General features: G+C 50.3%; 4 protein-coding genes and 1 long non-coding RNA gene across 10 annotated transcripts; 3 read left to right on the top strand and 2 right to left on the bottom strand.

Annotated features, from left to right (window-relative positions):
• Positions 1–60,705: 60,705 nt before the first annotated feature.
• AEN (apoptosis enhancing nuclease) lies at positions 60,706–79,734 on the bottom strand. Of its 6 annotated transcripts, none has more exons than XM_030497210.1 (5): positions 79,473–79,656; positions 65,944–66,149; positions 62,350–63,029; positions 61,887–62,087; positions 60,706–61,529 (listed from the first exon to the last, which is right to left on the bottom strand). In XM_030497210.1, the coding sequence occupies exons 3-5, from the start codon at positions 63,025–63,027 to the stop codon at positions 61,326–61,328; spliced, it is 1,083 nt and encodes a 360-aa protein (XP_030353070.1). In that variant the 5' UTR covers positions 63,028–63,029; positions 65,944–66,149; positions 79,473–79,656; the 3' UTR covers positions 60,706–61,325. The 6 variants fall into 6 exon arrangements, with proteins under 6 accessions (XP_030353070.1, XP_030353069.1, XP_030353066.1 ...); XM_030497209.1 differs by having other exon boundaries at positions 62,350–63,032; positions 79,473–79,562; XM_030497206.1 differs by lacking the exon at positions 65,944–66,149 and having other exon boundaries at positions 62,350–63,032; positions 79,473–79,734.
• Positions 79,735–83,431: 3,697 nt separating this feature from the next.
• Positions 83,432–97,429, top strand: DET1 (DET1 partner of COP1 E3 ubiquitin ligase). The gene is made up of 5 exons (XM_030497205.1): positions 83,432–83,553; positions 84,039–85,147; positions 88,858–89,048; positions 90,620–90,811; positions 94,537–97,429. The coding sequence occupies exons 2-5, from the start codon at positions 84,065–84,067 to the stop codon at positions 94,724–94,726; spliced, it is 1,656 nt and encodes a 551-aa protein (XP_030353065.1). The 5' UTR covers positions 83,432–83,553; positions 84,039–84,064; the 3' UTR covers positions 94,727–97,429.
• An 8,341-nt stretch (positions 97,430–105,770) lies between these two features.
• MRPS11 (mitochondrial ribosomal protein S11) lies at positions 105,771–109,649 on the bottom strand. Its single transcript, XM_030497204.1, has 6 exons — positions 109,537–109,649; positions 109,345–109,449; positions 108,762–108,851; positions 107,914–108,043; positions 106,538–106,603; positions 105,771–106,124 (listed from the first exon to the last, which is right to left on the bottom strand). The coding sequence occupies exons 1-6, from the start codon at positions 109,587–109,589 to the stop codon at positions 106,017–106,019; spliced, it is 552 nt and encodes a 183-aa protein (XP_030353064.1). The 5' UTR covers positions 109,590–109,649; the 3' UTR covers positions 105,771–106,016.
• On the top strand, positions 109,637–112,231 carry MRPL46 (mitochondrial ribosomal protein L46). Its single transcript, XM_030497203.1, has 4 exons — positions 109,637–109,843; positions 110,202–110,391; positions 110,948–111,121; positions 111,785–112,231. The coding sequence occupies exons 1-4, from the start codon at positions 109,652–109,654 to the stop codon at positions 112,033–112,035; spliced, it is 807 nt and encodes a 268-aa protein (XP_030353063.1). The 5' UTR covers positions 109,637–109,651; the 3' UTR covers positions 112,036–112,231.
• A 7,904-nt stretch (positions 112,232–120,135) lies between these two features.
• Positions 120,136–121,014, top strand: LOC115612871. The gene is made up of 2 exons (XR_003993188.1): positions 120,136–120,272; positions 120,831–121,014. It is a non-coding gene; the product is annotated as an uncharacterized LOC115612871 (long non-coding RNA).
• Positions 121,015–124,355: the final 3,341 nt, after the last annotated feature.

Here is a 124,355-nt window from a genome sequence, read left to right as displayed (position 1 = left end):
TACGCAAACTAAAATAAGATGAAGCTAATTAAGGAACCTGAGCGAAGTATGTGTGTCTGCAATGCAGTCAATATCACTGCAGTCTAAGCAGAAATGGATTTACTGGGAAGCCCCAAAAGAACAGCAAACAGGAAAGTTTAGGGAACTGTTACATGTCTTCGATGGCTGCTACAGAGGAGGAGGCAGGTGATGGTAGGAGAGCTCAGTGAAGAATAAGGAAGGGAGTAAAGGGTTGCTCAGCATTAAGAAATGGAGAGCACCTGGAACATCAATTACTGATAAGTGATATAAAGGCAAAAGAGGCTGTTAGGGGTGAATTTGTCTACAAGCTGTTTGGGGAGAAGTACAGAGCTCACAAGCTGCTGGTAAGCACCCTGAAACTTTGGGGGCAATCCTATAACCAAATCCTTAGTAATTTTGGTGTTGTGACAAAGTGCTGAAGGGGCTGTAATGTGCTTTGGTTTGTTTTCCTGTGGGGGATGCTGGTACCTGTAGGTGGGAGAAAAAGCTGTACTTGGGGAGGAGGGAATGGGTCTGTTGCTGCAGGCCCACACCTTGGCTTGCGAAGGGGCCAGATGGCAGCTGGGAGGAGGTGGGAAGCTGATGGGGTTTTCACAGTTGAGAAAACTCTTCTGGTTGAAAAACCTGTTGTACCTCAGTGGTAAAACCTGAGGGTGGACAGAGATCTTGGGTTTGATGTTCCTCAGGCTTGCAGGAAGGTCCCAGTTCAGGCTGAGGCTGTTTGCACTGCGCATCAGTCTCTTCACCTCCCTGCTCATCACTCCTTCTCCAAGAGATCAAGGTGGGGTGACCCTGAACACAGAAGTGCAACTGTGTGATGCTGCCTGGGTATTAACTTCTCCTCACAGTTTCTTGGTGAAGGTCCCTTCCTTCAGGGAAGGAGAGTCAGTATTTTCAGCCCAATGGAAAGCTTTGTGCAGGCAGTGATGTGAGGTACCAGAGAGAAGAATGGAAGATACAGAGATTAATCAGTTTATAGGTAAAATTTTGCCAAGTCTTAACAGCCTACTGTTTGAACTGCTGTTCCTGTGGGAGAGAGGGAAAAGCTTTTTAAGCCCTTAGTTTTTGAAGAGGTTTTAAAAGGTGGGAAACCCTCTGGATTTAAGGAGAAAGCTGTTCTCCTAACATGGAGGAGAGCATCACCAGCCTAAAGGAAAGATAAAATTCAAGACTGGGTACAGGGAGGTCCTCCTGTGCCCTCCTTGCACCCAAGCCATGCATCTGCCCGCAGCCTCTCTCCCTCCTGTTTTCTTTTAGTATGATCTTTAATACCTGCATTTCCCTCTCTCTTCCCAGCACCCTCCTCTGCTCTCTGGTTTATGAGATAATAGTTTCTCCCCTCTCCATGAATTACTTTGATCCCGTACCTCATTTCAAAACTTGCTTCTTTGACCATCTCACTTTTAAACCTGAGACTTGGAACCCGTTCACAGTGTTCATGCCCACTTGTGAGAGCCGTGCATCCATCATCCTGACATGTAGTGCTCCCAGATCACAGAGCATGGAGACTCGCTTCTTCCTGCAAATGCCTTATTCTGTTTTAGAGATTTAAGGCCAGATTTTGATTGTGAATCTCCCCTTTGAATCATCCCCCTTTCTTTCATCAGTGAAACACTAGATATTAACTTTAAAACTTTCCAGGTACCCTTATGTTAAAAGTCAAAAAGGCAGTGAGGGAAAGCTTCACAACCGTTACAAAGGACAGTACATTTACAGCCCCATTGAAACTCTTGGATTTTATTTTATCATAGACTGGTTTGTGTTGGAAGGCAACTTAAAGCTCATCTAGTTCCAACGCCCTGTCATGGGCAGAGACACCTTCCACTAGATCAGGTTGCTCAAAGCCCTGTCTAACCTTGCCTTGAACACTTGAACGAAGGCATGAGGCATCTAGAACTTCTTGGGGCAACTGGTTCCAGTGTCTCATCAACCTCATAGTGAAGAATTTCTTCCTAATATCTAATCTAAATCTCCCCTCTTTCAGTTTAAATCCATGCCCCCTTATCAGCCCCTTGAGGACCCCTTGGAAGCTGCATTAAGGTCTCCCTGGAGCCTTCTCCAGGCTGGACAAGCCCAGCTCTCCCAGCCTGTCTTCATAGCAGAGGTGCTCCAGCCCTCTGATCATCTCTGTGGCCTCCTCTCAACTCGCTTCAACAGGTTTACACCCTTCTTATGTTGGGATACTCAGAGCTGTATGCCATACTACAGGTGAGGTCTCAACAGAGCAGAGTAGAGGAGAAGAATCCCCTCCTTTGACCTGCTGGCCATGCTGCTTTTGCTGCAGCCCAGGATACAGTTGGTTTCTGGGCATTTCATTCCTGTCTGCTAAGGCCAAGCACAGGCATTCCCACCTACTTATTGGGCATCGGATCCATCCCAGGGGTGCCACCACCTCTAGTGCTGGGTGGGTTGGGACAGACAGAGCTGCACCCACCTCCTCTCCTAGAGGCGTCTGCACTGGGCAGCACAGTATAGCTGTAGCAATGAGAGGGGATTAGCAAAACACTTCAGATTGGGCATGACAGCTCATACCTTAGGTAGGACTCGGTATTTCCAGCTGGGGATAAAAAGTACATAGGAGCTATAAAATGTGACCTGACTGATTTTGTTCAGAGTCACGTATGTGAGAGACTCTGAAACATCTCATGCTTGACCGCAGCCCTTTCTCCCCAAAACATAAAGACCTTTTGGAAAATGTATATGTTTAGTTGCTTTTTCTGTGGAATAACTGTGAGCCCTGTGTACCCTCTGCTGCTGCTGTGGTTTGGCAAAAAAAACCCCATCTGAACCTTCGGTGAGTTTAAGCCAGGGAACAGAGAAAATTCCACTTCGGAGCTGACCAGCTAGGAAAATGTGATGCTCCACACAAAGTGGTTTCTTAGCAACTTCAGGAAGGGGTAGGAACTGCTCAGTACCTGCTGGCTGCCCCAGTTTTTTGTCTGCATCAGGAACGATTGGAAAAACAGCTAAATATGTTCAGAGAAATTGTGATTCATAAACTGCTCTTGTGTTTGTTTGGTTTTTAAAGCTGAGGAGAGGCCAGGTCAGAAAAAAGTCACATAGATGGCCTTTGTTTTTTGTTTAAAGCAGAGAAGCAACAGCTCAGAGCTCTTTGAAACACAGGTAACACATTGCAAAAGTGCTTACGGTTAGGTAAGGTTTTTACATGTCATTATAAAGTTCAAAGGAGGCTTGTGTCTATTGCCGGTGAAGTTCAGCCTTTGGGGAGAGCGAATATTTGAACAGAGAACAAACCCCATGGCCAAGGAAGGGTGGATAATAGCTTTGCCGTGAAAACTCTTGAATATCTAGAATGTGTGTGGTGGAAGCAGTCACTGAATGAAAATGGGCAGAAAAGGGAAAAATAGCAGAGAGAAGAAGGTTGTATCTGTTAAGGTGATAGTTGCTTGAAGTTTTCCAAAAGCAGTGAAAGGCTTGGGTGGCTTTCCAGCTGAGAGAGGGGAAAAAAAAGTAGAACAAATAGTAAAATAAAGAATAAAACCCTCAAACTTTTACAAAGCTTTGTGCTGCTTTGTGCTTTTAAAAATAGCACAAATCAAGCCACTCGCTGTCATGAACTACTCCTTCCCAGCACAGCCATCTCCTGGCTCTCAGCTCAAACCCTTGTCTTACTCTCAGGGTGAACAAGAAGTGTTTGTGTCCCTAGAACACTTACCATTTATAGAGTTATTGTGTCCTATTAAAAGCTAATTAGGCATTTAAAAGCAAAGCAGCAGGGACATGAGAAGGGGGCATGGGATCCCAGCTACTCTGTGCAAAGCTATCTGAGTGGGGTGGTGCACAACTTAGATCTGTGACTTATCCTCAGGAGAAGGCACTGGAGGTAGAGGGGCAACCCAGGAGCTCTGAGCTTGTGCCCCAAAAGTGCTGTTCATGCTTTTACAGTCAGTTTCTGAGGAGTTCAAAACACATCACAACAGACATTCCTTGACCAGTTATCACAGGTTCCTTCAGATTTGAGTTCTTGCTGCCCCATGTGCAGAAGCCTTGGCACCGCACGGAACAAGGAGGCAAAGCTATGGGTGAAGCTAGCGTCAGAGCCGGAACACCTCCTTTTCCAGTCTCATTCCTTCTTTTAAAGCCAGCAAAGGCCTTGAGCCACTGCAGCAACTCGGGAGTGGTCTTGCCTGCACTGCTAAGCTGTCTTTCCTGAAGCAGTGATGGGCAGTGATGCTCTGCAAGAGTGAAGCTCCCACGTAGAAACCTCTGCTGTGCTTTGATCCTGGTGGGAAAAGAAGATGCCAGCTCCCACCTGCCCTGGAGCTCACCTCTCTGGCTGGGAGAGAAGGAGCAGAGGAAGCAGGCTGACAGCCCTGTCTCACTCCTACAGCAGTGAGCAAGATGAGCATCACCAAAGTGAGCTCACTTTGTGCCCTGACTGATGAGAGGAAGGAGCTTCTAATTGGGAGAGTAGGGAGAGGATGAGGTGTCCCGTTTCTGTGCTTCTGCTCAGGTGCTTGGCACTTTGCATCCTTTCTGGCTTTCATCTGAGAGAGAGATGTTGGGGGTTTAGGCTCTGATGTGCAATCACACATAAGTACACCTATACATCATTTGGGCTGCTTGGTACTGCTGAGAGACACACATGCAGCCCTTGCTGATGCTGCTTCCTCTTGCTTACCCAAGGGACAGCTTTGTATGTCTGGTGGTGAAACTCCTGCTCTAGGAGGAAATCCCTTCAGAGCTTGCAGGTCTTTGCATCAGCAAGGGTTCCCTCCAGTATTTCGTGGGCAAAGCCTGAATAGCTGTTGCCCAAGTGCTGCTGTCAGATTGCCTCAGTGTCGGCTTTGACCCAGTGTTCCAGGATGGGAAAAGCATGGTGTGATGTAGAAGTGTCTGTGTCCCATAGCCCATGTCACTGTGTCCTGGGGAATGGTGGTATGGTCTTACTTTGGGGTCCTACTGGAGGGATGGGAAGAGACAGTGTTGAAACTCCTCTAGCTAAAAATTAGGAGGGGTCTAAAGCCTCCCAGGAGAGGCTTTATCCATTGAGCTGTTCTTCTGAGAGTGTAGGACGGACTGAAATGAATCAGTCAACATCTGGGGGTAAAAAGGGCACAGAAGAGCTTTCCCCCTGCAAGAACAGAGCACCTGTGCCCCTTTATTCCAATGTGAATATTAGCCTTGTTGGTGCAGGTGGAAACTCACCCCTATTTAAAAAGCAAACCCCACACACATACACACAACATGTCACAGCCCTGTTCGCATCCCAGATTGGAAACGGTGCCCTTCCTGAACCTCCTGCACCAGACAATGTGCCTATTGAACGTGCAGTGACCAGGATGCTCCGGCTCCCACTGAATGAGCTGCCTTCTGCTTGCAGTCCTCACACTGTCAGACGTAAACAGGGGCTCCCCCCCACCCCGATAATGTGGCTTGTTCATCACCTGATTAAAATAGCAGCCCAGGCTGGGATGGTGCTCACAGACCAGCCTTTGTCTGGCAGTGGGTTACTTAAATAATGTTTTCTTCCTTTTGCTTCTCCCGTCTTCTCAGTGTCTTTCCGATTGCTCAACAGGGCTGTATGGAGGGAGCGGGGACAGATAACTCCAAATTGACTCTTGGCAACGTAGGCTTGCCTAGATGAGGTCTCTTGTGCTTGTTGTGGCTGTCCAGCATCTCGCCTTCATCCTCAGGCGGCCACAGGCAGGGTGTGAAGGGAGGGTCTGAAGGGAATGGGCTCTACTACCTTAAACATGTGCAGTGTTAGGGCTTACGCTGCCATTTGGGCTGAGTCTTAGCACACAGAAGGGATGGCTGGTGTCCTGGAGATGCTCATCTCTCTGCATTCATGGAGGGCACCCCAGGGAAACAGCCTCTTGTGTTTGGCTGGGGATTTTGGGGTGCAGGGAGGAGCTGACACCTTGGTGAGGGGAGTGGGCAGTGGTGGAGCTGCAGCCTGGCGTGACAGGTCTGCAGGGGGCTGTTAATCGACTGAGATATGATTGCATGGCCATAAACTTCCATCCACAATGGCCCCACTGCACAAGGGACCTGCTGTCCCTCCTGCTGCACAGCTCCATGCTCAGGGTATGCAGTATGTGTTTGGCCTTCCTGGCCATCCCTGGGTGATGGTGACAGGGCTGTTCTCCATGAGGCATAGTGTAGACTGCTCCCTTGGACAGGGTGATGCTGTATGCGCCTCCCTGTCCCTGCACGCTGCCTTCACACACCACTTGCCTTCAAACAACCCCCAGCTCTCCCTTTCTCCTTTCCTCCTTTCTTGCACACATGCATGCCCTCACCTCACCTTCTTAATCAGCTGCTTGGACTGAATCTCACTTTGCCCCCCTCTCCCAGCCTCCCTGATGGAGACATGCAGGCTTAGCAAGAAAACATGGGGGTGGGCATCACGTAGAGTATTTATACAATGAATTAATGAAAACAGGGCTAATTTTATGTTCCTCCCAGCCTAGGATGGAGCAACACGGGAATACAGCACCTTTTGTACAGGCATGGGACATTCTCCTCTGTTTGCTTTCCTCCCAGAATGCGTCTTCTCGCCCTGCGCAGTATAAACAGGGCACTGTTGACCTTGGAAGCTGGTCGAGAGATTATGTCAAGCCCAGCAGGTTTTGCTGGGCTGGGTATTTACGGTCTCGCACCCTTTTGTTTTGGCTGCAGGGGTGACGTGCACAAGTGGGGTTGGACTCCCCATGCACTGACAACAGGGAAGCCTGGAAGTCTGCTTGACCCCTGGTGAAACTGGCTGATCAGGGGGAATTCTGCAGAGTTTCTCCTTTTGCTTTGTTTGCCCTTCTTTGTTGAACAAGGATTTTGTGGCAGTTGTTTTGTTCCAATGGAAGGTGTTTGCTTGTCTGAGCTTGGTGGGAGTGCAAGGAGCAGGCAGCAAATAGGGTCCAGCAGCAGGTATGGCACCATTTGCCTTCCTCAGAAAGCTCCTCTGGCCTCAGTGGTCAGGCTTTTCGGTTGCTTTAGAGGTCACTGGAGAGAGGCTTTTGACAAGTGCATACCAATACGCCTCCACAAAGAGATATTTTAGTTGATTTGGTGGTGGTGAAAAGGAAGCTCAACAAAACCAACGATAGTCTGACACCATGGAAGGGGCTGCCAGCAGCTCTGAGTATGGCTTGTCCTCTTGATGGGAAACAGGAGGAACAAATCTATGCATCTCAGTGCTGAGAGGTGAATGAGGTGCTCTGCACCAGAAGTCACTTGTTTCTGCAGGGGCAAGGCTTCTTTCTACATAAGGAATATCTTATGTATCTCCTGCTCAGAAGGTCATGACCATTGTGCCAGCAGCTTTTAAGTCCCTGCAGAGGACTAGGCCAAGGCACTTGGTTGCAAAGAACTTTCCAGGAATCCTCCAGGCTGAACAGCTTCAGCTGATAAATAAGGGGATCTCAGACTTGGCTTCGTTGGCATGCAACAGCACAGAGGTCATTTTTTAAAGCAGAAAGTCCAAGAGCATTCACAGTAGGTTGTAGGCTTTTCTAACTGTGGTTAAATGGGTTTTCAGCCCTTCAGCAAGAGGTGTACACTCATCTTTTGGAGGTCAACCTTTTATGTCATCTCTCGATGAACCTTTTAACCCTCTCAGTCCTGCCCTGGAGTATTCATTTTCCCTTTCCCCTTTTTATCTCAGTTCCTAATTTGCAAGTTTCATGCTGGTAAACAAAAAAATGTTGTGAAAAAAGTCAATCTCAAAAACAAAATCCCACTAAAAGCTCCACCATTCAACAGTTATATTTATATGGGCCCGCATATAACAGATGTGGATTTAAGATCACTGCTGGATGTTGCTATCTGCCACTGACCCTTCTCCTGTTTGAGCGGTCAGATCTCAGCAGCAGACTTGTACGGAAGGAGAAGGTTGTAGGGGGCTTCTCCAGGCATGACATATGGAGACCTTGATAAATCATCCAGCCCCAGGGCTGACAGTGAGTTGGCAGCTTGCTCCTTCCACTTCTCTTACATTTATTATTAGTCTTTCTCTTTTCTGGTTTATTTACCCATGAAACCTCATCCCCTGGTTTCAGTATTTCACTCCTTGTTTTTCAGTCTTCAGCAAATGTGTCCTTTTGTTTGCTGCGGAAGAGAGGACATCTCTCTGTCTGGATTGTAGGGTGGGTAGGTGGAGCTGGGATTTTGATTCAGGAGGCCCAGAAATATCCTCAGGGTTACTCCTAATAGCACACCTCAACTTTTTCTGCCAGTGGAAGGTATAACCTGCCTCACCTTTTAGCTCTGAGTACTTGGGGGCAGATCAAACCTTCCATTAAAAAACCCATGGTAGAGGAGCAGGTTGTGACCCTCCCATCCGTCCCCCAGCACTGGAGTGGCTTTCTGTTGAGCATCCAGAATCAGCGGTCCTCATATGGTTCTCCATCACCAAACGCACATCCAGGCAACCTCCTCCTTTTCCTTAGCTCCTTGCAGCTGAACCTTTGGCTACACGTTGATATCTCCCTGTGCCCTCTGCTAAGTTTCTAGGCTGATGAAGGGTAGATGTTTGAGCCTGGGTTGAGACATATGGTATGGCTGATCAGAAAACCTTGCCTTGGCTTGTGTTTGTCTTAGCAGAGAACATCTTGAACTGCCCTAGGTTTTTGCATCCATGCTGGGATTAGATCCACACTGCCAAACACCGGACTGAATGAGGATGCAGGGGAGAAGTCCTCAGGACACCTTTCCAGCAGTGTGTATGCTTCTACTTTACAGATTGCTGTTGCTTTCTTAAAACCCCAGCTGGGACTGTGCTCAGGGCTTCTAACAGGTCTCCCTTTGACAACTGCTACTTCCTGGCATCTGTACTCTTGTGAAACATCCCTGCAAAGCAGTGTTTGTGCCTCCGGGAGGACTTTCTGTGGGGCTTCCAGAGGCTCCTGGAGCATGAAGCTGGGTCAGGGTTGGACTCATCCATCTGAGGAGTTGCGATAGTGGAGAGGAGAGCAAAAGGGTAAAATCCAACCTCCCTGTTCAACAGAGAAGCCCTGCAGATGAAGGGCTCCCTGAAAATGCTATTCCTCGGCTGGGATGCAGAGAGCTCAGTGTCAATATTTGTGAAGTAGGAAGGGCTCTGCCAGATGCAGCATTCCCAGAAACAAGCCTCTGCGTGCAGGGCTGGGGCAGCTGCCTGGGGCTCAGCCTGGGATACCAGGGGTTGGGGCTGCTGCAGGAGGTGGGATGGTTCTACTTGCACCCCTCATGTGCCCCTCTGAGGCTTGGGTGAGATGTACAATGTTGTTCAGAGAAGCAGACAGCAAGTGTTGCTTTGATGCTCTGTTTCTGCTTCAGCAAAATGCATGAGTGCATCAGCTTTGATGCAGTGGCAGAGTTGCCTGAGGGCATAGGGGAAGAGTCTTGATGTCTGCAAAGGAATAATGCTGCTCCGGTGCAGTCACTATGTCAAAATGCTGCTTACTTGGAGGGGTGAGTTAATGGTGACGTGGATCTCACATGAGAGCAGGCAAGAAGCTGAGCCTTGATGTGATGATGTTGATGGAAGCTGCAAAAGTAACGTCACCATCCCCAGGAGGGGACCAGCCACCTCTGAAAGAAGGAGCCTGAACCTGACATAATGCCAGCACCCTTCAGATGAGCGAGTAATAGACCTGGTGTAGTTATAAGCTCAAGACTAGCTGTTCCCATAGCATATAATCTTGACCTCCTTCCCTTCTTTTCTACTACTTTGTGGTGTTTCAAATAAGTCCTAAATATGGAGGTAATGTTCCCTTAAGTACTAAGTGCTTGGTATTGGTTTTGGAAAAAAAGAGGTAAGAATTCTTCCTTGTGGAAGGAGTGACAGCCATGCTTTGTTTTGAAGGTCACCTACTTTCTGGACTCTCTTTTCCCAAGCACTATTAGAAAAGGTCCAGTTACACGGCCTGGATGGCAAGCAAAAGCAAGCCCCACTGCAAGGGAAACTGGAACCGAGCAGCAACTGAGAATTGCAAAGAGGCAAGTGATAGAGCAGAATTAAGCAGACCAAGGGAATTCCTGCGAGGTAGCGAGGGCTGGGGGGACTCTGGAGCATCAGTGATGCAGTCCCAAGGCGAGCTGGGCTAAAGCAGGGCTAATTTGGGTCAGGATATAGGTGCAAGACGAGCATTGGGGTGCAGGTGGAGAAGCACTGGAAAGGGTGCAGAGTCTGTGGGTTATGACTGAGGTGTGCTGTCAGGGCTGTGTGCACAGCAGGATGCTACCCAGCAATGGAGCAGCAAGGTGTTAAGATGCTGCCACCCTACTCCGTATCCCCCCTCCCTTCAGAAACAGCCCTGGCAGGGAGTACACAGGTTCTGCCCTTCAGCAGAAAGCCTGTCCTTTAGCTTGGGACTATTCAGGTGAGAAAATAGCCTTTGAGGGCTTTGTGATTTGTTTTACCTTTTCCTTTGTTGGGTCCTTTTACAGGAACCCAGAAGTAGCTGTTGTGAAAAGACAGCAGAGACTGTGTGGACCTTGGGTAACTTTTTTGAAGACTGTGAGACCTGCCAAACAGCCTGAGAGAAAGGATCTCACTGTGTTGATTTGTTTTCTTTGGTTTATGGGGGGAAAAAATATTTCACACATAATTAGAACAGCCACAGAGAGATTGTATTAAAGGCGCTTTACTGGAAATTTCAAGGGACAGAACAAGGGAAACCTGTGTTAACACTAGCAACCAGGAGAAGGACCTTGCCTGCAAAATGGTGGGGAAGGACAATGTGGAGTGTTCAAGCTTCAAGAAAGAAACTGTTCAGGAGGGCAGCGTGTGCATCAGCATCTGGGATTAAACTAAGCTAAAACAGGCCATGATGCTCCCTGCTTTCCTACCCCAGACCCTGTAAGCGCTGCAGGCAGCCAGCCTGGGTGGTCAGGTGTGGAGTGCATGGGTAGGACACCACCCCTATCGAAGGAAAAGAGCAAGGACCAAGAGCCTGACTTACTCCTCAATATCAAATCCCTTGGTGTCTCCTTCAGCTAAATCCACCCAACTTCAGTTTTGCCCCTGTGTAAGTGGGTAAAACCAGCCAGTCCTTCTGTGTCTCCAGCTTTTGCCTGCTTCTTCCATCTCCTGATCCTACTCCACAGAGAACAGCGGCTCTTTTAATGCAAAATCTCCCGAGGCAGGTTCAAGTTGCTCAACCTTGCCCATACTCTAGTGAGAAGCCCATCACAGACCTCTTTCTCTCTGGGTGTTTCCACGAAACCCACCACTGGGGGCTCTGCATCCCCTAGTTCCCTGGCAGACCTTGCTCTGTGCGTGTTTCTCACCGAAAAGAGAGTTGTGTGAGTGAGACGTGACCTTATTTAGATGGGGTTTTTTTCTGCCGTTGTTGGGATTTTTGGATCTCTTGGGCTCACTGAGATCCATGAAAATGAAGATCTTGAGTTTCTGTTTTACTCTCGTTTGCAGGAAACTGATATGGGGAGTAGAGAACTGATGTGTTCATAAGACCCCTGTTGCTACCTTATTGCATGGCACCTGTCTGTGCTGTCATGATCTGTTTGAGCTCTCTACCCATGCCGAGGTGTCACTTTAGCTTGTGACACACAGAAATATCATTATTTCTTCTTTAAAACTAGAGAAGTGAAGTACACAGCTTTGCCCAAGGCCATGTTAAAAAACCTCTGCTTTACACATACTTGCCTGTTTACAAATGGCTGTACAGTGGCCCAGAATGCTTGTTCCCAGGCAGGGGAAGCATCATTTAGACTCTCCTGCTTGCAAATCCTACTCTTCCCTATGAAAACAAAGTGCTCGCTGCCGGCTGGTTTATCTTCCTTATTGTTGCTGCTTGCTTCATTTTTAAAGCTTACCTCATTCTGTGGCCAGCGATGTCTTGGGTGTCTTACAAGAGCTACTCTTTCCCAGGTTACCTGAGGGCAACGCCAGAGCTGAACAGCAGCTCTACAGAAGGCACGAATATACTGTGGCCATTTATTTCCTACTGTGCTTAGGAGATGAGTGAAGCATATTTGTGGTGGTTGCTATTAGACATTAGGGAGGAGCATTGCCTGGTGGTTAGCATAGGGACTGGCAGTCAGGACTCCTGGATTATATTCACAGCAATGACACTGACTTAGAAGGCAAAGTGACATGACCTGGTCTCATCCTTGACTGGGACATCGATATATTTAACTACTTCACATTCAGGTTGTGCCTATCCCTTTTTCTCAGGAGCTTGTCTCCTTTCTTCTTCTTCTCTTGGACTTTGTACCTTTTCCAGCTCAATATTCCCTACTGGAATATCCCTCTGGCTCTCCTGAATTTTCTGTCTGATCTCCAATCCAGAAGGTGATTTCTCTGTGTGCATCCCTGACTCTCAGCCCATGTCCCTGCTGTATTTACATGTGTCAGCTTTACAATCGCAGCTTTACAGAAGGCACAAATATACTGTGGCCACTTATTTCCTTCTGTGTTTAGGAGATGAGTGAAGTATATTTGTGGTGGTTGCTATTAGGGAAGAGCATTAAGATAACTGGGCTTAGGCAGGCAGGATCTGCCTCGTGAACCCCACCTGTCATACGTAAAGGTGATACATGAGTATTTCTGTGTCTGAGAATGGACCTGAGGAGTACAGCACACATCTAGCCACTGCTGGCTCAGGGCGTTGGGAGTTAGATTAAGTAGGTGAGTATTTCTGCCCATTACTAAGCTATTGCCTGAAACTCAGGATGGGGATTAATTGGGAAGCAATACCAGGAGGCAGGGAAGGCTCTGGGACAGTGTTTACAGCACTCCACCTTGGTACAGGGGGAGGATGGCCAAGAATAACCCTCCATTAGTCATTAGCAAGGTGAGCTGGTTGTATTTTTCCACTTGCCCTGTGTGTGGCTCTCATCTTTGTCCCCTGACGCATGCCAGCCCTGCAAAAGCCACTGTCCTGCTCATCCCTAAACAGGCTTCTCTATTCAACCCTGCTCAGCTTGTGGGGAGGAGGCTGGGGTGCAAGGAAGGACAGCATGCACCCCACACAGCCCCTGAGACACTTGGGCGGTGGCGGTCTCTTCGTTGCCACTCTTCCCTCATTTAAAGCCACACTATTTACCTTCCAGTCTGGATTGCAGAGGTGGAGGGCTGGCAGGCACAACCTGGATTATGGTAGCCTCAGGGTAGGAGACAAAAGATGGAGGAGGGAAGCAGGGCTGATGGAAGAGCCAGGGAGTTTCCTTTGGTGTGTGTCTCTGGACAGTGCTGTTCCATGCGCCCTTGGCCACTGCAATTATGCCGGTCTCTTCCCTGCCAATTTTCCATGTCCGTTAGTGCTGAGGTTGGTTTGTGACATTAATTCTTTCTTTGCTGATGTGGGCAAATAAGCTACTGGTGTGTCTCTGGTTTAAGAAAGCCAGTGGTCCAGCACCTTTGCCACAGCCATGCAGTGTGTGGTGAACCATATGGAGAAGAGAGCGCGCACCGGAGCAAAACAGGGCAATGCAAGCAGTGGGAAAGGCAGGTGGGGAAACCAAGTGGCCCAAAGCACGCTGTTTTCCCACTGCCTGGGCTCTGTGCTGCTCCACGCTGTGGGAGTCCTCCCCACAGACCCACAAACCACAGTGCTGGTCTCAGGTGCCATTCCTGCCTCCACAAATACCTGGGTCAGGTATGTGATCACTGCATCAGTCCCTAGCCACAAGCACACTAAGAGTGAGAGTCCATCGCATTCTCTGCCATTTATTTGAGTGGATGCTGGGAGCATTGCCTCCCTGCTGCTGGCCCTGCCAAGCTCGCTCTTGTCCTTTCTGAGTCTCAACGCTAACTAAGGCACCTTAGTTTTATCTTGCCTGCATAACTTCAACCAGAAAGGCAGCTTAAGCACATGAGGAAAACTACCCCCTTGCTACATGATAAGAGGTTGCTCAAGGACCCCTTCAGGACCCAGCTTTAAGCAGGAAAATAATTTGGAAAACACTTGGCAAGTGAATATAAGCATACAATGTGAAATAACAGATCAATTATTTTAAGTTCCCTCAAAGCAGCAAGCCTGGAGGGAGCTGATGGGAAGTGTCTTCCCCTGGATCAACATCAGAGAGCCAGGATTAGAAACCAGCAGAGAGAGATTGGGTGGATTGAGAATAAATGGTCACTTTTCAACTTAGCAAACGAAGGGTGACATGAGAGCTTGATTGGGATGGATGAAGAAGAGACTAGTCTGATATGACAGCTTCTGGCTCTTTAGACAGCAATACATTTGCCTCCCTGACCTGGATTCAACCTCCCTATAGTGCCTCTGTCTGTTGCAGTGAGCTCCTGCTGAGGGAGCTTCAGTATGTAAAGGTGGAGAAAGAGGTTTTCTTTCTAGGTATGAGCATGAACTGCAGGGGAATGAAGGAACTGGTTAATAAGAGCTGAGCCCTCAACAGGATGCTTGACACAGCTCGGAGCAGACTGACCTCGAACACACTCAGACATCATTTTCTGCCCTGCGGTGAGTGCTAGTGCTGTCTTGTGAGGAGCTGCCAACCTGCTGCCATTGGAGGCTCTCAGATCCTGACTGCAGGGCCTGTAGCCCTGTATTTCATTTCACATGTTGGAGACCTCTGCATGAGCAACAGCGCCCAGTGGGTCCAAAAAATGCCAGCAGATGGAGAGCAGGACTGAGAAACAAAGATGTTCAGATTTGATCAGAGATGCATTTCCCCTCTCTGTGTTGGCTGGAGAAGTGCCTGCCTGGTCAGATGTATGTCTGGGATGAGGGACTGGAGGTGTAGTAGGCAGCAGGGTCTGGGCATGTCTGTATTGCTGCAATCACACATGAAATTCAGGTGGCCCTTATCTGAGTAGAAAGCACAGAGCAGGGCAAAACCCCAGACTGCAGCAATGTGAATCCATGGTATAAGTGGTGTGGTGGGACACATTGAGGTGCCACCTCTCCTCCTGCTCCCCTTTTCCTGTCCCAGCCCAGTTCATTGCTGTGGAGGAGCGGGCTGGATCCACAGCACAGATAACTAAACATCTGCGGCTTGGTTCCTTCCAGCTCTTGTGCTAACCTGGGATAACTCTGCTTTGCTGTGCTGCTGGCAGCGCAGATGTGCCCAAGAGCAGCCCTTTTATAGAAACACGTGAAAAACTGGCTTTAAAGGATGGGACCAAAGCTGCACACATCCTCTGGGCTGGCAAGCAGGAATCTTGTTCTCAGTCCAGTGCTTAATTCACTAATCAAGCCACTCCAGGCTATTAAAATGCCCCTCTTTGAGGCCAAGGATCACATTAGTGTCTCTGTAGAAAAGCCCGCTGAACTCTAATCAATGCGGAGAGGGGTTTTATGGAAGATGTCTTTTCTCCAGGCCCTGCTCCAGCTGCTGGCTATTTGTTCCAACAACTGGTGATGAATCTTCCTAAAAACATTGGCAGGCCTGATATAAAGCAATAGGGTACACTTCAAGGCTCTTGTGTGAAAACTTCTGTTTCAGAACCCTACAGGAGTCCTAGGCTAGTTTCCTTATACAATGCCTGTGTAGAGAGGGCAGCAGAAATGTTATGGGAGTGCAAGAAGTGGCCTTAACACAGCACTCATGAATAGGCTTTGTAGGTACCAAGGAGGACATAAACTCAGGGAACCTGTTGATGATGCTGACGATCCCTTCTTCTTTGGGAGAAGGTTAAGATTCATCAGCAAAACAGGATGGTAGTGCATGGAGCTGGGTTTCTGGGCGCTAAACATAAACTGGGGACTGGGGTACAAGCTGGATTAGTAAGGTTGGTCCTGATTTGCTGTCAGGCCATGAATAAAGGCGGCAGGAATTTAACATACACTCTTGTTCTTAGTGGTAGCACGGGTGGCATCGCAACCTTCAGGTAAAAAAGAGACCTGTGTTTCATGTAAAACAGTTTGTGAAGCCAGTGAGCAATTTGCATAACTCTGTGATTTGAGGAGAGAAGAGGCAGCTCTGGTCATCTTGTCTTGCCTGCCAGTGCCCTGCAGCTGATGACCACAGGCACCTGGCAGGGAACAGCGGCTCAAGACTTGGATTTCTGGAAGAACTGGAAGTCCTGCAGCTCTCCATGCACAGAGCACCCTTGTTTAGCAAGGCTCAGAGAGGGCCCTGCACTTTGCTGCATGCTCTCCAGCTTGGCTGGACAGCTGCTTTCTCCCTGTCACCCTTCCTAGACCAACAGGCTCCTGTGCCTGCTGCTTTTGTATTTTTCCCACTAGAACTCAACAGACATCTGCTGTTGGATCCTTTAACTGAATTAAGCAGGAGTTGAAACTGTTATCTGGGGTTAAACTCATCTGTGTGGTTCAAGTGCAGCCTTGCACTTGGCCAGTGCAGAGAATCAGGCTACAGCCACCCACATCTCATGAAGACACCGCTGGTCCTCCTAAGTTAGGAATGCTCAAAGAGGTGGCTGAAGGTGTGAGTAGTGCTGCTTTCTAATTCCCTTCTATATTACCAAGCCACAGTGCACATGCTGAGATCTTCAGAGACAAGGGCAGGTTCACTGATGAGATCAGGAGATGCTGTGACTCCTGACCATTGTTAGTACCCTTCGCAGCTTGCCCCGGATGACTGTACCACTCTAACCATGATTTTCCATGCTGGAAAAGAAGAACAGCAGGAACTTGACTGATACCAAATGGCAAATCATCCATAAATGATGCTAAGGATTGGTATGAATCAGATTGCAAGTTGTGTTAAGTGCATGGTAATTGGTGGGAAATATAAATTATAGTGCTGTGCCTCCACAGGTTACCTGCACCCTGGTAGGTGGAAGGATGCTCTGTGTAATACAGTGTTACTTCTAACAGTTTCCCTCAGTTCCTTGCATTGCTTCTGTGACCTCTGGCAAGTCTTGTCCTCTCAGTAACTCAGTTTCCTACTACAAAAGAGAAGTGATAGAACTGCTCTAGCACTGATACATGTTGATAATGTGCCTGGTGGCTGTGGAGGCAAGGAAGGAATGGTTATGATATTAACTCACTGGAAAATCATGGAGCTAAATGTTCTGAATGATGCTGTTTCGAGCAGAGGACAGTGGCACTTCCAGCAACTCCTTTGGAATTAGATTATCTCTCATCCCACTTACAGAGAGCTTGTGGGACCTGTTTCAGGTTGGGAGAAATGGTTATACATAATGAGCAGAGAGCTGATCCAGATCCAGAATATTAAAACTCCAAACCCCCCCTATAAGGATGTTAAAAGGCAAGGAGCTAGTGTGGCTGCATTCACTAGTGTGATTACCTGCAAATGAAGGCAGCAGCTCTGACTCATGTGCTTATGGAGGAGAATTGTAAAGAGATCTGTATTCCCAATTACTCCCCAGGCTGGAGGGCAGGCACTGGGAGATAATGGGCAAATCAGATTCAGAGGCGGAGAAAAGCTGTTTCTCTCCCTCTGCACGGCTGCGTGAAGCCCATAGGCATGGGATCTGAATTTCCTTATCTCTTACATAGCATCAGCTTAAGAAAATATGGTCAAACATCCACCGCTGCTATTCATACATGAGTGCTGCCTTGGCATGCTTTCTGACACCAAGATGAGTCTGGTGTTAACTTAACTTACGTGTTGATGAGTCTTAACTTGTGCGTTGATCCATGCCATGCTGCAAATAGGGTGTAAGGAACTTGCTGCTGCTGGCTCAGGGGACACGCTCTAAGCCCTGAGCCCAAAAACTGCCCTGAATCTTCTCAGCTGCTGAGCTGGGGAAACGTTTTGTGAATAAAGGCAAATGAAATTGGGTTTAATAAAATTTCCTCCAGTTTCTCTCCTGCCTATTGACAGAGAGGAAATGCTTTTCACATGCCAGCTGGTGACACTGCTTCATTATAAATTGCTCACCTCCCGTTTTTAAGTCATGACTGCAAAATACTCAGACAGCTCTCACATCAGCCAGTCTGTCATCTCTGGGGCATCTGCTGGTTTTTGGGCTTGGAGTTTGGTAAGAGTTGCCTATGGATTTAACTCCTTTGCCTGGAGAAAAGCTTGGAAACCCTGGAACTGCCCAAGTGACCCGTCTGTTGTCCTCCTTGGGTATGGGATCAGCTGTGGGAAAAGCATGAGCCAGAAACCCTTTTCTAACACCACCTTTGAAAGCAGCAGTCAGTTGGTTCTGACAGTTGCCTCCCTGCTCCTATTGCAGTGTCTGTGACCCTCCAAAAGCATCACGCTCCCCACAGCCCTGTGTTAAATACCACAGCACAGGAGCGTGTGTGCGGGGTGTCTGCAAAGCTCCCTATGGGAGGAGGAGGACTGGGAGCAAACACTCACTGGTACTTTTCCATCCTCCTCCTTGGCCGTCTCGATGGGAGCTGTTTGTAGGGGTGAAGCCAAGAAGCGTCCCATGATGTGGCAAACCCTCCCTTGCCAGGAACCACCTTTGCAGCAGCGTTTTCTCCACCCTCGTAGTCACCTTTATTTCCATTTCTCTGCCGCAGCTTGGCAGGGGAGGGAAGGCAGCCCTCAAGCTGGTGGGGATGGACATGTCAACCGCATGGGGAGAGGCAGGAATTTAGCAGCCCCTGGGCAAACTCAGCACTTCTGAGGGGCTGTCTGACATTTACACACCTCTGTGGATTCCAGCCCCTCAGAGGTGCTACCAGGGTTTAACTCCTCTGGTGCTGGGCTACTACAGCCAAAGGTGACTGTGGTCTTCTCCCGCTCAAAAGACATCTGCTTTCTTGATGCTCCTGACACAAGATTTTGCTCATGAAGCAGGGTGTAGGAAGACAGTGAGTGAAGGAGGAGGTCAGGAAGTTATCCAAGGGCAGGGATAAGCTCTGTGTCTCCTTTCTGAGCCTTTCCTGAGTGATGTAGACGGTTTTTGGTCTGTGTTTGGTCAGCATCTGGAAGTTATGTGTGTCTTTGGTCAGCGGTGTTTTATTTCATACTGGGATTCTTCAGTGCTGTAAAAATAAGAGGTAAATTATATGTTATCTGTCAAAACAGAATGGAAAAGAGATCCTGAGAAATGACCTTAGCCATGAAAATTTTGACTCAAGTCCTAAGGACACTGGTGACATTATAGGTGGGTACATTGATGTTTATGAGGATTAGTATAAATGCTGCATGAGAAAGTTGGCAGCATCACGTAACAAACATTTTTCAAGGCTATAAACACATTGAGGAGGAAAGAGGGTGGGAGTTCTCTAATTCTTCAGCTAATTTCAGTGTACCTGCTAATTGCCATTGAGTTAGGAGGCTTCGCCCAGCCCAGCTACAGTGTGTGGCGCAGAGCATGATGTATGGATGGCCACCACTTAGGGCTTTACGCCATCAAGGTTCCCTCATTGACTTGCATGGTAAAAACTATCTAGTTTCTTGTGCTTATCTGAAGACAGAGGCTGTGCCCAAAACAGGAGCTGCACCCTGTGCCTATCTTCACCCCAATGTTCTGTATTATCTTGGGCACATCCCTTAGGCCCAGTTTTGTAATGGCTTTTAGCAGAGACGCCACCACAACCTCTACATTTACATGATGAGGCAGGAGAGAAAGCCAGGACCAGGCCACCACAAGGGAGCCACATTTCCTGGAGAAGAGCAAACAAACCAAACCACCAATGCCTCATTTCACCAGTGCAGGATGACACCAGCTTACGCACATACCGCAAGTGGGAATAAACAACAGGAAAGCAGTCAAATCCAGTCCCGAACGAAAACCCCACCATGAACAACACAGCGTTTTGTATTCCGGCTGGCAGTTGTGATTTGGTGGGGTTTTTAGAACACACAATGTTCCTTCGCGTGGACAACAGAAAGCCATTTGAGAAAAGCAGAGCTCAGCCCAGTGTCACGAACCCCTCGGGCCAGCATCCCTGTGAACCAGTCCCCTCCGCTTGCTGTATCCTGTGTCTACCTGCGTCTGTAAATCACTTCTTCTCTGTCTCCATTTTCCTTCTCTTCGCGACTCCGAACACTGAACGGTCTATGGCTTGGGCTGGGGAACAAGTGAGGACCTGTGTGTGCTCTGACTGGAGCCAATTGCTGTGTGTAAAGTGATTGAATACAAAAATTAGAAATGAAAAGGAGGTTGAGGCCAGGCGGCCAAAGCAAACACATGTAGCAAACGCAGGGGGAGAAGAAAGGCTTGTAAGAACCCTAAATTGGGCAGCTCTTGGAGTGTTGTGAGAGAAACATGGTCTGGTTTTGCTCATGGGGGGCTGTTCTGCCAAGCTCACTAGGATAAAGTCTGGTTACAGCACAGTGGGTAGCAGGGATTTTTGCTCCAAAGATGTTTTAGAGAGCAAAGCTGAGCTGGGGTGGGATTTATGAGCATTCCTCTGAGGATGGTTTAGTTCTGGGTGGTGCTGTGGGAGCAAAGAGCATCATTCCCTTCCCACAGTTTGGTTTATTGCAGGGCCCCTCCCCCAGATTGCCTTTATTCCCTGTCTCCCAGACAAAATCTTGCTCATCCCCAGCTTCAACTCCCAGCTTCCCCCTAGCTTCTTTGACTCAGTCCAAGAGAGGAGATGCCGCTTGGGATGGAGTTGATGCGAGCACCTATTCAGCACCCTACCACAAACCCTGGCATGGGAGTGAGTCCCCAGCATGTTCTCCTTTGTGCTATTAAGGAGCTTTGCGTCACCACAGCCAGCCCATGGGCCATTTATGTGCCTCATCCTTCATTTACTTGGAATATTCATTTGGTGATTGGCCATCGGAGTCCGGCCCCCTGATTGTATAAGGCGTGTTTTCCAAAACAGGACAATAATAACGTGCTTCTCCTTAGCCATTTCCTTCACAGGTAGATCTTTGTGCTACCGTGTACGCTGTCATTGGACTCACAAATATTTTTGCAGGCTCCCAAAGGCTGGAGTGTTTGTGTACAACAAACATGACCCTAAATCACAGTGAATGGACCTTGGTCCACTATTCCTTTGAGGTGATAGTGGTCTACTGCACAGCCAGCATAAGTACTGAGAGAGGAAAACAGTTTTTCTCTAGAGCACTGGAACTCTGTTTTGACACTGGCTATGTCCAAAATCCATTGCTATTTGGTACTATTTTTGGTCGCATGGGTCGGGGAATCCTAGTTTTGATCCCAGTGACAGTATGCTTAAAACCCCAGCAGCTGTGGGGTATGGCATTGATTAGCATCGCCACCCTATGTGGTCCAGATTTTTCCATGTGCTTCTACCACCAGGTTCAGCTTACCTTTGAGCACATTGATCAGTGAGAAGTTTCTGTCCCACTTCCGTTCAGACTATACCAGCACCGATGAACAGAGAGAGGGTTTCTAATCCATGTTTATCCATCTAGCTCTTCCACTGGAGCTAAGAAAGTCTTCAGTGACATGGCATATGGTGAAGAGATTTCAAACCTCCTCTGAAAATCAGCTTCATAGCAATTATGAAGACACTGGAAGTGTTTATACACACCTATAAGAAACTGCAAGTGAGGTGTGAAATGGTTGTGAAATGCAAATCAGCCACACTTCAGTGACTAAGTGGAGCCACGCTGGTTTGTCCTGGCTGCAGATCTGATCACTAGGACGCATTTAATATGTTACAGAAAGCAAGAAATTCAGCTTCCAACAAGAAGAACCCAAAGAAATTGTATGCCCAAATGTGAGGTTATTCTGCATCAATAAGTTGAGGAACATGGAGCTGTGGAGCTTGTGCTGTCTTGGGCCTATTCTAGGAAGAAGGTGATGTCTCTGTTGAGCTGTAATGAGAAATAAGCACCTCCTGGGTAAATATCCATCAGGCAAATTAATGTGGGCTCCAGCATCACTTGGGAAGAAATCAAATTGTTGAATAAATGCTGATCAGTATTGGATTCCAGTCTCTCCTCAAAAGGAAACACATTGGCTCCCTTGAAGAATTTCTTTAGCAGATGGAAATTTTTATCCTTAAAAATAAAGATCATGTCTCCAAAAAAGGGTAAAATACATTTTTTGTTTGGTTTTAGCTTTCAACCTCATTACTCTTAGTAAAAACTGAAGGTACTATTTCTTTGCTTGTGCCTCCCTCCTATACTCCTGTACTCCTGGCTCAGCTTGTCCTGTTATCTATACAGACAGAAGGAATGTATCTAATCAGAAAAAGACAGTGATGAGATTAAGCAGAAAGGATGTTATTTTAAAGGTTAAGATTTGAAAGGCATAACAATAAAATCCAGGGTTGCAGTAGGAATGATTAGCTCTGAGCTTTCTGCAAGTTCTGAGAGGAAGCTGCCCCTTCCTCCCAGCCCTGGCTGCTGTCATGGGGCTGTCAGGTATTCCAGGGAACACCCTGCAATGATCTACAGCTATTTGCATTTCAGTGTCATGATTTGGGGAAAAGACAAAAGAAAAGACAATTTCACTGTCGACATATTCCCCCCCTCAACCTGTATGTGTTTTGTCACATGGTAGGAGGTTTAAATGGTTATAATCCAGCTAGCAGCAGGCAAGGAGCGTTTTCCTGATGCCCACAGCACCTGACATTCAGATCTGTTGGTGAATATATATTTTCCCATCTAATCCCTGAAGGAAGAAAGGGCCTGTTTGATCCACCATAGGGAAACCCATGATTGTGTTTGTTTTCCATTTTGCACTTACTGATCGTGAACCAGGTGCAAATGTGTTTCAGTGGCAGGAACCAAAGGCTGCCTGTGTCGGTTTAGTGTTTTCTCAGAAGTGGGGTCATGGGAAGAAGGCTTATGTGGATATACAGAACTCAGCCGAGTTTCCAAGGGCCGCTGCTCTGCTGCCTTGGTTGCTGCTACGGTCTATTGCAACAATTAGCATCAGAAGAGGAAAGGAGAGAAAAAGAAAAGCCCGGGGGAACACAGTCTAAGTGTAAGAAGTGAAAATGTTAACACAGGCCAAGAGAGATTTGTCTCCTGCTGGAAATCTGTTGTGCTCTGGCAGAGGGGCTGGAGCCACGTCCGCATCCCTGAATGGCCCTTTTCAGGCTGCAGTTTGCGAAGAAAAGTGGGACAGAGCCAAACCCAGGGCAGAGGAACATATAAATACTATGTGTAAGCAATGTTTGTTATTTGGAAGCAGACCCATACAGTCCAGACTCACCTTGGATAACTCGCAGCGGGGGTGAGAGAGCTCCTCCCATCTCCACCCACTACTGAAAAAGGAGTTTTAGGAGGTTTTTGGCTATTTGCTGGGCTTTGGGAACTGCTTGTGCAGACGTACAACTAAGAAACAGGTGCTGGGGTGTGTTTTGCCACCTCTAGACGTGACAAACACAATCCTGGCTTCCCATGGGTGAAGCCTACAGGGTGTATTAATGAAATATATGATGTGGGACTCACGGGCAGGGTAGCAAGCGCATCCAGCCAGGGACCTGACAGGCTGTCACAGAAATACTGTCATGCTGAGTGTGGCTTTGCTGTAAGTCCCTGTGGGGAACCTGCTCTATTCTTGCAGGGGCCACAGATTAATTTGATGTCACACGCAGAGAATAGAAAAGAAGAGAGAAAAAAGGATGGACCTTCAACCCCCACTGCACCTCTGGCTATTCTCCAGCCATTTCTTCCCAGAAAACATAACAGCAGAGTGCTTAATTAGAGAAGATGCTGGTTTATGTGTTTATGCAGGATTTTCATGCTCAAGCTAAGTGCTCCACAGAAAGATAGGCACAGGGCAAACACGGTGAGTGTCCTGTGCTTGTAATGGTGGTGGTGTGTGGTGGAGGAGCTGCGAAAGTGAGCTGTGATGTTTCCCTGCCACTTCCCAGGCCCAAAATCCCACAGTGTTGGTGTAGGGCTGTTCCGCACGCAACCATGTGGTTATCCCGCACTGCAGAGTAGGATGGGAAAGGAATGGGAAAAGCCAGCAGAGCAGGCAGATTCTCAAGAATTAAGGGGTTTTATAACTTGTGGAAAGGTCCATTCTTAATTCATTGGGGATGACAGGTATAATTTAAAGAAATAAGGCTTGGAAGGCCAAGAATAAGTCTTTAAGGTCAAGAATAGAAGAGACATTTTTCACGTGAAGCCAATATTTTGGGCTTGTCTTCCTGTGACAAATATCCGAAGCTGGTGAAGGCAAATGAAAGATTCTATTTGTTTCTAAATTTTCTTGTTTGGACCAAGGACTACGTCTCAGTGTGGACATCCACAGTAAGGCAATGTGGGTGTCTGTCCCTTGGCTAAGTAGAGACTGGCTCCTCCAGCAAGACAAAAAGGGGATAAGAAGGGGGAAAACAGGATAGTGGGCTCATATTATGCAGTACAGATGGAGGAAGGGGAATAAACAGAAGCTGTTTTCTTACCTTCTCTAGGAGAGACTGACGGGACAGGCAGGAAGGAGGGGACGGGAGGGACAGGCAGGAAGGCTGGCAGATGGTCAGTCTCATAAAGGGGAGGGGGTTCAATGTGCATAGGACTGGAGGGACTGTGTCAGGCACAGGATGGAGTTCCCTGTTTGCTCAGGAAGTCTGTGGTGTGTGTCCTCTTCCCGACTTCAGTGACATGTCCTGTTCGTGATGCCAGAATCTAAGGGATTTCATCCTTCTGAAGCGGCTCCTCGTATTGCTGGGGGGACACATGTCCTGCAATGGGGAGGTAGAGCACTGGCATTTCTTGCTATAGAAGAGGAAGAAAGAGTGCTGGTCGCTGGGAGAAGCATTGCTTGGTCCTCCTGAAGCACAGCATGAGTTGCTGTCTCACTCACACACTGCTCCAACTTTGACCTCAGTTACGCCATGAAAGAAATCCCTTCCTCCCTCCAAAAATACCATATACATTTATGGAGGCTGTGTTGCTCGTCTCCTGCTTTTCCATCTGCTGTGGACCATGGATCCTCCAGAAGATGAAAACTTGCTGTGCCCCTCATCCCTTACTTTAAGAACACTCAAGCAGATGGAGCAAGGCTAATAGCTATAGAAACATCTGTATTGGCAGGGAGTCTTACAAGAAAAAACACTTTAATCCAGTAGTACCCACATTTCCCTCAGGCCTTTTGGAAGGAGAGGACCACTGCACACTGGGATCTGTAGTTCATCTGAGCTGCAAATGTCCAAACTGTGTGGAGGGGAACCTGTCATGAAGTCGTGTCATCCCCATGATGCTTTAGTTAGGAGATAGGATCATGTTAAATTCACTGCAACTGAATGGTTGCATAATTTTTTTCCTTAAAGAAAAGAAGGAAACCCCTGAGTTTTCCTCACTATCTCCTTCCCCCTTGCCTTCACCTTAGGAAGATGCTGTTCTATCTTACATCACCATCTGAGAACTCCCAGTACAGGAGCATCCCTGATTCAGGTTCCTTCCATGTTTCCCATGCTCCTAGCTTGGTGGGTGGGTCAAGGAGCACCCTGGAGCAGAGGCAGTCCTGGCAGTGGCATGGTGGATCCCACAGCTGGGTGCAAGCAGGAGCCAGCAGCATACTCTCACTAACCCCTAGGCATGGCTGGAGCATGCGACGGCAATGAAGAACGTCATGCCCCACTGGGTTATGCAGGCAGGTCCAGGGCTGTTACCCACTTAAGTTATTCCATGTCTGGCTGGTCAGATCACCTCAGTGTGAAAATCATTCAGGGGGTTTTATAGCATTTTTCAAATAAACATGCAGCACAGACTATTTTCATTACTTTCCCAGCCTCCTGTAAAATTTGTCAGCGGAGTGCTTGGGGAAGAAATTAACTGTGTGTGCCTGGGATGGAAAGCTCTGCAATGAGCTTCTCTGCCCCTCACCACCAGCAGAGCTGCAGAATGTACAAGTCCCCATGCCCCTTTGTCAAAGCAGGAGGACTGGCTTTGAGAAATATCCTAGGGTGGGCACTAACAGCCTCCATGAGTCCACTGCTGCCCGACTGTGTTAACATATATCAATACCAATGAGGCTAAGATGCCTCCGCAGCTGATGGGAATCATACAACCTTTCCCATGGGAAACTCCCCTGGGATGGAGGTGAAACTGTCCCAGGAAGAAACTTCAGTCCTGTCATCTCCTCCCAGCCTTCAACATGAGCATTTCATCTCGGTGTGTGTCCCACTGAACGTGGTTGAGCGGCTGGGTTTATGGAGGGTGAAATCATTAACACTCCGGGCGCATGAATGCTCTGCTTCTGCAGGAGCAGCCGGGCAGGCTCGGCGGGGCCGAGGTGCGAGTGAGCCAGCTGAGACCAGAAAGGCCTCAAACATCCCCCGGCGCATCAGGGCGGCTCTTGTTCAAATGGGACTTTTCCAAGCATCTTAAATAATGTTGAAAACCACCCATTACTTAGCAACGCCTATTTCTCTTTGTCCCTTAGGTGACAGAGATGCAGCCTCAGGCTCTTCCCTTTCATTTCTCCCAACAACCCTTTCTTTTTTTGATGTGCTTTCATTGTTGCCAAAACCACCAACAGCGTTTCTCTATGGGGGCTAAATGTGGGAATAAAAGCTTGTGTAGTGGCTGCCATGCTTGCTATGTTGGGAGATGCTCCAGAAGCCTGCTCAGTGCATTGGGACCTGCACTAATCTCATTAGCTGCCTTTGCAGTCAGCAGAGGATGGTCCCCAACTCCCACACTACACAGCTCCCAGGATCTGCAGGTCTAAGGCAGTGATGGCAATGGCAGAGGAGTCCAAACATGGGCTGCCCCACTGTATCCTTTATCTTACTACCCAGCAGAATCACCCCAGAGCCATAGACCCTCATTGCTTTCCTTTAGCTGGAAAGTTTTGTCTTGGTTTTGATCAAACCAAACCACACTTCTAAAGATGTGAGTCCTCAGGTCAGAAGAGCTCTAGCAGGAACAAGGCGGACTGAAAGGAGAATGGCTCTCAAAAGCTCTTCTGTCCCATATATGCTTTTTTTTCACTGCTCTGAGTCAGCATTTGGCCTTACACTTTTGCTTTTCCCAGCCCAAGTAGGAGAGTGGAAGAACTGGAGTTCCCAAGTATTTAGTAACTAGTGTGACTAGAGAATAAAAACAGTGATTCATGCGTTTGAATGCCTAAGCCTTCTGTTTGAATTGCTGCTATTTACAGGTGGTGGAACTCTTCTGGGTGAAAATATTTACAAACCCCCATATTCTTTAAGCCTTATTGATCATCTGCCCACATGTCCTTGCCATAGAGGTGCTATTTTTTGCTTTTGCTCTTTCAAAATGATTTCCTGTTCTTCATTCAGAAAGGAAAAATAAACCCAAACCAACACCCTCAAGAACAAAACCAAACCCAAACCAAAATCAAAACTTGTTTCAACTCAGCTCCTGAGTGGCACAGTGTAAGGAGCAAACTGGAAATAGCCATCGGATACTTCTTATCCTAAAAATCACTGAAGAAAGGTTCATTTGTAGGTGCTTTGGAGTAGCTAATGTTCTCAAAGATGTTGGGGTCCCTCTACTAGCAAACTGAAGAAAAGTACATGCCCTGACAAATAAGGATGCAGAGACGCTCCAGTGGGAATTCCCAGCAAAACAGTCTCCAAAGTTTTCCAACAGTGAGGTACTCCGATAACCAAACCTGGTGTTCCTCCCATGACTGACAACTTTTCCTTTTCCATGAGCATCTAACCTCCTCCTCTGGCACAACCCTGAGCATCTAACCCCTACCCCTGATGTAGCCCAATCAGTGCACTTTTTGGGTTACCCGGGTTAAAAAAGAGGAATACTGAACTGTGGCAACTTCAAGTGTTTTTTCCATTAAAGCAGCTTGGCTCAGTGATTTCCCTGCTGTCCCACCCTTTGGAGCACTGCCTCACACTTTATCCACATTTAGGTTCAGGATGTCAAGATGTCTGAGCCCAAATGGTTTGGAAGTAAATAGGGCTAAATAGAAATACTTCTGGACAATGCCTCTATATTTAAAAAGTAACTATATATACTATGGGTACAGACTATTAATGGGGTCTTTGGCCACACAAATGAATTCAGTCACCGAGCTTGAGAGCACATTCAGTTATTAATCATCTCCTTGACATCTCTGAGATGAATCCCGCTAGGATGGGCTATATGGGAGCTACAGCTTGTGTCAAAGAGGGCATAGACCTTAGCCAGATTAACCACAAACCCACTGGGATGAGTGGCTCAGACACAGGGCTGTTAAGGAAGCGCAGATTTGTTCCGACTTCTTCCAACGTCACCAAATAATTCTTGTCATCAGTTGACATGGATGCTACAGTCTGGGTGGGAAAAAAAAAAGAAGTCAGATTTATTGAATCCTTTTGTCTCCTCTGATTTTACAGTTGTGCTTTTGTTCCTGTCTCTCTCATTGGTATTTCCTTGGCAGCTCATGAGGGATTTCTGGTTTTGAATGATTGAGCTTGTCTTGCGCCAAAAGAGAAAGGAGAGGCAACCATTCTCCAAAGCTCAGGAAATGTGACATCACCCAAAATGCAGACCCAGCTTTTTGGCGGCCAGGTGGTAAAACGAAATATTCTCAGCCATCTCAGCATCTCCACTGCAAGGAAATTAGAAGCAGAAACTTGGGATGACTGCCCTTGGCAGCTCTATTCGACTTCGGTTTGGGACACTAAAAATGCCAGCTTGGTAAAGCTGCTAGAGAGAATAATAAAGAGCCTTAAATTTTGCCAGAATTGTGGATTTCTGCTTCACCACTGAGCAGAAGCTGTGAGTGGTGACTCACACGTCGCTTGACACAGTCTGGCACTTCTGGTACATCATCGGTCCGGGGAATCACAGAGCTGCTGTTATCCCACAGCCAACCCACAGCCTCATCTCGGCAGCGCTGGCACAGGAACGGCAGCACTCACACATGGAGGGGCAGGGGAAGCTGGCAGAGAAATGGGCATTTTACTCCCCATCCAGACAGATGCGTGGGAGCTAATACAGATCTAACGGTGAAGGGCCATAGTAAGGATAATTTTTGGAAGGGCATGTTTCCGTTTCAGCAGCAGGCACCAGCACTGGGGTATTTGACAGAGCTTAACACTTTGGGAAAGGGAAGTCTTGCAGTGGGACAGCAGGCTGCTAGGGTTCTGGAAATCAAAGCTTTGTCTTCAAAAGGTCTCTCTTCATTGATAGGAAGAACAATTTCTGACACTGCAGGATTTGACAGTTGACATTTTATGGCCTGAGTGTATGCAGGGAGGTCTGGTGCAAAAGCCATCGGTTCTGGCCTTAAAACCTTTGCCTCTGTGTGTTTCTCATGCCTCCATCCTTTGATCAGCTCGACACAAGCTTTTTATCTCAGGAATAGATTTGACAGGTTTATATTGCTGTTTGGTACCTGCCATGTGCAGAACAGGCTTCTCAAGCTGATGTGTGACAGCAGGGAGTCTTGAAGTCTGAGATTTGTTCGCAATGATAGGCACCAAAGGCTGCCCAAGTAACACTATGTACCTCGTCCTTCACAACAAGGACAGCACAGATGGACAAACAAGGCGGTCACACGTCCCATATACATGGTATAATTCTGTCGTAACCTCTGGGTATTATGAGCCCATCTCCTGGGAGCCATTCCCAAGGGAGATTTCAGCTGTGGTATTTGAAAGAGCCTTCATTACCTCCTAGCAGAGATATTAACATATCCCCTCCCAGCACAACAAAGGTAACCTTCATTTGGGAACCCAAACCATCATGGAAATAAGAAATGAGCCATATATGACTTAAGTGTGTCGAAGTCACCCAGCCTTTTCTCAATGCTGCACACCGCCTGGGAAAGAGCAGTCTTGGGAGGGAGGGATGGACTGAAGCAGCCCCGACTGCAGCACCATAACCAACCCCATGCAGCACAGCAAATGTGCCATAGATCCCCTCTAATATCACACTTGTACAGTGGAGTAAATGCTCTTTGCTGCAGCAGCATCACAGAACAAAAGAGAGTATCAAAAGCCAGGAATGTGTCCAGAGCAAGGCAGCTGGGTGAGCTGCTGATGCTGAAAACACCTCTTCATCCATGGTTGGATGCAAGTGGAGAAACTGTCTCAAAGCTGTTGAGAGCTCGCGAGGTACTAGACTTTGCCAAACGAGTAGTCCTGTGTACCTGCTGAAGGGCTAAGCCACAGTGCAAACAGCTCATCTCAAGCTCCATGGCCGCTTTTTGACATAGGCTACTTGCTTGTTGCTACACTGCACCCTGTTGGGCTGTTTTGCTGCTTCCCTGTCTGCATGTGGGATTGATGGAAAGGTGGAAGGGGCAGCCCCTGGTCCTACCGTGAGTTTCACTCCATGGTTATCCTGTAGTCATAACCACTTCATCCTGCTGCTGCTGTCATGGCTGTTTGGTAAAGACACCAGAGATATCAGACATGGGAAGCAAGATATCGCCCCTGTCCTGCCCAGGCATGGTCCCCTCAGCTCTTCTAATCTTTCCTGGTTATTTTCACTTGATCTGCAGAGTCAGTTGTATTTCTACTGTTTTTTTGCCAGGTGTATCTGTGATCACTTTCTTTAGAATGAACATGGGGGTGACTTTTTCTGTTTATTTTTAGAGGAGAGCCTATATGGAAATGTCCTTCTCCTGCTCCATTCCAGGGCCAGCAATGGAGGAAAGTGCTGAGAAAAGCAAAGAGAGTGGGAAAATAAAAAGCCTGGCTCTTAGCTCCCACATATGCGAGGAGACCTAAGAACCAGGTAGAGCCTTCTTGTGTTGAGTCCTTAAAAGCTTCATTGTGATGTCTTTGCAAGAACATATTTATTTTGTTTCCTGAGCCGTATGAGCAGGGCATTGTATCTGCTGGATTAAGGCAGCTCTGTGCTGCTCAGAGAACTATGAAATCCCTCCTCTGTCAGGCTGATGTGAAAGGATCCCATTCATCTGGGCACTCCCGCCCGGTGGGGTCTGCTTAGCATTCATCCCAAAGTGCGACAGAGCTCCTACTGCTGTCTCTGGCTTACACTGCTCCTTCCCTCCTCTCCCACCTCCCTGCTGCCACACATGTGCCTGCAGCCAAGAAAAGAGAATAGGGAACCTTTGCTCCGAGCCTGCTCACGGGCTGCTTTCCACTCATTGCTATGCAGCGGGCATTTGCCCCAGTACCCTACTTCACGGCAGTAAATGCTCCTGGCCCTGCCAGCGACGTGCAGCGCAGCAGATCCAAGGGATGGGAGGGCAGCCACGGGTGACGACATGTGAATCAGCAGCATGGTGCCATTGCAGTGAGAACACTGACCAGAATGAGCAGGAGGAAAGGGTGCGTGTGAGCACGAGTGAGTGTGAGCATGCCTATGCATGCATGGAGCTCAACATGTGAAGGGAGACGTGATGTATGGGAGCTGGGAGAGGCAGGAGGGGATGTAAATCAGCGAAGCAGCTTGGTGTCGCAGATGTGTGGGAGAGATCAAGGGCTTGGCCAGTTTCCGCTTTCTTCTCCTATGTTTGCTTTAATGGTGACCGGCCTTTGGGTTTTGTTCATAGTTCGGATTCCTGATACAGAGCCAGATGCTATTTATTTGCTCTAACTTTTCTTTTCTAACATCTGTCTAGGGTCTGACCTTTTATTTTTTTTTTATTGGCAACTACTGGTTAGAGGCAGTGTTGGGGAAAATTGTGAGAACAGCTCTTGAGAATTCAGCATTGTCCAAGCCAGACACTAAGCAATGTTTCCTTCCGTGCTTAGACCTTGTACAGATGAGATTGGACCTGTGCCTGAGCATCTGTGCTCAACAAAGCTCCCACATCACTTGTACCTGAGAGATAAGGATGGCTCTAAACCAGCACAGCCCATTCAGTATGTGGGACTGAATGAGCAGCCATTACTCAGAGCTGTTTCTCTGTCTGAGGATGGTCATTTCTGCATTTACAGCCTTGTCAGTTGAAACTTAGGATTGAGAAATGGGTTGGTCAGCCTGGACTGGATGTTGGGGCTTCAGGCAGACTGTTCTTGCAGGTCAGCAGTGACAGAAGGAATTGCAGGCACATATTACAGTCAGGAGCAGTGTCTCATCCTCCCAGGCTCTGAATGGACTGGATGGGACATAGAGGATTCTCCAATGGGTTGTTCTGTCTGTCTGTGTGGCCCTCGCAGCAGAAAGAAGCATCCAAAGTCTCCTTGGGAAACGAAGAGCGTAGCGACAGCGGAGGAAGCCAGCCAAACCTCACAGTGTGTGGCCACATTGGACTTCAGCTTTGCCCATCAATAACACCATTTATTGTTTTTAGAGGGGAAAATATACGTTTGTGAAAACATGATTTCCCAAGCTGGAGAAAGGGGTCTCTGGCATGGCGTTTGCTGCCTTCTGGGCCTCTCCAGAGGCATCACATTTCACTCGAGATGTCATTTCTGGTTACACTTCCAGCTCTTTCTACTAACGGTGGGCAAGAAACAAGCGCCCCTTTCTTCCCACCACCAGACTTGCACTGGTGTGCGGAGGGAAGCCGGTCCCCGAAGAAAGGACTACTGAGGAGGGACAACCCCATTGCAGCCTCCTGGTGATGGCTTGGCCACATCCTGCAAGGGCAAGAGCATGCCTGGAAGCCCGGGAGCAACTGAAACTCCATCTCGATAGCTGAGCGCTGACCTCACTGGAGACACGACGTAATCACAGCGCTCGCGAGAGAAAGCCCTGGGGACCGGTGGCGTAAAACACTGCTGCCTTATGCCTGGAACAACACTGCCAGTCTTCCAGCATTAAGAAGCTCCAGTCTGTTGGCAGGATGCTGCTCAGGGCTTGCTGGAGGCTGTGGGATTTGGGGAAGCTGAGCGCTGGCTCCGGTGGGAGCCCCAAGCTCCACTGATACCTCCAGGGACCTCTCCTGAGTGTCACTGTGAAGTAGTGAGCAGGCAGTGATGTCTGCTAAGGGGCCTCTGCTGTCAAGATCTTTGCTGTTTGCAGTGGTATGTTTTACAGGACCAGCCGGTGAATGCAGCAGAAGCAATATCATAGAATTATAGAATCATAGAATCATAGGATAGTTTGGGTTGGAAGGGACCTTAAAGATCATCTCATTCCTGTCCATCCCTCATGGGCAGGGGCACCTTCCACTAGACCAGGTTGCTCCAAGCCCCATCCAACCTGTCCTTGAACACTGCCAGAGATGGGGCAGCCACAGCTTCTCTGGGTACCCTGTGCCAGCACCTCAGCACCCTCACAGGGAAGAACTTCTTCCTAATGCCTAATCTAAATTTCCCCTCTTTCGTCTTAAAGCCATTGCCCCGTGTCCTGTCACTACATGCCCTTGTCAAAAGTCCCTCTCAAAATTTCTTGTCAGCCTCTTTATATTGGAAGGCTGCTATAAGGTCTCCCCAGAGCCTTCTCTTTTCCAGGCTGAACAACCCCAACTCTCTCAGCCTGTGTATATAGCAGAGGTGCTCCAGCCACTGATCACATTTATGGCCTTCTGGACAACGGGTCTCTCTCCTAGGGGTCTGGTTTGCTCCTCAATCCATTGCAGCTCCCTCTGCTGTCAGTGGAGTCAATCCAAGTACCCAAGAACAACCTGTGGGTGTTTGACCACATACTTCATACACTGACTACTGACTTCAGCATTCCACTGCTGGCTGTTACCATACTGTCTAAACACAGTGCTACCAGCTCCCTTGCACCCAATCACTCAGACCCTCATGTTTTTTGGTGATACTCTCTGGGTTAATACTAACAGAAGTGGGATCCCTAGGAGGCATTTCCAGCCCTCTGGGAAGGAGAATATAGCTGAAGATGCAAAGATGGTGAATTATTTTTTGGAGACATGGAGCAGATAAAATCTGTACATTCAAGAAGATTCTTTAAGAAAGAAAAGGTCTTCATCATATTGTAGGAAACAGCGGTCTCATGACAGCTCGTTTTATGTGGCGTTTGCTAAATAGAAGCCAGCTCTCTCCAAGAATGGGTTTTCCTGAGAAATTCCTATACTAATGTATGCAATCTGCCTGTGGAAGGGGTGTTATGCATCCTCTTGGGGCCTCATCCAAACAGGGGTGTGAATCTGTGGCAATTCCCTGGGACCCAGCTGGGCTCATCAGCTCCAGAAGGAATGGTTCAGGCTTCTGAACGCTCTGCATATCAGCCAGAACGTGCTGGCCAAGCCTTCCTACACGTATGGCGGGGAGCTGAGCAAGCAAACCACACCAGCTATATTTCCTGAGTGTAAATTGTGCCTAAAACACCAGCAATCCTGCTTCTAAACATTGCCAGGCTCCTGTTCCTCCAGCCGCACACATGTGGTCCAGCTAGAAAAGAGGATTTCATGGTACCAGGCACATAAGCTGTGCTCAGTCCAGCAGGACCAGCTCAGAGCTGAAGGTCCTGATGTGGTCCTAGTTTTTCCACTTGGATCTTTGGGCTGCAGGCTGGGAGGATCAAAGAGAGCTTCTAGAGCACAGCCTTATGGGTCTGTTAGCCAGCTCCAAGTCATTGAACCATCAACTGCTGTCGCTGGCAGGGATGAGACCCAGCAGGAAACTGTGCCTGGGACTGACCACCCAGCCAGGATCAGGTGTGATGCAAATGCTGACTGGCGTTTGGAGGAGCAGACTCCAGCGGAGTTTCTTTAGTCATTATATGATTCACACACTGGTAAATGTGAATCTGTCGTGCCGTGTGTGATCTGAGGTGGTCTGTTGTCCCTTGTCATCATAAGAAGGCTGGGCTGGGAGACAGACCAGCTCAGAAGGGGACTTACAGACAGAAAGTCTTTGATGAGAAACGTCTAAATGATTCTTCGTAATTTTTGCTGATTATAAAGCCATTGACTGCTATTCCCAAAGCCTCCCCGCATGAGGGAGCTTAATCACCAATGACAATTTCTTGGCATATTCAGAGTTGTCACTGACGAGAACACACACCAGACACCTCCACCCAATGGCAACATCTACCTTGACAAAATGAAACCTCCGCATTATTCTCAGCTCCATCACTTGCTCTGCCAAATTCTCTATGCGTGTGCTGCTAGCCACACATGTTAGCTTAAGGTAGCTATGGATGTCTCAATTGTTCATAGACCATCCTTCTAACAAACAAGACACACATAATCTCATTTCAAAAAGCCATTTTTTGGGCTGTATTAGACTGATTGGACATTAGAATTTATAAACTCTTTGATTTTGTTCATGGAGCCTCCTGAACACCTTGGACACTACTGGTTTGGATGTGGAGTATCTGCAGACAACTTTCAGCTCCAAGATAAAATGAGGCAAGAAACAGTATTGTCAACAGGGAAAAAGAAGGAATTGATGGGATGCAGGAACCTGGGGTGAGCTGTGCTTCATCTAGGCCCAGTTTTAAGCTTCACCTAAGCATCACAACCAGCCAGCCCTTCCAGCCAGACGTGAGAGAGGTCTCAGCCATGAGCCAAGACTCCTGCATTGAACATCCAAAGGCACTGGCTAAGCCCCTTCCCTCTCCAGACATAATCCTAATTGCCAGCGCTTGGCAGCCACTATGTCATGAGCAATAAGGGAAATTCATATTTTGTGTTTTAAATGTGTTTATTAGCCAAGAAGTTATCACCTGAAAGTGGACGCTAGGGCATGTCCAGAAACCTCTTTCCCTACAGTTCCCACCAACAATGTAGGTACTGTAACGTCTCATGGCAGCTTGGTACCAGCTTCACGGCAGCTAAAGCTGTGTGTAAGTCTAACGAAATCCAAAGGTCTTTTTTAATGTCACAGAGTAACTTTTTTGAATGTCTAACTCAGAAGTAAAGCTTTTTGAGAAGCTTTATGGTCACTGGAGGAAATCTGTGAGTTGCAATGTGTGGCTATTTGATGATGGAGTGCACGTAAAGCGATCTCTGGGGATGGAGCTGGCACGCCTGCTCTCTTTATGCTTGTGACCTGGTGCAAATTCACTTTCTGGTCTTGCAGTGTGAATATCCCACTCATCTGACTTCTCCACACCCCCCAGTTAATTACAACTCTGCGTTTCCTTAAAGAACCCCAGGTGCAAACATACAGATTAGAGGCGGTTACAGGAATAGGTCAGTTGGCTTGCAGAGCTAAAAGGTTATTGTTGTTTCCACGGGGGGTTTATACAGTGTGCGTGTGTGTGTGCATACAGATATTTATATTTCAATTATATTTATGTTATTATTTCAATTACAACCATCCATCTCTTCATAATGCCCGATTTCACTCTGGACCGGATTAAGCCCTGGTCGAATGCCAGCTCTGAAATGGCATGAATGAGTTCTCACAGTGTGAGGAACCTTTCATCATGAAGGTCTTGAAATAAATGTCACCACCACTCTCATCTCTTTCTCTGAAACCCTCTTTTGGCCTATCCCTCCTTCCTGCTCACTGAGGACACTATGGCAGTGTATTGACTTGTGAAGAAAGAGACTCTTCTTAGGCATCATACGTGCCCTTCAGCCGGAGGGAGGTTGGGAATCATGGACAGTTTGTGTTTGACTGTCCCTTGAGATGCTGTGACAAGGGGCTTGTTTTCACTGCCCAAATAAAAGTAACTGAAACCCATTATGCCCTTCAGCTTAGATGCAGAAGTGAAGAGGAGGCGTTATGGCTTTATTGCAAGGCAAATTTACCTGAGCCAACCCTTGGCACCATTCACATGTCCTGGGATAAACACATGCCTTTATTGTTAGAAAAGGCGTGAACGGTGACTTAGACAGGATCATCTCTGACCCACCACAATGTGCAACTGGAGTGAAGACTCAATAAAATACCTATTTAATTTAAAAATGAAGATAGGCTTCAGCTTAGCCAACTGTAACCTATTGAGGATCCTTAAAGACTACACACGAAATCATTAAATCAGACCATTTTTGAGGTGCAGCACAGAGTTTGGAAGGAATTATCTCTTAGCTTTCGTTGTGGCCTCTGCTGCCAGCACTGCCTTGCAGATATAGTCAGATTCTGTACATGTCCAAAAATGTCACTACAGTCTACTTACAAGAGTCATAAAACTGAACATTGTTACTGGGAATGAGAACACAAGAGTTGCGATACTCAACCCTCCCACCTCCAACCTCATATATGTCAGCAATGCATTATCTAGGAGCCATAAACACCTCTGGACCCCTTTGGGATGGTTCTAGCTGACACAAGAGGATCTTTGGGGGGGCAGAGGGTGGGGCTGTCACAGCCTAAGGCATTGTAATCTCATCTTGGGGCATTTTGTATTCTACACTGATACTGAGGAGGAAGACACACATCATCTCTTGAACACCAGGATGCCCAAAATGAGGAGGATCTGAATCATCATGTGGAAAGCCACATCTGAACAATAGTCAAATTCCTGAGGATTCATATCTTCAGAGCTTTCAGATGCGCTCATGCCAGGAGGAGACAGTTTGAAGTCTGTTTCCTAAGGGTTTAGAAACCATTTTACAGCCTCAGTCATTCTCACATGCTGCAGTTATTTCCTTAGTAAAAATATCAACACGGAAGCATAAAGTCCTTTAAAGTGAAGGAAATACCCCAAACACCAACAAATGGATGAGCTGCTGTGAGCTCTTGTGGAATAAATCCCAGGCTCCTGCGGGCTCAGATGATTCAGGCTTTGCATTCTCATGGTTTGTGATTCCACCAGATTTCCTTGATGCAATTATTTTCTTGCGACTCTGCAGTCTACAGATTCTAAATATAACCTTGCACATAAAATAATACCCTCATTCCTGAAACAGTCGCTTGCCCTGAATCCTGCCAAACAGATGCTTTTTATATTACATTAGTCATGAGCTGTGGCTGACAAGTTCCTCTTTGCAGACCCCTCCCAGAAATCTTGTGGAAAAACCTTTCTTTTATTTTTTTAAATAATTCCAGGCCAGCTGAGCATATCAGGGAAGGAAAACGTTAACATTTTCCAGAAGTGGCTGATGTCTCATGTAGCCTTTAACAGTTGCTGCCAGTCCTTTAACAGATGTGTGGGAGGGATACAAGCGACTGAGTGGTGTCATTGCGCAATACCAATAAAGACACATGAGGCCAGGCTTTGAACATAGTTTTTATAGTCTAGGAGGGATAAGTGAGTGAACCTAGAGACCCTCTATGCTAGTTAATAACAAGGTGCCGCTCTGAATCTGAAGTTCAGACTCCCACTATCTCACCCTTTATGTTTTCACAGCTCAGGTGCTGAGTGAGGTGAAGGCTGTAAAACACTCCCAAGATCAAAAGAGTCCTTTAGGGATCCTCCACCCGGTGGTGGAAGAGGCATTCAGCGCTGAGAGGAGGAAGAGCAGGCCCTCTCCCATGGTCATGGCTGTGGGTATCTGTTTAGGTCAGTGCCAGAGAAGCCTTCATCTTCACTACCTGGCTTCACCCATTGCTGCTCACCAAAACAAGGTGGGAGCCAGAGCTCCAGCTATCCCTGCTCTAGCCAAAGGAAACAGGCTTAGATTAGGATAGGCTAGGCTAGGCTAGGCTAGGCTAGGCTAGGATAGGATAGATAGAAGATAACAGAACAGGATAAAACATAATGGAACAGAACAGAATGGAACAATTTCAGTTGGAATAGACCTACAACAACCATCTAGTCCAACTTCCATGGGGAAAAGCAAGCCCCTGGCCCTTTCCCGTTCCCTGAAATGGACAACAGCAGCAACCCTTAGAATGCTGTTCCTCATCAGCTTGTGCACTATGTGGATACCACGACTTCTCTGCCTCCCCTCCGCTTTAGCACCGACCCAATGATTTCCAGCACCTCAAAGTCGAGGTAGTGAGATTTGAGGTCAAGCAGAGAGCAGCACTGTGCAATAGGGTGTCTGTTGCAAAACAGGCTGGGATTTGGTCTTTTGCTCAAGCACTGTTGGGAGGAGGAGGAGGGAGGAGAGGTGCAGGATGTGGTGACACTGCAATTTTCCTACTCTCAAAGCCAGTTGAAGTTCACATCTTGCCAGCCTCCAGCTACCCGTTCCTCTCTGCTGCGAGGCAGCTGGCCACACCACTCCATTGTGCCAGCTCACTTCTAACTGGGTCAGGGATCTATGTTTAAAATAAGTCCTTGAGAATATACATAACCTTTCTTACCAACCTTGATAATTTCACTGATTTTAAGCACAAAAGAGGTGCTCATCAACAGGAGTTTGAGTGAAGGAAAGAAAAAGAGGAGGGAGCAGAACCTCTCCTATCTGGTTCTTCACCAAAAACCCCATGCCTGTTTTCCACCAAGACATTGATCCAAACCCAGCGCATGTGGGAGTCAGCACAGGCTCTGGAGGGAGCACTCACACCATCTCCTGCTGACAGCTAACCTGTGTAACAGGCAACCTGCCTTTTCTCAGCAAATACACAGGGATCACCGCATCTCAACTCTGCTCCTCTAGCTCGTACCTCAACTGCCTACCAGGGTGGTGTGGGCTGTCAAATGAGTTTACAAAGCAACACTCACATCCCTCCGCTGGCAAGCTGTGGGGCCAGCTGGAACGGATGCAGCCCTTGTGCAAGGTCATATTCTGATGGGATGGCTGATGAGATGCATAGCCAACAACATGGGGCTAGAGATGCCATCACTGTGGTTGCTCTCCAGGGACATAAACAGCATGTTGCTCGTTCTTGAACTCAGAAGTGTGACTATTTTAACCCTGCTCTCCATGGCAACAGAGACGGAGCAATGCCATCACTACTTCATGTACCCCCTCATTGTTCTCATAAAGAGTTTGCTCAGATCTGGCCACCTGAACTAGTGGCTCGTAGCTAAGCCAAGCCTTTCCCACTCTCTGCATCTCCTGGATGAAATTCTCTCAGGAACAGCTTGTTCCTTTTTGGCCTTGGTATTAGGATTATTAAATAAAACTTGGATCCAGCTCTTGAAACCTTCCACCAAGACGCCTTTTAATTAAAGCAGTGGAAAGAGAAGACCAGTCTAAATGTTGTAACATTTTTAATTAGTGAAACCTTTATTTTATTTGCTAAAAACCAAGATTACCTCTAAGTCTATTAAAATGAGTCCTTCGTCGGAAGGCTTTGTAGTGTGGGTGAAAGGGAGATTGAAGGGATATTAATGAGGGCTTAAACATCTTAAACATGCTAAAATAATCAAAGAATGGTATTTTTTTGATGGAAGAACTTAAATAACCTTTCATTCCCACCACACTGAGCGTGTATGTTCGTGTACTGATGCTTTTTGAAGTTCACTTGAACATAGACTTCCATGAACACACACCTGCCTTCATCCAGACCCACCCATTCATCCATCCCTACTGCCATGGGGAATTATAGTCCTTTCCTGATAATTCCTGAATAAATACATGTCTCTGAGAAAGGAAATACATGCTCAATTCATAAAAACTTCAGTTGCAAGTCCTTTTTATACAGTCCCTTATTTATTGCAGTGGAGGACTCCATCTCCTCTGAGTTCAGGGGGTTTTAGGAAAGGGCTGTTATTGTGTCCTATAAAAATTACTTAATGTTTTCAGAACCAGTTACATTTTACAGCTCTCAGAGATATTAAAGTTTCCAGGTCAATTCCTACAAGTCCAAGGGGGTGGCAAAAGTTGTTCCTACTTGGACGAACCCTTGAGGGCTGTCTGCTAACAGGGCAATTTGGTCCTGACTTAGCACAGCACAGCCTACTCTTATATTGTCTTCTTTGGTAATCCACCACAGGTTTTAATGAATGATGTCCATAGGTTCTTCATTACCTTCTGTCTAGGGAACCTGTTTGGAGCAGGCAGTGATTGTGTTCACATAGATGAAGCAAGGTTAAATTTTTCTCCCTAAATTACATCTCCACTTTGGTCTCTAGGAAACGCCTAATTACTATCATAGCTCTGCCATTGTGGAGAGATGTCAAGATGTTCTGTGGCCACGCAAGCACAGGCCACTTGCATGTTCTATGCACAACAACCTGTTTTCCTTTTGCTTTTTTCCTTTTCAGGCATTCTCGTATGGCCTCTTGTTAGTGGAAATGAAAGAGCCTTGAAGAGACCTCTGTATTGCCTGTACATTATATTAAGCAACAGAAGGCTCAAGGTGATTCAGTCAGTCAAAGCAGCTATTTCAAGGCAGGAAGATCAAAGTGGATGATAAAGTGGAGAGGATGCTGCTGGAAGTACTGAGGCTTTTGACATTGTGGAACTTTGCCTGTCCTTGGTCATGAACAGATGGCCTGATTTTAGGACTCCTGACCACATAACTACATTGCCTGCCTTCTCTCAGAGACCATATCCATGGTCATCTTCCGTAGGAGGTTCTTTCAGCTTTAGGCCATGTTCAAGCCAAATCACCCTCTTGCTTTCCAAGGCCAGCAGCATAAACCAAACCAGGCCAGGGTTAATCCACCCAGCCAAGAGCTCCCCTGGATAAAGGGAACTGCAGTGGAGGGTTCCTGGGGCACATCTCTCAGCATGATACAGCTCTTTCCTTGCAGTCCTCGAGCAAAAAAATAACCCTTCCCCCCTGGCCCTTCAAAAGACCTATTCCTTATGATAGTAATAAAGTACTGATTACTATTAAAAACCCAAACCCTGCAGGAAAGCAGGGAGGGGGAGTTTATGGCCATTGACCTTTTCACTCAGGTTGGTTTACAAAGAGCTGTCTTTCTGTTGCACCACTGGGATTGTACAAGTTTCTTGGCCATGAATGGGAGCTTTGTAGGATTCTACTGTGTGGTCATTCACAGGCAATCTGTTGGTCTTTTTTAGAGATGTTTAATAAGAAAGAAAACCTATCTGAAATACAGGAGGAGGGGGGTGAGCTGAGTATCAGCTAGCGGCGCAATCAATGAGTGAATGTGTTTGGGTCTCCTCCCGGAAGAGAAAGCTTGTTTTAGGAATTTAGCCTGGCACTCGCAGGGTTCTGTTTGTATAGCCCTTTCATTTTAAAACATACATGCAGGCAATTAAGAAGAGATGGCTTGGAGCAGGCACAGGGAGAAGAGACAGGGAGGGAAGGAAAAGGGGAACTGAGGAAAAAAGAACAACTGTTAGAGTTGAGAAGAGGGCCACAGTAAGGATGAAGCCAGAATCAATGGTATCTTCTCATTCTGTCACCACCGTACAATTCACTGACTGATGGAAGGGTGCTCACTGGGATGGAGAGGTTTTCCTCTGGTCCATGTGAGATGGTGCTTGCTCCTTCCCATGCCCAGCTTGGCTAGGTGTTGTCTCTCATCTGCTTGTATGCTAAAAGACCTTCGGCTGGGCCGCAAGCAGTCATGGAAATCCAGTGCTGGTGCCCCTGACGGTGTGCCAAGGTGAAAGCAGCTTAGACTGAGCCTCCAAGCACCAAAACTCCATCAATAAATGTGCTTCATCAGGAATGGCACAATCTGGAACAAAATCTGGCTTTTTACTAATTGTTTAAGAACCAAGCTCAATGAGGCAGTGGGCAGGACTGAGATGACTGGACTCCACCACACTGTAGATACAGGGGATGAATACCTTTCAGGCTTGCAGAAGGTATTTCCAGAGAACCCAAGCATGACCTGGTTGAAACTGCTCTGTGGGATGTTTGTCCACAAGGGGAGAAATTCCTTGGTCTCCTAGAGAGTGTGGAGGTCACCTTTACCTGCTGGTCATGCTGTAAGCCAGGCTGCTTCCTGCCTGTCCAAGCACTGGGCTGCCCACTATACCAACAGGCAGGCTGGTCCAAGGAGCATCCACAAGGATGGAGAGATGCTGTCAATCTCTCTTGCAAGTTCAGTAAGAAGCTGTCAGCACAAGCCAGCTCTTATGGAAAGACCAGCCACAACACAAAAGGCTGCCTTTGGGCTGACAGAGAAGAGAGGTCCTCTGGCAGCCTGTGGTAAACAGAGAGATCCCCAGCACCTAATGGAAGAAGTACATTAACTGCTGCACTAGCCAGCCTCCAATAAACCTGCCTCCCCAAGTTAGCCAGCAGCTTCACTTGGACACTGTGCTTTCTCTTTCAAGTTGTTGCTATGAAACACTAAAACAACTACCCCCATTTTTCAATGGTGAGGGGAAAAGTGCTCTCCTATAGCTTGATGAACCATGCTGAGCTCCTTCTATGACGAAGGCAGTGTAAGTGCCAAGCACAACCATTAGCTAAGTTCATTTTCTCCATGTGCATGTGTTTGTATTTGCATTTTAATACGTGAATAACATATACACATAAATCTTTACGTAATTCATCAAACTGTAGGGCTGTATAATTTTCACCTTGCAACATACAGCTTGTGAAATTCTCTGTATCACCCTGTAGTGATCAAAAAGGGATCTCAGCTGTGCTCTCCTGTCTGTGCTGATAGCCCTCGCTATCTATAATCTACCTTGGCCTTTACTCCTAAAGAAAATTAGAGACTTAATCTGTGAATATTTACTAAGAACATTTAAGGATAAAATAAGTATATAGCCTGGGGATAAGAAATGTTCACTGTTCTTCACTGGGGCTTTCAAAGAGCTTAAAGAAAATACCTCCCACCAGCTGGTCTACAAAATGTGTGACTTGTACATTTGTAAACCTGAAAAGTCAACAACCATATATGATGTTAAGATTTGCCAGCCAGAACCCACAAGTCATATACAGAGACGTTTGCTCTGTCCTTGCTAAGTTGAGGACTGGATTTTAGTTGCAACTGGTCTTGTAGAGGAAAACTTTCCATTAGCGTAAAGCCAAAAGCATCAGCCTGTGAACCAGCTGGACGTGGACTTTACTCCAGGGCACTCCAGGGGCAAGAAGGAGGGGACATGGGGGTGTCCCACAACACATGCATAAAGTCCCTAAATTAGACCAGCCTCTGAGCTGGCCAAAAAGTGGTTGAGGGATTATCAGTGATCTGGATGAGGGCATTGCATGCACTCCAAGTCAGTTTGCAGACACCACCAGAATGGAGGGAGTGTTGATCTGCTGAAGGATGGGGAGGCTCTGCAGAGGGATCAGGACAGGCTGGATCAATAAGCCAAGGTCAATTGTATGAGATTCAACAAGACTCAGTCCTGAGTCATGCATTTGGGTCACAACCACCCCCTGCAACTCTACAGGCTTGGGGCAGAGTGCCAGGAAAGCTGCTCTTGGAAAAGGACCTGGGGGTGCTGATTGATGGTTGCTAAACATAAGGCAGTGTGTGCCCAGGCAGCCAAGAAGGCCAATGGCATCCTGGCCTATACCCTGGAGGTATTTAGAAGATGTGTAGATGTGGCACTTGGGAACATGGTTTAATGATGGACTTGTCAGTGCTGGGTTGAAGATTGGACTTGATAATCATAAAGGTCTTTTCCAACCTTCACAATTCTATGAGTTTATGAGGGCCTAGGCTAGAGATAAGTAGCTGAGAGGTCTCTACCCACAGTGTCTGCTTCAGGAGAGCCATTGCTCTACATCTCTGGGGAGAGCTAAGGAGAAGAAGGGAGGAGTTGGACTCACATCCTCATCTGGGTCCTGCTGGACCTCTCAGGAAGGGCCAGGGCCCTCTTGAAATGCTTTATTCCTAGAGATACATCAGGGAAACGCTGGTGTCTCTTTTTCAAGGTTTCTGAGGAGCTGAACTGGAGGCCAAAACAAACGAGGGATTGCTATCAATGGCTCCATTCAGTGCTGGGGCAGGCACAGAACAGAGCTGCAGGACACAGACATTGGAATGAGGGGGCCTGTCCAACCTGTGGATCTGTAGGATAATAAAGTACTGGGAAAAGGGGGGAAAGGATAGAGAGGTTGCCACTGAAAGGGTGGAAATTGCACAGATTCGGAGTTTCCACTCAGAAGTTCTTATAAGGTGCGAAGTTTGGCAGAGCTCTGTGGCTCCCATGGTAACCTGCAGAGGATGGAGCCAGGATGTCTGGGGAGAAAGATGGCAGTGGTATGTTTTAGAGTCCCGGTGGCCGTCCCCTCATGTACGTGAACTGGAAGCCTCTGGGATGACGCAGCACACAGGGAAAACACCACAGACCCTGCCAACATCTCCTCCCCCTGGGGCACAGGAGGCTGGTATGTGTGAGGCTCTGCCCTGGGTGCAATGTTGCCTTCAGCATCACCTTTTACCCCTGCTCATGGAGTTCACTAGCAAAAACACAGCTCTGTGACTTGCAGACAGCTTCTGATGGCTGCATGCACACATGGAAGGCAGCACTTCAAGCAGCTCCTGGTTGCCTGGAATGGGACAGATGGGCAGCGAAGCAGCAGGATAAAACCAGAGCTATGTGAGAACCAGAGATACATGATTAGGATATCAAAACTCATTTCCACTCCTGCTCAGTTAATGGCACTGAAACATTTGTCCACCAAATACTTGCCTGAATAACCCACCTCCAGCTTTCTGCATGATGGTGCAGAAGCCTTGCTGCACTGCTGGGAGCTGCCTTCTCTGAGCTCCCAGCCAAGACAAAAGGAAGGTAAAGAGATGTGAAAAGAGGTAGGAACAAGATATTGCCAGGATAATGTGCCTTGCTTCAAGGATAACACGCAGTCCCATCTCTGCCATGTGAACTGAGCACACTCTTCTGAAGCCGTGGTCTTGGAGACTTGCTTTCCCTCTGCTTCTCCAAAAGGATAGGGCCAGAAGGAGGTTGTACTTGGGCAGGAAGAACAGCCTGGCCAGGACGTAAGCACATATCCTGCATTAACTCTCCATCACATAATGACTGCTGGATATGTTGCTCAGTGTCTCTAGGCAGAAGTGCTGCTCAGGGGAACATCAGCATGTACTACACTGTTAAAGGAAGCTCAGGTTCCTCTTCTTCAGCAACCTCTGTACTGTATAGTTCAGTCAGACACAGCTTGTTTCCAAACAGCCGCATCACTGGGAGGGTTGTTGTTGCTACAGGCAACGGATGAGGTGTAGGCTTGAGGGTCTGTGCCCAGGAAAAGTCATGGATACCCCTGCTTTCCACAGCCCTGATAAGATGGGACAGATCTGGAAACAGAAGTGTCTTCTCCGCGTGTACTGAGGCTTGGAAAATGAGCACGCTACTTGAAGAGCAATCCTTCAGGGCTCTCCTCTCCTAATGGCAGTCAACACTGCTTGGGTTCCAGCCCTGCCTGTTGTCCTGCAGTTAAGTGGTGAGAGCAGTCTGTGGTGTGCACACAAGCTCAGGCTGGCCTCAGGGAAGGAAACAGAGGGACTCGCGCTGCTGGGATGCACACAGTGTGCGTTGGTACAGTGCACAGCCCAGGCTATGGCGCATCCCAGAGCCCAGCCAAAGCCAGGAAGAGCCCTGGGATGACAGAAGGAGCTCTCAACTCCTCATCTGACTATGGCTTTTGTGAGTCAGGTTATGTTTGCATAAACTGGACCTGGTTGCTAGCTGCAGGTTTTCCTGCCCATAACCACTATGCCTTTTTAAGGCTTTTAGCAGTGCCATAATAGTCATTATTACTGGCGACTCCAGTTCTGCCTTACTGTGGGCATATCCTGGATGGAGCAGCCAGCGTGTGATAACACTGGGGAATAAGAGTATTTGGGCAATTTTTCTTCTTTTGACAGCACTTGAACTATAAGAGATTCAAGTAAGAGGAATTGCTGGCAGAATGGATGTGGAAAGAGTGATTTTTTTAAAAGCAAATATTGGAGAGGGTGTTTGGAGTGAAAGCTTGAGAAAGAAATTTAACCCATGTCCCATAGAAACCATAGAATCATAGAATAGCTAGGGTTGGAAAGGATCTTCAGAGCAAGCAATGCTGCTTTGACACCACAGACGTCCTACAGCCCGACAGCTAGGGGGGGAAGGAGTTCAGGAACTCATTTCTTTCATGCAGAAAGCTGTGTTTTCTTTTCAAGCAATGGACAAAGGAAAAAGGCAGAAAGTCTTTAGTAACCCACTGGCTGACAGGTTTCTCCTCATTTCTACTGAGTGAAGGGATATTCGCCAACACACCTTATCCAAACGCTGGGTTTGCCAGGCTGAAGTTGTGCCCTTATTCATAGCCCTGAATCTTCCCCAAGAGTTTGGTGAATAGTGGATGGGAAGTGCCTCCCTTTGCTCTATGGCAGGAGCCTTTGGGTAAGCCCATAGCATAGACCTTATAGAAGAGTTCTTGATCTTCCAAGCTGTAATGAAACAGAACACGTCATTTGACTGTTACTCACATCTTTTCTTTATCCAATGGAGATCAGAACACATGCCATATCCCACATCACCAGAGAGCTGCAAGACTTCCTTTGGGGGGACATTGCTGTGTGTCTGGGCTGCCCTTGACCCAAAGCAGCACACTGCAACTGGTAATAGAGGGGATAGTTATACTTTGGCAAGGTGGTGGTTTGCAGCAGCTCATGCAAACATCCTTTCCAGGTTCAGTTCAGAGTTTCAAAGCCTATTGCTCTTCTTAAGCAGCCCAAATTCACCTGTCAGACCTTCCCTGGGGTATATAACTATCGCTCCAGGGCCCTGCAGCACAGGCTGGTGCTTCTGCCACTTACAGCAGGGAAGCATAACTGCCAGAGGACTGAGTGCTGGGAAAAGCAGAACTGTCTTGGAGCATAAAAAGACATGTTGGACATTTATGTCTGTTGGAAGAGAAATGTCAGAGCAACAAAAGAAAATCCAGATGTGCTGCATTCACATGGTGACAGGCTGATTGGAGACAGCCCCACCTGATTTCTCTTGCTGTTTATAGAGTGAGGGTTTTCTCATTGTTGGGGCATCTTTAGAAGAAAATACTTATTCTTGCATTTGATTTTCTTTGAGAATTACTGGTTTTATTACTGTATCTTCAGCAAGATTTCCTAATAAACTTGAGACCTTTTAGCTCAGCTGGAGTTTTGCCATGGACTTCTGCAAGGACACAATCTTGGCTTACCCCAGAGGGCTGAGGATAGGGCTGGAAAGCAGTGGCCTTACAGCAGTGTGTCTCTACAGATGCCCTCCTGTGCTGCAGAAGCTGCAATTACAGCAGTGCAGAGTTGCTGTCACAGTTATATCAGTGCATTTCTATCTCTCACTGGGCACAAAGCAATATCTTCAAGTCAGGCACAGGGTTAATTCAAAACCCTCCTGGTAAAGTGCAGCAAACAAAGGGAAGCTTCTCTGGGATTGGGAGCTCACCAAACAGGCAGGTATCTTTCCCTGCTTGTGCATCTCTTAAGAGAAAGCTTTTGATTTCCCAGTTTATTTTAATGAGGCAAGTCAAGAGAGGTTTTAATTAAGCATCTAACAGCCAGTACATTGCACAGCTGTGTGCTCCAGTGGGGAATCCAGCCCCTCTCCAGTTAAATTCAGACACCTGCAGCCAGCAAGTCACCTGGAGCTGCTTTGTGGGACCAAATAGTCCCACATATGTTCCTGCTGCTTTTGGGGCTGTCACACCAGGAGGGCTTGTCCCCATGTAGACAGCAAACTCGCTCCTGAGCTGAGCCAGGGGAGGGAAGATGCATGCAAAGCCCATAATACCTCGCATTTCCCCCCTGTGAATAAAGAAAACCAGCCCAGCAGCATGGCTGGTCCCTGTGCACACAGAGAAAAGCTGGTGAAATGGGTTCCAGCATCCCCAGCACGAATTAATTTCAGGCATTTCTGGAATTTCAACTGTTTCATTAAGCAGCTGGGCCCTGCCATAGGCACTAAGGGCTGGCGAGAAGCAAGCCGATAGCCCAGCACAGAAAGATACTGGAGGAAAGGACAAGGCCAGGCTGTCCCCATCCCGGTGCCACCTGCAGCCTCCTGCCCATCTTATTGCCACCCTGCCAGCACCTCAGGGCTTCTGCAGGTACCTCTAAACAGTGAGAGAGACCGGGTAGTAATAGACCATCTTTGCCCCTGGCTTTAGATGTTGCTCTTAAGGACCATCTGAGCCTGAAGGAGATGCTGGCTGAGCAAACCTATTGGCTGTCCCGGGGCTGGAGCTGCCTGTGTGTGACAGCAGGCACGTAAGCTTGGTGGCCCGTCAGAGAAGACAGTTCTCTAAGGTGTGGAATGGGAAAAAATAAAAAGAGATCAGTCCCCTTCAAGGTTTTCGGTGGTGTAATAAAAGTCCCTGTGTCCTGGATGCCAGGGAGGTCTGGAGGAGGGGGAAGAGAGGCTGAAAGTGAATTAAATGGGCCTTTCAGGAGCAGAGAGAGCACTTAATCTTCTCAGCCCATTTAGCGCAGATGCTGTTGAAGCCTCCCTGCTACGATAGCCAGCAGAGCTTGGCCCACATTGTCGTTTGCAGACACCATGCAGTCCCAGAGGAGGGCTGAGCTTGTGGAGAGGAGCAGGGCAGGAGAGGAAGGGTGTGTGCTGGCTTGAGAACTACTGATCAGCTTAGATACACAGGATTTATTTGGGAGCATGATGTATGCAGGAGCATAGGAACAGTATGCACCTCACCTTGGGATGAAACACAGTGTTCATCTCAGCTCTTGCATATTTCTGTGCCAGGTTCCCCCACCTGTAAGTAAGATCAGATATAAGGTGGGGTCATGGGGGAGCATAAGGCTGGACATTGGAAGTATTTGTGTCTGAAATTTGTGTCTGTCACCAATGGTGCCAGAAGGGACCAAAGCCTGTAAGGCTGGGTCAGGGTACAGCCTGAACCCAAGCAGAAGAAAGAAACAGGCAGACACTTGTGTTCTATGGCCAGGGCACAGGCAGCACTGTGGGAAATGCCAGTAGGGATGAGGGGTGGGATACAGCTGCTGGCAGATGTTCAGCTGTGCCCTTATCCCACAGAGACATCAGAACCCCCTGCTCATCACTGCTCAGTTTCCTGACCACAGCATCCTCCACTTAGGCCACTTGCCTCACCCAGTACATATTTAGGGTGCTCTGCTACCTATTGCTGCAGAGACCCGGGAGCAGGATGAAGACCCCAGAGGCACAGGCTGGCACTCTGCAAGCCTCAGCCATGACCACAGCCTTGCCCAGCTCTGCTTATCATTGCTATTCCCTTGATCCATGGTTATACTGATAGCAGCTGTGCCCCAGGTATGCCTCTGAGCAACTATTGCTCTCAGTAAAAGGGTTGTACCCGTGTTATCACCAGTGCTTCTATAGCACAGCTCTCTCTCATGACCATACCCCAGCAACTCAAAAGCATCTCTGGTGTTTTGCTACAACTGTTGTTCTGGCTTCAGCAGTGAAAGACGCTTTGCTCCTTTGATCAGCCCTAGAAAAGAGACAGACCTAAACCCTGCTGCTGCAGTAAGTGATTTAAAAAAGCGCTCAGTTTCTGCAGGACCTGCTGACACCCCAGCACATGACGTTTGCACAGGCTGCAGCCTAAGAATCATCTCTGAAAGACAGAGAAACTTCTTAGGAACAGGACACAGCCTAAGAACCACCTCTGAAAGACAGAGAAACTTCTTAGGAGTTACACACCAGTATATTCCTTAGAAAACACATTCCCAGCTCAAATACATGCTGCTTTTCTAGGAAAAACATCCCCAAGTGCTTCTTCTCAGATAAGAATACAAATGAGCAAATAGCAGGCTGAGATGAGGAGAACAATCCATCCCTCCTCCAGACACCCCGGGCTCCCATATGCTCTCTTAAAACAGCACCAGAGGCAGCTCCTGCTTTACACAGGACAGAGGCTAAAGGTGGGCCAGTGCAACCCTTCACAGCTGAGCCTGCCTGGCTCATCAGCAGGGCTATATAAGCCCAGATTCAGCAGGTACCTCTTTCTTTTGTGTAAGGATTTAGGTGATGGGGAAGAGAAGTAATTTTTGTTAGGCTGCTGGTGTACAGCTCTAGAGCCAGGGAAAATTATGCTGAAGTGCTGTGGAGAGGAGGAGTACTAGGAATAGCCTAAAAATAAAAGACTTTGGATTATAAGGACTTAAAAGAAAGCTATTCCTTAAACAGTTAGTAGCTACAGCCTAGGGTCAGCAGTGACTTCTACCTTGGGCTGCGTGAACTAAGAACATTAATTGAGCCTCCTGGGTATGTAAGCTTCTTATCTACTTATGCACAGTGCTTTATCTGGGCTGGAAAAGAAATGAGATTATTAGCTACTTTTAATGAACAGCAATGGGGTGTGCATGCTCAGCTGCTCCTTGCTGGAAGATGCTTCATTCTCTCTGCTTCTTTTAAAACTATCAACTTTTTAGGCTATGAGCCGAGACTTCAAAAGGTGTTTGGGTGTCAGAGGAAGGGAGGTGGCTCCTATTCATCATTTATGGGCTGAAGGTGCTCACAAAGCTTCTGCTTCACTCCTTAACCCTACAGGTGCTTCTCGGTGTCTCAGATCTGACACCTCAAAGCTGTTGTGTGGGGCTCTTCCTGCCTTGCTTAAGTGACTCCCTATTTAGCAAGGCAGCCTTTGGAACCCCTTCCCTTGGCACCTCACCGTGCCCATGTTCAGCATCTGGGGTGCACATCACAAAGGGAAGGTGGATGGGCCACAGCCCCTGGTGGGCACAGAGGCCTCGAAGATGGGCATGCTGAGGTGGAGGTTGTGCTTTGGGGAATTTAAGTGCAAGTTGCAGGCTAAGAGCAAGCCCCTGTAAGACCCAACTTCCTATGTTGGAGAGCAGTGGGCTCTGGGTTATGCTTATATCTTGGTGCCCCAGTGGGCTTGGGGATGGGTTTTGCTGGCAAAACTGCAGTTTTGCTCCATGCTTTTTAGGGAACATGGAAGCAAAGCAGTGTGAAATCAGTACAATGCTGATGCCAGCCCAGAGCTGCCCTCTTTTGCTTGCCACCAACAGTCTGGGGGACGTGCTGGCTCGCCATTCCCAAGGGCCTTGTGCCTGGAGGAGGAAGCTGATAAGGAAGAGCCTGTCTGTAGATTAAAATCCCCTGGCCTGGAGTTTCCCAAGGCAGTCTGTCGCCAGCAAAGGGCTCGTGGGAGTCCTGTCTTCCCTTCCAGACCAATCCTGCCTTTTACCCCACTGCTGGCATGGCTCCTGAAATGATCCCTGCTCCATTTGCCCTCATGATCCAAGAGTGACTTCCACTGGCTGCTGCCTGTTCTTCAGTGTCTCAGCAAGCCGTGTTTGCTTTTCAGATTCCCTTTCCTGATTGCTTTGAAAGACAGATGCCCTCTGCCCCTGCTCCCTTTAAAAGCCATGGCTTTTCTTGCTGATAGGGGGCTAAAAACATCTTTCCTCTTACAAATGTGCCCTTTCAGTTGCTTTCTAGCTCTAAGTGGTGTTGCTTTGTTGTTTCTCTTTGGAAGCTGATCCTCATTTATTGCCCTCTTCTCCGTAAGCTGCTAATGCTGGCCAGGAGAGATGGGGTTATTTCCCCTAGCCTAAGCTATACTTCCTAACTAAATTACACCTGGATTCACTGCTAACCTTATACATGCTGTACTTGAGAGATGATTCAGGCCAGGATGAGGGTTTGAGAGCACTGCAAGGCTTTCTCCTTGCCCTCCCATTGCGTTTGGACCTGGAGGCTAAGTGGGAGCCTCAGCTGTGAGAAACCAGCAGTGCTCTGCGGCTTGGCCAGAATGATTTCTAAGCAGGGGCGGGCTGAGACACAGGAGTAGAGCAGGTCCCAGAATAGGGTTTTATCACCTCTGCTCACACCTAGGTTCAACCCAGGGATTTGGTCAGTCCCTGTTCCTGCAGGGGCCAAGCACACGGTAAAGCTGGCCAATGATGGAGCTAGAAGCAGGCACCTTGCAGCTCTGGTTCCTGGCCCTGATCCTGCTCTAAAAGGCTGGTTGTTCCCAAAATCTTTCCATCACTTTAGCTCCCATCCTCAGCTGAGTTTTTCAAAGCTGCCTCTCCTGCTGTGTCTAAGGGCTGATCTAACATCCCTCTCACATGTGTCTCCTCTTGTCCCTGCTTAGCTGCTTTTGCCCATAGGAAAGCAAGGGGGGGGATCATAAACTCTGTAACTGAGGATCTCAGGTCTTTTGCAAACCCCACTGTGATGCTGCTTGTTCTGGTTGTGGGAAAATTGAGTCAGGGAGCAGCGACGGGGTCATGCGCACTTATAGCATCCAAAGCTTAGGCTGGAGCAGAACCAGTTTGCAGGATCTCTGGTGCACATCCCACCTTTCCACCTGCCTGCTTTACCCCACCAACCAGCCCCTCAATACAGAACAGGCTGTGGGTGGCAGCTTTGTGCATTGGAGCCTTGTGGTGCCAACCCCTGGGATGCTGACGATTGACAAAAAGTGGGGAGAGAGCTCTTAAAATGCTGGGAGGAGGTTGGCACAAGGCAAAGAAACGCAGCAGCGAGAAGGCTCTTTTCCAAACTTATATATATGATTTAAATAATAAAACCCCACTAAAATCAACCCCAAAAGCTGGAGCTCAAAGGAACGAAGCTGCTGGAGTTTTCCGAGAAGGCTCCCAAGATGCACAATGGGAACATCTGTACCTCGGCCGGCGCCTTGGAAGGGTCTCAGGCCGCAGAGCAGGGCTGGCGTCAGCCGGCTACAGCCCTGCCTTGATGCCGTGCTCTTCTCCCCCGCCAAGCCCTTGCCTCGGCACGGCTCCTCCTGCCGCCTCGCAGCAAGCCGTAAATCCCCCCTTCCCACCTCTCCTCCTCCGCCGCGGGCTCTGCGGGTTTAGAGCAGCCGAGCATCCCGTGGCTGGAGCAGGGGAGAGGGAGGTTTGGTTGGCCCTGGGAACAACTGTGCTCTGTGCTGCCCGTGAAAGGCAGTTTCATAAGGCTCTTGCTCAAAACAGCCCCTTATCGGGATCGGCCCTGCTCCTGGGGACGGGGAGAGGCCAAATAGGTGCACACACGTGTAGTGTCTTGGTCCTGGCATGCGTGTGTTCCAGCCTCGGGGGATGCAGCTGGGATGGATCCTGATCCTGGCTGTGAAGGCTCTCAGGGGGTTGGGAGAGGGCTGGCTGTCTCCCTGCCTTCATACCCAGTGCCTGCTCCCAGCAAAGGGGTGAACGTGTGTACCAACATCTCTTGGCAAAGCCCCGTGGGTTCCTGCTGCAGTAATCCCCATGCATGAAGCTGTCAGGAGGTGAAATGGGTCCTCTGGGGAAGGCAGAAGTAGCCTGAGATGGGGGGTGCGTTTTGAGGCAAGTCAAGGGAAAACTCCCTCCCCTTAAGCCCATTCCCCATCAGCTGCTTCATCCTTCTCTCTCCCTGAACCTACTGCCCTGTCTCCTCCCAGGGGACTCTGCGCTTGCCTGGTGCCAACAAAGGAGCTTTGAGAGGAGACAGAACCTCCCTGTGCCAGGTTTAGCCCATTTCATCCTGGCTAGCATCCATGCAGGACAACCCAAGGCTTGGGGACTGAGGAGGGACAGCTTTCTGGATGCTCCACTCTTTGTGCCCATATTCCTTCATCAGAGTACGAATTCATGGATTTATTCTCTGTTAAATTCCTTGTGAACTTGGGAAACCTGATGAAATGAGTCAAAACCAGACACCTTTTGTGACCTGAGCTACAAGTAAACATGGAGAACTTATTCATGCTCAATATAGCATGGGCTACAAAAATAACTCCTTCATAAGGGAATATTCTGAGCTTACACAATGGTAACTTATAGAGATGGCAGGGTGTGTAGCTTTACTGCAGTGTTCTTCCTTACACTGGACTTACGTGCTAACATGGGGTTTTATTTGCAGGGTTGAAGGCAGTGGATTGTCAGGTCCCTGGGAACGAAGGGGCAAGTCTGTCTCCTGCCTAGAGATGAAGGTTTCCACTGGGAGGATTCACCAGAGAGGAAAGTGCCATTCCTAGAGGTGAGATGAACGTGTGTCTGTCCAAGGCAGGAGCATCATTGAAGAGGTACCTGGGATTAAATTCCCCATATAAGGGGTTGGCTTGGCCAAGCTTTCCTTCAATGAGGGTGACCTGGAAGATCAAAATCAGGCTTTGTAAGCAGTTGTTGTGTTCATGTGCTCATTCTTCACATTCATCCCCAAAATGAGAGATGCTCTGGAGGACCCTGAGTGCTATTTTGCCCTTTTTTACATCTTTTTATTGGAGCCAGTGATGCCAGCGGCCAAGAGGATGACTCCTGCCTCCTGCTGATGTTAGCTCCTTGAGGCTCATTGGCAGTGTGTCTCCCTTCAGGACATTTGGGCTGCTGATGCTGAAGGCAAACATAATTTCTTCTGTGTTATTTCCAGCTCAATCTGCCCAGTGTGTATGTATATGTATATATACATAATTAAAAATGAAAATATAAAAATAATAAAATTAGGAGCAGTCCCTGGCCTTTTGTGGCTCAGACCCTGACATCTGGACAGCTCTGCAGGACCTGGAGCAGTGTGAGTCCCTGTACATGGGCAGGACTCAGGGTTTGCCTGGGGCCAGGCTGAGATGAGCAGCAACAAAAAACCATTTTTGAAGCAGCTTCTTCATCCAGAACTGCATATTAATGCCATCTTAAAAGGACAACAAACGCTGCTCTGTGTAGTTCTGGCTTTGATCTTTTCCATCATTCTGCTATTTTAAGTTAAGGGGGACACTGGCATGTCTATGGGGCCACCGCAAAGTGGCCTTGAGTGACTTGGCCCCTGAAGTTGCCACTCACAGCTGGGATCCCCATGTTATAAAGGCAGAAGTGGTTTCTAATAAAAGAGAAAGCCTCCATGCTGGCCAGGTGAAGGCCAAATGCAAACAGTGACCTCCCAGGATGGCAAACAGAGCCCGGTGCTGACCTGCAGCAGGTCAGCCTGGCTATTCCTTCCCTGGGTTCATGGATGCCCTGCATCCCTGTCCCATTGCATCCTCCTGCCCATGGCAGGGCTCCTGCCTAATGGAGGCAGCTAATGCTGCTTTATGCCCATTGATTTACATTTCTAAATGAATACATATCCTCCTAGTAACACTCATTTGTGTTAGCTTCTCTTGCTTCTCTTCCCCTCCTTCACCAGAGCTGCAGAGCTGTGTCTGTACATGGGGTTTTAGCAATGGTTGTGGGTGATTAGTTGCTATTTTACTCAGATGCATTCATTGTGGAATTGCCTTTTTGTCCTTCCCATCTTCTCTTCCCGTCTTGGGGATGGAAATCACCTTCACAGTGGTAGAAATATAAAATCCTGAGGGATTCCAATAGACCTGGGATACGCGAGGGAGGCCGGTGCTTGCATTATGTTAAAGACACAGACCCCGAAGACCCCAAAACCAGCAGGGATTTAACTGAGCGATGCAAAAGGCTTTCACACCCCTTTTGTGTTTGTGACCTGCTTGAAACACACGCAGGAACCCGGGGCAGAGCTTGGCCCCGTCCCGTCCGCAGCCTGCGAGGGGAAACCAGCAGCCCGAGGGCACCATCTAGTGAACAGCCGGGGCTCACGGACCTGGAATGGGCAGGAATGGAGTGAAAACATTGGAGCTGGGGGGGAAACCAGGGTGTCAGACCAGAGGAATGGAGAGACACGTTTAGTGCTTTCCCTCCACTCCAGCTGTTTTTTAGTGTTCTCCATCAAGTTCCCCAGAGAAGCACCTTCAGTGTGCTCCATCCATCGCAGCAGAGGTGTTGGCCTGGGGCATAGCACGCTTGCTGCTCTGCCCTGGTCAGGTAGCATTGGAAACATGACCTGATTTTTTTCTGTTGTTTGGGGAAAAAAGCATTAAAGGGTTTATTATTGAGGGATCTGGGTGTGTGGGAGTGACTGGGTAGGGCAGGTCTGAGCTGGAGGCCAGGGCTGTGCTTTGAGCTGAGCTGAAACCTCCCTTTTGAATTAGAGAATTGAAACCCCACCATAGGTGCTCTAACATCTTCCCACCACCCTCAGGGTGAGCTGGTAGGGGAAAAACAGGCTGGAAGAGTGCAGGTTTGGTGCAGAGCTTTAAGCTCCCTGAGATAATGCAGCATTTATGGTTGAAGACAGCATGGTGCCATGTCACACTGCTGCTGCTCCCAGCGCTGGGGGCTGAGCTGGGGCCTCTCCCCACATTGACTTACTGGGAATTGCACCCTTTGCCAGCAGAAAGCTGGCCTGCAGCCTGTTCCCCAAAGAAAGGAATTCCCCAGCCCAAGATCTGTGCATCGATGTGCTCTGCTGCTGTCCCCAGCTCGCAGTCTGCCTCCTGCAATGTGTCCCCATGCGCACTGACCCCAAGACCAGCCCCTAGTCCCCACAGCCATAAGATCAGTGGGTGCTTTGTGATGTGGCCCTCAGAGGGCTATCATTAAGACATGCGCTTATGTTCACACATCTGACCGTAAGGTTCTCAGAGCCTTTTCCCTGTGCAGCTGCTGGAGGAGAGAATCCCAGGGCAGGAACAAAGGAAGGTGACATCTCTGAGCAAGACCATAGCAGTGACCAACCCCTCAGCTCCTCCTTTACCCAGCAGCGCCAGGGAGCACCCAATGTGCCCCAGCACTGCACCCACAAACTCTTCCTGCCCTAAAGATGGCATCTTCAGCAGTTCAGGGTCCCCATGGTCCCCTGGCATCCGTCCCCGGGTCAGTGCAGTGTGTGTGGTGCCTGTTGCAGGGTCCCTTTGCCATGCTGGGGGTGAGCCTGGCACCCCGGCTCCCTGCACAGTGGGATGCAGCTACAGCAGAGCGGGAATGGAGTTCTCCCCAGGGGCTTCCTTGAGTTGTGCCTGCAGCAAACCCTTCCCGAGCATTCAATGCATCCATGGAGCAGGGTCCAAGTCAGGCCACCCCACCCCATCCAGGTCATCCTTTGCACCCCTCTTTGGGGCCAGCTCCCTGGGGAGGATGGAGCGTACCGGGAATTGTGCCTTTTCCTCTCTTATGCAGACAGTCACAATGGTTAAGTGGCTTGTTTTTCATTAGGAAAAGGCTGTTGCTAGGCCACCCTGGTCCCCGGCATTGGTCGGGAAGGGGTTTTGCAGCCAATCCGGGAGGCTGTGCCGGCGGTTCCGCACACGTAGACACATGCATACGCACACATGCACACGCACACCCCTCCTGCAGCCGAAGTGCTAAGCGGCTGCCAGATGTGCCTATTCATTCCCACATCACACCTCTTCGCTTCTCCTGGCCAAGCAGGTTATTAAGGCTCCTGAGATTCTAATTGTTAGCTGGCTGCGAGTTTTCTGCCTTCTAATTTAGGCTCAGGGTGTAGAGCAGAGGGGTGATGGTGAGTGGGGGTACTGAGGGGGTGGGAGTACAGGGTGCCTCTACTACAACCAGTTTGGTCTCTGATGAGTTGCCTGAGTGAAGCCTCTGCTCTCTGCCTGCAAACAAGGTGAATGGTTCCTCTGGGTCCCCACAGCAAGGGGATAGACTGCCACGGGTTAGGGGCTTGCTCCAGGCTGTTATTAAGTACCAGCATCGCTCCACCCCAAGACATTTGTGGTTTATGTGGCACTTCAACCACGTGTATTGTGATAAGCAGAGCCAGCATCAAAGCAAACTAGATGCTTGATATGGGGATGCTGCTTACAGCCATGGTCCATGTGCAGACAGTCGCTGGCAGCTGGGATCAGCACTGGACCATGCCAGGCATTGGTGATGCAGAGCAGGAGGGTTAGACACATCTGGTACAGCTATTCTGCTATGGTGCTATCTCAAGCACCCTATGGGTGTCAAACACCCACCCAGCAGAAGCAGAGCTCTGGGTGTATGGGCAAGGCAGGGTGTGAGCAAGATGGGAGCATACATCCATCCACTCTTCCAGCTGCTGATAGGAATAGACACCAAAACATGTGGAAAACCATGGATAATCCACATGAAACTCAGTTTCTGAGTGTCCCCCATGAAAACCCACATGTAACAGGAGGGAAGCTCAATAACAGCAAGGGAAAGCATTGAATTGCCATCTGCTGCTCAAGGAGAAGCTGTTGCTAGACAGAAGTAAAAGCCGTCGCCATCGGCTCCCATTGGCTCAGCCCCACTCCAGTGACGGGCTTATCAGTTACCTGCTCTCGCAGCTGGCAGGAGAAAAAAACCCCTTCATTTGACAATGTTTTCCCTCTGATAAAAAAGCCCATTGCTGGATTCGTGGGGTTGGGTTAATCATTACTCAGGGTTGGGGAGATAACGGCCGAGGTTTCTGCAGATTCTTCCATAATCAGGACGTTCAGCGTAAACGGCGAGCCAGCCCTGCGCTCCTTTGCCCGCCTAGAGATGCTCAGCCTCCCAGCACAAGTGATGGACCAGGGAGAAGGTTGGGTGCTCTCAGCCATAGCATGGAGGTGAACACTCAGAGCCACCTATGAGGATCCTGATCAGCTCCTGGGTGCAAACAGGGGGATGTTGCTGTTCAGGTTATTCCCAGCAAACACCATTTCATTGGCAGGGAGCAGATTGCCACCACCCCTCATCATCCATCCATCAGGCGGTTTGCTCATCAGCAACCCTGCTTTGGGGGGCTGCAGTGCACAATGTCTGGGGTTTTCCAGCCCTTCAGATCTGATATAAACAGGGATTGACCCCCTAGATTTACACCCCAAGAGCTGGAGATCACAGCACAGAAGCAAAGCTTGCAGGGCATGAGAGCACCAAAGAGCAGCTGCCCTTTGGCTGCCTTGAAATCCGCCTCTAAAACAGAGAGGGTGTTTCAGCAGAGGGGTTAAATCAGCATGGTAGCAATGGGGACAAGCTCTCAGAGGCAGCCTGGGGCTTTCCCAGCACCTCATGCCGTTGTGCAAGCCCAGGAGGGCACACAGGCAGCCATGCAGACAGGTTGGGGAGCTGCACTGAGGGGAAAAGCTGCCCTGGAACACAGGGGATGAGAGCTTGGAGCCCAGTCCAGGCTTACTTTTGGAAGTGGGTCTCCTGGAGTGTTTGGATGGTCAAGACTTCAGAAATGAGGTAGGTTTTGTCCCCACTTACACCTTCCCTCTTGGCTGGCTGAGGCAAGGCAGGCTGAGTCACAGGCTGGTAAAGCCTCCTGGCCTTCCACCTCTTTTGCAGCTTTCTCCAGCCTCACCCCAACACCCGTGTGTAACATCGAGCCACCATATGGCTTAGGGCAAGTCATTGCTATGTGGTGGCAATACAGGGTGGGCTGGGGGGACATCAAGGTGGACTCCAATGGAGCTGTGGGGTGCCCTGTGCAAGCTCCCTACATACCCGCAAGGGGATGCAGTTATATGGGCCGGGTTGCATGACCATAAACAAAGCATCCCTCTGCTGTGCTCTTCCTCTGGGTCTGCTTTCCCGGGAGCAGAAGACAGTGCTTTGGGATGCCACCATGTTCTGATGGTGGGTCTGCTGAGCTTTCACCTTTCCTATAGCTTTGCTTCCCTCCTGCCACCCAAGGAGAGGTGGAAACAGCAGAGAGGAGGAAACAGAGAGAAATCTGTGCTCCTCCTGCACCCCCTGGGCTCTCATCCTTCCCATACCCCATTGGGTCCTGCTGGCATTGCATGGCATCGTGCTGGGGCTTGCAGGGAGGGTGGTGCTGTGTTGTACAGCTTGTTGGATCGGGAATGTGTCTGGGACAAACTGGCACGAGCAGGATTTAAAGAGCTTCCGTGGGTCTGTGTTTCCTACCAGGTCTGATGCAGAGTGCCTGGACCACGAGCTCACAGCACAGCCCAGGTTGTTATTGCTGTTGCAGGATGGTTGTGCTTGGGCCACCGGGAGGTCAGAGCTTTTTAGACACGTCCAACATCTTTAGAAGCATTTCTGAGCTGTCACCAGCTTCCCCTACTGGGCAGGGAGGAGTTAAGATGGGAAGTGCAAGATGTGTCTTATAATGGCACTGATGTGTGTGCCAGGTGTGCCTGCGTCACCCGGCTCCTTGGCCGCTTCCCAAGGCTGGGGCTGAGCTCTCCTTCCCTCCCTCTGGGTGCTGGGAAAGCCTGGGACCTGTCTAGCCTGGCCATGGGGGACACAGGGTCCACTTCAGTGCTGGCTGCTGGACCGTGGCTGCCCAGTGCCCCAGTGACTCCCCATGTCCAGCCCCAAACCCCACTTTGGTGCTCCCACAGGTACATCTATGTACCTACATATGTCATCCACGGAGCATCACCCTGTCCCCACGCTATTACAGCAGCTCGCACTGTAGCTCAGCATCATTCCCACCCCACAGAGCAGGCCCAGCTCTCACTTCCAAAGCTGTGTGCAGGGATGCTGATGTGCACGGTGGACAAATCCCAACGCTGCTTCCCCCCTCACACTAGGAGCTCCTAGATCTGGGACAGCCCAGCTGCTGGAAGGTGACACAGCAGGATGCTTTCTCTTGCACTGGGCTTTCCATAAGCTAAGCCCACCCCCTGCACCTCCAACCTTCTTCATAGGGATGTCCCCAGAGAAGAGGGGACCAGCCCATACCCCAAAGAACTGCCACCATGGTACACAGGCAGAGGTTTGCCAACCTCATTCCTGCCCTCTCCCTCCTGGAGAGCTGCTGGGTCAGATCACGCAGCACATACACAAGGGTTTAGCAAGACCAATTTTTAATTCAGAATTGGACAATTATGTGAATAGTCCATTTAAATGAAGTGCATCCAATGCTCTTGTCCAGGCTGGATATTGATTAGACCCAGACTTTCTTTTCAGGCTTCACTGTGCAAAAAGGCGAGGAGGAAACTGGCCCCAAGTGCTTTGCAGCCTTCAGGCACCAGCAAGACACCTCAGTCCTCCCCCAGGAGGACTTGCCACTTGCCCACCATGGGGTATCCCCTTCCCAGAGGGCACAGGAGGTGCCCTGGCAGCCCCAGTGTCATGGTTTAAGCCACCACTGCAGCCATTGCACCCCCGTGGGGGCTTCTCCAGGCTCACACCAGGACCCTGCTCATCCCCAGGCACCAAGTGACAGATGAACACAGCACAGCCACAGCAAGAGGCTGCAGACAAGTGTTTTTGGGAGTTGCTGGTGTCCAAGTGCCACTATTTCTGTGTCCCAGAGCAGGGCTGGTGGTGTCTGACTCCCCCGTGCAGAGATGGGTGCCAGGCAGAGCCCATAGGGCACAAGCCCCAGGGAAGGATATCAGCAGCCACCTCCACCTTGAACAGGCACCAGGATGGCCTGAAACATGTGGAGGAGATACTGTCCCTCATCATAAGCTGCTTGTCATCAGGTCTGTGGGCCAGTACTGGTCATCCATGTACTGGCTGCTGTCCGCAGCGGGGTCTGTGATGGGGCTGGGGGGCCGGGGGGGCAGGCTTCGGGCCAGCTCCGACTCCCACTGCACCTCCACCAGTCTGTACAGCTCCATGGCTGTCTGAGCATCCTCCACTGACGAGTGCCCTTTGCAGCCGACCTGAGCAAAGGGGGAAAAGCCTCGTTAGATAAATGGGGTGGCAAAAATCCCACATATAATGTTGTCTGCTTGCTCACAAGGATGGAAGTGCTGTGGGGTTTGGAGACAGCAAAGGTTTGACGCAGCCAAGGAGATGCACAAACCTCTTAAGCACTTTCTGGAGGGCACAGGTCCTCTCCCTGCTTTTGTGAGATGCTTAATGGCCAGTTTGGGAGGTCCTGTGCTCCCCCAGCTTGATCATATCCAGGAGCACAGGATGAACAAGCTTCATCTCCATCTCCCAGAGAGCCCCCATGGAGATGGGGGACCACGCTGACCACACAGGATGCTCCCCATCTCCAGGTTCCTGGCGCTTACCTGGATCTTTTTGTGGAGCAGGTGCCTGGCCAAGCTCTTGAGTGAGACGTTGGCCCTGCTGGGCAGCCCTGCCCTCTCATTCAGCACTGGGATCCGGCTGGTGTCTCGGGTCCTGTCTTTGGGATGGAAGTACTTCAGGGCTTGGAAGTCATTGTGGATGGCGTGTCCTACCACAATCTTGTCTTTCAAGATCTTCAGGATCTGGAAGCGTCAGAAAGGGTTAGACAGGCAGTGCAGCAAAAGAAACACCCCCACCAATTAAGCATAAAATGAACCATTTTGTATTTAATTCAGCTCCTTCTAGTTTTTAGGTTCCCAGAATAGAGCAGTACCAAGCAAACCAACCCACCACAGAGGCTTATGTCTCTGTCTCAGAGCAGCTGAGCGCAGGCCACCAACTACCTCAAGTTGTGTCTGGCAGGTAACACAGAGACTTTCACTCTTAATTTCTCTTCCTCCTCACCTCCGCCTGGGCAGCCTTGAAGGGAATTGCTCTCTTCATGTGCTGCTTGGTGATGCCGCTCCAGCGTGTCCGGTAGTCCACGATGGGGAGCTCGGGCTGGACATACTTGTCATAGATGACATCCCCCTCATAGTTCACCACGGAGCACCGTGCCAGCTCGCTCAGCCTGCCCTGAGGACCGGTCCCCACCATCTCACAGTCGATGGCCACATACTTGCTCGGGCGCAGGAGCGGGGAGGACGTCCGCACCCCCTTGGAGCTGCCATTCCCTTGGGACAGCAGCACGGAGTGGTGCCTGGCTATGCTGTCTGGAGATGCGGATGGGGACAGGGATGCGGACACAGCCTGTTTGGGCTTGGGGACCTTCCCGCAGCGCGGTGCCGTGGTGCCATCCACCTTGGTGAGCGCGCTGCGTGCCTCCAGCCCCGCCATGGGGGTCTGCTGGCTGCCTGGGTGCTTGGGGGGGCTCAGCAGCCCCTTCTGCTCCAGCAGCGCCCGGCGCTCCATGAACCGCTGGTGCTTACGGCTCTTCTTCTTGCTGCGACCCTGCGGGGAGCCGGGACCCTCGTGGGGGTGAGCGTGGCTCCCCGCGGCGGGGCCATGGGTGCTTCGTGGAGTGGGTGCTGTGGCCTTCGGGGCGGGCAGCAGTGGGATCATCTGCCCTTTGCCAGGAGGCATTCCTGCTGGAGTGTGCACAGGGGGGTATGAGTGATACTGCAGCTCCTGTACCCCTGTCAAACAGGACCCACACACCCTATAGCACACCCCCCACACTCCCCCCCCCCCCCCCCCATGCGGTGTAGGCAGGCACAGGCAGCCCAAGCAGGAGCTATGGAACAGGGGGAACACGGACACGTTGTCGCACCATGTCCCCATGCCCTTCTCCCTCATTGCCCGGCCCCTGCCTGCCCCATTCCCGGTCCTAGGGCCGTGCCCACCCCCCTACCCGGTCCGCAGCCCCTTGCCCACCCCACTGCATACCCCTTAGGGCCCTGTCTGCCCATTACCCGGGCCCTGCCTGCCTCGCTCCCGGCCCCAGCCCTCTGCCCGCCCCATTACCGACCCCGGGCCCCTGCCCGCCCCACTGCTCGCCCCATTGCCCGTCCCGGGGCCCATTTCCGACCCCGGACCCACCGCGCCCGGCGCCGCTCCCACGTGTCCGGCCCGGAAGCGGCCGTGCTCACATGCCCGGGCAAGTCCCGCCGTGGCCACGCCCCCCGGCTCTCCCATTGGCTGAACGGGAGGGGGATTTGCATAGAAAGGGGCGGGGCCCGCAGCGGCGGGAGGGATATGGCGGGGCCAGATAAGGCGCCTCCGTACTGAACATCTGGGCCTGCACATCTGGGGCTGGACATCTGGTTCTTGCACATCTGGTTCTCGCATCCCAGACCTCAGTGCTGCTCAGGCCTACCCCTCCGGTCCTGGTGTGGTGGGACCCTGCTGGGTGATGTGTTTGGGGTGAGGATGGGTGCTCACCGGGGCACCCAGCACCAATTTACTGTGGTTTTGCTGTGTGTTTGCTGGGATGTACTGCTGACCCAGTTGTGTCTTGCTCAGGCAGCCAAAAAGGACAGTGAAATCCTGGTTTGTATTGGAAATAGTGTGGCCAGCAGGATCAGGGCGGTGATAATCCCCCTGTACTCAGCAGTGGTGAGGGGGCATCTCAAATCCTGTGTTCAGGTTTGGGCTCATCACTACAAGAGTGATGGTGCTGGAGCGGGTCCAGAAAAGGGTAGTGAAGATGGTGAAGGGCCTGGAGCACAAGTGTGATGAGGAATAGCTGAGGGAACTAGAGGGGTTTAGTCTGGAGAAGGGAAGGCTCAGGGGGGACCTTATTGCTCTCTACAACTACCTGAAAGGAGGTTGTGGTGAGGTGGGGTTTGGTCTCTTCTCCCAAGTAACAAGTGATAGGACAAGAGAAATTGGCCTCAAGCTGCACCAGATTTAGACTGGTTATTAGGAAAAATTTCTTCACCGAGAGGGTGCTCAGGCATTGGAACAGGCTGCCCAGGGCAGTGGTGGAATCACTGTCCCTTGAAATGTTCAAACACTGTGTAGACAAGGCCTTTAGTGTCATGGTTTAGAGGTGGATTTGTCAGTCCTGGAGTAACGGTTGGACTTGATGATCTCAAAGGTCTTTCCAACCTAGTTGATTCTATGATTCTACGACCCTGTGGGCATCCCTTCTCTTGCTGGTAACACTCGGGCTGCTGGCCGGGGTAGCACCAGTCCTGTGGGGTGCGCTGAGGCCCTGCAGCATGGAGTTTGCCCCCTCCAGGCTCTCCCATGGTGCTCTGTGGGGGCAGCTCCGGCTGGGACATGGGTGCAGATGGGGTTTCAGACCGGCCCCTCGTTGCTTCACTCTCAAGGCTCACAAAAGCAACGGTTGAGGTGGTCAGAAGTGAAGGGCCACGGGCAGCCCCAGCCACCAGCTTGTCCCCGTGCCTCCAGCGTGGCGGAGAGGCCGTGCGCCCTAGGGCAGACTGTGACTTGTTGTGGTGGGATGAGCCATACAACAACAAAATCACTAGTCTTCCAGAGGGAGCCAGGCACCACGTCGTCCTACAGGGCCCTGTGCTGAGCATCCCCTCTCCCTGCCACCAAGGAGGGTCGCAGGGAAGCAGGACAAGTGTTTTCATGCTCCATCATTCTCCCTTTTCACCACCCATCAGCTTCTTCAGCCTGGGCAGAAAGAAATGGCTTAGATCACCCTGTGATTTATATTTTCCTATTTCTTTAATGTTTTTCTTCTGGCTAGTAAACCTCTTCCTTAAATCTGTTGCTCTGTGTCTTGCATCTATTGCTTCTGTTCCTGCTGTTCAGCTAATTAATCCCCCCTCAATGAGAGTCGTTCAAGTGTCCCACAATACCTTGCTAGAGAGCCCTGGCAGGTCTCTATATAGAAATTTATACCCTTTTCTGGTGTTTTTGGTGAAACTGCATTACAGCTCTTGGGGATGTAATGATGTAAACCGCATGTGAGGTTCCTGGACCTCTTTGCCTTATTTTTCACCTCCTAAATAAGGTGTGAGTTGACTGTCACCACACGAATGGGAGCAAACTGAAGCCTGGTGTGAGGGAAATGGGCTTGCATTGCTGGTAGCATTTCTCTGCCAGCTTTGAGGAAGTGGCACCACTGGCTGCTCTTCTCCCTCACACCTTGCAGTGGGACAGGAAATTCAAGTGCCTGCACCATTCAGAGCTTCTCAGTTGGTAGCTTCTCCCCAGGCACATTGTTGTTGCGCTCATGGGTCTGATCACTCTTGGCTTGTCCACAACTAACCCATCTAACGCCCCTTAGCTTTGCTTGTAACTCCTTCCTTCCCAGACTGCGTGTTTAGCAAGAGATACAAGATTCTTTTTTCAGGACAAAGTTTTAGCTGTACCCTTATGGTTCCAAAGAAACCTTGACAGGAGAAATTTTGGGCATGTGGGGAGGAAGGGAGAAGCTTTTTCCCAAGGCCATGATAGCCCAAGGAAACAGTGGTGTCATTTTTCTTCCTTACACCAAACACAAGGACGGAGGTGGAAAAAAGTCAGAATAGCTTTGAATGGGTCCATTGGTGTTCTACAGCCTCCTCTGATCCCACTGACCTCTGGGTGATCAGTACATGGTTCTCACACGGTAGACGGTTCTCCCTTTGGCAGAAGCCTTGCGCTGAACAGGGATGCCACTCGTCTCCACAAGGTCCTGTGGCCTCGCTGGGGATGGAGGTTTTGTCACCAGATGGTCGAAATCCTGTTCCAGATGTGGCAGATGAGCTGAGAGCTGAGATGAAGCCAGAGCCCGGGAGAGGTTTCTGTGGTGTTTGCACAATTTGAAATAATAATGAAATCTGTAAAACTCTGGGTAGAGCATGACTAGAATAACAGGCTAAATTTGTCAGATGAATAATTTACTAGAAGTGATTGGCCTTGCTCCAAGCGAGACGAGCACCAGGCTCCTGATCTCAGGCTGAGCAGCCCTGCTGGCTCTGTCCTGGGAGCTGGTCCCTCTCCTGCCAACTCATCATTGATCCTGCAATAGAAACAGGTCTCCAGTCGAGGTACCTGTCCCCAGGTCACTGCCGTCAGGGCTACAGAGCATCCTGCATTGCTCCCGGCCCCCTCAAGAAGGAGACTGTGGTTTGCTTTCAAGGCACTGCTTTTGCAGAGTGGAGTGGTGGCAGTGGGTGTCTGTCACCAGCTCCAGGCTCATGGACTCACCCGACCTCTGCCTCTTCCCCTTCTCTAACCACTTCCCTGTCCTTAACCATGGCGCCGAGCGTGTGTGGAGGAGCAGACACATAGTGACATTAGGGATGGGGAGGGAGATGCAGTCCCAGCGCAGGGAGGAGACAGCGGCTGTGGCCACAACAGCCAATTAACGTGATCATGTTTATGAATGCGGATCAGTGATTCCAGGTAAGCTCCCCGCGAGCAGTGCTGCGGGTGAACTGAGGCTCCTGCACACCCTGGAGCCCGGCAGCAGTCCCTGACAGCGCCAGCACGTTCCTGCTGTGACTCTAAACCACTTCATTTCCCAATCCCGGCCTGGGTATGGCTCATTTTATCTCCTAGTACCACGACACCAGAGCTGGCGCCTGCCTTTGCAGGCTGGTTGCACCCCCTGGACCTCTCTGCTCCTTCCCTGCCATGGTGGGAATGAGGAGCTCAAGGATCAATTTACTTGTAGAAGGCAGCAAGGCCACAGCTTTGCCTGCATGGGTGATGAGGGACTGCTTCAGCATCCTGGGCTTTGCAGGCTGCACGGTGCCTCCCCATCACCCACCCCACCAAGGCTCCCTTGAGCTGCTCCCATCACTCCAAATAGGCTTGTGGCACTGCTGGATTGTGTCCGCCGGTATCTAGAAAGTTAAATAGGAGCTACAGAAGTAGGTCAGGGCAGTGACCAGTCCTTTGCTTGACCTGGTTTCCTTTAGAGAAATAAAGACTTATCATGAAGAGAGCATCTGGAAACACCATGACCATCCTTTGGTGCAAGGGACCAGGCAGCTGGTGCTGCCTGGCTGCTGTTGTCACCAGCATGAGGACATCAGAACAGACAGGCACCATGTCACTCCCTGGTCTTTTCCACGGTGGGGCTCAGAGCACTGCAGCCCTCTTGATCCATAGTAGAGGTCCAGCATAGGGGTCCCTGCGGGACCTTCTCATTTGCCATGCCTCAGTCCCCTCTGAAGAGGGCACAGTGGTTCTTCCTTCAACACTCAGCCAGTCCTTGGCTTCTCTTCACAGGTGGGCTGGGACTGGGCACGTGTTTCGGGCTTGTGCTCAACCACTTCAAACCTGAAGGGCTGCAAGGCAAGACGTTAACATTGGCCACAGACACGAAGGGTTTCCGCAGCTCCCATTAGCAAAGACCTTTGGAAAGAAGTGTGGAGTATCCATAGGGTCTCCTCAGTCAATTAGTGCTTTCCTCATTCCAGCTTTACATCCTTGATGCTTCAGCTGTAGCTGGTCTTTTGAGTTCCCCATCCTGAGCCCACTTGTGCAAAACCTCTGGGAGAACACCCCCCTCCTGGCTACGGACAGGGATGGACTGAGTGTGACAGCACCCACCCAGCTTTGAAGCCTTCTCAGTGCTGAAAACTCCTGTTTGGAAGGCAGAAAACCTTTTCCTTTCCCTTCTGACACCTCCTCCACCACTCTGTGGGAATTGCCTGCATCCCTCCTCCTCAACCATAGCCTGGTGGGTGCTGGTGCTCTGGGGATGCTGCTGGCGATAGGGAGAGATGGTCCCAAAGCAGAAGGTGAGGGCAGATGCTGCTGCTGCACATCTCTCCTCTCACTCCCCATTTTCTGGCTCACCCCCAGGAGAGCAGTGAGCAATTATGGGCCACGCGGAAGCTTCATTATCGCCCTGTCGTGGCCTCGTTTGACGAGATGTTTTATTGCCAAACTTATTAAAAGTGAAACGTGCGGTTTCTGCGCAGCAATTTCCTGTCTGCAGCGATAAGCTGGGCTCTGCCCGCTGTGTAATAAACAGTTATTTTTATGTATGGCTCTGGCTGGGGCTATGAAGAGGAGAGAGGGCCTGGCTCATGTTAATTGCGATGGTTAATGAGACCTATTCTGGGAGCAATGTGCGAGGAGGTGTGTGCCCTCCCCCTGCCATCCCTGCAGCAGATGTGGCCTCCAGTGGCTTCTTGCTCTGGGTGCAGGGTCTCCTCCCTGCAATGCATTGGGAGGACTAGTCCCAAACCCCCTTGACGCCCCCTTGAAAACCCTTTGTCTGCCTCATCTCAACCCTTCATCACAGCTGGACCCGCTGCACACCCCCACGGTGTGAAACTCCATCCTCTACAAGGGATGTCCTCCTGTGGTACAGCCCCAAACCCCATGGACTTTGCTTCAGCCTCCCCACATCCTCCCATCAGCCCGAGAACCACCCCATCTGCAGCAGCATTTGGAGGCGATGGTGGTGGCCAAAAGCCCATGTCACCATCCCCCCTTGGGTGCCCGCAGCAGGCAAGTGCTGGAGAAGAGATAAATAATAACAGCAATAAATTCTAAAGGCACACTAATGTCACAGCAAACCTGTGTCGCTGCTGGGCTGGGATGGGCAAAAATCTGATAATATCAGCAAAGCTGATAAATATCGTTTCATTTTGTCAGAAACAAAATGTCCTCATTAGGTGTGTAGTCTGTATTTGGGTTTAATTATATCTTTTTAATGCATTTTGAAAGGAAACAGCTCTTTCAAACACACCATGTCAAAACTGCATTTCCATAAAACCTGATCGCTTTTCTTCCCCCCCTCGCCATACCTGACCAAAACTTTTAGCTGAACTCAACCTCAAACTGCATAACTTTTCCCAATAAACAATTTGTCAGAAAAATTCCTTTTGGCTCTGGGAGACCTCGTAGTTATTTGTCAGCAGTCAAAAACCCTGTTGGGCATTTCCCATCTGACTTCTTCTCTTAACAGCAGCTTTATTGGTCTGGGAATTAACGGCAGCAGATGTGATACTCGCTATTCATTGCAGTCATCCCAAACGCCACTAATCTCACCAGGCCACGGCTCTGCAAAGCAAAACCCCTTCTCCTTCCTCTGATCCACCTCTCTTTTTTTTGACAACCACGGGGTATTTTACCCTAAATTTGCTCCCTGCATCCTCCCAGTCCTGCAGCGCACACCTTTATCCCCAGGCTTGGAGCCGCATCAGCTCCCTGCATCCCTATCCCTATCCCCATCCCCATCCCCATCCCAGCGCCTCGCTGGGTGAAGTCCCTCCGTCGCCCTCGTTAATCTGTCTTGCAGCGTGTGTCACAGGCTGACGTGTAATTAGAGCTCCTGAAGCCTGTCTCATGCTGTAATTGCCATGACAGGGGCCACAGCATATCCGCTTGTTAATTAGTAAACCACAATATCCCGGGGGCACGTTGAGAGCTGCCTTAATTGTATTTCAGCTGGAATAGAGGGATAATTACCCGGTGGGAGCGCTGCCACTTTTTAATTCTTGAAAAAAAAAAAAAGGAAAAAAAGGGGAAAAAAGAAAGAAAACCCCAAATTGAGCTCCTGTTCCACTCAGTGGCCACTGCCTCGGCTACCCAGGGGCCCGGGTTTGTCCCTGCATTGAAGGGGAATGCCTGTGGAGCTCAGGATGCCAAGAGATTTGCATAGGGACCCGCTCTTGGTCCATCCTTCAGACTGGTGGTGGCTGAGACGCGCCTGCTCCGAGGGTGATTCCAGTGTCCCTGCACATGGAACTCCACCAGAACCCCTGTTTGCAGATGCGGGTTGGCTTGCTGGGAGTCCTGTTTGCTAGGAAACACATCCTGGCTGATGGTCAGCCCCTGGGCATCACCACCGGGCACTGCCTGGGCTCCCAGCATGGCTGGCTTGGAGGAATAGCCTGTGTCCAGGGAGGAGCGAGCCAAGGTCTCCAGGCTTCCCACTGGACAGAGGGGCTGAAGTCCCCTTGAAATGCAAGTGTGAGCTGCAGGAAGCAGGCTGTGGATCTAGCAGGGCTCGATGTAACCATACTGCCAGGGGTGCTCTTGTATTTCCCATCCCCAACACACTCAGAGCACCAGCCTTGAAAGGGATCTCAGTGAGCTTAATGCGGGAGGTCTCTCCTCCTACAAACCCTGCAGCAGCATGGCCTCAGCCCACTCGGCTTTTAAGGACCTACAGGTGAATCATCTTCCTTCTCAATTCTCTTCTTGGCAAAACCTCACCTCACTGGGAAACCAGGAATCTGGGACCTGGTTAAAAGCTTTTCCCTCCATGGGAATGATGTCCCTGCAGGGTATGAGTGTGTCTGCGTCCCTCATACTGGTCATAGGGAGACTGCAAAGCTTTGGTGTGATATGATGGAGATGCTGAGGCTCAGCATCACCCTTTTATGAGCACCACAGGCTCCAGAGCCCCTCTGCACAGCACCGCAGGGGAGCTATTGGGTGGTCCAGGATCCTGGGGGGAGGTTAACCTGGGAAGAGACTCACAACATCCACCCCTTTTCCTGTGCTTCTCCCTGAACTGACACTAAGAGCTCGGCCACCATCAGCCCTGCTGATTCCTGCTGTTCCAAAGATCATATAATGGGCAACTGGCCTTCGGGAGCTGGTTTGTGAATTGGTTTAAATAGCAGGCCAGGCTCTCTCCTGGGAAGCTACATGAAGGTCAGCCTTGAAGAAAAGATCAGTGCAGCAGCTGCATTAGCAAAAAGAAATAACCCAAGCAAAGAGCCTTGAACATAATTACAGCCCTAAGAGCTGCGGTGGGAACTCGGCAACCCGAAGCCATCTCCTGGACTTTAGTGCAATCAACAGATTGACACTGCTGGGTCCCGCAGGCTGATTTTTGGAAGGCGTGAGCCAGGGTTGAATGCCAGAGCAGGCAGAGAAGCAGCACGGGTGCCCATTCCAAAGGTTGGAGCTAGGGAAGTGTCTCAAATGCCATGGAAGAACCAGAAGGAAGCAACCACCGGAACGCTCTGTGTGTAATTGAGGGCAACTTCAAGGGTGAGCATAGGTGGCTGCTCACCTCCAGGATGCTCTCCACTGCTGCCATACAAGTCACTGTCATTAGAGCTGGGGATGGAGTTTATAGCTGAGTAACCACAACAACTTCGCACAAATTAAACAACATACTGTAGGTTAATTAGATTTCTTACCACTGCCTCCATTAACTTAGCCCTGCTGCCTGCTGTCAGAAGTGGATGGAGCCCCTTTGAAATTCACAGGCATTATCACTGGGAGATGTGGATGGCTAAAGCTCTCCCAGGGCAACCATACCCGTGTGGGCACGGGTGGGAGATGCCACCTTCTCTTCTTGGAAACCCTTTGGTGCAGCAGATGAGACTGAGTGGAGATGCGGTTGTCCTCCACCAGCACAGGGGCCGGGCTGGATTTTCCCATCAGGCATTTAAATTCCACCTTCTCCTAAGATGATTTTTAAGGAAAACGGGTATTTTTGCAGCAGAGTCTCCCTCTCATTATTCTACTGGGCACCGTGTGAATGCAAATAAACAAAGAAGACCCCTTCAACAACACCATGAGGACTCGGCTTCACAGTTTTAAACCAATTTCCTTCGACTGTGTCAGGGCCTGTTTTGTGTTTGCCAGACTATTATGTGGCTAATGAGGACAGCCACGGTTACATCAAGCGGGATTAGGAAGAATAAGGCTACAAATGTTGCAGTGCTTAAGACAACTGCTAACTAATGGGGGCTCGGAGGACATGCCCCAGGGGCAGGCGGCTCCTCGCAGGGCTCCTGGTGTTGTGTTGAAGGCGCTGGAGCAGGCAGCAGGTAGGCTGGGAAGAAGGCGAGGGAGGCTTCTGGTCCCTGTGTGGTGCCCATGGGAAATTAGAGTATTTGTTGGTAATTAGGACTATTTCGGGAAAGCGATGCTGAGTGCATGACCCTGAGGTTGTCCCATGGAGGCAGAGCCAGACATGAGCCCTCTGATGGAGCAGGAGGCACCAGCCCTGCGGTCTCAGCACAATGCACTGAAAAGGAACAGGGGGAACTGAGCCTTGCAACTGAGATCACGGAGAAACTGGTGTTTTAGTTGGAGCCTTCCCATCCTGACTCTCTTATGGTTAGCATGGAGCTTTGTGCAGTGTTTCTGTAGTGACACCCTGCTCCCTGGATCACCTGGGAGACACGAACAGCCAGCAGTGGCTTTCGGATGCCTCCTCCCAGCCACTTGTCCATCAGCTCTCTGGCTTCCCACTCCAGCACACACCAGCTCTCCCATCCATCAGCCATCCAGGCTCCCCCTCCATGCCGGACCGCTGTGCCAGTGCTCCCTGCAGGTTCCGTAAGTGATATGCAATGAATTCCTACAACCGCAGCATCCCGTGAGCTCCTCTGGGAGAGCAGCCAGTGTGGCTGTGCCACTGCCCAGAACGGCTTTGCTTGTTTCCCTTTGAACCCTCCTCCTCCTGAACTCTTATCCAACATTTCAGCTGCATCTTCTACAAAAACCTCTTGGCTAAAGCGAACCGGGACAGGTTCACCCACGGATGGATGGGTGCATAGCCATGGCTGCGGCAGGGGTGCCACCACGTGTCCATCTGAAGACCCTAGCAGAAGACTATCCAGACCCAACAACCTCAAGATTGAGATGTCAACCACCCTTAAACCACATTTCTGTGCCGGCTCTCTGATTCACCCTCGGGTTGGATGCTGCCACAGCACGTCACAGTGCTGAGCATCCCATCCTCAGATCCCTCTTCCTCCCCTGCCAGTGCCATCAGGGAGCTCCTGCCTTTCCTCCTCGGTGTGAGGGCTTGGGTGGCCGGGCACAGCCACTCTCTGGAGGAATCCCCTGTCGTCTCTCAACCTTCCTGCAGCAGAGCAAAGGCAGGTAGTGAGGACCCTGCAGAAGGGCTTGGGGAGCAGCTAGCTCCTGGCTCTTCCTCACACCCTTTCTGTTCCCATTCTTTTCCCATTTGCAGGTTCTCCAGCATTTAGTCCCAATACTCAGTCTCAGGTCCAGCAGTTCACCAAGTCATGCCAAGGCTGAGTGGCCAAGGAGAAGCACACACAGCTCTTGGAGACACCCTAAATCCTGTTCCTGGCTCTGCTCCATGCCCAGTCCCACCAGTCACAGACCTCAGCACCCCAAGGACCATGCTTGTCCCTTTCCTCTCCCTGTCATGGTCACCCTGCCTGTGCCTGCTACCTGCCTTCCTGGAAGAAGATGGCACGTGTGCTGGAGAGCCTCCCTTGAGCACAGCCACTGAATTGCACTCCTGATGACTAATTTGTGCCCTAATTGATGTGGAAACGAATGCCAGAAAGTGCTGGAATACCAAGAAGTGAAGCTCTCCATCTTGGCTTCCTTCAGGGAAATAGTCTTAATTAAGAGTCTGCCTTGCAAAGAGAGAATTTCCAGCTACACCCGTGGCAGGGGGTTGGACCTAAATGGTCTTTAAGGTCCCTTCCAACACAAACCATTCTGTGATTCTATGAAACAAGGGTGGAGATTGTGGCTGAGACCAGCATCTCACTGGGTGTACTTGGCTGTTGCAAAGCAGATCTGGTTCCTCAGACCTCTACATCTTCAGGGCTTAGCCAGCCCTACTTAGATCTGCAGGACATCCCCATGGTGCTTGCGCCTCTAGTAGAGTCCTCAGGCCCAAGAGCACCTTCCACATTTTTATCCACACATGTCCCATCAGAACTGGTTGCATTAGCTGCAGGAGGCCTTTTTACCAGCCCAGGCCATACTGGCTCTGGTGGTGTTGGCTCCATGCCTGTGATATCCACCAGTATTTGCATTATAGTTGTTCAAACTTCATGTCACTCATTGATTAACCTTGGGCTCTCCATTGAGGCTTCTCCCTGGTGTATTTGCTCTGGACAAACAGTCACATCCTTGCTCCCTATGGCGACTGGTCTTGGTGATCCCACACATAGAATCATGGAATGGTTTGGGTTGGAAAGGACCTTAAGATCATCTAGTTCCAAGCCCTATCTGGCACCCCTTCCTGCCCTGGCCAATGGGACCATGCCAAGAAGGGTTACACATGGCAAGCAAACTGAAGTAGCCTCGTGCTGCTTTGCTGGGTATGCTGGAGCTCATTGCCCCATATTGCCACTGTGGGAGACACCCATGAGCCCTGGCACTGGTGGGAAGGGGACTCTGGAGATACAGGCTGCCATGGCGAGCTGCTGGACCTGCGTTGAGCGCACGGCTGGTGTTGAGACGCCCCAGCCCCTTCCCCTTCCCCATGGCCTCGCCGTGCACAGCTGTTCCCTTAGAAATAGCTGTTGCCATGGTTTTTCCCAAAGAAAACACATCTCCCCCCTCCCCTTTCCCCACAACCACCACTCCCCACCGCCTTAACCTTGTGACAGCAGTGATGACGCGGCTCCCTGAGAAAGGCCACTTCACGTAACTATGGTAACAATTAGCTTTCCCTTGATTTTACCTCTGGGGGATGCTGGGGAGAGGGACCCAGAGATGCTCTCCCGGAGGAGCGGGTGCTTCCCCCGGCCTTGTACCAGGTGCCTCACTTGGACGTAGGGATGCCTGCAAATCCTCTTTATCGCAGGTGGTGGGGACAAGCCCCCTGTGTCCTATATAGTGGGATGTGCCCCTACGCAAGCCCTAAGCATCTCAGCAAGGTTCTGCTGGCCTCCAGCAGCAGTCGGTGCTGGGAGCTGCTGGGAAGCATCCCTCAAGGCATGGGGAAGGGTGGGAGCATCTGCATCCCTCATGCCAGAAGCATGGGGAAAGGAGGAGGGGAAGAAGCCGGGTGTGCTGGAGAAGGATTGGGAGCCAGCCAGGGTTTCAGTGCTGGGGCTGGGAGCACGGCGGGGGCATCTGTAGCCTGGATGAGTGGTCTGCAATGGTGCCTCTGCTCCCAGCAGCGGGCGAGTAAACACGGTGTGAAGCAGCTCCTTGGGTACATCAGAGTCACAGCTGCCGAATGCAGCGACTAAAATAAGCATTTGCCTGCTTTTTATTCCTCCGAGCCCAGCAGAGCCCACTCAGCGCCAGGAGCGGAGCTGGAGTCTATTCTTAGCCCTGCAGGGAAGGGAGCAGGAGTCCCTGTGCTGCCACCGCACACAGATGGGGGCTGCCGGGTCTCATCCTCTCGTGGTACCCAGGAGCCTGGCCTGACCCCAGGAGGGCATCGAGGTGGGAGTGACTGTGCCCCAATAGGGACAAAGTCCTACTTTTTGGCCAAGGAGGAGCTGGGGAGACAGTGGGAGGGAGGGATATCCCAGCTCCTCTCTCAGCATTGCTGCAGGATTCGGCATCCCTGGGGAGCGGCTTTGGAAGGGGTCGCCCCTCTTGCAAAGCTGCTTTTCTGCCTGGGCATGGGGGGAATAGGAGACCTTGAGTCACAGCTCCTGTTGCCTTCAGGGATGGGAGGTTTAAGGGGAGTTAAGGGGTGTGAGCTGAGTCACTCCTTGTCCCATGCTGTGCCGGTATCTGCTTTACCCAGCCCCAGCCATGAGATGCTGCTGCTGCACACCCCAATGCTTCCCAGCAGTTCCGATGTGTGCTGCAGACCAGGGAGCTACTGGCCGCCAGCATCACATCATCCCCACACTGCAGTGGGTGTCCAGCTCTGAAATGAGACGTGATTTGGAGTGACCTCCAAACCGGTCTGGGGAAGCAACAGGAACAGTACAGGGATCAGAACACCCAGGGTTGAGCACACTGTGGCCAGCCCAGAGCTTGGCTCTACACTCCATCCCATCCCTGTGAGGATGAGGGCAGGATGGGGCGCAGGCAGGGATGCAGCCGTGCATGGGGGGCTGTGGGGAAGAAGCCCCAGCTCCATAGCAACAGGTACTTGCCACGTAATGGAGTCCTTTCCTCGGCCTCCGCAGCCGGCAGCCTTATTCGCATGGCCATAAATAATTCAATTTTCTCATTCACACACATGAATGCTGCGGGCCGGGGCTCCGCGTGTGCTCAGCCTCCATCTGTCCAGGGGGGAAGGGGGGGACAGGGCCTGATAATAGACTCCAGCATTTGTTTAACATGGATGAGTGTGGCCAGATGGCCTGGGGACAGGAGGTGAGGATGGGGAGGTGGGAGGTGAGGGATGTTCCGGGGTGTTCTTGGCACCCTGAGCTTCCCCTGGATGAGGAGGGGAGGAGAGTAGGGGACCGGTGTGCGGATGAGCTCTCACACCTCCAAATCAACTCTGGCAGCTCCAAATCAGCCTTGGAGATGTGGACTTAGGGTTAGGTGAGCTCGGTCAGCCCTTCCTCGCACTGCGCCTTTGGTGCCTTCCGAACAGGGAAGACAGAATGGGAGAAGCACTGTGCTGTGCTGGGGATCACCATCATCCTTGGTGACACCCCATCTCAGTGTGATCCGGGAGCAAGGGAGTTGATCAAGGATTGAGATGATTCGGATGGAGATGATAAAGGGGAAAGGGCAAGGAGTGCTACTCACCGCCCCATCCCAATGGCCAGCAGTGCCCAAAGCAACCCCAGAGAATAACCCCCTGGTAACGGAGAGACACGCTGAGCTCGCTAGTGCAATTAGCAGGCTCCGGGCCACCCCCTGGCAGGGGCACAGCGGGCCTGGGAGGAGAAAACAAGGGAATTAGCAGGGTGAAGAGGCCACACTGGAAAAGCTTGTGAGTCACTGCCGAGAAGCCAGTGCCTGCTGCGTGCACACTCCAGGCAGGCATACTGGATACTGCCTGGTGGCATCGGTTCCTCCCTGCGGCTTGGGCACAATCCAGCCCAAAGCGTGACAAGGAAAGCCACCTTCATCCCTTCTTGCTGTTTGACCAGAGGGAGCCATCGCTCCGGCACGCAGTAACAGCTGGAGCTTTGGGTGGGCTTGGACCCTGATGAGAAAACACAGACCAGGGAGGAGCCTTGAAGGTGGAATTGGTCACTTCACCTTAACTCTGCCTCTCACATGCAAAGGATCAGGCTCCTCGCCACGGGATCAAGGTCCCGACCTCATTCACCACCTGAACAAGCCCCTGTTGGAGACCCCATCCCTGCTTAAGACAGCGGCAAGCAGGCGCTTATCTTTGAGCTCAGGTGCCGTCTGGAATTGGAGCCTGCAAAGCCAGCAAAGGGAACACGGATCCTGACAGAAGGAGGGTGAAGAGAAGAACCCGCACTCCGGCAGCGTTATCCATCACCAGCACTGGAAAGAGTTTCCCCTGTGGGATCGGGGGAAGGTGGAATCGCCTGCCGGGGGGAGCTGGGAGTGTAACCAGCTTGTGCGCTGGCGTTCCCCAGTGCCGCGACGTATTTGGGTACGACACGTGTGTCTGAATGTATATTTGGGTGTCCTCACGCATGGGCATGAAATCCCTTCTGGTTACATGTTCTCGCAGGATTGTGAAGCAGCAAAAGATGCTCAGCCAGACAGCACATCCCTGGACCAGCAGGCACAGCCAGCCGCTACTCTACAACTCCTCCTGTGTGTTGTATGTCCTCTGCCTGCTCTGTGTGTCCATACGCACGGACCAGAGCCAGACCCTACACCCTGGGTTTATTCAGCTTGACTTTTAGCCCCACTGGAACAACAGGCAGCCCCCATCTGTGCTCATCTAGTACTAAATTAACTCCTGATTACTGTGGCTGCTGCTCAAGCAGCTGCTGCCCCATAGACAGAGCACGGAGGGGATGAGCCTGACTGCGTGCCGGGCAGCTGACTCCCCCCCAGCAGGTCTCAGCCACGGACCTGCACCCCTCTCCAAGCATCCCCCTGGGAACTGCCTATAAAGCAGCAGCCTCAGCCTCCCCAAAGCCCCCCGAAGCAAGGTGGGTGCAGCTAGGGCTGCCCCATGCCATGCTGGAGACAGAGCTCCCCAGTTTGTCCCCAGTGTCCCCTTATGGCAGCGAGGGGGACAAAAGAGACTGAGCATCACAGGGGGCTGCAGACGTTCCCCCCAGATCTCCCAGGCGATGTGCAGCAAGGTGCGGGTTGTGTCCCTGCACTTCAGCTGCTGCCAAGTGGGCAGATGCCAAAGCCACCCAGAGAGAGATTTCCACCTATCAAACAATCTGCATTTTGCCTCTTCCACCCCAAAACCGGGCAGCTGCATCCTTGGGTTTGCCCAGGTCCTCCAGGATGGACCACAGAGTCACTGGAGCATGGTCCCCTTCCCCTTCTGCCCCATGTCCCCCTGCCGTCTGTCCCTGGGTAGGCTGCAGAGGCAGCCCAGGCTACTAGCCATGGGGTTTGCCCTGGCTGCCTTGTTTCTATCACAGCCACCCTTGTGGGACCAGCGGCTCTGTAGCTGCTGGGAGTTAAGAGGATCTGCTGACTTGGGAAGACCCTCAAGGGCTGCCCGGTGGGAGCCACTAAGGAGTTTGGTGACTTGCACATTCACCACTGGAGTATGCCCTGTGGGAAGGGATATCACCTTTCTCCTGCCGGGAATATGCACGTTCCAGTCCCTATACACACATCTCCATCCTGCTCTTCTCCGAGCCTCTCCCAGGTCCCACATCCCTTTTTTATCCAGCTCCCTGCCCGCACATCCGAGTGACACCAAACGGAGGCACTTACCTGCTGCTCACACCATCGGAGCTGGAAGGACAGTGGGACAAAGCCCTGGGGACTGGGCAGAGATGGTCCTTCCCCCTCTTCAAGATGAGGAGGGCTACTCACCCCCTGTCCCTGCCTGCTCCTACAGCATCACCCATATCTCCTGGCACCACCCGTGTCCCTTCAGGGCTTGGCCATGGTGGGGGTTCAGATACCTGGCGTAGTATCAGCCCCAAGGGTCCCCTTGATGAGGACCACAGAGTGGACAAAGAGATGCCCAAGCCTCTTGCCTGGGGGGTGTCATAGAAGATGCCCAGTGGTGAGCGTCTTCCGAAGTGGTCTGGGAATGCCAGAAGGGATGAAGACACTGGAGACCCCCACATCCTGGTGCTACCCCCGGCAGGAGCATCCCAACCCCAACCCCTAAACCTGCCACCCCAGGGGTTTTGTTGTCCTGTCTTCTGGAATGATCCCCATGTCCTACTTGGAGATGTGGGGAAGGTGGCAGGGTCCCAACGGAAGACAAAAGTGACCGGTCTCAGCTCGGGGTGCCTCGTATGGGGTTTGGATTCTGAGGGGATCCTGATGGGCTGCAGCTCCGAACGCCGCTAGCGGCGTTCGGAGCTGCAGCCCATCGGGATCCCCTGTGGGATGTGGGATATCACGGAGCGCATCCTTACCTTGGAAAAGCCTCCATAGAGAAGGAATACAGGACTCAGCTTGGGATGCCCTGGTCCCGGGAGAGAGCTGCAGTGATGGAGGCAGGGGGATGCAGGGATGGAGTGGGGTTAAACGGGATGTATGGATGCATGGATGTTGGTCTGGGTCGTCCCTGCTCTCAGGTGAGGAGACAATAGCCAGGGCTCCTGTTGGAGCTGCAGACTGTCTCTTTAAACCCCTCACCAGCCCACAGGTGGCCCTGTCACCATCGTGGTCATCCATGACGTCATCGGGAGGGAGGGAAGGGGAGGAGGAGAAGGATGGAAAAGAAGGGAAAGGGGGGGGAGGGGGGGGGAGAGAAACGCGATTCCCCTCCACAGCAAAAGTCCCCGAGCGCCCATGGCAACAGATTGCAAATGTCACTGCGCATCAGACGGGATGCACCCCCCCATCCTCGGGTGACACGGTGGGGGACACGGCTGTCACCCTGTGATGGGTGTACGGTAGGGTATTAGGCTGTTACCCCATGGGTGACACGGGGAGGGGAGACGGCTATCACCCTGTGATGGGTGCACAGTGGGGTATAAGGCTGTCACCCCATGGGTGACACGGTGGGGGACACGGCTATCACCCTGTGATGGGTGTATGGTGGGGTATAGGGCTGTGGGGGGGACATACGCAGGACCATGGGATGTCACCCCAAGCACGGAGCTGGCTGTGGGCTAAACTTATCCAGCTCTCCCCATGGGATGTGGAGCAGCTGGGTGTCCCCCCCCCAGCCTGGACACTCTGCTGTAACAGTGGGTGATGCTGTCCCTCTGCCCAGGAGGGTCCCTGCCTGCCCCCTGTGCTCAGGGGGTCCCCGTTATCCAGCAGTGGCACCCATATGTGGGCACCCCAATGAGCCCCCATCTCCTGCCTCTGGAGTCTTACCTGTGCTGTGCAAAGGCCAGGAGAGTTTTGGAAGGTGTTTTAAAGCAGATCTTGCCTTCAAGCAGAGAAAAAACAACCCCCAGGGCAAGAAAAGGGGGGCCCATTCCTGCATCCAGGGGCTCCAGACCTGCAGACCGCATCCTGATGGTGGTGATCCCATCGGGGCCCCCCCAGTTCCACTTCAAAAAGAGCCTCTGATGCCGGTTAAAACCAGGGCAGGTTTTAAGGACAGGACCTTTTCATCTGATTTATAAAGCCATGTGTGAATGTGTACGTGGATCCCCATCCAAAACTCTGCAAACATGAATGGAGTCACTCCCGAGGCTTGGGGAAGAACTAAATATGGAATCACAGCCTTGTTTCCTTGGGAAAATGAGAGACATCCAAGGTCTCCTTCTGTTCCCTTTGCTCTTTTCTCACACCAACAGGAGTTTCCCCATCTGAAGCTTGTTGCTACCATTGCTCGGATGATTCACCCTAGAAGCACCCCATGGAGGCAGCCAGCTCCTGCAGAGTGGCCACAGGGATGTACACACCAGGGCTTGGGGAGGACTCGGGGCTGAAGCCTTCCTCCCCACACTGGGTTCTTGTGCGTATTTCACCCTCATTTTACTATCTTAAAAAGCTATTGGTTTTTAGTTTTCCCCACCCTTGGCACGATGGGGAAGTCAACAGCAACCGAGCTCCATGGCCAGGGGAGGGGGATGGCGATGCTCAGGACATGGAGGGTTTTCTTCCTCCACAAGCATCCCTGCAAGGGGACAATCCAGCTTTTCCCCACTGTGATTTCATGCTGGGGATTATATCTGGTGTATCACATCTCCCTGTGACCTCCCCAGTGCTGTTCTCCTTACACACCCTCTCCAATCCTGGGAAAACAGCCGCAGGATCCAGAGCTGGGAGGCTCTTGGGAAACAGCCAAAGAACAGCAGAAGGGTCCTTGCTTTAGGAATGGCAGAAATCCTTAAAACCAGCCCGCATGGGCTGAGAGTTATTGTTTCCCTTTTTAACCCGCTTTCTGCCTCTGGAATAACGGGCTGGAGGTGGATGTGGCACTGGCAGGGGGGTGATACCCCTCTAGTGCTGAGGCTCATTGTAAAGGCACAGAGCACCCCACTCCTCGACATGCTGCTGAAGCTAAGGTAAGGGACTTCCACCAAAACCAGCCCAATGAGACCCAAAACCAGCCCAATGAGACCCAAAACCATCGACCTGCGAGGCTGGAGGAGCCCAATAACCCCTGTATCCATCCCAGTAACCTCTGGACCAGCCCCCAGTAATCCGTTTGCCAGCACTCTGGGCTGGGGTTTGTCATCTCCCCCGGCCTAGGGATGTAGAAAGGGGCACCCCACTGTCCCCCAGCAGACAATGATGGGGACAGTGACATGTCCCCCAGTGCTGTACCCCCGAGGGGCGGCATGAAACGCTGCCAAGGTGGGAAATAGCAGCTGGTGAAACATCCCAGGAGCTCTGAGCCTTCAGCATCCACCTCAAAGGATGCTGCCTCCCCCCTGGGAGCCAGGACTAACTTTGCCCCCAGCCTTGTGCCCACAATAAGGTTCGTTGCTCATGATGCAAACCCTGCTGAGGGATAAAACCACTTCAAGTGAGGGTCCCCCAACCCCCTCCCCAGCCCCGGGGGGCTGTGGCTGTGGGAATATTGTGGTGATGAAGTTATTAGCTCCGGAAGCATTAATTGCAGGCGTGTTAATGGCTCTTTTGTCCAGCGAGCTGTCTTTCAGCGTGTGCGTGTGTGTGTGTGCGCTGGGCGGTTGTTTTTCTGCCAGCTGCTGTGTGGTTGGATGCTCTTTGGTATTTAGTTTGATCCTATTAAGGTGGATCTCAATTAATTAGGCAGGAGGCAGAGAGACAAAGAGAGACGCTGGGGCCATTCATTTTAGTCTTGTCATCGCGCCTCCCACCATTGGGAGAGAGGAAAGGGAAAGGGGGTATGGCTGCTGGGCACGGGAGATGGGAATGGGGCAGGCAGGTGGGGTGGCAGCCCCAAGGATCCTCCAGGAACCCCTTCCTGCTGCATGGGAATCCCAGGCAGGCTGCCTTCCCCTATCGCTGCTGGAGATACCCAGCTCCCATGCCCTGGGGCAGTGGGGTCCTGCTCCACCCCACTACCCTAAAGCATCCCATAAAACACATGGAGAATCCCAGGGAATTTCAACAGCAAGAGCTTTGTTGCAGTAGGAGCATCCCGCTCCATCCTGGTGCAATTAGTGCTGTGCCCCTGTGGGACCACGTGCCCCACGGGAAGGGGATGCACCCATCAGGCTCTCCAGCACCCCAGTTTGAGCATCACACCCCCTGCTCCCTGATCCCAGCTCCTGCATCCACCGATGGAACGGCTCCAAGTGCCAGCGTGGCAGCTCAGCCCCAGCAAGAGGCGGCAAATGGATCTCAAGGGCCCCCCTGACATTCCTCCTTCCTTTCCTTTGAAGGACAAGTGCCCCTCGGAGCTGCCCTCGCTGCCGGCTGCTAATGCAGGGGGCACAAAGGGGGATGCTGCTAAAAGCCTGGGCGAGCAGAAAGCTTTCAAGCTCCTTGGAAAGCCTGAAGGGGTGCCCAGGGGTGACCCCAATCTCTGCCACCAGTGCTGGGGTTGAGGTGTCGGGGTGCTGATACCCTGGGGTGTCCCCGTGCAGGGATTCAGGATGCCTGGGGATGGAGGGGTCTGGGATGCTCAAGGCATGGGGAGGGTCAGGGGGTGCTGGGGTGTGGGATGGGGGTGCGGGATGGTGCAGGGGGCTTGGGGGTGGTTGTACGGGGATGCAGGGGGTGCTGGGATGGGGTGGATGGGGTGCAGAGTGGGTACAGGGGGTGCCCATGGGACAGGGAGTGGGGTGAAGGATGAATGCAGGAATAGGGTGCAGGGGGTGCCTGGGCTGCTTCAGGGCGTGCCAGATGAGTGCAGAGTGGGTGCAGGATGGGTGCAGGATGGGTCCCTAATGGGTGTCCGGGCACGCCCCGCAGTGTTCCCTCCTTCCCGACAGGGGGCGCGGGCTCCGCGTTCTGCCGACACTCTGTTCCATCCTCTGTATCCCGGCGGCAGGAAGCGGAAGAGGGGCGGGTGATACCCCGCCGCCGCCGTGGTGGTGCGGTGGCGGCAAGATGGCGGCGGCCATGGCGTGAGCGGCGGGAGCGGCGTGGGACCCGGCGGTGAGCGCGGCGCGGCCTGCCCCGGCCCGCACCCCTCCCCCCCGCTGTCCCGGCCGGCGGCAGCGCGGCTGCGGCCCACGGGGGCTTGGCCTGGAGCTCCGGGTGCCGCCGCAGCCGCCGGACACCCGCCGCGGTGCCTGCGGGCTCCCGCCGTTCCCTGGTGCCTGTCCCCGTTCCTGGCTCGCTCCGTCCCCTTCCAGCCCTCTCGAGCAGGCGGGCTCGCAGACACCATCGCCCCTCAGTGCGCTGGGGTTACCGCTGGGCTCCTTCCCATTCCCCCCGCTGCTGAGGTCTCCGTCCCAGACTCTCCCCTCAGTGTCCTCCTGTGTCATCTCTCCCTTCCCAAAAGCGAGACTGCACCTTTCAGCCACCCCCGCTGGGTGCTGTGGGGCTTTCCCCCACTCTATCCCTGCAAGCAGGTCCCCCAGCATTCAACCCCGGTTTCCATGTGGTTCTGCAGCACGAGTGTGCTCTCTCCCCATCAGGGTAAAGATGAAGTAGAGCTCTGACCATGGACCATGATGCCCCCACAATCAGGCCCCGCCGCATCCAGAACCAGAATGTCATCCACCGCCTGGAGCGCCGCCGGATCAGCTCGGGCAAAGCGGGCACCCACTGGCACCAGGTCCGTGTCTTCCACCAGAACGTCTTCCCCAACTTCACCGTGGTCAACGTGGAGAAGCCGCCCTGCTTCCTGCGCAAGTTCTCCCCTGATGGCCGCTACTTCATCGCCTTCTCCTCTGACCAGACCTCTCTGGAGATCTATGAGTACCAAGGCTGCCAGGCGGCAGAAGACCTCCTGCAGGGCTACGAGGGAGAGATCCTGGCCAACGGCAATGACCAAAGATCTGTCAACATCCGCGGGCGGCTCTTTGAGCGCTTCTTTGTCCTGCTCCATATCACCAACGTGGCCTCCAACGGGGAGCACTTGAACCGGGAGTGCAGCTTGTTCACCGATGACTGCCGGTACGTGATCGTGGGCTCTGCCGCGTACCTGCCCGAGGAGCCTCACCCTCCCTTCTTCGAGGTGTACCGCAACAGCGAGTCCGTGACCCCTAATCCCCGCTCCCCCCTGGAGGATTATTCCCTGCATATCATAGACCTCCACACGGGCAGACTTTGTGACACTCGGACTTTCAAATGTGACAAAGTCATCCTGTCTCACAACCAGGGGCTGTACCTCTATAAGAACATCTTGGCCATTCTCTCCGTGCAGCAACAGACTATTCACGTCTTTCAGGTGACGCCCGAGGGTACGTTCATCGACGTACGGACTATCGGCCGCTTCTGCTATGAGGATGATCTCCTCACCCTGTCTGCGGTGTATCCCGAGGTGCAGCGGGACACCCAGACGGGGATGGCCAACCCCTACAAAGAGCCCTTCATAAACTCTTTGAAGCACAGGCTGCTGGTGTACCTGTGGCGAAGGGCCGAGCAGGATGGAAGCGCCATAGCGAAAAGAAGGTTCTTCCAGTACTTTGATCAGCTGAGGCAGCTCCGCATGTGGAAGATGCAGCTGTTGGATGAGAACCATCTCTTCATCAAATACACCAGTGAAGACGTGGTCACGCTGCGGGTGACGGACCCTTCCCAGGTACTGCAGCCTCCTCAGGCTGCTCTTTGCTTTGGGGCACCTCAAGTGGGTCCAGTGCTGTGAGCTGTGTTTCGTAGCCGAGCCTGTGAGGGTTGGTTATGCTACTTCGTTCTTGGGTGAACATCTGACACCTCTGATACTGAATAACTCACATCTTTTGCTCTCGTAATTTCACTGCTTCCTTCTCAACTAAAAATGAACGAGAAGATCTCTGGTGTGTTGTGGAGTCCTCTTTCTCCAGGGATTGTTCCCCTTGCTTGCAGATGCTGTGCAAGCCTCTTCCCCTCCTAATTCCCCAGCTGGTTAGTTTTTTAGCTGATATTTCAGGCAGTACACGTCAGTTGCAGAGGCAGTCTCTCCCTTCTCTCATGTATCTTGAAGCCTGTTTTTCAAATAGAATAGTCTTCTTCATTTTTCCCCAGTAGAATTCCTTTTTCTGTTCTGCCTACACACTCCCTCTTTCAAGCTTCAGTGAGTTAGTATTTGTGATCTCTCCAAATTGGAGTAGCAGCTTTTAGATCTATTTAATGTGCCAGTTGCTTCTCCTTTCAGTTTAGTACTAAAGAAGTCAAATTAGAGCAAATGTAGCTCAGTCAGTGCTGGGTCCCTCCAGACCTTTTACCATGCCCCAGGTTGATCATCTCTTTCACTACCATTAGAGCTCTGGTCAGGTTTTGAGCTCTATGAAACTGAGAAGGATGGTTTATTAGCCTGTTCTATTCCTTTAATTCACTTGGTTTTGATTCTGTTGGGAGTATTTAGCAAGAATTCATAATAAATCTCCAGTGCTGCATGTAGGTCTGATTGTTCCCTAGATGCTTGGTTTTCTTTCGTACCCTTCTCTTCCTCCCTATCTTTGCCAGATCCAGGACTTGGATCCTAGAAGAAACAGACAGTAGTTCTTTGTGTGTTGCCATAGACTAATTCTTCCTGGAAGACAACTGGCTTGTTTTCTTCTTATGTGGTGTTTGTTAGGGAGAGCTGCTTTGGGAAGGAATAGGTTCAGGTGTAATCTATTCAACTTTACACCTTTATGTGAAACTGAGCATCTGCCTCAAAACCATTAAAGCTTTGTGGAAGTGATCTGCAGCGTTGTGCTCGTTGCTGGGATGTGGAACAGTGCTCCTCTCCTGATGTAAATGTCTGTGGCAGGCTCAGCTCTGCCCTCCACTGTGGTTACCAAGGCTGCTGTGCCCAGTTTGCTGCAGCTCCTGACTCTCTTCACCCAAGGGTTACCTGAAGAAGCAGATTGTGGTTTGTTTGTGGTGTTCCTCAGGCAGTGTGTGTTGTGCTGGAGGAAGAGAACCTCAGTTCTTTCAGGAGGTAACTCCTGATGTGGAGCAGTCTCTGCAGACCTGCCTGAACGTGGGCTTTGTGTTGGGGCTTCCTGAACAAAGAAAACTTGACTCACAAAATACCTAAAGCTCCAATTTTTCTGTTGTCTCTTGGACAAGAACATGAGGTTTCATCCACTTTCAGGCTCCTCTCTTCTCTCTGGCCTCTCTGCCAAGAAGGTTGAGGAAGGTGCTGTTTGTGCTTTGTATTGTCAGGGTCTGCACTGAATCCTTCAAGATTTTTAAGCTGTGTACACATAGCTTGGGCTTTGTGGTTGTTCCAGGCTTGTGTTAACAGACTTGACAGCTTTGCTGTGTGATTTCTGCCTCTTGACTTCTGCCACCTCTGCTGTGATGATGGATTTTGCCTGTGTTACAGGTGCTGCTAAAGAGCAGTGAGGGTAGTTTCTCTGGTCAGGAGCATCCTGTAGATGTGTCTGTGTGTTAACCTGGCAAAGGAACTCTTTATTTAAGGTTGGAGGATACTCCCTGCAATCTCCAATGATGTAAATACTTTTTCCTTCTGTTGTCTCCTCTTATTTTGCCTCTGCTCCAGCCCAGTATTTCAGAAGGGCTTCCCTTTCCTCGGGCAGTAGTCGAGTGAGTAACCTCATGTAGAGCTCTTTGTTTGGACATGTGGGGGCTGGATTGTATTATCACAAGTTATTTTGGGGCTGTAAACCAAACAAACCTTGTGAGATTTGCGGGTGGGAGGGTGGGCAGAGTGCCTGCATCATTCTTGAGCACCGCTTGGGAGCAGGAGGTGAAGCATTTAGATATTGCCTTTATTGACAGAAGATTTAACCGGGTATGTGTGCAGATACCATGGGAATTAGTCACCTTTGAAGCAGGGGCAGGTTCTTACTTTGGAGTGCTGGGGTGTTACCACTCCTGTCTCTAATGAATGCTACATTTGATCAAGGATTAAATGTGCCCTTTTCCAATGGGATGGGAACCTTGCCTCCCTTGGATGTAGTTGCGCTGGCACAATGTCACTTTTTTCATAGAATCACAGAATAGTTTGGGTTGAAGGGAACTTAAAGCTCATCCAGCTCCAATCCCCTGCCACGGGCAGGGACACCTTCCACTAGAGCAGGTTGCTCCAAGCCCCTGTGTCCAACCTGGCCTTGAACACTGCCAGGGATGGGGCAGCCACAGCTTCTCTGGGCACCCTGTGCCAGCGCCTCAGCACCCTCACAGGGAAGAACTTCTACCTAAAATCTTATCTCAATCTCCCCTATGTCAGCTTAAAGCCATTCCCCCTTGTCCTGTCACTACCTGCCCTTGTAAAAAGATCCCTCTCCAGATTTCTTTTAGGCCCCCATTAGGTACTGGAAGACTGTTATAAGGTGTCCTCGGAGCCTTCTCTTCTCCAGGCTGAAGCAGCCCAGCTCCCTCAGCCTGCCTCTATAGCAAAGGTGCTCCATCTCTCACAGCATCTCCGTGGCCTCCTCTGGATTTGCTCCAGCAGCTCCACATCCCTCTTGTGTTGGATGCCCCAGAGCTGGGGACAGGACATAGGACTGCAAGGAGGGGCTGTCTCAGAGTGGAGCAGAGGGGGAACAACAGCTCCTTTAGCTTGTTGCTCACGCTCCTTTTGATGCAGCACAGCACACGGGGGGCTTCTGGGCTGTGAGTGCACACTGCTGGGTCATGCAGAGCTTCTCATCAGCCAACACCCCTTCTCCTCAGGGCTGCTCTCAGTCCATTCTCTGCCCACTTGTATTTGTGCTTGGGATTGCCCTGACCCAGCTGCGGGACCTTGCCTTGTTGCCATGAAACACTGCCATTGCCAATGCGCAGCGTGGTTCCTGAGCCTTCTTGCACAAGAATGTTGTCATTAAAAAGAAGCCATTAATGTCTTTCAGTTTTTCATTTCTCTACTGGCAGAGCATCAAGGGCACAAGTCTTTGTGGGCAGTGGTTTAGTGCACGGTACACTAAAAAAGCTCATCTCTGTGGGATGGAAATCTTAAGAAGGGGAGGAAAATGTATGTCTGTATGCAGAAGAAAAACTAATTTGTGGCCAGCTAGCTCTGGATTTAAAACCATTTTGTCAGCAGGAATGAAAGTTAAATTTGGCACTTTAGAAAGCATTTTGGATTTGGTGGAGGGCAGAAGAGGAGAAAACAGGAGTATTGACATCCAGTTTGACTTGAAAAATTGGACGCCCATTAAGTTTTCTTCATAAATAATCACACTTAAGAGGTGGATAATTTGGTACCTGTGGAGGTATTTGAATAGCAGAATGGATTAGTGTGGGGATCTGGGATTCTCCTGCACTGCAGAGATGTTTGGGTAGGGTCTGTGGTGGCATGTGTGGGGAAGGAAGGGACAGCTTCCCTTGGGTAACCACTACCTCTGCCTCTCTCCTCAGCCTTCGTTCTTCGTCGTGTACAACATGGTGACCACAGAGGTTATTGCTGTCTTTGAGAACACATCCGACGAGCTGCTGGAGCTGTTTGAGAACTTCTGTGACCTCTTCAGGAACGCCACCCTGCACAGCGAGGCCGTCCAGTTCCCCTGCTCAGCCTCCAGCAACAACTTTGCCAGGCAGATCCAGCGCCGGTGAGCCATTCGGAGCATGCTTTATCCCACATAGACACGCGCTCAGCCCCGTCAGCTGAAGGCCAGTATCAAATATCAACAACAGCAACCCCGAGAAACCGGTTCCTTTAGTTGTATCTTGCTTGGACATGGTTCATCTTGCAGCCTCATGCATCTGGTTTGATATTCCACAGCATCTGTCTCATGGCAGGAAGGAGCAAAGCAGTGGCAATTCAATGCTTAGAAGAAAGGAAAGGGAGTTTTGAGGGAAAGATGCTTCTGGCCCTCCTTGAGCAGTAAGTCTTCTGGAGGTTATTAAAACCCAATAGCTTAGATCCCTGAAGATGAGATTTGTCAAGATGCTAATTGCCAAGTGCCATTCTCTGTATTTAGTGTGTATCAAACTGCTCTGTAGCATTTTCTCCAACATCAGTCACAAGCTTGTGGCTCTCATCAAACTCAGTTAGGAGAAAGGAAGCTCATCTGCCTAGACCTATTGTGAAAGCTGAGCAAACCCATCAAAATAACCTGGATTTCTAGAATGTACTTCAACAGTCAGATGTGGTTTTAATGAGGCAGAGTGTGTTATTTCTCTTGGAATATATTTTGATGTGACTCAGGGTGTTTTGTTCTTCCAGTGACTTGTTTCGCATCATCCAAAGTACTTGGCAACCGCTTCTGGGCATGAAGATTCTGTTGATTTTAGACTGACGTCACATAAGTAAGAGGAAGTTGACTGTGTCTGTAACTTTCTAGAGCTGCCTGTCAGGAAATCCTTAGCGCTTAGTGGGAGAGGAGAGAATGAGAGAGCTCACTGCAGACACCCGAAGAACAACTGCCTTGTGTTAGAGAGGAGAATCTTTCCATCCCCTTAGCTACAAGGGCCTTTAACAGGAGTGTTTAACTTCCTGTGTTTAACACAGTGAGGTGGCTTTTGGCTGAGTGTTTCCGGCCAAATGGAAGTGTTTTACCCTCCTTGATGTATGACATCCGTGCAGCTGATCTGACTGTTCTTGCACATAGAAAGCTCCAATTTTACTTGGAAAGGAAATCCAGCCTCTGTTCATCTCTCCACCGGGGAGAACTTTCAGCCCAGTGGAGTTTCTGAAGAGCTTTAGGCTTCTCATCAAGGTTCTTCCCCAGTTCAGGTTTCTCCCTTTGCGCATTTCAAACATAGTGGCTGTGTCAACAGTAAGGGCTCAACTGTTACTGTGAAACCCTCTGGCTTTTGCTTATGCTCTTTCCAGGCTTCATGGTAGAACTTGGATTGGCTGATAAGCTGCTAATCCATCTCTCCCTGTTTCTGATCCTGTTCATTTCCTGCACTGCAGAGCAGCTGGGGCCAGGCACAGTCTTCTCCTTCTGTCAGTTTGGGCTTTCAGAGCGGAAACAGTAATGATGAGAGAGGATAAAAAGGTCACCAGATCTGGCTGATGCTCAAATCACTGTGATACATCTTTGGAAACGAGCTGGTTTAGTTCTTACACTGCTGCTGCTTTTCTTTCCCTGTCAATTTTCCTCCTTAGCTTGTTTGAGCTGTGCTGTTCACCTGTGGCCTTTGTGAGTAAAACCTGTTCCTTGGCTTGCTCCAGGTTCAAAGACACTATCGTGAATGCCAAGTACGGAGGGCACACGGAGGCCGTGCGGAGGCTGCTGGGCCAGCTCCCCATCAGCGCCCAGTCCTACAGTGGCAGCCCATACCTCGACCTCTCCCTTTTCAGCTATGATGACAAGTGGGTGTCAGTCATGGAGCGGCCCAAGACCTGCGGGGATCACCCTATAAGGTACGGAACAGGCCAAGAAGCTGTGTGTGAGGAGACCAGAGCGAGTGAATCACTGCTGTGTGGCATCAAATGTGCAGAGAAGGGGGTAGATTGTGGCCTTTCTCATGACATCCTTTCACCAGAGGGTTTATTTCAGCACAAAGCTTGGCCTCCTTCCTTGTGACAACTGTTTTATCCTGTATGTGGATATGGAGGATAAAACCTCCATATCCTCTGTGGAGGGCTCTTCAAGTCTTCTCCCTGAGCTGCCCTAGGGAAGGTTTGGGTAGTGAAGCCTGAGCCTTTTCCATATGAAAGCCCTTGATCCTCCTCCTCTTCTTGCACTCCTGCTGTTGTGTTTAGGCTCCAGTGTGATATATATGGTTCTGGATGCCTGCTTTCCTGTGCTGGAAGGATCCTTTTTGAGCACGTGGGCTTAGCTGGCAAGGATGATCTGGTTTATCCTGTGAATAAAATAGTAGCTGGGTTAGGTGATTCTCAGAACGCTCGTGGTATTGATTTAGCTATTTTCAGACTTGCCTTGTTTACAGTTCTCACCCTGGGAGCTGTACTCCTCTTCATACCCCCGGTCTTTCTGTGGTCTGGAGGAAATTTGCTTCCCTACTAGGAGTTTGAGCCGGGTGTAAGGGCCATTCTGTGCCTCTTATGTCTGAGCTTTTAATATAGGAGTAAGCCGGAGCTTGGGAATAAGGAGGTTGGTAATGCTTCTTGAGAAACATCCTTATTTTCGCTGGCTGCAGCCATGGCTGCAAGTAGTAGCGGTTAAAAATCCAACCTCTCTGGCCTGAGAGGCATAAAGAGGCTGAGTTCTCCAGGCAAGAATAGTCTTTCCACTTATAGTACTGCAGAAAGCAAACCTATGCTCTGGAAACAAAGCGAGCCTTCAATGCCCAAGTGCTTTGTTTAGCAACTGCACACATGTTGGGGGCTCAGGCAGCCTGGGGAGACCATGCTGGCCGGTTTCCCAACTTTATTTTCATCCGTGCATTCTCCAGCAGTGGTTTCATGTCTCCCCTGGCCCTGCCTCAGGTGCTGGGGAACCTCTGCTTATTCCTGCGCTCTCAGTTCCCAAATCATGTATATTTAATTGCTTTTTCTGCCTGTATGAGTTGGTTTGATCTCAGGCTCCCATGTTACCTGCAGAGAAAAGCCTGCCCTTTTCCCCCTTGTCATGCCTGACGTTGGGAAAACTTGCCAGGCGGGCAGTTGTCTGCCAGCACCAACCTGTGTGTGGCTCCTGCAGACAAAAGGGAGCAAAACCGCAGTCGTTTGCTGTGGTTAAGTCTTTGTAGTAAACATAGCCAAGTGTCACCTTCCCTCCCTCCCCTGAGCAAACCGGCCCTTCAGAGCCAGAGCTTCTAAAGCTCAAAGCTGTGCACAGTCAATTAGGACTTGAATAGAGGCTTGGAGCTGTGGGGCTCCTGGCTTTTGGCAAGTAAGCAGAAGACAAGGCGCTAACCTTAACCATTCAGGAGCTGAAATGGTGCCGCTGTGCCTCTCACATGCAAAACAAAGGGATTAATAAAGTAATGCCGCTGCCTGTTGTGGTTAGAGGGCTTGGAAATGAGGGGCCACAGGATTTGTAATGTAAGTCCTGTAATTGTCTGCAATGGAAAACCCTTCAGCAGCTCAGGGTGTTTATAATCCATGTGCAGTTTCCTGGCACTGTGTGCCACATAAGAAGGTCTCCATAGCTTTTACACGTCGGTTTCAGCACCTCTGTGCTACTGCCTCACTTTAACCCTTAGTGCCTTTCTGCATCCCTGAAGGTTCAATTCTCAACGGGCTACTTGAGAGACCGGTTGGTTGCTCCCAGGCAGGAAGGACTTTCCCCATCACTGCCATCTTCCAGCATCTTTTCAGGAGGCTTGAAGAGAGATTCAGTGGGTGAAATGATGGCACTTGTGAGGAAGAGGCTCTAACACAGCCTTGCCTATAGTAGGGGGTCTCTCAAATCCAGCTAGTTGGTTAATAAGGAGCCATTTAACCAAAAAATTGGTCTGCAGATGAATCTTCCATTTTCATACAGTCTGAAAAGGCTGGTCTTGCCTTTTCTGTTGACATACAATTTTATATTGCAGTGCCTAATTTATCCTCAGAGTGAGAGCCCATGGAAATGGCCTCTGATTGCAGAGCACTTTTAAAACTACATTTAAAAATACCAAACTGAGCCCATCTTGGAGATTACAGGGAGCTTCATCTCGAGTAGTAAATTATTGTGAATTGGGGAGAGAGAGGAGCGGACGGGGGACTGTGCTTTATTTAAAGAATGACCCTCTGCATACCCAGCCTTGTGTAGGAGGGAAAGGGCTTTTCGAAAAGCCAAATACCAAGATTGTGACTCTCTTGCTGGGTTCTTGTGTGCAATTTTCAGGCAGGGCTGGCTGGCACTTTGATTCAGAGGAAGGGAGAGGAGAGTGGCCCTCCAGGAAGAACATGAGGTTCTCAATAGGCTCTGTTGTTAAAATGTGGAGTATTTCTGCTTCTGAAACAGCGTTGCCTGTATCTGTCATCACCCGTTCTTCCAGGCTGAGAGCCGACTGCATTGTATTGGTGGCGGGGGGGGAATCTGCTTGGAGATTAAAAGCATTCTCAGAGTGAAAACCAGAGGAAAAATGCAAAATACCCACATGTACTAAGTGGTGGTAGAAAAGGAGGCAGCTGGGAGGCGAAATGGCAATGCTGGGAGAGGAGAAAAATGGGTCTAACGAACTGAGACATCTTCAGGCTGAGGACTCGAGTTAGAGCCCAGCTGCTATGTGAAGGTACCACATCCAGAAGCCTCCATCACCGCATCCCAGAAACCTCCACCACAGTCTTGGGGAGTGCGGGATCATTGCAGAGAGCCCCATGTTCCCACAGCAGCACAGGATCCTGGTGTTACCTGGGCTCATGTCGGTTACACCGAGTGTGCAGAGAAGGCTCAAGGAGCGGAGAGCATTCTAGACTCACCTGTCTCTTCAGCACTGTTTGCTTTGTGCTGAAGCTGTGTTCCAGAGCTCCCCTGTTTGGAGACACAGATGAGCTTGACCCACAGGCAGGTTTGTGAGTGACAGCAGGAGGATGCAAGGCTTCCCTTGACCGCTGCCCTTGCTCTGATTGTTGAGTGCAATTCACTGGGTGCTTTCTGCCCAACCTAGCTTGTTAATGCTTTTTTTTTTCCTTGATGGAAACCTGAAAGGAACTTCAAAACCCTGCTTGAGCTGCACAGTATATCTTGGCACCCTTGAGCAGAAGTGGATCAAGCTGTTCACCTTCCTCAACTGAAAGGGGGTGTAGCAGCAGTGTAAAGCCTACCTGGCAGCATTAGGAGAGGGAAGGGGTAGCCTTACACTCACAGTGAAAGCCATTGGTAAGGGAAGCAAGCTCAGTTCTGTGCACTATATCTGCCTTAGGGATGAAGGGGAGCAGCCTGCACTAAGAGAGGATGGAAACCCAGCACAAGCGGGGTCTGGCCCAAGCTTATTCCATCATGTGAAGTCAGCTGTATCCACCAACACGACAGGCACTGATGATACTAAGATGAAATCAGGCTTTTCTAGACAGTGGAAAACTAGCTGCCCTGAGAGGGGCTTTCTGGCCAAGAGCCAGACCCCCAGCTGAGGGCTTCCTGCCCCTGAGGGAGTACCAGAGCTTGAACAAGGCACTCATCTATGTGTGCGAAGAGCCCAGATGGCAAAGTCAATAGTGGGGAACAGCCGTAATTGACTTTCTCTTCCTTTCAGGTTTTACGCTCGTGATTCTGGCCTCCTGAAGTTTGAGATCCAGGCGGGCCTCCTGGGGCGCCCCATCAATCACACCGTGCGGCGCCTGGTTGCGTTCACCTTCCACCCCTTCGAGCCCTTCGCCATCTCGGTGCAGCGCACTAACGCCGAGTACGTGGTGAACTTCCACATGAGGCACAGCTGCACGTAGCCTGCCTCGGCTGCTCCTCCTGCGGCTGGGGCTCTGCCACAGGCACACCAAAGCCAGGCACTCGCGCCTTCTAGGAAACCAAACCATCCCTCGTGGCAAGCAACCTGAGCTGGGAGCTCCTACCCGCTGGCATCTCGCAGGGCTTCCTCTGCCCTAACTCAAGTTAGGTGTGGGAATGATTCTTCTGACCCTGTTTGGACCATGGAGGTCCCGCTGCATTAAACGCTGCTGTTGTTCCCTGTTCCTGTTGATGAACAAAGTGTAGCTGAGGTTCCTTCCCTGGTTTCCCAGAGACACGTCCGTTTTCTCTCCTGTTGTAGGTCTCAGGATGGCAAAGCTGGAGTTTGGCAATGCGTTTGTGGAGTGCGCCCTTCTGCACTGGTGCTCTCCTACCTTGTTGAGACAAACAGCCTGTCATAGAGGGAATGGATGGGAGCCGTAGGGAGAGCTTAGAAATACAGCTACCCGTGTTTGTGTCTTCAGTGTTAGTAGGGAAATGAAATCCTGTTCTCATCCACGCAATCTACTCATGTGATTTTAATATGCAAGAGATCAGGGGAAAAAAGGTGTGAGAAATCACTGCGACTGAGAGACGTGAGGTGCGTTCCTGGCTCTTATGCAAGTCACTTAATCTTTGTGCCTTAGTATCTAAAAGCTCCTAAGTGAAAGGTGGTGTGTTAATACCACAAAGCCAGGGCAGCTGGCTGCGTCTCTAATGCATGAGGAGGTGGGCACAGAAGGAAGATGAGTGGCTGGGAAGGGTGTGGGGAGCAACAGCAGCTCCTTGCTCGTGTCAGAAGGGCTTTTCTGCAGCATGGGGGTGAATCCTCACAGCCATTTGCTGCTGAGAACGAGGGAGACCCAGCTGCTGGCACCCTCCTGCGTGTTGGAGTACCAGTGTGGAGAATTAGTAGCATTTGGGTTTGCCCAAAAAGAAGAGAGGAAACCTGAATTAATGTGCATTGCTGCAGGTTCGCAGTTAGGAGATGAGCTTGTTGACTTAGGAGATGAGCTTGTTGATTTAGGTTGCTTACCTATCCCTGTCTGATATGCTTGTTCTCTGTGAGAACCTGATTTGCTGTTCCCAGGCTTCAAAGCACAGTTGGCTGCTGCATCAGTGCTGATTGAACCACTGTGGTGTTTATGCTGCTGATAAAATAAGCTCCTGGGTATAATATTACCTGCCACCGTGGGCTGGTGAGGATGCTGGCCTGACCTTCTCTCTTAAACATGTTTTTAGTTCTAGGCCAACATTTGGGCTTTCCTGCACACACAGGCTGGTTTATGACTGTGTGCTGCCAGGCACTGCTCCCATCCCAGCATCACGAGCCTGCTGTTGTCCCATTCCTATAAGAGGTATAGAGGGGGCATTAGAAAACTGGTGCTTATACACGGGAGACCCTCTACTTTAAAGGACCCTTGGGGATGTCTTGTTTGGACCAAACCGAGCTGTGGGTGATGTGTTGTGGCCACAGGCCTGTGAAGAACAACGTTGAAGTCATACATTCATTTTGCATGATGCTACATAGGAAAAGAACCACGTGGGTCGTTGGTGCCTGCTTAGTATCAAGAGTGGACCTTGTAATGGAGAGTGCTCTGGGGTCCCTGAATCAGCCTTTACTCTATCTCACGGTACTCCTCTCCAATCCTGGCCTTGCTAAACATATTTCTAGGGTAAGACATTGTATTTCACCGCTCTCTTCCTGGTGTTTGCACTGTTGGTTTCTCAGGTCTGTCAGGAGCAGCTTCAGGTCAGAAGACTGCTAATAGAGTAGGTGTCAGGCCACGCGTGCTTCAGCTCCAGGTTCCTCTCCATCTGATAACACTATTTGCCAAGGGTTTAGGTTTTTATCCTGTGATTTGTTCCTCAAACATTCAGTTAAAGCTCCAAGTGGAGAATCATTTGCACATTGTAGATCATGGATTTACCTCCTTCTGCACCACTCTCTTATTTGTTCACATTTCCAGTATGAAACTTTTGCTTTTCTAAAGCTCTTAGCAGCTCCATCCAAGACTGGGTTTTCTCCTTGGCATCACAGCCTTGGGAAATCAGTGCTTCCTCAAAGAGCTGTCACATCTCCATTTAGACTTTTGTTTGGTGGCAAAAACATAAACCACTTCATTTCTGAAACCAGAGCTTTTGCCAAATTCAGGCTGTCCTGTGGGAAGCAGAGTGCATGGCACTGATTGTGGGGCTTGGGGCTGAGACGTAGAGATCTGTTCTTAGCTCAGCCAGTAAATTGTTCTGTGACTGGGGCAAATCTCTTCCTGCTCCAGCTGGTGTTTTCTTCCCTGTAAATGAGGCCAAAACCGTATTTTTCAGCTTTTGTAAAACACTTTTGAGATTCATGGATAAAAAGTGCTGCATAAGCGCGAAGTATTTTCTTATTATGTTTGCAGACAAACTGATTGATCATTCTGGGTACTAATTGCCTGGGAGTAGCACAGCAGCTCCTCTGGTCTTGGCTGCTGCGTTTTGTATCTACAGCAGAGTTAATTTTATTACTGAAATGTATTGAAAGAAAAGCCTCTCATGCTTGAAATATGGATTCTTTTATTTAAGAAACAAGAAGTGTGTGTGTGTGTGTGTGGTGGCGAGGGCGGGAGCAAAGGGGAGATCTTTTCTACCTGCTATTTTTTCCTAGGTTAGGACGAAGATTTGTTAGTAACACAAGACAGAAATTGAATAAACACAATTTGCTTTAAGAGCCTCATTTATTGTCTTTGTCTTCCCAAAAGCTTAATGGTGCAGATGGGAATTCCTTTGCTAAGAAGAGAATTAGAGGTGTGCCTTGGACTATGCAGGCGTGTCACATGCGCCTCTTCCTGGCAGTTGGGATACAAATGTACTCAAGGATGTTCCCATCTTAGGCATTCCTTTGGTTACTGCGGATTTCTCAAGTTCTTGTTTACATGAGCTAATGCTGGGGGAGGAATTCTTGGCCTTCAGTTATGTTTTCCCCTTTGTATATGATTGCTAGCCCAATTTGTATTTAAAGACTCTTCCTTTATTCCATTTATAGCGTTTGTCTAATGCTGGGGCTGTTTGCTGCTGATGGTTCATGATCAGAAGATGAAAGCTGAACACACTTCGCTTGGCAGAAGAGCCATCGCCTCGCCATGGCTTCTAGGTTGGGCTGAGGCACCCAGATTTTCCACTGTGTCCTGCTCCCAGCTTTGCACAACAACATTTGAATGGCACCTTCCCAAAGATGGGGATCCCCTTGTAAGCTGCTCTGTAACAACCTTGCAGCATCCCTGTTTGTTAGTTCCTCTGAGCAGCCACATTTTGGGCACAAAAGCCACTTTCTTTTGAACCCCCCCTCCATTTTCATGTGTGCAGTGCTCTGATGCTTTCCTTTGGAGACCTTGAGCATATCAAAGCTCTTGAGCTTGTGGCTTTTCAGACAGGCACTAAGTGACGAGGTGGTGCTTGACTTGGAAACCATGTTTGACCAGCAGCAGAATCCCATCTTTTGTTACTTCTCGTGCTGCTTTTGCTTTTAAAAAGAAGCAGTAAAAGCAGGACACTTGCAATATTTCTTATAAAAATTGCATTAGACAGTGAGCCACAGAAATCCCATTAGAATCAAACCTATATATCCGGTAATGGTGTGTCCCTCCTTTCAATTAACCTTCCAGCACTGAGTGACTGGCCCTGATTTAGCTCCTGATGTTCTCGGTGCACTTGGAGGACCTTCCTTTTGCTCAGGTGCTAGTGTCTGTTCTGCTTCCCTTGGTCCTTTTGACCCAGGTAGAACAATCAGATTTCTGATGCTTTAAGAAGTCTATTTGTCTGTCTTGCGTCTGTCCTCCTGTCTTGCTGCTTTTCTGCCAGCTTTTCCTGCAGGATCTCTCGGGGCTATGGGCAGAGAGATGGTAAAGGCTGGATGGCAATGGGATGTGTGGCACTCAACAGCTTTCATCCCTGTGTGAACCAGGTGGGTGCATGCTGCAGATCACACAGGTGGTCCTGTGGGCAAGCAACGGGGCAGGATTTTATGGGTTTGCTTTTGCCTTGCTTCCTGAGTTTCAGAGTCCTGGTGATCAATGTACCTGAATCCTCGTGCTTCTCTGTCTTGTAATATGGGTGTAAAAGCTTTTCCGGCCAAGCGCTCCTCAGCAGAATGGTGAAAGGACTTTGATTTCTTTAACTTCTTCCCTTGCTCCAGGGCTGTGGGGACATGGGGTGAGCTGTGCCAAGGCAGTCCCTGTAGCAGTAACAGCCTGGCACTACCTGCCCACCAGGCTGACACCTCATCAGGCAGCAGCATCCCTTGCTCGAGCCGTTTGCTGGCAAAGGTCTGATTTGCCTTTGTTTCTCCCAGGGAAGAGCTGCACTGACTGAGCAAGGAAAGCAGCTCTCAGGAAAATACCTATGTGGGAAAACCCTGAATTGCACATGCTTTTCCTAATGTTTTGACATAAGAATACCACAATGGTTTTAGACTGTTTTTTTCCCCTCCCAGAAGTCAAATCCTTTCCTAGGGCACCTTCTGGCTGCTGCAGTTTGCTGCCGGGGTGATTGCTGTCTGTTCTTGGGTTTGCGAAGATGCCAAGGGCACTGAAAGGATGGTGTTAGAGGAGCGTGGTAGGAGGTGCTCACTGGGTGCCCAGGGCCTTTGGCAGGCTGGAGGACCACAGGGAGAGGTGCTTCCCAGGGCAGCTTTGCCAGAGGAGCAGCAGCACTGCATTTGGCCACTGTAGAAGAAACTCCTATAAAAATGCAACAAGGCAATGGCAATTTGTGGGTAACACCGCAAAGCTCCCAGTGTTTTCTGCAGTCTGCTTTGTCCAGGTTTGAACTGGAGCTTCTAGAGGAGTTTGTTTCCTGTGGGTGACAGAACTAGTTTGAATTCAGCGTTTTTAAAGCAAGGAACATGTTTACTTCTACTCTCCATGGCTATCCTCCTCTTTCTCCCCAGGCGCTGGCCTCCAGGCTTTGTCTGGAGGACTCCCTGAGCCCCTGCTCCTGGCAGTGCACCCTCCACCTCTGAAAGCTGCTCTTGCACAGGTTCCTCTTGCCTTCCAGTGTCCTTCCTCCATCTGGCCATGTTGTGACAGCCTCAGGTAGGGAGCCAGAGTGGTACAAGACAGACTTGGGTGACCCAGCACCTCATGAACTGAGCATCAAGGCTACCTTGGATGGCGATGGTGAGGATGCACTGGTGGGGCTGATACCTAACCCTGGGCCTGAGCCTTGGGGCTGCTGGCTGTGTGATGGGGGGGTCAAAGGGATGAGAGCCAGGTAGGTGCCAGTGCCATGCGGCTGCTGTTCAACCTGATTTCAGGGTGTTAATGGGAGCAGCGGGCAGCACCGCATTGCCCCGAGCGCCTGCTCACTGCCGCCCAGCCCGTCATTTGATAGCTCCTCCGTGCTCCTCAAAGGCGTAAAATGGAGCGATGCTGGATTAGATGTACCCGCTGCCCTTGGCGTGCTCCGGGAGCTTCGGTCCTCGGCCCTCCCGCCTCCGGCCTGCTGCCGCTGTCGCCACAGCAACGGTGAGAAACAGCCGTCCGCATGGAAACGGCCTTGCTGCGCCCAGCAACCGATCCGGGGGGATAATGGATCAAATGGTGAGTTAGGAGAGGTGAGGGGCGCCGGCGGGGAGCCCTGGGCTGTGCCACTGCGCTGAACCCGCATCCTGTGAGATACTGAAGCACCATCCCCGTCCCCATCTCTGGGGCACTTCTCCTGAAGCATCACCCCCCTCGCACAGCCAGTGTCTGGCCGTGAAGGATGGTTTTCATTGCTGCTGCCCTATTTTTTTAGGGCTAAGTCCTGAGGTCAGGGTAAGGTCCTGATTAGCTGTGCTGCTACCTGCAGCAGCGTAGGTAGGTCACTGGTTCAGTCCTGACAGGTGAGTCCTTAATGCTAGTGAAATCCCTCTCTGTAAGGGAGAAGAGGCAGCCGGCAGCCAAACAGTTCTCCTGTAACATAGGGCAGACAAATGTCGTGTCGTGCAGCCCATCTGGCTTCAGGCAGCGAAGTCTGAGTTAATCTCTCCCCATCCTGCCTCCTACCTCTTAAACCCCCAGACAATGGCTCTGCCCACGCTGGCTTCTTCCCCAGAGAGAGCTCAGATTTGAAGGTGATGTTGGTGCTCTGATAAGGGCTGGGGAGAGGAGCTCTGCTTGAGACCCACAGGGCTTGTCCCACTTTTACACTGGCCCTTTCGGTGACAGCACTGCCGCTCTTGGCTGTAGGATTATTAGGGATGGGACCTCCTCATCTGGCTGCGCCGCTTCCCTTGCAGGAATTTTGGTAAACAAGGTTGTTTTTGCAGCCATGTCCAAGGGCAGATTGTTCCGGAGCATCTCCCAGCTGCTTCCCACCGTTGCCATTAGAGAGAAGCCCAGAGGATTGGCCCATCTAAAGCTATTTGCATTCCTTGGTCAGGTTGACCCTTGCAGCTCAGGAGATTGATAAATTCCTTCTATGGGTTCAATAGGAACAAAATGAGAGGCAGCATCCAGGCCTGGACAAGGGGCTGTGTGAGAGCCATGGCTGACAATTAGGAGAGCAGGTTGGTTGCCTGCAGGCTGGTGCATGAAGAAACAAGAGTCCTGTTTCACCATCTCACTTTGGGACTTGCTGAAGGGGCTGGGGGATGAAATATGTGTCTTTCTCCTTGCCGGGGCCCCAGGTTCTATTTGTTACCTGGAGTCCTGTGTGCGGTGGGAAGCCTGGTCTGCTCCTGCACTGAGGAGCAAGCAAAGGGAGGAAGGGCCAAGAGCTGGAGCCTCGAGCGATGTGGCTGGGAGGTACAGCAGGTACCAGTCCCAGCCCTGCCGGCTTAGTTTGGCTTTGCAAAAAGTGGATTGTTAAGTTGAAAGGCACAGAGGAGGGATTTCAGAGGCAGTTTTGAGGACTGCCATTGCCCCTTGGAGAGGCTTTGGAGCAGTTTCTAAGTACAGCTTTGTGCCACCTTTAGAATGGTGAAGTGAAAGCCCCGGAGAGCTGGTTGTGCTGGCAGGGGGGCTCCTGAGTAAGGCCACCCTGTGCTTCTGATGTGGGGGTCTGGCTGGGGGACCAGCAAAAAGGGGAGCACATCTAGCCCCATTCTGGAGAGCCCTTTCCTGCATCCTTCTCCTCATGTGCTGAGTCTTGGACCACCAGCTGGGAGACTTCAGCCTTAGGAAAGTATTTTGGGGAGGGTTTTAATGTTCTGTTTTCTCTACTTGCATTTCCCCTCTGTGTTCTCTCCCTTTCCTGACCCACCTTTCCATTACCCCCATCCTTGCTTAGCATCCACTTTACAAACACAAGCAGTGAAGCCTCTGTTGGGAGCAGCTCTCCCCAGCAATAGCTGTGAGGGCTCCGTGGCTGCAGAGAGGTTTGGGTCCAGGGGCACAACCTCCAATCCTCCATAAATGGGGCATAGGTAGAGAGTTATGAGCTCCAGAGGGATGAAGGGGCCCTGCCAAGTGACACTGGCTGGGAAAGCTTGGAACGCACAGCAGAGGAAGCATGAATCAAACAAAAAGGAATAGTTTTGAAGCTTGGCTTCCTCTGTAGCTACCCAAGAGGACCCCATGGCCCAGCTTCACCATCAGCACGGGAACTTGGATACTATTAGGCAATTCATTAGCAAAACCTCTGAGCAGTTCCCACTGCTGTTGAGTACTCATTAATGCCTCTTGAGGGGAGAGGAGAGCATTGGAAAAGCACAAAAACAATCTGAGGGTCCTTGATCTCTTTTTTTTTTTTGGTCTGAAAGGTCATGGGCTGAGCTTAGAGGGGCAGCTGTGAGGGGAAGAGGGGCCAGGCAAGGACAGCAGGCAAGGAAAGCAGTGCAAGAACATCACCTAACTTGAACTGTTTCTTCCCCAAAGGCTCCTGAGCCTTTGAGAGCTCTACTGACTGCCCTGCTTTGTGCACATCTCCAGCCAGGTATCCCCACAGCAGAGGGAAAGCCAGCAAGAGCTGCAAACATCCCCAGCAGCGGGGCTGTAGTGAACCACCCCTGCTGCTCCAGGTTATTAGTGCTCCTCTCCTCGCTGGCCTGTACATGCAGTCAGCTGTTGAAGGACACTGCCATCGCTTACTGCTTTAATTGAATCTCACAAAAGGATTGAAATTGGCTGCCTGAGTCCTGTTGTTGAGATGCTCACATAAGAAATAGTAAATCACCAATTCAGTACATAAAGCTGCAGCTCTGGGTAGAAAGTCCTTGTTGCTGGGGATAGGGAAATAATTCCTCTCTGCAGAATAATGTACTATTAGGGAGAAGGCTGGGGGCTATTTTTTCCAAGCCACCAGGTGCTATCCCTGTCCAAGGGAAGGGTAACTGAGTTACATCAACTCCCCAAGATGGAATGGGCCTCATTACGGGATAAACAGACCTGAGGCAGCATTGTATCTGTAAATCAGAAGACTGGTTTTTATTTCACCCCCAGTATGATGCGATGGTCCATGTGGTATTTTGAAGTGGAGGGCAAAACCCCAGAGAGACCTGGGTGAAGCTTTGCAGTCAGTAGCAGCTTCGGAGCTTGTTTCACAGAAAAAGGCTTATTTGAGGGTAGGGAATCAAAAGTTAGGAGGGAGTGGAGAGAAAATATCCCAAAGCGAAGGGGAAGCCCAAAGGGAGAGGATGTGACCCTAATGAGGGTGCTAATGCTGTGGCTGTGCTGCTGACAAGTGAAGTGATTGCTGCTCAGGAGGAATGTGAGCCAGTAGAAACCAGGATTCCACCCAGGCGCTAAGAAAAGCAGTTAGAACTGGTGAACACCAGTGGCTGCCTAAAACCAGGCCCCTCATAGTTAGATCTGAAGGGTAAGGAAATCATGAAGAGCTGTTGGTGTCTATTCATCCCCTCCAAGATGAACAATAGAGAGTTTTAAAACTTCTTTCTCTGTACAGTATATGCAGGAAGGAGCAACTCAGACCTTGTGCAGGGTGGGAGAGCTTGCCCTGCCTGCTGTGCTCTCCCACTTCCCTGACCACTGCCCCAGAGGCCTGGGATGTGCTGCAGAATCAACAGCTCAGACTGAGCAGCAAGTTAGGATTTGGCTTTGGGGGTGTTCAGGAGGGAAGAGAGGTGCAAAGTGACTTCTATGGGAAGCTGTGTAACTGGAGCACCGTGCTGGAGAGCTGAGGATGTGGAGCTGGGGGTTTGGAAAGCAAATATTGCATGATACTGTACAGACCCAGCCACTGCACCATGGAGAGCAGTGCCAGCCTCTTCTCTCCAGCTCAGAGAGTGCTGTGTTAAGTGTTGGAGGAGGAAGTAGGGGAGCTACCAAAACTAGGCAGGGAGATAAAACTTACCCCTGTGTAAGCAGCAGCAGTGTATTGGTAGACTTCATGAATGTTCACAAATACTCAGAAACCAAGAGTGGCCTTTACAAAGGGCACAGCCTTGAGCCTGGATCAGACAAAGCTTTATTCTCATTGCTTTCTGGCTCTCAAGTCACCCACCTCCTCTTCCCTGAATTTCAGAGACTGCAGATCTCTTCCCAATCTTTTTCAGTTTGTTCTCTCATCTTTATCTGATGTGGGCACTTCTGCATTGATGCAATGAGCTGCCTGTGGTGGAGAGGGGTAGTGTTTGGTTTTCTCTGTGTGTTAAGACAGTACATCACTGACAAGCCTGTCAGTGCAGACTGGGTGCTCCTCCCTTCCAGGACTGGTCACTGTGCTCAGCACAGAAGCCAGTCCAGCCTTGCTTAAGGCACATCATTGCTCACGCATGCTCTCCCCAGCCAGCTACCTGGGACCTGGGAGGTTTGAGCTTTGCAGTTTATAGCTGACCTGAATATCTTCTCCTTTCAAAGAGGAATATGAAGTCACTTGAAGCTCAGCCATATTTCTGGAGTGAGGGGGAAGCTCTTTTAGTGTGTCAAACATCTATGGAAGAGCCTCTCTTCCTTGCTGTCAAATCTGTCACAGCTCAAGGAACTTCCCGTTAAGATAACCTACCCTCTAATCAAATTGAGATAGCTGGAGTGAGGCAGGGGGTTCACCTGAATCTTGTTTTCTTCTCTTCTGTCAAATGCAACTCAACAGGCTCTTCGAAGCAGACAGATTTCTTTCAAAACCTGCCGTATGCCATTCGGCCCCATGAAGGAGGTTCACTGCCTCGTTGCCATGGTAGCCCTTCTCTAAAGAGGAAGAGAATAGTTAATTATGCAATTTAAGAAACTAAGGAGGGATGACAGAAAGAGAAATAATAGAAAGGAAGATTCTGGGTTTGAGACAGAACTGCTGCCTGTATCAAAATACGCTCTGTTTACAGGTGATACGCGTGCCCAGAGTGTGCTGGATGTGGCCAGGGCTTCTCTGGCAGCAGGATTTTGGGGAGGTGCCCTTTGCCTCTGCCATCCAGGAAAATCAATCCTGTAGGCAGTTCCTGCTTCCCTGGGTAATGCTCCAGAGAGCCTCAGACATATTACCTTGGCAGAAATTCTCTCTGGATGGAACTGGGACAGCAATAATACATCACAGCCCCATGACATGCCCATGCTGCCTGTGGCTATACAGTGGTACAGTTCAACACTTCAGTGTTTTAAATCTTCTTTCAGCATTTCATTGTTCCTCGGGCTTACTGCCCCTCTGCTTGCTTTCCCCAGGACCCCAGAACATAGAGTTCATGGTGCACAAGGCAGGAGCAGAGAGGCTGCCAGCATCAAAACTGGCAAGATCCCAGCCCCTTTAGGACTCGTGTTTTCCAGCAGCACTGGCAGAGCAGCTACAGCTTGGGTGAAACAAAGCACCACAGCAGCTCTTTGCCAGTAACAGAGCCAGACAGGGAGTTGCTTCTTGCACAACACCCTGACCTCTGCAAGCCAGGGGAAGGGGAAGTGTTACCCCAGGCCTTGTTTCCAAATGACAGTAAGAGAAGGAGGGAAGGAAGCTGATGTGACCCCCATGCAGTTGTTTACTACACAAGACTAGAAGGAGATCTAGACCTCAAGCTCCCCTTCATCTAACAAGGACAATAATAGCACAGAGGGCTAGACAAGAGCCACATACGGTGGTAAGAGGAAGAGAGAAGTCGAGAGGCATTAATAATCCAAAATACTTCTGGGAACACAGCAGGAATGGCTGTCAAAAGACCAACATTTTAATCAACAAACTTTACACACAAGAGGCTTCCCACTAAGGAAGTACACATGTTCCTGCTTTTACCACCTGGGCTTTTAAGGCCCAGGATGGTCTCTCTTCTTCAAGCTTCCCTTAACAAGTATTTCCAGGGAGGGTGGATTCCCAGAATCTATCACAGGAGCAACGTTCAGCCCCTGCTGCATGAACTGGTGTTGAACACTGTGTGTCTCTTCCACTCCCCCTTCACATTCTCCTGGCCTTCCGAGGGCGGCAGCCGTTGTGTGGCACTGGGGTGTTGTCAGTGATGGAGATGACCTCCAAACCTCCCATTGTCAAACCCTTGATGGCGGCCTGGAAGAACAAGACAGCAGATGACACATTGAACAGCAGAGAAGGGGAAAAAGCTCAGGAAAAATAGCTTGGTCCTCTATCCAAAAATCAACTTGTTCTAGTGGTTCTACTTTGTAATTATCTTAAAACTAAGTAATCTGTGTCAGAAAGCCCAGTTTAAATCTATCTGCTCCAGTCCTTTCACTGGCATTTCCATCAATTTTCCTACTTGAAAGAAGTCCCAAATACAGCTTTTGTTCTGCCTCCAAAGTGACACGACTCTGAATACTTCAGTACTAGGCACTTGAGTGATGAATTCTTTACATCACCTTCAGAAGAGCCAAGTTCAAAGGTACAGTCATGGGATCAGCCAGAGTTTAAAATCCCTGGATGATGCCTGAGAAAGGAGATTGTGGAAAGAAACTGGCACCTACTTTGCGTCCCGGTCCCAATCCTTTCACCATCACTCGTACATGCAGAACACCTTTCCCACGGGCTTTCTGCAAAAGGAACAAGTGATTAGTGTTCTCTGTGATCTAACTCCTGCTGCTCTGCCTCCCCTGGGCTCTTCCATTCCCTTCTGACCTACTATAGTAGTATTCTGTAAGTAAAGAGTAGGTAGTAATGGATAAAGAAAGCAAATATGGGGATTATTGCACAAAGATGCTAGGAGAAAAGGAACCTGGCTATAGCCATGGCAGTTTCAGAACTGTGCCAAGCTTTCAGGGCTGCATACAGAGAAATCAAACTATCTGTGACCTAAAGCCAAGGCAGAAAATGACATGATATCCATGGATACATGACTGAACTGGCAAGGGACTAACAAGGGACTAACTTAAAGCTGTTTTTCTTTCTCTTATGCGGCGACTTCTCTCCTGTGAGCAGTGGATTCCTTCTAGAGGGTAAATGAGAAAAGCAGATAAGCTTTATATTTGCTGTGCAGGAGTCCCCTCCTTCAGTGCCGAAATGCTGGGGGCTTGCAAATTGAAAACGAGAATGTGCTGCAAAGCATAGCCGTGCTGCCACCACGTGGATGCAGCTCGTCTGGGTCTCTCACTCTGTTCTGGTGCAGTTAATGTGCTAACAACTGTAACAGGGACAGAACAGACCTGGCCAAGCACAGCTATGATGAGCACAGATTAATAGTGAAGATGTTCTTATATTCCTCTAAGTCAATGACAATAAGCTGTTGGTCAGCAGTGGCACCAAACACCTCTGACACAAAAGGCTGGAGCGAGGTCCACCTAATTTAGGATGAGTTTAACCCGGCCTCATGCTGCTGTAATGAGGAGGTGACACAGCCAGCCTCATCTTCTCCTGCCACCTGGACACCCACTGGGTTTAGAAACAATTGCAGTAAACTGTGTGCAGCTGGAAACTACATGTGCAAGGACATCACCTTCTCTGGCTGGCAGCAGCTTGGTGGTTCTGTGGCAGAGAGCAAATATAAACCGTTCAGCCAGTAATTATAGCTGCTTCCTACAGTGCAAAAAGCCTGCCTGCTGCTGACGCAGGAGCTGCATTTCCAAACTGAGATATTCACTTAGGAAAAAAGGAGCTAGGAAAGGATCGGCTCCAGGTTAGTCACATTTCCCAATCACACCTGCACAGCTAAGCTCACCCTCTGCTGTTTCAACCATGCTTTGTCTGTGTGAAGACGTGCAGTGTGTCAGATGAGGCTGGGGAAGCTGTCCCCAGAGAGCAGCATGCTGCTCGAGCAGTGAGGAACAGAGCAAGGCATGGACCCATGTGCTGGGGAGGTGGTGGGTGCTCCCCTCCAGGAGGGTGAGGGTCACCAGTGCAGACTCACCACTGCTGCTGCCATGGCTGCGGTCTGTGCCGCGATGGCAGTTCCCTTCTTGGCATTCTGGAAGCCTTCTGTGCCGCAGGATGTGTGCGCCAGCGACGTGTTGTCAAAGGTGACCACTTGGATGTGGGTGCTACAGAAACACAGGGCAGAAGAAATGAGCAAGTTATAAAAAGCCTTATTTTTACTCACCTTACTGGCACGGCTCGCCACAGCACTCCAGTCTCCCTTCTCCATTCAGCATTCCCTTTCAAGGTATCCCACCTACACGAACCTTCTGCAGAGACCTCCCAGCATTTGCCGTTCCATCACGCCAGAAAATCAAAGCGAGGTGGCACAACCTTTCTAGGTAAGGTATGCTTTATCCAGGTATACCCCACACACTGCTTAGTCCTTTCAGACCCACCTCTTGCAACAAGCATTTTACTACTTCTGGTTATTAAAACAATGCACAAAACATTCCTAGACCTTGAAAGAGAAACAGTAAAATATCACACTAATGATCACAACATTCTCTCATGGAGAATAAGAATATTTTATCAGCATCTGTACAGCAACACTGCTAGAGCAGAGGCTGGAAGTAACCTGCCATTAAAGCCATCAGCATCTAATTATTCACATCAGAATGTAGTCAAAGTGTGTAATAACAATCTTATTGCTTTTAAAGACACCCTAAGGACAGTTAGGCTTCCTGAACAGCACTGAGGTTTGAATCCTTCCTAGTCATGAACACCAGTCCCCTGGCTTTTTTGCTTTAAGCCTTTCGATGATACAATGACTGACCAAAGCCCAGGTATGTTATAAGCTGTTATTCTGCATGGCAGCACGAGTGGAACTGCTGATTTGCTTACTTGTTGTATGTAGCTTTGATGTGAGCTATGGGGATCTCTTCATAGACCTTTCCGTTCCATCTCATGGAGCTCCTCTGCAGGATTAAAGGGCTGAGGAGCAAAGCAAGAGTTATCAGATTCTCTTTAGATTTTGCAATATTAATCAGGGACTGCAGCGATAGAACAAGGGGTGATGGGTTCAAACTGAAACAGGGGAAGTTTAGGTTGGATATAAGGAAGAAGTTCTTTACAATGAGGGTGCTGAGGCGCTGGAATGGGCTGCCCAAGGACGCTGTGGCTGCCCCATCCCTGGCAGTGTTCAAGGCCAGGCTGGACAGGGCTTGGAGCAACATGCTCTAGTGTGAGGTGTCCCTGCCCGTGGCAGGGGGTTGGAACTGGATGATCTTAATGCCTTTTCCAACCAAAACCATTCTATGGCTGCGTGAACCTACGACATTGAGAAAGAAAGAGGGGACCCAGTCACCAAACCACACAAACCGCGTTTGTGACCGAATCAAATCACTCCCTCAGCCGAGAAAACACCGAAGCTGACAAACCCTCCTTAGCACGCTGCAACCGGCCGAGCCCTCCCGCCTCGCTTCACCTCAGGTCGGTCGCGTCCTGCGTCTCCGCCTCCTTCGCGGCCGCCGCTTCCGCGAGGTCCTGCGGGCCGGTCCGTAGGCCGCGGCAGAGGGCGGCAGCGCGGCCCCTGCGGGAAACAAAGGGCAGCCGTCGGTGAGGACACCGGGATCCCCTCACGGGCACCGGGATCCCGGCACCCCCCGTCCCCGCTCACCCCCAGGCCGCTCCGCGCAGCCGTTGCCAAGCGACCGCCAGCGCCGCGCTCATGGCGGCTCCCGCAGCGCGCCCGCGTAGGTCACCGCGGAGCACGACGGGAGCGGGGAGGAAACATGGCGGCGCGCAGCGCGGTGCATTGTGGCCTGCGCCATAGCGTAATGGCGGCGCCCAGGGCGCGGTGGGTTTGCAGCGCGGCCGCGCCTCGGTCGTGGCGGCTCTTCGGGGCGATGTGTCTACTGAGGCTGCCCCGCATCACGCAGCCGCTCGAGAAGGAGGAGGAAGAGATGGCGGCTCTCATGGGGCAGGTAGAGCGGGGAGGCATGCGGGTAGGGAATGGCTGCTTCAGGCTTGGAGGGCAGAGCACGCTGTGCGGCTGGCCGGGCGCTGACAGGAGGAGGTAACAGCCCTGCACGGCCAGTCTGCGGCACCTTGGGTGATGGTGTTCCTCGCCATGGAGCAATAGTGAGTGCTCTGTGTGAGATTTGCTGCCTGCACTAGGTATTGTGAGGCTTAATGAGCTTCCTTCATGCCTGTTGGAGGTTTCTGCTGCGAGCAGGGAAGTTCTGGGATATTCCCATCGTTTTTCATTCACTGAGGTAGAACTAGTTTAATTCTATGTGTTAAGTGCTGGTGGCTCAAGAACTCCCTGCATTGCCCTTCTAGATAGAACTGGAGAAAAGCCACTATTCAGACCATGAAATCCGCAAGCTGGAGGAGGAGGAGCTGCTCAGGAGGAGGAAGGAAAGCGCCTACGATGATGAAGTGTCCGGCAAAGCAGTCATCATGGCTCAGGACCTGGAGGACAAGTGGGAACAGAAGTTCCTTCAATTCCAAGCTGCTCCGCGGGTAACAGGTACAGCCTGAAGTTCATGGTGGAGTGAGAACACCCTGATTGCATGCCAGACACAGCTGAGTGCCATTCAGTAGAGGGAAGGCATTTGCTGAGTCTTTTTCTTTTAAAGAGGGTCATGACTCTGAGGCAGCACTGTTAGCACATGAGGAATTAACTGGCTGACAATGAAATCAAGTGTTCCCATGCTGCAAAGATGTGTGTGTTCAACCTTACCAGAGCAAAGTGGTAAAAATGGATGTTGTTTCCAGATAGGAGAAATGTTTGGTTGCTTGGTTCCCAAGCTCTGCCTAGTGCTTGTGTTGAGTTTTGTCAAGGTAGAGGTCCAGGCTTCTTGCTGTAAATTCCTTCTGAAATTAAAACAGTACAGTCTAACAGTGGGATCCAGATGAATTCTGCAATTCTAGAGCATTTCTGTCTAGATCTTTGTCTTGTTCCATGTATCCATGTCTCTCTATTATTGCTGGAAGAGTGCGAGACACAGAGGGTTGATGAATCAAGGGCATCAGAGCAGTGCTGCCGGGAGACTCTGTTTCCAGCATGTGTTGGTTTTTGGCAGATGCTGATAAAAGCAACAACCGAACATCGTTGAACAGGAAGCTGGACAGAAACCTGATGCTTCTGGTGAAACAGAAAATCGGCAACCAGGAGCTGTGGCTCCTGCCTCAAGCGGAATGGCAGCCTGGGGAGACGCTGCGAAGCACGGCTGAGCGAGCCATGGCTACCTTCTTGGGTGTGTAGTTTGCCCTGTGCCTGGCCCTTCCTCCTCTTTGTCCCAGTGGTTTTCTTCCTGTGCCATATCTGAGGGGGTTTTGCCATCTGCTGTAGTGAAATCGCCTCCCATCTGCTGGAAAAAAGCATTTCATAGCAGAGGGATTGAGCTGAACAGGGTGGGCTTTGCTGGCAAGAGCTGTGATCCCGGCTCTGTAGCTGCTTACTGTCACAGACCAACTGCAGTGTGCGGAGGGCTGATGGGGCTGACAGGATCTCAGCGTGCCACCAGCTGGGTCTGGCCCTCACTGATGTTGCAGGGCAGTCTGGTGATGCTCTGTGGCTTACTCCAGGTTTATGGCTTCTCTTTACACCTTGTCACCCTGTGCCAGATGAGTGATGACAAACTGATGTCCTTGCTTTTCCCTGTGGGTTGGCAAAGCTCAATACCCTCTCCCTCCCTCCCTCTCTCACTCTGAGAGGACTTGCTGGATACCAGACAAGTTTGTTTTTGTCATGAGAAAAGGTTTACAGTTGGCAGTATTTCTCTAAGCGGGAACAGTCAGTCTGAACCGGGCACAAGGAGTGGCTCATGCTGCCTTTTTGTGACTACAGGAGAGCAGTTACTGTTGCTTTGTGTTCTTACCTCTTGTTTTCTTTTTCTTGCGTTTCTGGGGTCTCGTAGGAGATCGCCTTCAAGCCAAAGTCCTGGGGAATGCTCCATATGGGATTTACAAGTATAAATTCCCCAGGGCCATCAGGACTGAGGATAACGTGGGAGCTAAAGTATTCTTCTTCAAAGCCTTCCTCCAGAGCAGTGACTTGTCCCCGGCAGAGCTGAAGGAGGATCACCTGTGGGTCACAAAGGATGAGCTGGGAGATTACTTGAAGCCAGAATACCTGAAGAAAGTCAATCGATTCCTTCTGGACTTGTAAGGGATGGGCTGTGCTCCAGCAGATGGGGAAGATGTGGGATGTGACTCCAGGGAGGAGCGCAGCTGCTGCGCTGCATGGTCTGTGTGTATGAGATGTTAACGTGGGCTCTGGAGGATAATTTGCCTTTGCCTTATTTCCCAGTTCTCTTCACCAGGCCTGTACTGAATAAATATTAAAACTTCTACTCGGAAGTGAAGTTCTCCTGAGGGAATTCTGTGCTCTTGTTGAATCCTCCTCCTCCACCTCTGCTGGAAATGCATGTTGTGATCTTTTCCTCTCCCAAGTGTGTGATTCCCCGGGGCTGTGGTACCCGGGAGGGCTTGCTTTCCTCACCAGGCTCCTGTCATAGTCTCAAGCTCAAATGGTTTCTTCTATACAGTAGCTAATGCTTGTCTCTGGTACCTGCTCTTTAATAAGAACAGTATTGGGGGTGATCGGTGTGTCCAGGTGGGAACGTACCCTCCTGGCCACAAGGCTGAGAAAGGTGGGTTTATGGGGAGATGGAAGCTGGGATATTCATAGCTTATTAGTGTTTAATCCGTGGTGAAGCTGCCTCTGGCCTAGAGTCCATGATACATGGTGGCTGTGGAGCACACAGATGCATGAGGAATAGGCAGCAGCTCTCTACCTGAGTGCTGCCTTCCCACCCGCACTGCCCTCCCCTTGAGCCTCAAGCTATAGCAGCAGACACTGAAGGAGGGTAACACTTGAGCAGCAGCTCTCTGGGCTGGGAAGCTAGTTTTTCCTGGCAGGGGGAAGGCTGCTTTAGCATTTGCTGCCTCCTGCGAGCAACCTCAAAGGTGGCTCTGGAGAGTTCTTGGCTCCCATGTGTGGTGCATTAGGCCAGCGCTGCTAACCCAGCCCAGCTGGGTCTGCCTCGGGTGGCCTGACACGATTACCCCAATTTCTTTATTAGAAGATCTATCCTGGGCTTATATGGTGCTATTTCTTGGAGGGTTTTTCCTGGTTGTAAATGTTTCTGTTTGGTGGTCAGTGCTGGCTGGACCTAGCAGAGAATCAGTGGCAAGGAGGGAGGGAGGAAATAGCCATCGTTAATCACTGGGAGAGAGTTCAGCCTCCAGAGGTGGAACTGGAGATTGCTATATGTATTTTATCAATCCTTTGGGAGCTGTTGAGCTGCAGGCCTCAAATTAAAGCTATCCTTAATCACTCCACAAGCCATTGGGGTAGGGGGATAGGACAGCAGCCTTCTATTTTCTAACGCTGGGCACTTTGGGAAGTGCAGGCTTACCGTAAATTACCAACAAAACAAAACTTGGTTTCTTGAAGCACCCTTCCAGGAGGCTGTGTCTGCAACAGAGAGCACTTGCAAAGAGGAAATAAACATGAATACATGCCTGAGAAACTGCAGATGTTTTGGCTGCTGTCTGAGGTCAGCATTGCTGAAGTGGATGCTATTGCTTTCTCCAGCACTGAAAGCTTCTGCAAAGGGGAAAGGTGAGTTTTTGTCCTCAGACTATGCCTCACCAGCCTGGGGTCCATGGGTGCAGTCAGCCCTGATTAGGCTTTTCTCTGTCCCTCTGTAGCACACAGCCCCTGAGCAGAGCTTTGTGGGCACAGGCTTTGCCAAGGTCTCTGCCCTGTTTCCCATGCCAAAGGCAGGTTTTGTGTTGCTGGAACAGAACTTTCGAAGCATATAAAATGCTGTTCAATCGTTCTCAAAACCAGGAACACAAAAGAGAGAAAAGGCTGATACTGAGAGCTTGCTGATCTTCAAAGCCAGGCAGTTCTTGCTCTCTGACTTAGTCAAGCAATGAGGCTTTGGGCACTGTCTATGCCGAGCAAGGCGTAGCTCCCTTCAGCAGTGGGAAGGTCAGAATTAACAGCCTCCATGGCCTTTGTTCTTAACCTGTAGCAATCTGTGAGAGGCTTGGTCTGGCTGGAAAGCTGCTCATGGAAAAGGACCTGAGGGTACTGACTGACAGCCACTGAACATGAGCAGCTTGTGCCCAGGCAGCCACAAAGGCCCATGGCATCCTGGCCTGTATCAGAAATAGTGTGTCCAGCAGGGCCAGGGCAGTGATTGTCCCCCTGTATTGCCACTGGTGAGGCTGCACCTCAAATCCTCTGTTCAGTTTTGGGCCCCTTACTGCAAGAGAGACATTGAGGTGCTGGAGAGTGTACGAAGAAGGGCAACAAATGTGGTGCAGGGCTTGGAGCACAAGTGTGATGAGGAACGGCTGATGGAACTGGGGGGTTTAGTCTGGAGAAAAGGAGGCTGGGGGGGACCTTATCCCTCTCTACAACTACCTGAAAGGAGGCTGTAGTGAGATGGGGGTCAGTCTCTTCTCCCAAAGAACAAGTGATAGGCCAAGAGGTAACAGCCTCAAGCTGTGCCTGGGGAGGTTTAGATTGGATATTAGGAAAAATGTCTTCACCGAAAGGGTTGTCAAGTATTGGAACAGGCTGCCCAGGACAGTGGTGGAATCACCATCCCTGGAAGTGTTCACAAACCGTGTAGGTGATGAGGTTTTGTGGTGGTCTTGGCAGTCCTGGGCTAAAAGTTGGACTTAATGATCTTAAAGGTCTTTTTCAACTTAGTCGATTCTATGATTCTTATAGAAGCTGAAACTGTTTTCTCATCACCTAGAACACAAATTCCTGCTCTCAGCCTGCATAGGAACAGGCCCTTTTTTAAAAGCCCTTAGCCAGTTACTGCAAACAATCCTGGATTTTGCAACTCGGGTGCTTTTGCTCAGTTCTGTGTGGCCTGTTCTCTGAGTTCTCTTTGGCCTGAGAGGGAAGGCAGAAGGACATCATGCAGGTTTCCTGGTGGAGAGGATGGTTTGTATTTGAGTTTGTATTGATGGTTTGTACTGAGGCTGTTATTTTCCTTTGAGAACTTGGTGGCTTCAGGCCAAACCTATACCCATACTCCTTGCAGAAGTCTCATCAGGCAGGCTGGTGGGTTATATTTTGCTGGTAACTACTGAAAAGATAGCACCTAGTGTTACCTTCCCCTGAGTCTGCATACTGGGGAGGAAGTTGGAGAGCAGTCAGAGTGGGGCAAGTTCCTGCTCCTCAAAGGCAATTTCAGCACAGGATTCTTCTGTTCAGGAGGGTGATACACAAAAGCCAGATCCTTTCCCCCTCCAGGGAGGAGGGAAGTGTATCAAGATGACCTTTCCCTGGTGCAATGCAGTCCAGCAGCTCTTCCTAAAAGCCTCCAGGAGCAGAAACAAATGGAAGGATCTGTCGCAGTCTAAAACACCAGCATCTACGCCATTGTTTAAGCCACCATGTTAGAAAAGAAATGAAGGTTTTCTTTGTGCCAAGTTGATGCTAGCACACCTCTCCAGTGAAGGAGAGAAAACAAGTCTTAACAAAACCACTTTCCAGCTTCACAGATACAGCTTTCCTCTACCTGCCCTACAAAGTATCTTCCCCAGCTGATAGCCCTCCCTGTCTGCGGGAGTTTTGGGGATTGGCGCTCCCCAGGCAGAGCCCTGCTGATGTGTTTTGTGATACACTGTGAACCGTTCAGAACTGCACGCTTTCTCACATAACAGGGAGCTGCTGTTTGCTGCTCCTCCTGGCTGGCTCCAAGCAGCCAAAGGCTTCAACGTGCAGCGCCAGGAGAGGCCATTGGAGCCACAGGCTACGCTGCTTCCTGCTCTCTGGAAACCTGGAGGAGGAGAGATGCTTTTGCTCCCAAATACAGCCCTGAGCTTCTTAGAGCAGAGAGCCCTCCTCTGGTGCAGGGAGCACCCTGTGGTGTCCCTCAATCCCTGGGCTGGCTCAGGGAGGGAAGGAGTTTGGCTCCCTGTGGGCTCATTCCCTGTCCTGGAGGATAAGGTGTCTCCGGCAGCATCAGTCACTTTGCTTTTGTTCTGTTCATGTTCTCATGCTTGTGCTGGAAGGGATCTGCCTCTTTGAAGGAATTTTTTGGGGTAGTGCCTGGGGTTTCTTGCAAGTGCTGCCTCTTCCTGCTGTGCTCAGCTGCCTGCAGAGGATGCAGCGTGGGGAGCTCTGCCCATGGCAGCACAGGGACCCACAGAAAATGATGTGGTTGAGGTCACCAGTGATAGGAGTGGACTAGGCCCCTTACTTTTGTTTTGAGGGCATATTCTTCCTCTCTTTTGTGAAATCACCCCCGTGTTTTGAAATAACCAGTGTGTTGGAAGGACACAGGACAGGCAGAAGGCAACACTTGAATCTCTGCAAAGGTAAGAATGGGTATAAAAGAAGGGGTGCTACTGAGAAACTTGAGTTCAGGGTAAAACTGCTCCAGAAGCTTTGCTGATCATACCTGATCCTTAACACCAAGCCCTCAAAAAGCAAAGCCAGGAATTTGTGAGCGGAGTACCAAGTGCTGACAGCAGGAAACCCCTTCAGGTAGTTCCAGCTACTGCTTTGCTGTCAAGGCTGCTTTTCACAAACGGATCTTTGGGAGGGGTATAAAATCCTTTGGCAGGACTTCATAGGCAATGCTGGGAGACCCAGGGGCATTCCTCAATTGAAATATGAAGGATTATTCAGAAACATTAAAATGAAGCTTCTTTAAAACCTAGGCAAGGCAATAAAGCCTTTATGCAGTGTACACAAGGCTTTAAGACTTGCCATCACAGCTTACTCCAGAAACAGGACAGTGTGCTGCCAGGAGCTGGCCCTTTCCCTGGCCACCACAAACATCCAATCTCATAATGAACCGAGGTAGAAGTTTAGGGGAAGATTTTACAGCTATCAATGTGCAGCTTAAGCTGGTCTCTGCTGGAGATGGAGGTGAGAGCTGGTGTTTGAGGCTGATCATCTTGTGCCTAAGGGCTGCTGTCCCTCTTGAGCATCGGGGCAGAGGGAAGCTGGAGATGTCAGGGAGCAAGGCATGGACCGGAGCTGCTGCTGGGAAGAGCGATGTCAGGGGTGAGCGTGTGTGCTGCTGGCCTGCTTTGTGCTCTCTTTCATCGATCAAAGTAATTATGCCCATTATATCTCTCCTTTCAGGTTTTACCCTCCCAAACATTATTCCACAGCATTAAACCTGTGGGGGAAGCGAATTATTGGGGAAACTAACTAGATATAATCCAGGTTTAATGGGCACATAGAGAAAGCACACCGGGTTGGGAGTGTGGCTCAGCCAGCGTCCTGCTTCTGCAGGCAAATAGAAATTTATCTTGATGTGTGTGTATATATATATCTAGCTTCGTGATCTGTGAGCTCTTAATAATTGGTTTGGTGACCCGCCGGCAGTGCTCGCTCTCTGTAGAGCTTTACCCAGTCCCCAGTTAATATAATGGGTCACAAATCCCATTTACTTTCGAATTCTGAGTAATCCTTTTGTTAATGTCTCCTATTGCTTTTCTGGAAGCACTGGAGGAAATCGGAGCCATGTGCTAATCAGTAAATCTGGTTGTGTGTGTTTGTAAGCTGCTGCCCTGCCCTGCCTGCCTTTTCCAAACGACCAGGGCAGCCCATTTGTGTCAGATCCAACATACCCCTCTGCAAAACAACTATTGTTTCCCAAGCCATGGTACTAGCAAACAGCACAGGCTGGATGAGCTTGCGGAAGGCAGTGGAGAGTCAAGTGATAAAGGGTTTGGAGGGGGAGGCTGGGTATCGGGGTGTCTGTGCCATGTGTGGAGGGGCAGTGATTGCTGGAGGTAGCACCCATAGGGACCCACTTTTCTGCTCCTGCTCCATTAGCACTCAGCTCTATGTCCAGTCTTGTCCTCTGTGCAGAGGTACGGGATGTGGTGCAGAATGGATGCTGCCTGTCCCAGACCTTTCTGGATATCATATCCCTTAACTTTCTGTCTGGAAACAGGATGGTGGTGAGCTGTGGCTGTCTTGCCTGCTCTCTCCTGCTTTTGTGGGTATCAGAGCCCTTTCGAAGGGGCAAGAAGCTGCCAGATGACCAGCCCCTAAGGCGAACGCAGGTATACATACCCCTACTGAAGGGAGGGAGAGCATCAGCCTCCCAAATTGCCTGAAGATCTGTAAACCTCTCCACATCACCTGCTGTTGGTGCTAACCCAAAGGCTACAAGTGGCTTGCAGGGACCGTGTTCCTGCTGCAATGGTTGCCCACAGATTGAACTGGGCGGGGAACTCCAGTAGTGTTTCCAAGCGCCAGAATATGAGTCATGAAGCTGGTGTTTCTTGCTTATTTTTCTTTCCTGATCATCTGCAGGGTTTCAGTCTCCTGCACAGCTGACGAGCCTTACCTTTCGCTCCTTCTCCTCGTGCTTCTATTTGTCTCCCTATTTTTAGCCTGTCTGTGGCATTCTTCACACAATGCCTGTGTGCACCGCTTTGATCAGAGCTGCTGACAATGATGACAACATGACCTTGAAGGTAACAGCGTGCAGTGAAGCAAGATGTGTTGTATTTAGTTAGCTTGCTGTGGCTGGGCATCACGTTTGCAACCCAGGCAGGCACACAGCATCACCTCCCCTCCCTCCTATACTGTTTTCCCTAACAGATCCCACCAGGATTTGGGCTATTGGACACCAAAACCCTCTCCCTGGCCCAGAGTAAGGAGCACAGGGGGGAACTTCCCATCTCTGGGAGCCTGATGTGCAGATGTCGCTGGCTCTACTTTGAGAGCTAAATTCCCCTGAGGATGGAGGTGGATGTCACTTGCTGCCGGTGAAACAGCTCGGTGCTAGGCACTAGATGGCAGGCAGTGACTGGGAAATCCCATCCGTGGAGCTTTGCTTTCCCTTTCCCTTTAAAATCACCTCCTGCTACAGCTCTCACACACTCCAGCGTGGGAGCCTGCAGCATGGAGTCAGGATCAGTGATTTTTAACCGCTGTGCCCAAGCTTGGTGCCTTGCGCGGTGAAGGATCCCAGCGGTTGGCAGAGGGTCATCTTTGCTCCACGGAGGCTTGACGAGTAACTGGAGGCTCAAAGGAGTCTCTAAGACAGAGAAAAGAGGCAGGGAGCAGGCAGGCAGCATTGAGGATGGAGGGTGGATGGGGGGACGCTGAGGGATGCCCAGCGTGCTCTGCAGGGCGATGGGGGTGCAGAACGGGTGATTTGAGGGTTTATTTCCTCAAAAGAGAGCATAAAGTGGGTTTACCTAGAAAAGAGTATGTATCTCCCTCCCTACCTCAGTGATGCAGCATGGGCTCCCATGCACTGTTATGGGGCAGGAGTGGCAAAATCCATCATTTTATCTTCCCTTATCAGCCAGGGGTCTAAAGTTAAAGGTGTCCCTGAGCCCTGCTCTGTGCTGCTCCCACCGCTATGAAGCTCAGGGTGAGGCAGCCCCTGTGGTGCTGAGTACCTGGTTGTCTTCTCCTCAGGCACCGGTGCAGAGCCACAGCCTCTCTGCCACGCTCTGGGTGTTGTAGGTCCCCTGTAAGCACCTTTCCAACAAAGAGGGGATTATCTATAGCTTGTTAGAGTCCTTGCGGGGAGGGAGAATAAGGCTCTTTGCTCTGCAACGTTCTCTTCCCTGGGATTACAAGATAATGCATATGAAACGACATTAGCTCAGCCAGGTTTATGGATTATTTGAAAATCAAATTCTTTTAATCTCATCCACCATCTGGCACCAACGTAACAGCCAGCAGCCAGCTCACTGCTGCTTCCACCCTGACTGCGCCAGAGCAACTGGAGCATCGGAGCCGGTGAGAGGACACCAGCATCCCTGTCCACCACTGTGCATCCCAGCACCAGCACCCTTGTCCTGATTCCCAAGACAGCGAGGAGGTAACATGTCACAGAGGCTCTCCCTGGTGTGCACTGGGAATGAATGAACAGGCTGGGAACATCTCACTGCTTATGCCTGCGTGACCATGAGTCTCAAAGCCAGCAGTCAGAGTGGTCCCCAGGTCTCAGATAAAGGATAAAATCCAAGTAGGGGACCTGCCAATCTCACTAACATGACTTGCAGTGATCTCCTGGCTGGGCATGGAGGGATGAGGGCACAGGAGCTCCTTGCAGGATGCCGGTGCAGAGCTTTTTCCAAGGAGGGTGTGTTTTCCCTTGAAGATTAAGGCTGCTGTCAGGGTGCATCTGGGCCCTGTAATGGGGCTGGAGGCTCCTGTGGGTACCAGGGAGCCAGTGACAAATCACATTGTTTGCGGGGGCTAATGTGAGCAGGTACAATGCCCCAAAGGAGCAGGGCAGGGCAGAAGAGCATGTCGGGGATGGAGCATGGAGCCCTTGAGCAGGATCCCTGTCAGCAGCACGGTGAGGGCAGCCTGGCTCACAGGTCAGGGAGCAGACAGGGACCACTGCAGGAAGCTGGAGGCACCAGGACTGGAGACATGTGAGTGTGCAAGAAGCATGTGCTGAGCACTGTTGTCGCCGCTCTGTAGGTGCAGTTAGGACTTCCCTGGGGAGAGGACAAGGTTGAGTGACATCCCATCCTTCTCCCAAGGATAAGCCAACCCCTCAGCTGATTTTTCAGATGTGAAGCCAGCTGTGCTACAGAGCTGCTCGGTTCTTGTGTTTTTGGATTCTTTGCTGAGCCTCAGTAGTATCATCCATCGCCTTTTGTCTCCTCCGGAACGCTTCTGCACCTACTACCAAGGAGCGCTATAATCTCAGTGCCCATATAACATGACTAAAAAGCCTTATGGGATAATAGGTCATGGTTATACAATTTAGTTCAAGTAGAGAAAAGGCCTTTATAGCTATGAATACATGAATACTTAAAATATATATATAACATTGGTTAACATCAGGACTTATAAGCATAATATGTATATAGCACTGGGTTAACAGCCTGTTCCTTGCCTCCTTGTAGCTGTTCTGCCTGTCAGCTCTGTCCCAGAGGCTCTTCATGGCTGGAGTCACAATCAGCACCATTTTTGCTGAGCTCTAGGTATGGAGAGCAGCTGTTCCAGGCAGAGGGAGATCTGGGGTTGTTCTTTGGTGGCGATCGGGATGCAAGAGGTGAGGATGCGGCACATCTGCCCGCAGGTAAGGAATTGCACACGGAGCAAGGTGGGGAGCTGATGTACCATGCACCATGATTTGTGTGCCCTGAAGACAGTCACATGCAAGAGGAAAAACAAGAAGAAAGATGAATAGCTTTAAAGCAAAGAAAGTGTCATTTCTGAGGTAATTAATTACTAATTATATACTCGCAGCATTGTCTATATCATTAACATTACTTGGGGTTTCCATATGTTGTGGTTTTAATTAAACAAATCCTTAGATATTTTTTTTCTTCTTCTTTGTAACACAAATTCATTTTTTATTAATGCCAAGGAATAAATTGTGTAATTAGTGAATATTACTTTGTCAGTTCTGGAAGGGTTATTTCCAGGTTGTTTGTATGCAGTGGCTAAAGAATCGTTATGAAAGAACCAGTAATGGTTATGAAAGAACCATTTCAAGACAATGGCACAGGGTGCCCAGAGAAGCTGTGGCTGCCCCATCCCTGGCAGTCTTCAAAGCCAGGTTGGACACAGGGGCTTGGAGCAACCTGCTCTAGTGGAAGGTGTCCCTGCCTGTGGCAGGGGGTGGACTTCAATGAGCTTTAAGGTCCCTTCCAACCCAAACCATTCTGGGATTCTATGAAATGTTGTTTGATACCAAGAGTCCCTGGAAGTAGCTGTCTGTGGCTGGGTCTGCTGGTTGAGGAGGGAATTTGGCAGTGCTGGGACACAGCCAGCAAGAAGGAGGAAAAAACCTCTGCCAGGGCTGGCTGGAGGAGGCTGTCCAACACCGGTGGGTATCCTCTTGCTGACTTGCATGCCTGTGGGTAAATGTGTTTCATTTTGATGCAGAAATGCCCTGTAGAAGGCATCCTGTGACCCTCCAGAAAGGAAGCAGTAGTGAAGCTGTGGCTGCTTCCATGTGCTCCCCCTGGCACAGTTGAGGGAGAAGCCCCAGGATGGGATTTTCAAGCATGCACCATCACAGTCATCATTGCAGGGGGCTAAGGGCTCATAGGAACGACATATCTCCCCCTGCCCCATCATGTGTAGGGTACCCAGCTGATTCCAGGCAGGAAGATGGGAATTTAGTATGCATCTACTGATAGGGTCTTAATAGAGCTGCACTTATTATTCGGAAAAGAAAGAATCAGGATTACAGGCTTATGAGGGATTAGCAAGCATGAATGCGTATTTCTGCATATACTGCTCCTTTTGTAAACCCATTGTGCCATTAAGCTGATATAGAGTTATACCATTACTAGCATGACATCAGTGTATCAGATAGTCTTGATTATAAACCCCAGCAGCTGTACTAAAGAAAACAGAGCTTTCCCACCGGCCTGCTGATCCTCTCCTATTTGTAGCTTGTGGTTTGGCTGAGAAGCCACCTTGATTTCCAGACAGCATCACCATCAAGAGGACAGGCACCTTGTGAGCATTGGCCCACCTCCTAGGGCCTGTCAGTGGCCAAACTGAGGCTTTAAATGCTTCAGCTGCCTTCTCCTGAGGGGTCTTAAGCAGCAGAAGGAAAGCAGATGCATGAGCATCCTCAAGTGTCTGTGCACTCACTTATAGTGGTGGAGAGAGATCTCGGACTGCTCAGAGGAGCTTATGCATATATATGTGGATATATGTGTAGAGATCTTTCAGTGTGGCTGAAACTCTGCGTTTAGCTGAAGTACAAAAAGATCCTCATAAAGGTGGTGTGTCTGTTGACTTCAGGTACTGCATGTCCTCAAGGGCAGTAGCTGTGAGGTGTCTGCTCTTGTGTGTGAGCTACCTGGAAGTTTTAAATCTATACAAACGTAGGCAGCTTCAAGAGCCTGCCTGTATTTCATAGTCTGCAAGTCTTGACCCCATGTGGCTGCTGGCCACATGGTCAACATGGGTAACCTCAGCAAACCAAAGCCTATGGCTGTAGGCTAAGTGGGAAACTGCGATGGAGGAGCAGGGAATTGAGTGCTTGTGAAACATCAGAGCCTCTGTGTGTGAGTGCAAGTTTTGATTTTTACTAAATATTTTTCTCCTTAATTTAAACCACTGTTTGTTTTGTTGGTTTTTTCTTTTTTCTAGGGAAATGCAATATGAAGAGCCCATGTGTTTCTAACTAAATGGCAGCCTGTGCTTAGTAAACAATCCGGGTCCAGTTTGGATGGGATCCCCGCACTGACGTTTCTGGAAATCAAATAACAATCAAGCTAAAGGCAACTTGTTCCTGGAGCTTCCCAGAGCTCTTTGCTGCCAGAGTCAAGGGGAGTGAGAGTCCTCGGAGCATGTGGGTCTGCAGGCAGCTTGTGTGACAGTGGGAGATCCCTGTGCCGGCTCCTTTCCCTGCTCTCTGTCAATTGACTGTCACTGTATAGGGCAGCATTCCAGGAACAATCCCAGCTCCATTTTTGGGCTCCCCTTAGCACTGTTGCTCTCCTGCCTCTTCATTTCCCTTTGGGGGTGATTTCAGCAAGGAAATGTGGCTTTCCCTGCCTCAGTGGTCCACAAATGCTAGATGCACCCACATAGGCACATCCCACTTCCACTCAGGGATGGAGAGCATTCCTCCTATGGCAGGCAGAATGGGCAACCTGCTGCTGCTGGGTTTTCTGATCCCTCAGGCAGCCGCTTCTGTTTTGCTTCCTCTTCTTGCTGCAGGTTCCTTCCCCTCCCATTCTCTTATCTCCTGCAATACCACTTGCATTGCTAACACTGAATACTTTGGACTTGAACTGGACCAGTTGCCTATTTATCCTGTCCTGGTGCTTTGAATGCTTAATCCGTTTTGAGTGTGAGGTTCCAAAATCACTTGGAATATTTGGAAAATGGTATCTATTTTTTCCCTCTCCATTGGAGTGGTTTTTTTCTTTTTCTAACTGATTTTTCATGTCCATGTTTAAGATTTCTTTTGGCCGTAATTTCTTTCTGTGATGTAAGTGCACTGACAAACCTGACCCTATGTTGCAAAGCTGTTCTGCATGAATGAAGCAGGTAGGTCAAGCAATCTTCCTCTCTGCTTCCTTCCTCTGAAGTAAAACAAATGACCCTACAACCACAAACCCGGTGCATAGAACCTCATGCAAGAGACCCTACAATAACAAACCAACGTGCGCATATCCCACTGCTGATGAGCACTGACATGGTTTCGAATGTACTGATGCTCCTGCTGATGTGTCCTTTCTGAGGGCATCAGCGTCAGCAGTCCTTTTAGCTGTGAAACCAGGAGGATGACTCATGAACTACACAGATGCAAGTGGTGTCAGTACCTCGATGGTCCATCGGGTTTCTGACCTGCGTCAGCAAAATTGGGGGTGAGGAAGGAAATGGGAATGACAACCCAACCTGTGAGTGGGAGAGGGCAGTGATATGGAAAATAAAGCTCCCTCTGAGCCTGTGCGCCCACAACTTACCAGACACATGCAGCAGGGAGATGCACCTTCAGGCATGGACTGTTATTGTCATTTATAGATATTAGA

The sequence above is a fragment of the Strigops habroptila genome, chromosome 9, assembly GCF_004027225.2.
Source record: "Strigops habroptila isolate Jane chromosome 9, bStrHab1.2.pri, whole genome shotgun sequence".
NCBI lineage: Eukaryota > Metazoa > Chordata > Aves > Psittaciformes > Psittacidae > Strigops > Strigops habroptila.
Note: the sequence above shows the minus strand (reverse complement) of the source record. Positions and strands in the feature narration are given on the sequence as shown.

Coding starts and splice junctions, on each gene's coding strand:
- AEN (XM_030497206.1), bottom strand. CDS start 79,734: ATGGATGACCACGATGGTGACAGGGCCACCTGTGGGCTGGTGAGGGGT. Junction 63,033..79,472: donor TCTATGGAGGCTTTTCCAAG/GTAAGGATGCGC, acceptor TGCACACTCCAG/CAGGAATGCCTCCTGGCAAA. Junction 62,088..62,349: donor TCAAGGCTGCCCAGGCGGAG/GTGAGGAGGAAG, acceptor TGACGCTTCCAG/ATCCTGAAGATCTTGAAAGA.
- MRPL46 (XM_030497203.1), top strand. CDS start 109,652: ATGGCGGCGCGCAGCGCGGTGCATTGTGGCCTGCGCCATAGCGTAATG. Junction 109,844..110,201: donor TGGCGGCTCTCATGGGGCAG/GTAGAGCGGGGA, acceptor TTGCCCTTCTAG/ATAGAACTGGAGAAAAGCCA. Junction 111,122..111,784: donor AGCCATGGCTACCTTCTTGG/GTGTGTAGTTTG, acceptor GGGGTCTCGTAG/GAGATCGCCTTCAAGCCAAA.
- DET1 (XM_030497205.1), top strand. CDS start 84,065: ATGGACCATGATGCCCCCACAATCAGGCCCCGCCGCATCCAGAACCAG. Junction 85,148..88,857: donor GGGTGACGGACCCTTCCCAG/GTACTGCAGCCT, acceptor CTCTCTCCTCAG/CCTTCGTTCTTCGTCGTGTA. Junction 90,812..94,536: donor TGCGGGGATCACCCTATAAG/GTACGGAACAGG, acceptor TCTTCCTTTCAG/GTTTTACGCTCGTGATTCTG.
- MRPS11 (XM_030497204.1), bottom strand. CDS start 109,589: ATGAGCGCGGCGCTGGCGGTCGCTTGGCAACGGCTGCGCGGAGCGGCC. Junction 108,852..109,344: donor CAGGACGCGACCGACCTGAG/GTGAAGCGAGGC, acceptor TTTGCTCCTCAG/CCCTTTAATCCTGCAGAGGA. Junction 106,604..107,913: donor CAGCCATGGCAGCAGCAGTG/GTGAGTCTGCAC, acceptor TTCCTTTTGCAG/AAAGCCCGTGGGAAAGGTGT.